At 35.3% G+C, this 144179-nt stretch overlaps 10 protein-coding genes, 3 long non-coding RNA genes, 2 other non-coding genes and 2 pseudogenes across 21 annotated transcripts in view; 5 read left to right on the top strand and 12 right to left on the bottom strand.

Moving 5' to 3' along the window:
• The first annotated feature begins 2085 nt into the window (after nt 1-2085).
• On the top strand, nt 2086-5282 carry LOC144563347 (uncharacterized). Its single transcript, XR_013514329.1, has 2 exons — nt 2086-2326; nt 4849-5282. It is a non-coding gene; the product is annotated as an uncharacterized LOC144563347 (long non-coding RNA).
• Nucleotides 5283-7161: 1879 nt separating this feature from the next.
• LOC144562709 (uncharacterized) lies at nt 7162-10713 on the bottom strand. The gene is made up of 2 exons (XM_078311950.1): nt 7894-10713; nt 7162-7563 (listed from the first exon to the last, which is right to left on the bottom strand). Exons 1-2 carry the CDS (start codon nt 10703-10705, stop codon nt 7208-7210), a joined length of 3168 nt encoding a protein of 1055 aa, XP_078168076.1. The 5' UTR covers nt 10706-10713; the 3' UTR covers nt 7162-7207.
• A 7622-nt stretch (nt 10714-18335) lies between these two features.
• Nucleotides 18336-19237, top strand: LOC144563237 (uncharacterized). Its single transcript, XR_013514283.1, has 2 exons — nt 18336-18549; nt 18805-19237. It is a non-coding gene; the product is annotated as an uncharacterized LOC144563237 (long non-coding RNA).
• Nucleotides 18459-18798, bottom strand: LOC144563238 (uncharacterized). Its single transcript, XR_013514284.1, has 2 exons — nt 18609-18798; nt 18459-18576 (listed from the first exon to the last, which is right to left on the bottom strand). It is a non-coding gene; the product is annotated as an uncharacterized LOC144563238 (long non-coding RNA).
• Nucleotides 19238-20817: 1580 nt separating the features above from the next.
• Nucleotides 20818-24502, bottom strand: LOC144562681 (uncharacterized; annotated as a pseudogene). Its single transcript, XR_013514181.1, has 3 exons — nt 24100-24502; nt 21723-24064; nt 20818-21391 (listed from the first exon to the last, which is right to left on the bottom strand). The product of XR_013514181.1 is annotated as an uncharacterized LOC144562681 (transcript).
• Nucleotides 24503-28818: 4316 nt separating this feature from the next.
• LOC144563599 (uncharacterized) lies at nt 28819-38206 on the bottom strand. The gene is made up of 4 exons (XM_078313082.1): nt 37815-38206; nt 34681-35584; nt 29608-32046; nt 28819-29257 (listed from the first exon to the last, which is right to left on the bottom strand). The coding sequence occupies exons 1-4, from the start codon at nt 38196-38198 to the stop codon at nt 28902-28904; spliced, it is 4083 nt and encodes a 1360-aa protein (XP_078169208.1). The 5' UTR covers nt 38199-38206; the 3' UTR covers nt 28819-28901.
• A 4968-nt stretch (nt 38207-43174) lies between these two features.
• Nucleotides 43175-45760, bottom strand: LOC144563598 (uncharacterized). The gene has a single exon (XM_078313081.1). The coding sequence runs from the start codon at nt 45758-45760 to the stop codon at nt 43175-43177; it is 2586 nt and encodes an 861-aa protein (XP_078169207.1).
• A 6682-nt stretch (nt 45761-52442) lies between these two features.
• LOC144562678 (fluoride export protein 1-like) lies at nt 52443-56333 on the top strand. Of its 3 annotated transcripts, none has more exons than XM_078311906.1 (7): nt 52443-52637; nt 53324-53711; nt 53893-53970; nt 54264-54362; nt 54445-54637; nt 55176-55567; nt 55753-56333. In XM_078311906.1, the coding sequence occupies exons 2-7, from the start codon at nt 53328-53330 to the stop codon at nt 55969-55971; spliced, it is 1365 nt and encodes a 454-aa protein (XP_078168032.1). In that variant the 5' UTR covers nt 52443-52637; nt 53324-53327; the 3' UTR covers nt 55972-56333. The 3 variants fall into 3 exon arrangements, with proteins under 3 accessions (XP_078168032.1, XP_078168031.1, XP_078168033.1); XM_078311905.1 differs by lacking the exon at nt 52443-52637 and adding an exon at nt 52980-53140; XM_078311907.1 differs by lacking the exon at nt 52443-52637 and adding an exon at nt 52980-53140 and having other exon boundaries at nt 55176-55890.
• Nucleotides 56334-56642: 309 nt separating this feature from the next.
• LOC144562680 (major pollen allergen Ole e 10-like) lies at nt 56643-57733 on the bottom strand. The gene is made up of 4 exons (XM_078311908.1): nt 57503-57733; nt 57386-57408; nt 57021-57255; nt 56643-56754 (listed from the first exon to the last, which is right to left on the bottom strand). Exons 1-4 carry the CDS (start codon nt 57558-57560, stop codon nt 56729-56731), a joined length of 342 nt encoding a protein of 113 aa, XP_078168034.1. The 5' UTR covers nt 57561-57733; the 3' UTR covers nt 56643-56728.
• A 2903-nt stretch (nt 57734-60636) lies between these two features.
• On the bottom strand, nt 60637-65094 carry LOC144562677 (uncharacterized). 2 transcript variants are annotated; one of them, XM_078311903.1, is made up of 8 exons: nt 64891-65094; nt 63743-64375; nt 62900-63088; nt 62536-62627; nt 62371-62430; nt 61872-61941; nt 61367-61570; nt 60637-61118 (listed from the first exon to the last, which is right to left on the bottom strand). In XM_078311903.1, exons 2-8 carry the CDS (start codon nt 64328-64330, stop codon nt 60735-60737), a joined length of 1587 nt encoding a protein of 528 aa, XP_078168029.1. In that variant the 5' UTR covers nt 64331-64375; nt 64891-65094; the 3' UTR covers nt 60637-60734. The 2 variants fall into 2 exon arrangements, with proteins under 2 accessions (XP_078168029.1, XP_078168030.1); XM_078311904.1 differs by lacking the exon at nt 64891-65094 and adding an exon at nt 64803-64826.
• A 1698-nt stretch (nt 65095-66792) lies between these two features.
• On the bottom strand, nt 66793-70591 carry LOC144562676 (disease resistance protein RPM1-like). Of its 2 annotated transcripts, none has more exons than XM_078311901.1 (2): nt 67820-70591; nt 66793-66887 (listed from the first exon to the last, which is right to left on the bottom strand). In XM_078311901.1, exon 1 carries the CDS (start codon nt 70584-70586, stop codon nt 67836-67838), a length of 2751 nt encoding a protein of 916 aa, XP_078168027.1. In that variant the 5' UTR covers nt 70587-70591; the 3' UTR covers nt 66793-66887; nt 67820-67835. The 2 variants fall into 2 exon arrangements, with proteins under 2 accessions (XP_078168027.1, XP_078168028.1); XM_078311902.1 differs by lacking the exon at nt 66793-66887 and adding an exon at nt 67207-67409.
• Nucleotides 70592-76932: 6341 nt separating this feature from the next.
• LOC144563148 (Pyridoxal-5'-phosphate-dependent enzyme family protein) lies at nt 76933-92972 on the top strand. Of its 2 annotated transcripts, none has more exons than XM_078312556.1 (6): nt 76933-77325; nt 77426-77468; nt 77681-77986; nt 78424-78553; nt 92176-92352; nt 92490-92972. In XM_078312556.1, exons 1-6 carry the CDS (start codon nt 76966-76968, stop codon nt 92734-92736), a joined length of 1263 nt encoding a protein of 420 aa, XP_078168682.1. In that variant the 5' UTR covers nt 76933-76965; the 3' UTR covers nt 92737-92972. The 2 variants fall into 2 exon arrangements, with proteins under 2 accessions (XP_078168682.1, XP_078168680.1); XM_078312554.1 differs by lacking the exons at nt 76933-77325; nt 77426-77468; nt 77681-77986; nt 78424-78553 and adding exons at nt 90382-90785; nt 90886-90928; nt 91141-91446; nt 91876-92005 and having other exon boundaries at nt 92490-92946.
• On the bottom strand, nt 81284-84774 carry LOC144562942 (disease resistance protein RPM1-like). Its single transcript, XM_078312311.1, has one exon. The coding sequence runs from the start codon at nt 84032-84034 to the stop codon at nt 81284-81286; it is 2751 nt and encodes a 916-aa protein (XP_078168437.1). The 5' UTR covers nt 84035-84774.
• A 1574-nt stretch (nt 92973-94546) lies between the features above and the next one.
• On the bottom strand, nt 94547-94618 carry TRNAD-GUC (transfer RNA aspartic acid (anticodon GUC)). The gene has a single exon. It is a non-coding gene; the product is annotated as a tRNA-Asp (tRNA).
• Nucleotides 94619-96470: 1852 nt separating this feature from the next.
• LOC144562925 (G-type lectin S-receptor-like serine/threonine-protein kinase At2g19130 pseudogene) lies at nt 96471-98895 on the bottom strand (annotated as a pseudogene).
• Nucleotides 98896-107404: 8509 nt separating this feature from the next.
• On the bottom strand, nt 107405-107476 carry TRNAD-GUC (transfer RNA aspartic acid (anticodon GUC)). Its single transcript has one exon. It is a non-coding gene; the product is annotated as a tRNA-Asp (tRNA).
• Nucleotides 107477-140425: 32949 nt separating this feature from the next.
• Nucleotides 140426-144179, top strand: part of LOC144562647 (Transcriptional coactivator/pterin dehydratase) — a 4385-nt gene continuing 631 nt past the window's right edge. Inside the window, exons 1-5 of the mRNA XM_078311863.1 lie at nt 140426-140580; nt 141130-141218; nt 142130-142233; nt 143163-143286; nt 144033-144101. Coding sequence (XP_078167989.1) covers nt 140459-140580; nt 141130-141218; nt 142130-142233; nt 143163-143286; nt 144033-144101 — 508 coding nt within the window. The 5' untranslated portion in view covers nt 140426-140458. The remainder of the gene's footprint in view (nt 140581-141129; nt 141219-142129; nt 142234-143162; nt 143287-144032; nt 144102-144179) is intronic.

Raw genomic sequence — 144179 nt, 5'->3', positions numbered from 1 at the left:
AGTTTGAATAATATTTTTAATTATAAATATACTCGATATATAATTATCGTTCAAATTAAAATATATTTGAAAGTCATATATATCTCAAACTTGGGCAACTTAAAATTAAGCCAGTTAAAAATAGATGTATTAATTATTATCCGAACTAAATATAAATATATGATACATTACTTAAATTAATACTGTTCTAACTAAACAAGATCCACCACGTACCACATGCGCATGCAATAACATACATAACAAAAATCACATGCAGCCTTGGAATACAACATGAAATAATAGAAGGACAAAGATCATATATATACAGACTCATATATATATATATATAGGAATATGCTAGCATGATATGCATGCATAGCATAGAGCCCCTTCATGCAACGCCTTGGATTTTGACTTTTCAAAATCCTAACGGTCGATCCGAACCGTCCATCTTGTTCTCCATATTAATATGTGTTTGGGGACCAAATTTTATATTTTTTGGAATTTTTTTACTATTTTTATAGATTTATTGAAAATCGCTGTTTTTTTATGGTCCAGATTTGCTGAAAACAGCAATTTTCAATAAATCTAAAGAAATAGTAAAAAAATTTCAAAAAATGTGAAATTTGGTCCCCAAACACATATTAATATGGAGAACAAGATGAACGGTTCGGATCGACCATTAGGATTTTGAAAAGTCGAAATCCAAAGCGTTGCATGGAGAGGCTCTATGCTATGCATAGCATGCTAGCATATTCCTATATATATATATATATATATATATATATATATATATATATATATATATATATATATATATATATATATATATATATATGAGTCTGTATGAGAGAGAGAGGGGGCTAATATACAATCGATTGTTTCTAACTTTCCGTACAACCAAGTCGTTTTTCAATTTTTAAAGTCAAAATGATCGATCCAAACCGTTAAATGTGATCTCCAGATTAAAATGTACTAGGAGACCAAAATTTATATTTTTTGAATTTTTTTACTATTTATTAAGCCACTTTGAAAATTGCTGATCCAACGGTGGCTTAATCAAACAGTAAAATCAGAAGCTACCGTTGGATCAGCGATTTTCAAAGTAGCTTAATAAATAGTAAAAAAATTCCAAAAAATATAAAATTTGGTCTCCTAGCACATTTTAATATGGAGATCACATCTAACGGTTTGGATCGATCATTTTGACTTTAAAAATTGAAAAACGACTTGGTTGTACGGAAAGTTAGAAACAATCGATCGTATATTAGCCCCCCCTCTCTCTCTCTCTCTCTCTCTCTATATATATATATATATATATATATCTCTAGCAAATGTGGCGGCAAGGGCACCTAATTAATCATGCATCCTAATAGTATTAGTATCCTCCTTCAAAAGATGGACCGAGCGGACTTGAAAATCTCCTTCCATTAAAAAAACATTATATAAGTACCACCATATCATTTGATCAAACGGGCTTGAAAATTCTAACAGTGAACGACATATATGATTAATTTTTGAAAGAAAATAGAAAAAAATTGCAAGTATTCCGACTGAAAATAAAATGGGAATATTATATGAACTTTATCTTTATTATCATTAACAAACTTTATTTTGAATGGATGTAGGCATCATCAACCAATTATTGAATAGGAAAAGTTAGAAGATAATGATTTAACTTTGTTGGTGCTCCATTTTCTAAAGTTGTAGGCATCATCAACCAACTTTATTGTTTGTGGATTGCACGGTCATCTACCTATTATCATATTATTATCTTTTCAAAAATTCGAGGAGCTACTTTTATTATTAGGTTTATTTAGGCCTGAAAACGAATCCGGTAAACTCTGTCCGAATCCGCTCCATATAAGGATCCAAATAGGGATAGACGCATGCAGCAGATAAATTTCTGGATCCGAATTCAGATATTTATTAAATAGAGAAAATAAATCCGAATTCGGTTAGGGATAAACATAATGGATATCTGGACCTTATCAAAACCAGCATTTTTCTTACAAAGATTTGCCTTGGACATTAATACCCCATTGTGGGACTAACTTAGGATTCCGGACCTAATACAAAGGCTTGCCTTGCATTGATCTCAGGTAAACGGAAGAGAAATCATATCTATTTTTAATTAATTGTAATAATTGCCTGCAAAATTCTATATATAGGAATGAATTCTAAGAGGGTACCAGGTGCATCATAAAACAAAGCAGGATAAAATAAATTACAAAAATGTCAACAACAGAAAGTCTCCAAGTTCTCTGCATTCTCTTCCTATTTTTCACTAGCTCTCTCCTATTGCCTAGTACCGATGCTGCTCGAATCCTGGAAGAGAGCAAGGCTGGTAATAAGTAATCTCTCTCTTAATTTTCTAATTAATTGCTGGTGTATTCTTTTTTAAACTAAGGAAGTCTTCAGACTTTAATTGACTTATAATTAAGAGAAAAGGTTATTGTCCATCATGTTTTGTCCACCATTTGTCCACAAGCATTATCCACTCCCAATTTAACTAAATTTGCTCCCTACCGTTAAACCACAGCTCTCATGCCTATTTAAACCTCTCTTGGCCCTTTTCGCATTGATCCTCTCTTGAAATGCGTCGATTCTTTCGCGAACAAGACCCGTGAACTTCGGTATTTCTCTTTTGCTCAGGTAAGCATATATAATTTCCGGGTCTAACTCTCTAATTGCCGATTTAGATTTTTCATTTGCATCCCTAGAAGCATCCAAGGACAATATTGATTGGTCTATGCCGGACTGGCGAATCGGGTCGAGATCCAGCGATCCAAGGGTTGTTGATTTGAGCGTAACAGATTGTTCGTAATTGACAAAAGTTATGGGGAGCGATTGGGTCCGGATGTAGGGGCTGACGCCATGGACGCTCTTTCGAGCTTGTTTGGATCCTGTACAACCCATCTGTTACCTGTTACCTGTAACCGAGAAAGAGATGAGATTGAGATTGGCAGATAGAATTTCGTGTGATCCAAGAGCAATTAATGGAGCAAGCAGAACATTCTAGGGGTGTCAGAAGAGATTTTACCTGATCGGATTATTTAAAAAAGAAATTTATCGCCTCGAGGAAAAAAAGAGACTCGTCAGATCTGTAATCTGGAGAGGAGAGAAATGGTCTTGGTCTTGGTACTGGTTCGATTTCGGCTCGCTACTCCGAACAGTGAATGCATTGTTTCAAGCTTTGGTAAGAAATATTGTACATTTCTGATTCATTTTTCCTTTGCAATGTCGATTTTAATTGAGATTACTGACTCGATCTCGTTTTTTATACATGATCACAATGGAATCTTCAATCGTGGAGCCCGATCGAATAGAAGTTGTTTTTGTTGAAGAGCACGTCAAAATTCAAATCTAGTAAGTTATTTCTGTTGAATTTGTTGTTTTCGTTGTATGCAGTAACAAATCTAGCATTTCAAATGAAATCTGGAGGAAAGAGGTGATAGAGAGGCGATATGGAGTATTGATCTGTTAATTTTACTGTATTGCCTCATTAATTTTACAGTATTCATCTTGTGGAAATCTGGAGGAAATATATGATAGAGAGGTGATATGGAGTATTAATCTGTTAATTTTATAGTATTGTCTTGTTAATTTTACAGTATTTATCTTGTCATTTTACAGTATTCATCTTGTAGAAATCTGAAAGAAAGAGATGATTTATTAATTTTACAGTATTTATCTTGTAATTTTACAGTATTCATATTGTAATTTTACAGTATTCATCTTGTGAAAATATGGAGGAAAGAGATGATAGAGAGGCTTCTTACTCATCCGAACAATGAACACAAGAGGTTTCTAATGTAAAAGTTATTTGTCTATAGTTTTTTTGTTGCTATTATGCTATTCTGAATGTTGCGGTGAATATGTTTATCTTGTGTTGAACAGATGTTGTTTGTGGTGAACATATGTTGTTTTGTGGTGAACAGATTTTTTGTGTGATGATGGATGTATGTATAGATTTAGCAATTTTAGAGTATACATGGTATTATTTTATGGTTTATATTTTGCAATTTTACAGTATACATGATTATTTGCAGGTTGTAGTTTAAACTGAAATGTAGCATTTGTTACATTTTACAATATTTTATGGTTTAGTTTTAGAAATTTTACAATATACATTCAATTGAAAATTTACAGTATTATGTGAAAATTTTACAATATAGACGATTCAATTGTACATTTACAATATACAAGATTCAATTTTACTATGTAGAAGATTCAATTTTACAGTATATAAGATTCAATTTTACAGTATACAAGATTCAATTGAAAATTTTACTGTATACAATATTCAATTTTACAATATACAAGATTCAATTTTACATTTTACAAGATTCAATTTTACAGTATACAAGATTCAATTTTACAGTATACAAGATTCAACCCAGTGCCAATAACCGCTAATAACCACTAATAACTAACTCTAATTGCCAATAACTTCCTATAATTGCAATTTCCGAAAGTACAGTTTGAAAGTACATTTATTTTGTCATGTTGTGCAAGTTGCAATCTTTTTCTAACTATCATGTGACCACTTCAAATAGTTGTTGGATGTTTTGTAGTTAACTGATATATTTTATGTGATATATTGTATAATTATACAGCATGTAGAAGTAATTTTACAGTATTCGCGCAAGTCAAAGCTATGGACAAATGGTGGACAAAAGGCTGTGGACAATTAGACGCTTCCTATAATTAATTCAATGAAAAATGAACCAGCATCTTTTCATTTGCTCCTAATTAATTAAGTGGTAAGTTGAAATTTTTAGTAATAGATAAAGTGAGAGAGAAATCTTCTGTGTTTCTTTCATTAGTAATTAAATTAAATGTTGCAAATATAATCTGTCATTTCAGGACGCAGCCCGGGAGTCTTACAGGCAAACCCTTAATTCGGTTCCATCGCGCAACCCCGGCGGGTCTTACAGTAGACCAAAGTGCAATAAGCATTATAAATGTAATAATCCTCCTTAAGCAAAACCCTAGAAGAATGATGCCTGGTTACATGAAAGATTAAGAGCAAGAAAAATGCAACAACGTCGTATATATATATGTACTTGTATAAATAATAAGTGAATTATACAATGTGCTCAGGAGGGGATTTCATATATTATATATTATTGTAATGGGTACATTTAATAGTTACATAGGTTTGTCCCAATAAATTGTGTTCATCTAAGTAAATCTACCAATGCCATCTCGGTGGATAGAGGCCAAGCAACCCCATTTGACTATAAGTTTGGTGTACTAAAGTAATTATGTTGTTTGAAATAAATAATTGTGATGTATCATAGACAATGCTGCAGCTGACCTCTGTGAATGATTCTCTACAACACAGAATTTTTAAATAGTAAAAATTACTTAAAACTAATTCTCAATTTATGATGTAAAAACAAATTTACATATTAACTTCTGGCTTGAACCAATTTTTTTTTTTTTCCAAAGTTGACCCCTAACTACTAATTGATTCTACTGAGCTATGATATATAATTGAGGAGAAAAGATGCTCATGCTCAGAGGCTGAGAGCATGAGGCTACTTTTAAAGAAAAAACGCAGACCAATCCCTTGCACCCTCATCCCTATCACAAAGAGAGAGAGCAATGACTTGAGTTAACTAATCCAACAATCTAAAATTAATCTCGCAGTTAATCTAAAAAAACATCCAAATAAACTTGTTGATATATTGACAAAAGATAATTTTACTGAAACTTCACTTTGACCAGAGGACAACAGAGAAAATGAAATCATTAAATAAAATAACAAAAGGACTTGAAAATGCGTAGAATTTTGATCGGCAATGGAGAAATTTGAACCAACATTTGATCCATATCTTAATAGGTTTTTTTTTTCCATTGAAAACCTGTCTTTTGATCATGCTTAGCTAAGTTTTAATGCAAAGTTTGAAGTTACTTTTGTTGTACAATTTTTCTAAAAGGGCACGCAAAGTTTTAATGAATACAATTTTTCTAAAACATCTCGTAGGCCAATTACATCAATTGTTGAATTGGAAATACAGGATTTGTATTACCCGCTCTATCCCAGCAATAAATACTACCATGGTTTGTCAAAGTATGTGCTATCTTCAAACCCTCTTCATTTCGACTACAGTGCATAGTTTTTAATTAGATCAGTCATAGCATCTGCTTGAAGTCTCCAAGCACTCCAGATCTCTTCATACGAAATGTGAAATTGGCCCAACAGGCCTCGAAGCAGAAAACTCAACAAGTACCAATAATACTCCCTCAAATTCTATCTCACCTGTAGTAACATAATATTTGGTTATGGATGTAGAGCACGCATTACGATATATCAAACGGTCATAATCAAGAGCACGCATTACGATCAAACGGTCATAATCTATGTTACCTAAGAGTATATGACATTATTGTTTCCCCTATTGTCATGCACATGCACATACACGTATTCTCCAATCATGAGTGATCATGTAATAAGATTTCTCGGGCATTTTGTCAAACACCTTCCGTGCACTTGACGTGTTGCTGGTCAAGATATGTAATTTAATTCTTGTTTTTACTTTTTTGAAATACGTATTTGTACTCTCCTCAAAACTATAAAATTATGTATTTCTCTCTCCAAATTCTATAGATAATTAAGCATTTACCATCTAAAATTGTAATAACACACATATTTACCCAATTTTATAGAATCCCACAATTGCTTGGTAGGTACTGAAAAGATGAATAATTGAAGTAATTGTGATACTCTAGATTTTAGAATCCATGACATGATTAAATTGTTGTAAATCTGCTAATCATCAAACTTCGGATCTGAATCATAGTTTGGAGGTGTATTTTACCATTAATATATCCTAATTTTCCTCTTCCAGCAAGGGCCTTTTTTACCGCTCGAGCCCACGTCAGATAATTCCTCCATTCAGCAAGGTGGTCGTGAGGAGAATTGCGAGTGGCAATTGTGAACTTTAAATTTCGTTGACTGTTGATCTGGTATGCCCTTTCTTGTGCACCCACTGACTGGTAAATTAAACACTAGGCTCTGACACCATGTGCTTTTCTGAAAGAAAGATTGTTTATTGTTGAATTTGATTCCTACTCGTTGCTTTACTTCCTAATTTAACATATTACAAATGGATATTACAGTTTCTAACAACAGCAGGGTGATGTTAAATACAATATGCTAATCTCCAATAATACACAATTCCCTTATACTAGTTTTACAAATCATGTTCAGACTCCCTCACTCTAGCAATTTGTTAAGTGCTGAATTCAACTCTTTTACAACATCACTCATGGTAATGCGCTCTTTTGACAACTCCTTGGAGCACAATAGTCCACATCGAATCACCGAAACCAAGCATTCTTTAGAGTTCTCTGGTACAACTGTATTCTCATTCCCATGATCTGATGAGAACAATTTGGTATCGATAATGTCCATAACTCGGGCTGGATATGCTACCTCGACATGCTTGTGAAGGCTCATACCATCACAAAATCTTTCATCAGTGGGGCAAATTCCAGTGAAAATTTCCAACAGAAGAATGCCGTAGCTATACACATCTCCTTGCGTGGATGCCTGGCCGCCCATTCCATATTCTGAGTAGTGAAAAATATATATAAAGTCACTTTTTATCACTTTCGTTGAGTAAATAATTATCAATAACTAAACTAGTTTCATGACACGCCTATTTTTGTGTGTACTACCAAGTACCAATTCTACTGAGCAAATACTAAAGGATAAGAGGATCCTAATCAGTTCATTTTTAAATAGACAATACTAATCAGTTCATTTTTAAATAGAGAATCATTAAAAAAATATCTTAAAGGCCCAACAAACAAAGAAGACAAGTTGCTAATAGTCAATAGATGAAAGATGTAATACTGAAGGAAATAATTTCATGTGAGCAGGAGTATTAAGCTTTGTACCTGGAGGAATGTAGCCAATAGAACCCTTGATTCCACCGGTACTTGTTATTGATTGACCAGGCACAGTATCAGATCGAACTAGAAACCGGGCTAACCCGAAATCACCCACATGTGCAGTCATGTCATCATCCAGAAGCACGTTACTCGGTTTAAGATCACAATGTATAAGTGGCACTGGCCTGTGATCGTGGAGATAGTCCAATGCCTTGGCAATATCAATTGCTATTTTCACCCTTTGTAATAGGGTGAGGCCTTCGGATGGTCGATCCCTATGTGCATTCGGATGTAACCATGTTTCCAAGCTTCCATTAGGCATATACTCAAAAATCAATGCCTTGAAATCATTACCTTGATGATCTATGCTAGAGCACACACTGAGGACCTTGATAAGATTCCGGTGTTTAACATTTCTTAAGGCCTCACATTCGGATAAAAAGCTTCTTATAGCGCCACGTTGCTCGAGGTTTAGTACCTTAACAGCAACGGTGTTGGCACCTCCTAAACTTATAGAAGCTTTATACACCACTCCGAAAGTACCACTTCCAATTAGATTCTCCCCAGAGAAACTGTTAGTAGCTCTGAGAAGGTCATTATAGGACACTTTCTTATGTTCCCATGTCATGGCCATAATACCATGTGGATCTTTCTGAGATCTCCTTCTCCAATAGCAACCAGCTACTGAACATATGATGATGCTTATGCACAACAATCCACCACCTATGCAAACAAGTATTATCTTGATACTTTCGGAATGATGTTTTTGTTTGGGTGAATCAGAAATACATTTTGGCAGATGGTTATCAGGTAATCCACCACAAAGTTTAGGGTTTCCTCTTACATCAACTGCAGTCACATTCTTAAAAACACCGTCTTCCGGTAATTCTCCTTGAAAATCATTGTAAGAAATGTTCAAACATTGAAGTTTCATTGCACTAATAAAAGAAGGTATTTTACCAGAGAAAGAATTGCTGGAGAGATCAAGCTCTTGCAACCCTTTTGAATTGCTCATAGAGGAAGGAATGGGCCCGTTGAGTGAGTTCCCTTCTAGTTGAAGGATTTGTAGCAGCTGACAACCTTCGATAGTGCTAGGAACTGGACCAGATAAATTGTTATACGACAAGTCAATTTGGGCTATATTATTTAACTTGCCGATTTCTGATGGTATCGACCCATTTAAATGGTTTTGTGACAAGCTTAGGACAATAGCAAGAGAATGAATATTCATGATTTCTCTTGGAATTTCACCAATCAGTTTGTTGTTTGAAATATCCAAGAGCCCCAGAGATTGCATGTTACCTAAAGAAGGTGGTATATACCCTTCAAATGCATTACTGTCAAGAAAGAGCTTAGTTACCTGAGTAAGGTTACCAAAAGTTGATGGAATTTCACCGGATAACATGTTGTTTGACATATATAACCCTTGCAGGTTCTGAAGGTTCCCAATTTCAATTGGGATTTTGCCACTGAGGAGTGTTTGATCGAGTTGGAGATCAATTAGATTAGTCAGCATTTCTAATTCTGCTGGAATGGTTCCTGAAATTGGGTTCCCAGTTAATGCCAGAGCCATGAGACTGGTAATGTTTGCTAAAGAATGAGGTATCACTCCTTGGAGTTGGTTGTATCCAGCTATTAGATATTGAAAATTCGTACAATTGATCAAAGCATGAATAAAACCCCAATCACTAGATGTCTTCGCCTCTAGTTGATTGCTAGTAACTTGAAGATAATTAAGATGTTGCAAGCTTCCCAAGCTGGAAGGTATTACACCAGTGAAATTGTTCCAACTAACATCAATCGAATTCAGAGTGGTACAATTGGACAGAGAGGATGGAATATGCCCAGTAAATTGGTTTTGATAAATGTTTAGATCTTCTAAGGTCTGAAATGCATCACAGATGTAAGGTGGAAGAAATCCTTGGAGATAATTGATGCTGAGATCTAACATCCCTAAGTTGGATAGATTGTAAATAGAACTCGGTACAGTGCCAGAAATTTGATTATCATTGATTTGAAAAATAATAAGGTACTGAAGTTGACCAAGCGAATCCGGAATAGAACCAGTAAATTTATTCGAGTAAAGATCGAAAAACTCTAGGTTAGTAAGATTTCCTAAGGTAGGCGGTATGGTGCCGGTGAGATTATTGACAGACAAGTATAATTGGTCGAGTTTCGGCAGGTTACCGAATTCAGAAGGTATGCTTCCAGTGAGAAAATTATTTTTTAATGCGAGTAACCAAAGGTTTCGGCATTGTCCGAGACTCGAAGGTATAGCTCCTCCGAGATTGTTACTTCGCAGATTAAGGTATTCTAAATTGGAACAATTATTACCAAGGGCAGAGGGAATGCTTCCGTGGATATAATTAATGCTGAGGTTGAGGTACCGCAATCTGCTCAATTTTCCAAGTTCCTCCGGAATGTTCCCGGAAAGGTGGTTGTTGGAAAGGCTCAACCTCTGAAGAAAGGTGAGGTTACCCAAAGAAGGGGATATCTGACCGGCCAGTTGGAAGGAGTCGAGAACGAGACCTGTGACTCTGTCAGGATGACGACGGCCGCAAACAACGCCTGGCCACCGACAGTGGTGAAGCGAGGCATTCCATGATGACAATGCACTGGAGGGGTCGTTCCCGATGAGAGACTTGAAGGAGAGAAGGGCGAGCAAGTCAGTTTCTGTTGCATTGGTAGTGGTAGGAGCTGCTGCGTTTGAAGGAATAAAGAAAGAGAGAGAGATAATTGAGATTGAGATTAGGAGGATGATGTCAGAGAGAGTAGTAGTGCCATTGGTGATATTGATAAAGAAATGAGAAGAAGTCATTTCTTCGATTTTTTAATGGATGGGTCCATATTCTGTGATTTATAATTATATATATACACACACGTAATGATTGATTGAAGTGAGGAGTTTGGTGAGATCAACTGAACACGGCTGCGAATGGTCAAGTAGCAACTTGCAAGTGGTTCCTAAAAAAGGCAAGTGGTGCACGTGTCTGCATTAATTAACGCGTAGATTCAAACACGGCTGCCGTGGCGGATAAAACCAGGACTAGCGTGGAAAAAACATTCCGTGTCGAGATGAAGTGAACAGTGACTCGTACCGTAATTAAAATATTGAGAGGTGATCACGGCATGCAAATGGTCATGGCATGCCAGTCACGTTGTGACTCGCGTGCTGTGTCCAAACATAACTAATTACGTTTAACTATTTTTTCATAATTTAAGTTAATTTATTCAAGATTCACCATTTGATTAAGACCTAACGGTCCTAATGACACGCGACTCACATGATTACGTGCCGTGGTCGAATCTTTCGCGTGACGTACCGTGTCAAATTTTCTATAAGCTGGTCACGGCACGCGAATGATCACGGCACGGAACAGTAACACGTGCTGTGCCGTTGCACTTGTGGATAAATAACATGCGAAGTAACATGCAAACAGTAACACGCGAACCACGGCTCCACCGTGCCATTTTTCCCACTCTAACCGGCACTGCTCATGATAGAATAGAAGGGATACAGTAGCAACTTGCTTTTTGGCTTGTGCATACATTTGGATCCGAAATTTTATTAATATAAAAAAAATATTAAATTTCAAAATCTGCATCCATTCTTTTTTTTTTTGAAAAAAATGTTCAAATTGCAGATTTATTTCGCGATTTTATGCCGAATTACTGCATTATCATTTCATGGTTTTAGGCATCTCAAAACCACAGTTAAAATGCACTGTTTTAGGTTTTGGAATTCCAAAACTGCAAATTTATTTTGTGGTTTTATTTATTTTTAATTAAATATAAAATGTTATAATTTATTTATTTTTGTATTGAAATATTATAAATATTTTATATATTTATTTGAAAATAGATGAATTACTATATAATTTGATTTATTAAAATATATCTTTATATGTTATTGGAAAAAAATAAAAATATTTTGAATCTGATTTATTGATCCCGGTTTAAAAGTCACTTCTGAGTAAATAAATAAAATATTGTGATCCTTCTAGTTTTTTTTTACTTCTATGAATTTTTTTCGGAATAAGTACTTTTAATTTTAAAAAATTTAGCATGTTGATTCTCATGGATTTTAATATATTTACCTTTGATTTGTAATGTGAAGATTGATGTGTCTCTAATTGGACCATATACCATTTTGAATTTTTGTTATTTTGTGATGTGAAATGTTGATTGGTTTCTTGTGATATACACTAATAATTAAATAATTTGACTCAAGTGGAATGCCAAGTTGCCAACTCAATCAGTTGAATATATTGCGGATAATTTGCTACTTTCTATTACTCTCGCTCTCCTAAGCTTCAATAATGTTTATGTTCATCGCTGAATTATGGAGAAGTGATTATTAATTTTTATTTAACTTTCAAAATTCTATTATTCACCTTGGGTAATCAATAAAAAATATATATATAATCCTAACATATATTATTTTATAGTAGGTATCTATTTGGTATCTTAAAAAAAATTCAAACAAAAAAAAAAAAAAAAATTATATTTTGTCGTTTAAATCATAGTGTATTGAATTTGGACAAAATTAAATAAAAGGAGTCAGTGTCCCCTCAGGTAACCGAGGTACAATTGAAAATAACGGACGGTCCAGATTAATCCCAATTAGTCCAAACTCAATCCAGAGCCTATGGAGACTGTAGGGGTCTACTTTGAGATTTGTGCCATGTTAAAAGAACGGTTCGGATTTATAACTCGTGAGAGTCAAAGTGCAGATGACCAAAGTCCACAGGCTTCGAAATTTTTATACATAGGAAAATAAAAATATATATATATTAAAAATAGGAAGGCAGTGATGCCATGGCACACACAAGACCGTGAAAAAAAGAAAAAAAAAATTTCGTAAGTGGGACGCCATGGGCAATCCAATCCGTGAAATTTCCACACGAGATTTCCTATATTTAATGCAAAACGAGTCAATTTGACCCTTCGATGAAAATGGACGATGTTTACCCACAACACGAACAGTTGTAGAAAAAACATTATGGAGTGTTAAAGATTCAGCTCAAAATTTCAGTACGAATGATATTTTGGAGAAAATTTCAACTTATATTATATCGTTTATTAAAAAAAAAAGAACTTATATAATACTATAAGATCTTAAAAAAAAAGAATTATACTAAAAGCTGGGGTTGAATTTTGTTGGTTTCACAATTTTTGGTACATAAAAGTGCAAATAATAATGTGATTTTTATGGCTTTGTGAAAATCTAGTAGAACTTGAAAAGTATGCATGTCAAATGCAGAGAAGACTTGAGGTCTCCCCCTTTGCTTTCAATACAACTTGAAATTATATATAACCAAATTAATTTTGAATCTGCGTTTTCCTGTCAAAGATTCGTTTCAACACAATCCAATTTCACAGTCTATTTCATTAAAATTATTCATTGTATTCTCAAAACAATCCAATTTCACATCTATATCATTCAAATTCATCGTATTCTCACAGCAACCACCTTGAAATTGATTGAGAAAACAAGTGGCATCCACTTGTTTTTTGTTTTTGTTTTAATAAAAGGTTTGAGTACATCTTGGCATCTTTTAGATTATTACTGAGAATTGACCTTCGTTGTCTCTTAACAGAGAGACGGGATAGCTCCCACTTGTAATCTCGGTGAAGGTGTAGCCGTGTAGCGTGTGGCTAGACATCCCATTCCATCACTTGTCTCCATTGATTTTGAAGAGAGCAACCATTGGTGACAAGTCTCATACTAATTAGAAGACAATGCAGACAAGTGTCGCTTATTACGCTTGGATTCTAACTCGGCTGCTATATACTGCTAGTGACATAGATAGCTAGGGAATGACTTAAAACGAGGGGAAGACGAAAATGCGCTAACGGCTATTTTCTCATCTTATCCAAAGCCTGTGTTCTAAGAACAATCTCTGGGTCCCTTCATCAGATATTTGTAATTATATTTTTCAAAAAAAAAAAAAGTGATTAGTTGAGACTTGAGAGTCTTGGTGGCCACATCATCAAAAATTATTTCTCTATTTTTTTTTTCTTTTTTAATCATTTGATGATAACTAATGCAGAGTATAATTTCCCTAGAAGGACTAAATGGGAAAGTTACCAACAATAAATTTACTAATTAGTACTGAATTATTGCATGTGAAACGATAAAAAGACAAGAGAGGCCTCTTTTCGGATTTCACTTGAAGACAAATGGAACCGTTTCTTTTTTCTGAGAAGAGAATTAGCAAGGAAAGAAAATAATATATCATTTTTATAACGAATTTCAGTGTGATGTCCATCCCCACTAATTTTTTTTTTGGTGGGTCACGTGTCAGCTTTTTTAGAATAGAAACATTTTTGTTTTTAAGAAAAATAAAGCTATTAATCCTAATTGGACTATTTAACCTAAATCTAGATCCGTATAATTGAATTTTATATTTTAGCAATATGAATCATAGTATCAGACATCAAATACAGATCAAGTTGCATTAATTGTAGATGATGAATTTAACATGGCATTCTCTCTAACACTAAAAAATTTCCAATCCAAATTGAGTGAATGGTATTTTATCATTGTTCAGGTCTTATTAACATTCTTTCCATCAATAAATTATTTTTTAAAATCCACATGAAAAAAAAAACAAATTATGCTTTTAAAAACATAAATAAATAAAAACTATTTTATTATCCTGAAATTGAAAATGAGGTGTTTGTTTTCCTTATTTAAGAAAAGAAAAAAAAGGATTTATACAATAGAAATAGAAATGATGAATGATTGGTTATTGGGCCTGGCCGGAACGGATTTAATATAGAAAGGTCTTAATTGGGCTTTGAATGGATCAAAAGTTAGTGTAAACCAGACTTGAGAATCGGACCATTTCATCTAATCGGAGTCAATATGGGCCTATGTTGAAACTACTTGGATGCGCAGTTGGATTGCTAATGGTCTAATTGTTATTATCTGCTTACTAATTGGCATTTTACTAATTGGATGTACTGAGTACTGACATTAGCTGTTCAGGTCCCAGTAAGAGTTGCTGGAGGGCTTTTATTTGAGCTATTGGGTCAATCCGTTGGCGACCCGCTTCCTGAGGAAGAGGACATAACGATATTGTGCTCCGCTTTATGAAATTACTTAATTGGCTAATTAAGTTAAGAGTGAGTCTATGGTACTATGCATATTACGATTTGTTACCGTGTTACGGCTCTATATTCGAGTTTTCAAATCCTAACAGTCGATCCGAACCGTTCATCTTGTTCTCCATATTAATATGTGTTTGGAGACCAAATTTTACATTTTTTGAAATTGTTTTACTATTTTTTTAGATTTATTGAAAATCACTGTTTTTGGATGGTCCAGAATTTTCAGATCAAGTGATTTTCTAAATATCTAAAAAAATAGTAAAATTTTTTCAAAAAATGTAAAATTTGGTCTCCAAACACATATTAATATGGAGAACAAGATGAACAGTTCGGATCGACCGTTAGGATTTGAAAACTCAAATATAGAGCTGTAGTACGGTAACAACCCGTGATATGCATAGTACCATAGACTCACTCTTAAGTTAATCCTAAACCTTCTTCTTTCTTGTACTACAAAATAATTCAAAATACAAAATGAGAAAATGCAGCTTGCAAAACCTGCAAGAGGAACCAAATTAAGCAATCATTAATTCAAAATTTTCAAAAGATAAGAGAATTAATTATTTACTGGTACTAATTAAAGAAAATTTTCTCATTTTGTAAGGTCCTTCATTGTATAAATTAGGAAATTAACTGCAGAACTAACCACCATTTACAATACAAATAACAAATTACAACTATAATTAACAAGCACAAGTTGATCAATTAATGCTATTTACTTACTCGGGTCGGTGGAGACGATCACACCAGAGTTGCCAAAGTTGCAGTTCCAGTAGTCGCGGCCACGAGATTGGTAGTAGAGATTCATTGCAATGGAAGCATGAGAAATGTTATTGTTGGGGTAGAAACATTGATTCATGCCACAATTCAATTTTTTTAATCAATATTTTTTCAACATACCCCGACCATGGCTAATAATGTAATAAGATTTCTCTCAGACATTTTGTCAAACACCTTCCATGCATCCTCCAAGCTCCCGACATGTTCTCTTAATGGGTTGCGGGTCAGATTGTGCAAATTAATTCTTGTTTTTATTTTCTTTGGAATATGTACTTGTAGTACTCTCAAAAAATGTAAAACTATGTATTTTTTTTATTTGTTTCTCTCCAAATTCTATAATTAAGTATTTACCCAAAAAATGCAAAATTAATTCACTTGAATCAGATTGATACTAGTTGGATATTGTATGATTTTCTGTTATATGAAAATCGGTGGCTAAGCCACTTCTTTCAAAAAAAAATTTCACTTTAATCACAAAAAAAGTGTAATTTTACTTGAGATTCAGAAAATTGAGTGGAAATTCTAATCCACTCAAACTAATTTGATCGAATCTAACAGGGCGACAAATTGTCTTGCGCAAAAAAATGCGAGTTTCAGATCAAATCTAACGTGGTGACAAATTGTCTTGCACAAAAAAACAGCAAATTTCAAGTGGAATCGGCCGAGTTGCAGATCGGGATGTTATCTACTTAAAAAAAACGATAATTATATGAGAGACCCACATGGAGCCTTGCGTTGCATACTATAAGAAAATTCAACTTGTTTTGTTTATCTAAAAGAAAAATACATATGACAGTAAATTTATGGTACATAGCACACCTACAAAACACATAATTAAATAAGAGCAAACAATGACATATATCATAATCAAAAGATCAAAATATTCATGGCACCCTCCTCTATATATATCTCCCATTCCTCAATTAGTAACTCCACACCCTCCTCTTTAATCTACACTCAAGAATTATGTTACCTAAGAGTATATGACATTATTTTTTCCCCTATTGTCATGCACATACACATACACGTATTCCCCAATCATGGCTGACCATGTAATAAGATTTCTCTCGGGCATTTTGTCGAACACCTTCTGAGCTCTTGATGTGTTGTTGGTTGAGATATGTAATTTAATTCTTGTTTTTATTTTGTTGAAATATATACTTGTACTTTCCTCAAAACTATAAAATTATGTATTTCTCTCTCCAAATTCTATAGATAATTAAGTATTTACCATCTAAAATTTTAATAACACATATTTACCCAATTTTAATGACTGCACGAAGCAATTAGACTGGCCACTAACTAACAAACTGTTGTGCCATCGACCCAATTGAGATTAATTAAACCTAATTAATATCATTTTTTTTTGTCCGCAATGCCTGTAGGCTAATTTTGATAAAAATTGCATTACACGTAGGGTTACATCATTTTGTACCCTGCTAATGCTAATGGGAATACATCGATCTAATACGTCCCAAGCTTCCATTACTTGAATAACTGGTGGTTGCATGCATGTTGAGAAATGAATTCAGAAGGTACAATCAATCAGCAATGTCTAATTTCCTTGAGTAGAACATATGCATATGCAGCTCCTCCCTTTATCTCTTCCTGTCCCCTTGATGCCCCTACTAACGCCTGTTTGTTTCAAGAATCATTTATCTCTTCCTCCATAAACCCCCACACATTATCACATCTCGCTTAATTTCCACACCAACCACATCACATTTACAAAATGCCCCTACTAACGCCTATTCTGTGGGCCTTGAAGATGAGTCCCAAAAGCCTCGGAAATTATTTCCATTTCATACAAATATCGTATGTACCTCTGTAATAACAGTGAACGATATGTGATTAATTTTTCAAAGAAAATAGCAAAAAATTGCAAGTTTTTAATTAAAAAATAATTGCAAGTATTCCGACTGAAAATAAAATGGGTATATTATATGAACTTTGTCTTTATTATCATTAACAAACTTTATTTTTAATGGATGTAGGCATCATCAACCAATTATTGGACAGGAAAAGTTGGAAGATAATGATTTAAGTTTGTTGGTGCTCCATTTACTAAAGTTGTAGGCATCATCAACCAACTTTATTGTTTGTGGATTGCACAGTTATCTACCTATTATCATATTATTATCTTCTCATTATCTTTTCAACAATTCGAGGAAATACTAATTTTATTATTAGGTTTATTTAGGTCTGACAACGAATCCGGTATACTCCGTCCGAATCCGCTCCATATAAGGATCCAAATAGGGATAGACGCAGCAGATAAATTTCTGGATCCGAATTCGGATGAATATTAAATAGAGAAATTAAATAAATCCGATTTCGGTTAGGAATAAACATAATGGATATCATGATCTAATATGAAGCAGGTTTCCTAGCCCGAATCTGCTTTCCTTATCAAAACCAGCATTTTTCTTACAAAGGCTTGCCTTGGACATTAATACCCCATTGTGGGACTAATTTAAGATTCTGGACCAAATACAAAGACTTGCCTTGCATTGACCTCAAGTAAACGGAAGAGAAATCATATCTATTTTTTAATTAATTGTAATAATTGCCTGTGAAAGTCTATATATAGGAATGAATTCTAAGAGGGTACCAGGTGCATCATAAAACAAAGCAGAATAAAATAAATTACAAAGATGTCAACAACAAAAACTCTCCCAGTTCTCTGCATTCTCTTCCTATTTTTCACTAGCTCTCTTCTATTGCCTAGTACCGATGCTGCTCGAACCCTGGAAGAGAGCAAGGCTGGTAATAAGTAATCTCTCTCTTAATTTTCTAATTAATTGCTGGTGTATTCTTTTTTAAACTAAGGAAGTCTTCAGACTTTAATTGACTTATAATTAATTCAATGAAAAATGAACCAGCATCTTTTCATTTGCTCCTAATTGATTAAGTGGTAAGTTGAAATTTTTAGTAATAGATAAAGTGAGAGAGAAATCTTCTGTGTTTCTTTCATTAGTAATTAAATTAAATGTTGCAAATATATATAATCTGTCATTTCAGGACGCAGCCTGGGAGTCTTACAGCCAAACCCTTCGGTTCCATCGCGCAACCCCGGCGGGTCTTACAGTAGACCAAACTGCAATAAGCATTATAAATGTAATAATCCTCCTTAAGCAAAACCCTAGAAGAATGATGCCTGGTTACATGAAAGATTAAGAGCAAGAAAAATGCAACAACGTCGTATATATATATGTACTTGTATAAATAATAAGTGAATTATATAATGTGCTCCGGAGGGGATTTCATATATTATTATTGTAATGGCTACAATTAATAGTTACATAGGTTTGTCCCAAAAAATTGTGTTCATCTAAGTAAATCTACCAATGCCATCTCGGTGGAGAGAGGCCAAGCAACCCCATTTGACTATAAGTTTGGTGTACTAAAGTAATTATGTTGTTTGAAATAAATAATTGTGATGTATCATAGACAATGCTGCAGCTGACCTCTGTGAATGATTCTCTACAACACAGAATTTTTAAATAGCAAAAATTACTTAAAACTAATTCTCAATTTATGATGTAAAAACAAATTTACATATTAACTTCTGGCTTGAACCAATTTTTTTTTTCCCAAAGTTGACCCCTAACTACTAATTGATTCTACTGAGCTATGATATATAATTGAGGAGAAAAGATGCTCATGCTCAGAGGCTGAGAGCATGAGGCTACTTTTTGAGAAAAAACGCGATCCAATCCCTTGCACCCTCATCCCTATCACAAAGAGAGAGAGCAATGACTTGAGTTAACTAATCCAACAATCTAAAATTAATCTCGCAGTTAATCTAAAAAAACATTCAAATAAACTTGTTGATATATTGACAAAAGGACAATTTTACTGAAACTTCACTTTGACCAGAGGACAACAGAGAAAATGAAACCATTAAATAAAATAACAAAAGGACTTGAAAATTCGTAGAATTTTGATCGGAAATGGAGAAATTTGAACCAACATTTGATTCATATCTTAATAGTTTTTTTTTTTCCATTGAAAACCTGTCTTTGGTTCCAATTAAGAGATCTGATCATGCTTAGCTAAGTTTTAATGCAAAGTTTGAAGTTACTTTTGTTGAACAATTTTTCTAAAAGGGCACGCTAAGTTTTAAGGCGTATAATTTTTCTAAAACAGCTCGTAGGCCAATTACATCAATTGTTGAATTGGAAATACAGGATTTGTATTACCCGTTCTATCCCAGCAATAAATCCTACCACGTGAAATTGGCCCAACAGGCCTTCAAGAAAAACATGTGAATTGGCCCAACAGGCCGGCCTCGAAGCAGAAAACTCAACAAGTAACATAATATGTGGTTATGGATGTAGAGCGTTGGATGTAGTTGGGGAGGAAAAGGAGGCAAGCATTATGATCAAACGGTCATAATCTACACTCAAGAATTATGTTACCTAAGAGTATATGACATTATTTTTTTCCCTTATTGTCATGCACATGCACATATCATGTAATAAGATTTCTCGGGCATTTTGTCAAACACCTTCCGTGCACTTGACGTGTTGCTGGTCAAGATATGTAATTTAATTCTTGTTTTTACTTTTTTGAAATACGTATTTGTACTCTCCTCAAAACTATAAAATTATGTATTAATTTCTCTCTCCAAATTCTATAGGTAATTAAGCATTTACCATCTAAAATTGTAATAACACACATATTTACCCAATTTTATAGAATCCCACAATTGCTTGGCAGGTACTGAAAAGATCAATAATTGAAGTAATTGTGATACTCTAGATTTTAGAATCCATGACATGATTAAATTGTTCTAAATCTACCAATCGTCAAACTTCGGATCTGAATCAGAGTTTGGAGGAGTATTTTACCATTAATGTGTCCTAATTTTCCTCTTCGAGCAAGCGCCTTTTTTACCGCTCGAGCCCACGTCAGATAATTCCTCCATTCAGCAAGGTGGTCGTGAGGAGAATTGCAAGTGGTAATTGTGAACTTTAAATTTCGTTGATTGTAGGTCTGGTATGCCCTTTCTTGTGCACCCACTGACTGGAAAATTAAACACTAGGATCTGATACCATGTGCTTTTCTGAAAGAAAGATTGTTTATTGGTTGAATTTGATTCCTACTCGTTGCTTTACTTCCTAATTTAACATATTACAAATGGATATTACAGTTTCTAACAACAGCAGGGTGCTGTTAAATACAATATGCTAATCTCTAATAATACACAATTCTCTTATGCTAGTTTTACAAATCATGTTCAAACTCCCTCACTGTAGTAACTTGTTACATGCTGAATTCAACTCTTTTACAACATCACTCATTGCAATGCGCTCTTTAGACAACTCCTTGGAGCACAATAGTCCACATAGAATCACCGAAACCAAGCATTCTTTAGAGTTCTCTGGTACAACTGTATTCTCATTCCCTTGATCTGATGAGAACAATTTGGTATCGATAATGTCCATAACTCGGGCTGGATATGCTGCCTCGACATGCTTGTGAAGGCTCATACCATCACAAAATCTTTCATTAGTGGGGCAAATTCCAGTGAAAATTTCCAACAGAAGAATGCCGTAGCTATACACATCTCCTTGCGTGGATGCCTGGCCTCCCATTCCATATTCTTGAGTAGTGAAAAATATATATAAAGTCACTTTTTATCACTTTCGTTGAGTAAATAATTATCAATAACTAAACTAGTTTCATGACACGCCTATTTTTGTTTGTACTACCAAGTACCAATTCTACTGAGCAAATACTAAAGGATAAGAGGATCCTAATCAGTTCATTTTTAAATAGAGAATACTAATCAGTTCATTTTTAAATAGAGAATCATTAAAAAAATATCTTAAAGGCCCAACAAACAAAGAGGACAAGTTGTTAATAGTCAATAGATGAAAGATGTAATACTGAAGGAAATAATTTCATATGAGCAGGAGTATTAAGCATTGTACCTGGAGGAATGTAGCCAACAGAACCCTTGATTCCACCGGTACTTGTTATTGATTGACCAGGCAAGGTATCAGATCGAACTAGAAACCGGGCTAACCCGAAATCACCCACGTGTGCAGTCATGTCATCATCCAGAAGCACGTTACTCGGTTTAAGATCACAATGTATAAGCGGCACTGGCCTGTGATCATGGAGATAGTCCAATGCCTTGGCAATATCAATTGCTATTTTCACCCTTTGTAATAGGGTGAGGCCTTCCGATGGTCGATCCCTATGTGCATTCGGATGTAACCATGTTTCCAGGCTTCCATTAGGCATGTACTCAAAAATCAATGCCTTGAAATCGTTACCTTGATGATCTATGCTAGAGCACACACTGAGGACCTTGATAAGATTCCGGTGTTTAACATTTCTTAAGGCCTCACATTCTGATAAAAAGCTTCTTATAGCACCACGTTGCTCGAGGTTTAGTACCTTAACAGCAACGGTGTTGGCACCTCCTAAACTTATAGAAGCTTTATACACCACTCCGAAAGTACCACTTCCAATTAGATTCTCCACAGAGAAGTTGTTAGTAGCTCTAAGAAGGTCATTATAGGATACTCTTTTATATTCTGTCATGGCCATTATACCTTGTGGATCTTTTTGTGATCTCCTTCTCCAATAACAACCAACTACTAAACATATGATGATGCTTATGCACAACAATCCACCACCTATGCAAACTAGTATTATCTTGATACTTTCAGAATGATGTTTTTGTTTGGGTGAATCAGAAATACATTTTGGCAAATGGTTAGCAAGTAATCCACCACAAAGTTTAGGGTTTCCTCTTACATCAACTGCAGTCGCATTCTTAAAAACACCTTCTTCTGGTAATTCTCCTTGAAAATCATTGAAAGAAATGTTCAGACGTTTGAGTTTCATTGCACTAAGAAAAGAAGGTATTTTACCAGAGAAAGAATTGTTGGAGAGATCAAGCCCTTGCAACCCTTTTAAATTGCTCATAGAGGAAGGAATGGGCCCGTTGAGAGAGTTCCCTTCTAGTTGAAGGATTTGCAGCAGCTGACAACCTTCGATAGTGCTAGGAACTTGACCAGATAAATCGTTATACGACAAGTCAATTTGGGCTATATTATTTAACTTGCCAATTTCTGATGGTATCGACCCATTTAAATGATTTTGTGACAAGCTTAGGCCAATAGAAAGAGAATGAATATTCATGATTTCTCTTGGAATTTCACCAATCAGTCTGTTATTTGAAATATCCAAGAGCTCCAGAGATTGCATGTTACCTAAAGACAGTGGTATACGCCCTTCAAATGCATTATTGTTAAGAAAGAGCTGATTCATCTTAGTAAGGTTACCAAAAGATGATGGAATTTCACCGGATAACATGTTGTTTGACATATATAACCCTTGCAGGTTCCGAAGGTTCCCAATTTCAATTGGGATTTTGCCACTGAGGAATGTTTGATCAAGTTGGAGATCAATTAGATTAGTCAGCATTTTAATTTATACAGGAATAGATCCTGAAATTGGATTTCCAGATAATGCCAGAACCATGAGACTGGTAATGTTTGCTAAAGAATGAGGTATCGCTCCTTGGAGTTGGTTGTATCCAGCTATTAGATATTGAAAATTCGTACAATTGATCAAAGCATGAATAAAACTCCAATCACTAGATGTCTTCGCCTCAAGTTGATTGCTAGTAACTTGAAGAGAATTAAGGTGTTGCAAGCTTCCTATGGTGGAAGGTATTGTGCCAGTGAAATTGTTGAAACTAAGATCAATCGTACTCAGAGTTGTACAACTGGACAGAGAGGATGGAATATGCCCAGTAAATTGGTTTTGATAAATGATTAGAGCTTCTAAGGTCTGAAATGCATCACAGATGTAAGGTGGAAGAAATCCTTGGAGATAATTGATGCTGATATCTAACATCCATAAGTTGGATTGGTTGTAAAGAGAACGAGGTACTGTGCCGGAGATTTGATTATCACCTATTTGAAAATACTGAAGGGACTTAAGTTGGCCATGGGTATCTGGAATGGAACCCGTAAAACTATTTGAGTAAAGATCCAAAGCCAGTATGTTAGTAAGATTTCCTAAGGTAGGCGGTATGGTTCCAGTGAGATTATTGACTGACAAAGATAAAGTTTGGAGTTGCTGGAGGTTACCTAATCCAGGAGGTATGCCTCCGGTGAGAAAATTATTTTTCAGTCCGAGGAACTGAAGTTTTCGACACTGTCCGAGAGTCGAAGGTATGGTTCCTCCGAGATTGTTACTTCTCAGATTAAGGTATTCTAAATTGGAACAATTATTACCAAGGGCAGAGGGAATGCTTCCATGGATATAATTAGTGCTGAGGTGAGGTACCGCAATCTGCTCAATTGTCCGAGTTCCTCTGGAATGTTCCCGGAAAGGTGGTTGTTAGAAAGGCTCAACCTCTGAAGAAAGGTGAGGTTACCCAAAGAAGGAGATATCTGACCAGCCAGTTGGAAGGAGTCGAGAACGAGACCGGTGACTCTGTCAGGATGACGACGGCCGCAGATGACGCCTGGCCACCGACAGTGGTGAAGCGAGGCATTCCATGATGACAATGCGCTGGAGGGGTCGTTCCCGATGAGAGACTTAAAGGAGAGGAGTGCTAGCAAGTCGGTTTCTGTTGCATTTGAAGGAAGAAAAAAGCAGAGAGAGATTAGGAGGATGGCAGAGAGAGTAGTGCCAGTGCAAGTGGTGCTGTGAAAGAGATTATAAGAAGAAGAAATCATAGTTCAGGTTCAGTATCTCTGAGTGTAGCTAGGTAGGTCCTGGTACCTTTCTTATTGTAGAAGGCAAGTGCGTGTCAGTACGTGTCACCACGGAATTGAAGTCCATATAGGAAGGTAGGTCTGCATTAATTAACGCCTACATTCAAACTCGGCTGCCGTGTATCAAATCGGCATAGGCATTAGAGTGGGAAAAATGGCACGGCCGAGCTGGTTCCATCATGGAACAGCACAGCACGTGTGACTGTTTCGTACTGTGATTCGCGTGTTCCGTGTCGTGACCATTCGTGTATCGTGACCAGTTTTTGAAAATTTGACACGACACAGTACGTCATGCGAAAGATCTGATCACAGCACAATACGTAATCACGCGAGTCACATGTAATTATGACAGTAAGGTCTTATTTGTATCTTGAATAAAATAACTTAAATTGTGAAAAAAATAGTTAAACGTGAGAAACATAATCAGTTATGTTTGGACACGGCACGCGAGTCACGCCTTGACTTGCGTATCGTGACCACTTCTCAACATTTTGATCACGGTAGAGCACGTGTCACTATTCACTTGATCACAGTACGATATGGTACGAGACCAAAATCATGACGTATTAGTTACGGAACAGTACGACATGACATGTTTTTTCCACTCTAACAGGCATACTCAATATTAACACATATTTCGCTACAATACCCTCTGCATCAAACTAAAATTAATTCACGCCCAAATTAATAACTTCTAAAATATTATTGATTATTTCAAAATCTCTATCTTAAACTCTTATCAAATTTCTAGAGATGTATACTATGTCAAGGCAAAATAAACGCTTTCAGTATGAATGCACATATTTTTCAACAAATTTGTTAAAACTTGGACCAAAAGTTCGTTCAAGATATTTATGAGGATGTGAAATATATAGGATCACTGGTCTAAAAAGTCTTTCTTTTTTTGACCACGCAATCTAGTCTTTTGGCCAAAAAGGTACCCACTTACCGTAAGATCACATCACAATGAGAAAGAAAAATAAAAATAAAATAAAAAAAAGGCTAAAGAGAAAATGAGGCAGAAGTAAGGGTGAAAACAGAGCAGATAATGCTAATATCATATCTGTATCCGTCTTTTAATGATTGGATACGGATACAGATAGAAAACAAATATCAAAATTTAAAATCAAATCCGTCTTAAACGGATATAAATACGGAGCAAATATGGAACGGATTATCCGTATCTGTTTACACCCCTAGGTAGAAGATATAGCTTCTTATTTGTGTGAACTGAAGTATCAACTCTTGACCTTAGATTTTGAACCTGATAGCTGCTATCAGTGTTTCAAAAAAAAGACATTAGATTTTGCATGCGATATTCCATCTATGGATCTAGTGGCGGAGTCAAATTTATAAACTATGAAAATTAAATATGAATGAGAACTATTATACAAATGTTTTTATGCCGAGAATGCAGATCGATTTTACAGTATTTATAATATTTTATTTTAATTATATAGAAAATTATATATAAATAATAAAAAAAAAATATGAAGATTCTTTGACAAATTTTTGAGAAAAAAACAGAGGGATGAATTAACCTCATATCTGATTAGTACTTCTGCACCTGCATGAACCCAATAAAAAAAAAAAAAGAATGAAAAGAAAAAAGAAAATGTAAAATTCAGTGGAAATAAAGAAACATTATCCTTTTTTTGAAAACCGGTCTGTGGCCAATTCAAGGGATAAGCGGAGCCCAGTAAACGCAAAATGGACATGGGCCACATGCATTCGGAAGTGCATTTCCGCTCAAAAGCAAAATGGGCTTAGGCCCAATTAATTTTTTCTTCACATTATAACACTCAAAATACCATGTAATATTGTAATTGATTAGTTCTTTCTAATTCAAACCTTCCCCTTTTCCTTTTTAAATTATTACTTATAAGTTCTCTTTTATATTTGCTGACAGAATTAAGAGTGTTGTGGACAAAATCTGAAGGAAAGACTTGCGTAACTTGTGATCGAAGGCTGTTGTTTGGACTCAAAATCAGATTTTTTTTTTAAAAAGTATGACCCAGCAGAAAAACCAACTTGACCTTAGAAAATGTCTTGGAAACATTGCCAATTCAACCCTGTTCTGATCATTTACTGTTCAGTCTAAAGGGCAGTGGTGAAGGTATCATCTCACTAATGGTGCTATCCTCTGGCTGGGGTGCGTGGTGGCACCACCTGGAGTGTGGGCCCGCTGGTATCTGGCCAGGCTCAATGGTGTTGGTATTGGCAAGAACAGCCATCTCAAGTGGTTTCCTATCGGCACGTTTTCGGCTAATGTAATTGCCGCATGTATCATGGCAGCGCTCTCAGTTATTAGCAAAAGCAGTAGACCTTTCTTTTAGTTCTTACTGATCTTATATTTTTACTCTATTAGGTAAACTACTATGTGTGAATTTTGAGATTGTGATGTTAAATTTTCTATATCCAGCACGAGATGTACAAAAAAAACATGGAAAAAAAGTAGGGATAAATTAACCTCGTATCCATGGATCCAATTTAAAAAAAAAAGAATGAAAAGAAAAAAAAAAGTGAAATTCAGTGGAAATAAAGAAACGTTTTTTTTTTTTTTTTTTTGGCGAATTCATATGGAGTTGTCAAGCGGGTCTAGATTCTCAAAATTAATTCAAATTTTGAATATAAATTCAGACGATCAAAATACAGACCAATATGATTTAATTAAAAAATTCCAAAAACCTCTTTAATATTAATGCAAAACTGATGGAACAGTTCGAATCCAAGTTCAATATTTGAACTCTGAAGGTGGTTCAAAATGTCTTCATTTTTAAAAACAATGTAGCTCAAAAATTTAATATTTAAAAGTTAAAATAAAATCGGTGAATATGATTTTCATGACAATATCAAAACAAAGTTGAAATGTCATAATTTCTAAACATTGGTTTATCAACTTATTTATTTACATAAAAATAAAATTGATATGTAATAATTTTTCATGAGCACAGAGAAAAAATAACATAAATCACATCTAATAATTTTATTTTAACAATCTTATTTTAAATTTTAAATTATTAACATTTTAAAAATAAAAATATAATAGAAGCACAAACAAATAAAAACAGTTGAACCCTTGTCATATTTGAATAATAACATGCAGAGACCTATCTGGCCATCTCCAAGGAGTACTTGAGTATCTGGGGATAGACAAAATAAACTCCTTTTTCGCTCTCTCATGTTTTCAAATATTTTGACTTTTAAAAAAATAATCGATACTTAGAATAATGTTAAAACTTCAAACTTTTTAGTTATACTACAAAAATTTATATTCATAAACTCTACAATTTGGAAGGTTTTATTGTTGTTTTCATGTGAGACAGCTAAATCTGAAACTCTTGTTGTTGCCCACTTTGGAGTGAATTTCTGTAATTGAAAAGAAAAAATTAGTGACTTAATTATGACCAAATTTATTAATGAAGTAAGTTCTTTAGATGCCCCTTGACCCTGTCGCGTTCGGTTTAGTCACCATAGGTTCCTCTGCTGATCCTGAAATGTAGACATCAGTGCTTCTTAGCATTGAATTCAATTGCCAACAAAATTTGACTTATCACAGTTTCATAGGACGAATCAAAATCAGCAAGCAAGAAATTGGAAACACTGGTTCTGTTGGGTGCAGCGTTGTATGGTTTTCAAGTCAGTAGATGGTGGTACTTATGTAGCTAATTCATCCCATTTTGATTTCAGTTTCAGACTTGCAAAGTATTCAGTGACAGTTTTAACCCCATGCTTTGATTCAGAAATTTCATGATGAATTTTGAATATGTGAGCAAAGTTCTTCTCATTCCCAAACATATTTCTTTTATAGAATCCCACAATTGCTTGGCAGGTTCTGAAAAGATGAATAATTGAACTAGTTGTGATACTCTAGATTTTAGAATCCATGACATGATTAAATTGTTGTAAATCTGCCAATCATGAAACTTTGGATCTGAATCAGAGCCCGGAGGTGTATTTTTACCATTAATGTAGCCTGATTTTCCTCTTCCAGCAAGCGCCTTTGCTTACCGCTTGAGCCCACGTCACATAATTCCTCCATTCAGCAAGGTGGTCGTGAGGCGAATTGGGAGTGGTGGTTGTGACTTGTGCTTGAAATCTCATTGATTGTTGGTCTGATATGCCCTTTCTTGTGCACCCACTGAGTGGTAAATTAAACACTAGGCTCTGATACCATGTGCTTTTCTGAAAGAAAGATTGTTTATTGGTTGAATTTGATTCCTACTCGTTGCTTTACTTCCAATTTAACATATTACAAATGGATATTACAGTTTCTAACAACAGCAGGGTGCTGTTAAATACAATATGCTAATCTCTAATAATACACAATTCTCTTATGCTAGTTTTACAAATCATGTTCAAACTCCCTCACTGTAGCAACTTGTTACATGCTGAATTCAACTCTTTTACAACATCACTCATTGCAATGCGCTCTTTTGACAACTCCTTGGAGCACAATAGTCCACATTGAATCACCGAAACTAAGCATTCTTTAGAGTTCTCTGGTACAAATGTATTCACATTCCCATGATCTGACGAGAACAATTTGGTATCGATAATGTCCATAACTCGGGCTGGATATGCTGTCTCGACATGCTTGTGAAGGCTCACACCATCACCAAATCTTTCATCAGTGGGGCAAATTCCAGTGAATATTTCTAACAGAAGAATGCCGTAGCTATACACGTCTCCTTGCGTGGATGCCTGGCCGCCCATTCCATATTCTGAGTAGTGAAAAATATATATAAAGTCACTTTTTATCACTTCGGATGAGTAAATAATTATCAATAATTAAACAAGTCGTGGTTGTTTTTATATGGCAGATTTGCATTTATTTCATAATATGTATCAATAAATTATGCAATGACTCGATTTTTGTAGTAATTATATATGATAGACCAATTAAGAGGATCCTAGTGTATAATCAATAAGTTTATTTTTCAATAGAGAATCATTAAAAAAAATATGTTAAAGGCCCAACAAACAAAGAGGACAAGTTTTTAATAGTGAATAGATGAAAGATGTAATACTGAAGGAAATAATTTCATATGAGCAGGGGTATTAAGTTTTGTACCTGGAGGAATGTAGCCAATAGAACCCTTGATTCCACCGGTACTTGTTATTGATTGACCAGGCACGGTATCAGATCGAACTAGAAACCGGGCTAACCCGAAATCACCCACGTGTGCAGTCATGTCATCATCCAGAAGCACGTTACTCGGTTTAAGATCACAATGTATAAGCTGCACTGGCCTGTGATCATGGAGATAGTCCAATGCCTTGGCAATATCAATTGCTATTTTCACCCTTTGTAATAGGGTGAGGCCTTCGGATGGTCGATCCCTATGTGCATTCGGATGTAACCATGTTTCCAAACTTCCATTAGGCATGTACTCAAAAATCAATGCCTTGAAATCGTTACCTTGATGATCTATGCTAGAGCACACACTGAGGACCTTGATAAGATTCCGGTGTTTAACATTTCTTAAGGCCTCACATTCTGATAAAAAGCTTCTTATAGCACCACGTTGCTCGAGGTTTAGTACCTTAACAGCAACGGTGTTGGCACCTCCTAAACTTATAGAAGCTTTATACACCACTCTGAAAGTACCACTTCCAATTAGATTCTCCCCAGAGAAACTGTTAGTAGATCTGAGAAGGTCATTATAGGACACTTTCTTAAATTCCCATGTCATGGCCATAATACCATGTGGATCTTTTTGAGATCTCCTTCTCCAATAACAACTAGCTACTAACCATATGGTGATGGTTATGCACAACAATCCACCACCTATGCAAACTAGTATTATCTTGATACTTTCGAAATGATGTTTTTGTTTGGGTGAATCAGAAATACATTTTGGCAGATGGTTAGCAAGTAATCCGCCACAAAGTTTAGGGTTTCCTCTCACATCAACTGCAGTCACATTCTTAAAAACACCTTCTTCTGGTAATTCTCCTTGAAAATCATTGAAAGAAATGTTTAGACGTTCAAGTTTCATTGCACTAATAAAAGAAGGTATTTTACCAGAGAAAGAATTGTTGGAAAGATCAAGCTCTTGCAACCCTTTTAAATTGCTCATAGAGGAAGGAATGGGCCCGTTGAGTGAGTTCCCTTCTAGTTGAAGGATTTGCAGTAGCTGACAACCTTCGATAGTGCTAGGAACTTGACCAGATAAATCGTTATACGACAAGTCAATTTGGGCTATATTATTTAAATTGCCGATTTCTGATGGTATCGACCCATTTAAATGGTTTTGTGACAAGCTTAGGACAATAGTAAGTGAGTGAATATTCATGATTTCTCTTGGAATTTCACCAATCAGTTTGTTATTTGAAATATCCAAGAGCTCCAGAGATTGCATGTTACCTAAAGAAGGTGGTATATGCCCTTCAAATGCATTATTGTTAAGACCGAGCTTATTCATCTTAGTAAGGTTACCAAAAGATGATGGAATTTCACCGGATAACATGTTGTTCGACACAAGTAACCCTTGCAGGTTCCAAAGGTTCCCAATTTCCCTTGGGATTTTGCCACCTAGGAGTGTTTGACCAAATTCGAGATCAGTTAGATTAATCAGCATTTCAAATTCTGCAGGAATAGATCCTGAAATTGGATTTCCAGATAAAACCAGTGTAGTAAGACTGGTAATGTTTGTTAAAGAACTTGGTATCACACCTTGGAGCTGGTTGTTATTAACATCTAGAAGTTGAAGATTCGTACAATTGACCAAAGCATGAATAAAACTCCAATCACTAGATGTCTTCGCTTCTAGTTGATTGCCACCAACTTGTAGTGACTGAAGTTGTTGCAAGCTTCCTATGCTGGAAGGTATTGTGCCAGTGAAATTGTTCAAACTAACATCAATCGTAATCAGAGTGGTACAATTGGACAGAGAGGATGGAATATGCCCAGTAAATTGGTTTTGATAAATGATTACAGCTCTCAAGGTTTGAAAAGCATCACAAATCTCAGGTGGAAGAAATCCTTGGATATAATTGATGCTGAGATCGAACATCACCAAGTTGGATAAATTGTAAAGAGAACGAGGTACAGTGCCAGACATTTGATTATCATTGATTTGAAAAATATTAAGGTACTGAAGTTGGCCAAGCGAATCCGGAATAGAACCAGTAAATTTATTCGAGAAAAGATCGAAAAACTCTAGGTTAGTAAGATTTCCTAAGGTAGGCGGTATGGGTCCAGTGAGATTATTGGTAGACAAGTATAATTGGTCGAGTTTCGGCAGGTTACCGAATTCAGAAGGTATGCTTCCAGTGAGAAAATTATTTCTTAATCCGAGTAACCAAAGGTTTCGGCATTGTCCGAGACTCGAAGGTATAGTTCCTCCGAGATTATTATTACTGAGAGAAAGGAATTGTAGATTGGAACAATTATTACCAAGGGCAGAGAGAATGTTTCCGTGGAGAGAATTATAGCCGAGGCTGAGGTATTGCAATCTGCTCAATTGTCTGAGTTCGTCCGGGATGCTCCCGGAAAGGTGGTTGTTCGCTTCTCAGAGTGTGCTTACAAAGTTTCAGGTACAACAAGTTGTACCAGTTTAAACCTTGAATTTACTCTCGTCTAAGGTTGCAAGTGCACAACCCTATCCGTGTAGTATATTAAGGTATCGATCCTCAGGGACGGTTTAATTCGATTCTAAATTTCTACAAATCCGAGTTAAGTACTAGAAGTGTGAAGGGTTTGGTTTGAATTTGTTTCAATTTCCTAATTTCGGGTGTCAATTCAATTAACAGTAAATGAAAGCAATTAAAAGTTTTGGTTTTGAACAATGATAAAAGGCGTTCCTAGGGTTTCAGGTTTCATCCCAAACTTTGCCTTCTCTGGACCTATCATGCGACTCGCATCATCTCTGATGCGACCCGTATGATGCGACTCGCATCATCTCTGATGCGGGTCGTATGGCCCTCGAGCAGAGCTGACATGTGTTCGTATCTAAGTTGATTTCTTGTGCGAGGCTTCAACCTGTGGCTCTCGCCTACTGGTATCTAACCTAAATTGATTGTCTGGTTAACTAGAAGTATCTACAACCTTTCGATAATAGAAATTTCACCTCTCGGCTACTATTGATCTTAGATCTACCTCAAATGCTCAATCACAATTACAAGATACATCAAGGCCAAATTACTAGAAGATATGCTATAGACATCTAACAGTAGACAATCAAGAATCAATCAAGAAATCACAATCAAGCAAACAATGAATACTCAAACAACAATCACACAAGTTCAAACTTAGATCGAATCATCATGCAACTCAAAGACAAGGTTTAGAGACTACATCCTAACCCTAAGAACTAGAGATCTACTCAAGCATAGCAAAAGAAAGCATAAAAGAGAGATAGAATAGGCAGATCATGATGAAGCTCAAAGATCCAAGGTGGATTGGAGAGGATCTTGCAATCTTCTCTTCTTCTCCAAGCGATCTTCAATCTCTCTCTTCTCTCTTGATCTTTTCTCTCTCCTTGAGGCTTTGAATCTTTAAATTTCGGAACTCCCTCTCTGGTAGCAGGGGTGGCCTATTTATAGGCTTTTTAAAACGAGTGCTTCAATTCTGGGCCTTTGCTGTCTGCTCTGGAAACTCGCGATGCGACCTGCATCAGGTCTGATGAGGGTCGCATCGGCTCTGATGAGGGTCGCATCGGCTCTGATGAGGGTCGCATCGGATGTCTCAGATTTCAGTAACTTCCCTGATTTTGCCCGTTTTCGCCTGATTCCTGCAAAGTAAGAACCAAAACATAGCAGTACCACATTCTATGGATATTCAATGTAAAAGGCACCATTTGTTGGTTCAAAACATAGATTTTTGTATGGAAACAAGTCGAAATAATAGGTCTAATAAAGTGATATCAAATTCCCCCAAGCTTAACCTTTGCTTGTCCTCAAGCAGAGATCTGTTCTTTGTTACCGGGCTGGACTCTAAATGCAAGTTAAGTTCCTAAATGTGAAAATTTACATGAGTTGCTTAAATCAAGAACCTCGAGAATCTTTATGGTATGATTTGGACTTTCCTTGATCAATTTTGATTCACCCCACAAATTGACTAATCAAACTTCAAGTTCTAGAATGTTTTAATACTTGCAAAGCTGAATACTCGAATTGATCAATCTATCATTCTTTTACTAAAATCAAGCTCTCATTTGTGGAGATTTTCCCTTTTTCTCCCCCAAGCTTGGAACAAGCTTAGGTTAGCAAGTCGCGGACTTCGTGTGTTGATATATGCAAAAGTTATTCTTCTTTTCTAAATTTGGGAGACGAGCTCAAAGGCGCCCAACAGGACTTATTGCCAGTACTCTTATTTTCTCCATCCTTTCTTTTTTTTTTAATTTGGGAGACGAGCTCAAAGGCGCCCAATTGGACTTATTGCCAGTACTCTTATTTTCTCCATCTTTTTATTTTTTTATTCTTTTGCTTTTGCACATATACCATGAATACACACATCCATTGGTATTCATTCATACCAATGAATATCCAAATTTTTCTTTATTTAAAATCCCCATTTCCCTATTTAAAAAGCACAGTTCAGTTTCAAAAATTGATTTTTGATACAATTCAAGTTTTCATCCTTTCAAGTTCTCAAAACATCCCTTCCTAATCAGTTCTTTGATCAATTATGAGGTTAGTTCTAATTTTTCAAAGTCATCCAAATCACAACCAAAATTGTTCAAACAAGTCCTTAACCCAAGCAATCACACAAATTTATCACCTAAAAATGCAAATTTTGGAAAAATAAACATGACCTAAATGCAGATACAGTTTTCTTCTATTCACCCCCCCAAGCTTGAATGAAGCATTGTCCTCAATGCTTGAATTCACACAATAAAAGGTAAATAGAAGAAAATATGGAAACTAACCAGACATGGAGTGGGGGGTGAGGCGGGGGCGTCTCACTGATTAGTGGGAGGTGGATCGGGTGGTTTTTGGTGGAGCGCCTTGTCGAATGTGTCGGAGGGATACACCATTCTTTCCTCATAAGGGTCGGGTGGTTTTTTCTTTCTAACACACCAAGGAACATAATGCATCGACCAGGTTGGTTGTGCATGGCCCGTATGATGGTCTGCATGGTCCGTGTGTCTGTGATCATCCGCTGGTAAGGTCTTGTGCATGCATGTGGCTAGGTTCGTGCCCATCAGCTTCTCGATAAAGTTCGCGATCACATTTTGCTGAGTTTGGAAATCCTCAAAGTGTCCAGCAGTGCAATACAGTGGCAAATCTGAGTGGAGCGTCGTGTTCTCAAACATTTGCAAAAGAAAAATCCACCCCATATCTTTCAAATCTTTGATCGACCACCCGATCGCGCTTATGTGAGCTTTCAATTTCCCCAAGAGTGTGGCAGTCCGATCAGGGTTGAGATCTGCATTTAAGATCACAGGACAACTTTTATCTGGATCTAGGAACTCATACCTGAAATTTACTGGAAGAGGCTTGAGTTCAGGAGTGAGTTTCTCTGTCTGGTCCTTGACGCGGGTCGCATCATGGTCTAAGCGGGTCGCATCGGGTGGATTCGACTCGCATTCTGACCTTGCATCTGCTCCATCCGACTCGCTTCGACCAGCTTCAAGGCCTTCAGACCATGGCATGCGACTCGCATGAGGTTGATGCGGGTCGCATCCAAGTTCTCCCAGGTCAGCTGCTTTCACATCTGCTCCATACACTGATTCCAACTCGCTTGTTTTAACCTGCAACTCAGATAGATAATCAGGGTAATTTTTAATTGAGCTCCCGTATCCCTCGCGAAGTTGTCCCTTAGCCAATTGATCCTCCATGTTGATTGTGCAGCATGCTTCTGGTTCAGCTAATCGTCGGGGAAAGGGTACCGGTGGTCTGTAATGTGCAGGTTTCTCAACCCCTTTCCCTTTCTCTTTGTCAGACTCTTTTGATGCGGGTCGCGTGGTACCATTGCGGGTCGCGTCCACAGGTTCTTCAGGTGGTGTTGCTGGTCGCATTGGCTCGATGAGACCAGGATTCACAGGTTCCTCCGAGGTTGATGCGGGTCGCATGGTGGTGGTGCGGGTCGCATCGGTTGGGATCTGATCAGTTGGGAAAGCTGGTTCATCGTACTGGGTCCCACTCCTCAGTGTGATCGCCTTAGCTTCTCCTCTGGGGTTTGGTTCTGGCTGCGCGGGCAGCTTTCCAAGTTGTGGTTGGCTCGAGGTGACGATGTGACTCAGTTGCTCCAACAATTTGCTTTGGGCGGCCATTTGAGTTGCCATCGATTGCATTTGCTCCCACATCATTTGGTTCATCTTCCCTTGCTCATGTGTGAAGTTGCTCACAACGGGATCAATGTACGGCTCGGATGGATCGGATTGGAATGAGCAGTTGTTTGAGTTGTCGAATGGTGCATTGTTGTAGAAGTTGACCTGTTCGGGTTCCTCATCCCATTCCGCCAGTGGGCAATACTCGTAAGAGTGCCTCCTATCCCCACATATGACACATGGCTGTGGTTGATGGTTACCGACTGCCTTCATGCTCATTTTGATTAAAGCCTCCTCCAGCTCGGCAGCTCTAGCAGATAGAGCTGCGATCTGATCAACCCTGTATCGACCGCCTCCTCCTCCTCGAGAATTGTCGTGGCCGGTCCACTGTTGGTATGTTGCCATAGCGTCTTGAACTTCTCTGTCTCTTCCACGCGAGTCGCGTCGGTCGTGATGCGGGGCGCGTCGAGAGGTGGTTGTGCAGGAAGAGCTGTGTTCCTGTGGTAAGAGAAAAATAAAAGAAAAAGATACAAATTAAAATCTAGATTAACTAAGAAAAGCAAAAATCTAGAAAAGAATTGATAGCCGTCCCCGGCAACGGCGCCAAAAACTTGTTCGCTTCTCAGAGTGTGCTTACAAAGTTTCAGGTACAACAAGTTGTACCAGTTTAAACCTTGAATTTACTCTCGTCTAAGGTTGCAAGTGCACAACCCTATCCGTGTAGTATATTAAGGTATCGATCCTCAGGGACGGTTTAATTCGATTCTAAATTTCTACAAATCCGAGTTAAGTACTAGAAGTGTGAAGGGTTTGGTTTGAATTTGTTTCAATTTCCTAATTTCGGGTGTCAATTCAATTAACAGTAAATGAAAGCAATTAAAAGTTTTGGTTTTGAACAATGATAAAAGGCGTTCCTAGGGTTTCAGGTTTCATCCCAAACTTTGCCTTCTCTGGACCTATCATGCGACTCGCATCATCTCTGATGCGACCCGTATGATGCGACTCGCATCATCTCTGATGCGGGTCGCATGGCCCTCGAGCAGAGCTGACATGTGTGCGTATCTAAGTTGATTTCTTGTGCGAGGCTTCAACCTGTGGCTCTCGCCTACTGGTATCTAACCTAAATTGATTGTCTGGTTAACTAGAAGTATCTACAACCTTTCGATAATAGAAATTTCACCTCTCGGCTACTATTGATCTTAGATCTACCTCAAATGCTCAATCACAATTACAAGATACATCAAGGCCAAATTACTAGAAGAGATGCTATAGACATCTAACAGTAGACAATCAAGAATCAATCAAGAAATCACAATCAAGCAAACAATGAATACTCAAACAACAATCACACAAGTTCAAACTTAGATCGAATCATCATGCAACTCAAAGACAAGGTTTAGAGACTACATCCTAACCCTAAGAACTAGAGATCTACTCAAGCATAGCAAAAGAAAGCATAAAAGAGAGATAGAATAGGCAGATCATGATGAAGCTCAAAGATCCAAGGTGGATTGGAGAGGATCTTGCAATCTTCTCTTCTTCTCCAAGCGATCTTCAATCTCTCTCTTCTCTCTTGATCTTTTCTCTCTCCTTGAGGCTTTGAATCTTTAAATTTCGGAACTCCCTCTCTGGTAGCAGGGGTGGCCTATTTATAGGCTTTTTAAAACGAGTGCTTCAATTCTGGGCCTTTGCTGTCTGCTCTGGAAACTCGCGATGCGACCTGCATCAGGTCTGATGCAACCTGCATCAGGTCTGATGCAACCTACATCAGGTCTGATGCAACCTGCATCGACTCTGATGAGGGTCGCATCGACTCTGATGAGGGTCGCATCGGCTCTGATGAGGGTCGCATCGGCTCTGATGAGGGTCGCATCGGATGTCTCAGATTTCAGTAACTTCCCTGATTTTGCCCGTTTTCGCCTGATTCCTGCAAAGTAAGAACCAAAACATAGCAGTACCACATTCTATGGATATTCAATGTAAAAGGCACCATTTGTTGGTTCAAAACATAGATTTTTGTATGGAAACAAGTCGAAATAATAGGTCTAATAAAGTGATATCAGTGGTTGTCAGAAAGGCTCAACCTCTGAAGAAAGGTGAGGTTACCCAAAGCAGGGGATATCTGACCGGCCAGTTGGAAGGAGTCGAGAACGAGACCGGTGACTCTGTCAGGATGACGACGGCCGCAAACAACGCCTGGCCACCGACAGTGGTGAAGCGAGGCATTCCATGATGACAATGCACTGGAGGGGTCGTTCCCGATGAGAGACTTGAAGGAGAGAAGGGCGAGCAAGTCAGTTTCTGTTGCATTGGTAGTGGTAGGAGCTGCTGCGTTTGAAGGAATAAAGAAAGAGAGAGAGATAATTGAGATTGAGATTAGGAGGATGATGTCAGAGAGAGTAGTAGTGCCATTGGTGATATTGATAAAGAAATGAGAAGAAGTCATTTCTTCGATTTTTTAATGGATTGGTCCATATCCTGTGATTTATAATTATATATATACACACACGTGTTGATTGAAGTGAGGAGTTTCGTGAGACAAGTAGGTACTTGAAAGTGGTACAAGTAGGCAGTAGCAACTTTCAAGTGGTGCACGTGTGTGCAATAATTAACGCGTAGATTCAAACACGGCTGCAGTGGCGGACAAAACCGGGACTGCTCATCATAGAAGGGATATAGAAGCAAAAACAAAAACCGCTTTGTTGATTAGTGCTACAATACAATACATACTCCATCAAACTAATTAAAATCACGCCCAATTTGAATGCGAACTGAACACTTTTGACTCTCTTTGTGTGAACTGAAGACTTGACATCCAAAATTTGGATGTGAATATGAGATTCAGAAAATGTGAAATTCCGTTATTGGGTCTAAACCCCAAGAAAAGAAAATAAAAGAAAAGAAAAGAAAAGAAAAGAAAAGAAAAAAGAAACAAATAAAAAATGAAATTCATAAATATGGCAAAATATTTGTAAGCTGGAATCATGCTCGAAATTTTGAGGTACGGATTTAAATGTGAATAAAGTCAATCATATAAAATTTGCATGAGGATCAATTTACAGTACTCATATTATTTTACTCTAAAGTACATAGAAAATTATGTATAAATACAAAAAGATTAAAATAATTAAAGTCCATTTGATCTTCATATGTTGAAAGTTCATGTCTTGGACCTCTTGGTTGAAGCAATCTTTCATTACATGGCTTCATATTGAATTAGGGAAAATTTCATGTAACTCCAAAAAAATCTCAAAATTATGTATTCCGTACTCTAAATTTCATAAAATCAAAGTCACAAATTTATCCAATTTATTGTCTTTTCTATTAAAACTCATTTTAAATTTATAGTATAACTATATTTTAATCTTTATTAAAAAATATGTATCATGTTTAAGAAAAATGATCATTCTCCTAATTACTCAGTTGTGAGAGCAAATTGTTTATGTTCTTATTTGTGATATGCATCCAAGCATATGCATAAATACTAACCGTCTGTGTATGAATGTGTCACTAGTAGATAAATGAATCATTTGTCGTCCTCGAAAACCAATCAATTACTACTAAATTCACAAGTTGCCTTTTGGTTTGTACTTAGAATTATCATGCATCATAGTGCTTGGTTTAATTAGGCTCCTAGCTAATTCTTTTGTACTCTCTAATTTAATTTATCCGCCACAGGAGAAGGCACCAAAATATGAATAAACAAAATCATGAGAATTTAAAAGAAAAAAATCGGAGATATTATGTTCATGTGAAATTAATTGGAAATATTTTGACTTCAGAAATTAGTCGCTTATGGTTTTACTGGTAGGAATTTTTTTCTGAATAAGTACTTTTAATTTAGGAAATTTGAGTTCTCATGGATTTTTATTTACCTTTGATTTATAATGTGAAGATTGGTGTCACTAGTGGAGAATGTACAATTAGTGTCGCTTCATTAGTATCGGACATCTTAAAAATGCGATACTAATACTATTAGTGTCGGTCAAAATAAAGAGCTGACACTAATAACTGACAATTAGTATGGGCTGTTTATAAATAGCCGACACTAATACTTTAGTGTCGGCTGTTTATAAACAACCGACACTAATAACAGACAATTAGTGTCGGCTCTTTATAAACAGCCCATACTAAAGTATTAGTGTCGGCTATTTATAAACAGCCCATACTAATTGTCAGTTATTAGTGTCAGCTCTTTTAAACAGCCGACACTAATAAGTCAAATTCCCTTCCCTCCATTCCTACGCGAATAAATTACCTCTCCATCTCTCTCTCTCTCATTTCGTGCCGCTCACTTAGGGTACCATCTCTGTCTCTCTCTCGTGCCCACTCCGAGTGACTACACCAGGCATTGCACCAGGCGCATTGCACCTCAGCCCCTCTCTCTCGCGACACCAGGCGCATTGCACCTCCGCCCCTCTATCTGGCGACACCAAGATCTGCCCCAAGAAGGCACAGTGGGAGAGAAATAAGGTTTGTGTTCAAATTGTTATTATTAAGAGGTTTGATTGCTGTGTAATGATGCAATGGTCTGTTTCTAGGTGGTACAAAATTTGCGAGCTGGTTTGGTAAAGTTTAGGGGCTGATTTGCGTAGTGTCAAGTATATTTGGTTTGTAAAAACTATACTGGTACAGTTCCAGAGATTTGTTAAGATAATTTAAGAATTTTTGATAGTTTGTTTATTAGCTCATTTGTATTCTGATTAAATCTGCAAAGAAATCAGAGATAAAAAGCTTAGTGGAGATGCTGGCAAAATATTAAAATTTTTTTTTTTTTTAAAAAAAAAACATTTAGTATGGGCTTTTTATAAATAGCCGACACTAAAAGTAAGGAATTAGTGTCGGCTGTTTATAAATAACCGACACTAATACTTATTAGTGTCGGCTTTTTATTAAAGAGCCGACACTAATGCCTTACTTTTAGTGTCGGTCATTTACAAAGTATTAGTATCAGCTCCATTAGTGTCGCCCAATGTCCGACACTAATACCCATAAACAGCCGACACTAATTCTAAGTTCTCCACTAGTGTGTGTATCTAACTAGGCCATATATCAGTTTAAATTATGGTTAATTTGTGATGTGAAATGTTGATTGGTTTCTCCTGATATACACTATTAATTAAATAATTTGACTCAAGTGGAATTTAATATGCCAAGTTGTCAACTCAATCAGCCAAAATTTATATTTGTACTCTTCGAAAAAAAAAATCAAAACACCTCCAAAATGTGAGAATTCTACATTTACTCGGACCGCTAAACTAATATGTGGGTCATTTATGGAATGCTGTAGATTGGCTTATAGGTCCCTCAAAAATCTTAAAAAAAATGCATTTTAATATTGAATATATTTATGTTTTGAGGGACCTCTAAGCCAATCTGTGGCCTCCCATAAATAGACGGCATATTGGCTTAGCGGTCCGATTAGTTGTGGAATTTCCTCATTTTGAGAATGTTTTTTTTTATGCAATTAATAAATTTTTTGATCGGATCAGTTGATTATAACGTGGAGAATTTGTTATTTTCTATTACTCTCGCCCTCCTAAGCTTCAATTATGTTTATGTTCATCGCTGAATTATGAAGAAGTTATTAGTTAATTTTTATTTAACTTTCCAAATTCTATTATTTACCTTTGGTAATCAATCAAAAAGAAAAATATAATCCTAACGATATTATTTTTATTATAGTGTATTTATTTGGTATCTTAAAAAAATATTTTTCAAACACAAAATAAGTATTCTTTTTGGAATCTAGAGGTAGCTAGTTTAAAATATGAAGTTAGAGTATTAATTCTATTTATAGAGGGAGCTTCAGATCTAGTTAGGTATTTGAACTGATCCGTTCAGCACGACAATTACTATATGATTTGAACTCTTATCTAAAAATGCATACTATTGTAAGTCAAAATAAACGCTTTGAGATTGAATGCACGTATTTTCCTCTAGATCTGTCATGAAAATATTTATATATATTTATATATTTCTTTTGTTATAAGTTTGACCAAAAACACGTTGAGGAAGTATAAGTAAATGACAAAAAAAAGAATCTAAAGAAGTCTTATTTATTGTACCAATTGATTAATCGAGCTATTATTTTGAACAAAACGTACCATAAGATCACATCATAATATATATGAAAAAACGGAACCTGACAACTCTCCGTTCATCCTTTTTTTTAATTCTCCATTTTATGTATAAATGGTCACCTCTATTTATCTTGCTTTTGCATTTTTTAATTACTTTTTGAATTGTTTTATCTGTTTTCTTCTTTCTTTTCATTTTCTTTTTTTATTCCCTCATTTTCCTTCTATATACTTTTTATAGAGATTAAAAGTATTTTATTTATCAATTTTTGAAAAAAAAATATTACAAAACAAGCTTCTGCCAAAAAAAAAAAGATTTTTCGATATGATATGTCCGATTCTGAATAATTCACCTAATTCTGATTCCATGGACAAGTGATCGATTTCGATTGAAATTTTTTCTTCTATGGTACCAAGTTCATAAAGATTTTTGCCTATCTTTGACAAAAATTCTAGCTACGCCACTGGACGCATGTACGATTGGAGAAGATTATGTTAGTATGTAATAATCTAGAAGTCAATAATATAATAATTGTATCATATATATTTTTTTTATGAATTAGATGATTAATAAAATGTCATTTTGTTGCCGTAAGTATTATTGCATTTATGAATCATTTTGAGTTAATGACTAAAATTGTGAAACTTCATAATATAGATGATATATACTCTTAAAAGTCTCTAACCGAGGTAATTAGCAGGAACACTAATTAACTGCTACAAGGTTAGTATGTGGATTAAAAGATAGTTAAGTTTTACAAACCATAGACAAGAGATGTCATTTTAATCACATGAATACATGTTACAAGAACATGGTATTTGACAGACCCGGTCCGAATGAAACATTAAATAGAATTGTATTCGTGTCATTAATGTTTTCATTCAGTGTTAAGTTCTAAAGTATGAGGTATTTATCTTTCCTACATAAGAAATGTATATGTGTGAGTGTTGTCTAACGTTGTCCGTAAAAGGTAGCTATAACGATGGCATTTCGGTATACATAACTTATGCGGAGGAAGAGATGTTCACCAAAAGTACTATTGTCTCCCGTATTTCTATACGAGTAATAGTATCACTGGGCCCCTTGATAGAGTAAGATTATCTGCATGCGGTATGATTACAAGAGTAATCATATTTGATAATCTGCTCAAGATCAAGAAAAAAAATTAAGTTTGCAAGAATGACACACACCTACCTTGAAACTGATCTGATAGCTATGAGACAAAAGAATTAACATGAGTAAATAGTTTACTGGATCGTGATATTGTATAGTACAGCATCATCTGTGTAATTAGATGGTCATAATGTATTCTGCCAGGTGCCTCTTATGAGTAAAGAATTTTCATAATGTATAGTCCAATGCCTTGGCAATATCAATTGCTATTTTCACCCTTTGTAATAGGGTGAGGCCTTCGGATGGTCGATCCCTATGTGCATTCGGATGTAACCATGTTTCCAAGCTTCCATTAGGCATGTACTCAGAAATCAATGCCTTGAAATCATTACCTTGATGATCTATGCTAGAGCACACACTGAGGACCTTGATAAGATTCCGGTGTTTAACATTTCTTAAGGCCTCACATTCTGATAAAAAGCTTCTTATAGCACCACGTTGCTCGAGGTTTAGTACCTTAACGGCAACGGTGTTGGCACCTCCTAAACTTATAGAAGCTTTATACACCACTCCGAAAGTACCACTTCCAATTAGATTCTCCACAGAGAAGTTGTTAGTAGCTCTAAGAAGGTCATTATAGGATACTCTTTTATATTCTGTCATGGCCATAATACCTTGTGGATCTTTTTGTGATATCTTTCTCCAATAACAACTAGCTACTAACCATATTGTGATGCTTATACACAACAATCCACCACCTATGCAAACAAGTATTATCTTGATACTTTCAGAATGATGTTTTTGTTTAGGTGAATCAGAAATACATTTTGGCATATGGTTATCAGGTAATCCACCACAAAGTTTAGGGTTTCCTCTTACATCAACTGCAGTCACATTCTTAAAAACACCTTCTTCCGGTAATTCTCCTTGAAAATCATTGAAAGAAATGTTCAGACGTTGAAGTTTCATTGCACTAATAAAAGAAGGTATTTTGCCAGAGAAAGAATTGCTGGAGAGATCAAGCTCTTGCAACCCTTTTAAATTGCTCATAGAGGAAGGAATGGGCCCATTGAGTGAGTTCCCTTCTAGTTGAAGGATTTGCAGCAGCTGACAACCTTCGATAGTGCTAGGAACTTGACCAGATAAATCGTTATACGACAAGTCAATTTGGACTATATTATTTAACTTGCCGATTTCTGATGGTATTGACCCATTTAAATGGTTTTGTGACAAGCTTAGGACAATAGAAAGAGAATGAATATTCATGATTTCTCTTGGAATTTCACCAATCAATTTGTTGTTTGAAATATCCAAGAGCTCCAAAGATTGCATGTTACCTAAAGACGGTGGTATATGCCCTTCGAATGCATTATTGTTAAGAGAGAGCTTAGTCATCTGAGTAAGGTTACCAAAAGTTGATGGAATTTCCCCGGATAACATGTTGTTCGACATAACTAACCCTTGCAGGTTCCAAAGGTTCCCAATTCCTATTGGGATTTTGCCACTAAGGAGTGTTTGTTCAAGTTGGAGAGAAATTAGGTTAGTCAGCATTTCAAATTCTGCAGGAATAGATCCTGAAATTGGGTTCCCAGATAATACCAGAGTACGAAGACTGGTAATGTTTCCTAAAGAACTTGGTATCACGCCTTGGAGTTGGTTATCTTCAGCTTCTAGAATTTGAAGATTTGTACAATTGATCAAAGCATGAATAAAACTCCAATCACTGGATGTCTTTGCCTCTAGTTGATTCCCACTAACTAGAAGTGCATTAAGTTGTTGCAAGCTTCCTAAGGTGGAAGGTATTACGCCGGTGAAATTGTTGAAACTAACATCAATTCTATACAGAGTTGTGCAATTGGACAAAGAAGATGGAATTTGCCCTTTAAAATGGTTTTGATAAATACTTAGAACTTGTAAGCTCTGAAATGCATCACAGATGTCAGGGGGGAGAAATCCTTGGAGATAATTGTTGCTGAGATGGAGTTGGACCAAGTTGGATAGATTGTATAGAGAACGAGGTACTATGCCGGAAAGTTGATTATCATTGATTTGAAAATACTGAAGGGATTTAAGTCGGCCAAGCGAATCCGGAATGGAGCCCGTAAAGCTATTTGAGTAAAGATCCAAAAGTAATAGATTAGTAAGATTTCCTAAGGTAGGTGGTATGGTTCCGGTGAGATTATTGACAGACACAGATAGAGTTTGGAGTTGATGGAGGTTACCGAATTCAGGAGGTATGCCTCTGCCGAGAAAATTATCTTTCAATATGAGGGACCGAAGGTTTTGGCATTGCCCGAGACTCGAAGGTATGGTTCCTCCGAGATTATTATTTCTCAGATTAAGGTATTCTAGATTGGAACAATTATTACCGAGGGCAGAGGGAATGCTTCCGTTGATAGAATTAGTGCTGAGGTTGAGGTACCGCAATCTGCTCAATTGTCCAATTTCCTCTGGAATGTTACCGGAAAGGCGGTTGTCAGAAAGGCTTAACCTCTGAAGAAAGGTGAGGTTGCCCACAGAAGGAGATATCTGACTTGCCAGTTGGAAGGAGTTGAGGTCGAGACTGGTGACTCTGTCAGGATGACGACGGCCGCAGCTCACACCTGGCCACCGACAGTAGTTGAGCGAGGCATTCCAAGAGGACAATGCGCCGGAGGGGTCGCTCGTGATGAGAGACTTGAAGGAGAGAAGCGTGGACAAGTCGGTTTCTGTTACATTGGCTGCTGCATTTGAAGGAATAAAGAAGCAGAGTGAGATGAGTGAGAGAGTAGTGGCAGTTGTGATTAGAAAGAGAGGAGGAGAAGTAGAAGACATTTCTTGACCAGGTTCACTGCCTCTGAGTGTGGTTAACTAATTACAAATTTAGTGGTATTTATATATACATGTAATGATTGATTGAAATTGAAGTGAGATTCGAAGTTTCGTGAGATAATTAAGTAGGTCCTGCTAGCTTTGAGCTTTCCCACTGTAGAATGATAGAATGGAAGGTAGGTGTGTGTGTATGTATTGCAAGTGGATGGGAATCCCATCCCATCACGCGTCTATATAATGATTAACGCGTAGATTCAAACAAGGCTGCTCGGGCGGATAAACTATTCAAATCAGGATACTCAAATTTAATAAGTTAATTTTTAGAACAAAAGAGGAAGAGCAAAGCTTAGGTGTGATATGCTCATCAAGAGAGTTTAGTGAGCACAACTTCAAAAGTATATCGAATCAGTTTTAAAAAACGAATCTAAACCGTTGAAATTCATGTATTTCATGAGTGATACATGTACATGTAAAATTTTGAAAGTTTTGAATTTATTTGCTACAAGGTCAAGCGGTCAAATGAATGGTTTAAATGAATATATAAAACAACTTGTAGCAAATGAATTCGAAACTTTGTAGTTTGAAGTCACTTTGTAGTTTGAAGTCACTTTGTAGTTTGAAGTCATTTGAAACTTGACCACCTACTCATGAAGTACATAGATTTCAACGGTTTAGATTTGTAGTTTGAAGTCGATCCGATATACTTTTGGAGTTGTGCTCATCAAACTCTCTTCGTGAACACATCACACCCTAGCTTTGCTCAAAGAGAAATGAGAAGGATCCACTTATGGGTGTCAATGGCATCCTTTAATCTATTTATCCAACTGGTACCGTATCTGATAAGATGGGTACAGATAAATTTTCTTTTTTGTAAATTTATCGGGTACATGACAGATAAAGATTATTTTTTGTTATCTAAACAAGTAAGGGTACGAATAAAACCTATTTTGTATCTGTTACCTGATTGATTATTATAAAAGAAAAATTTTATATATTATATATATTAATAAGCATTGAGAAGAGTACTTTAATTGATTTACTTGCTTTTAGCAAAATCAGAAAAAAAAATTAAAAAAAAATTCAATAAAGTACTATACATTTGAAGGCCATAATTGCTCTTGTGTGAAATTAATGTATATATTTGAATGTTTTATTTAATAATTAATAAAAATAATTATATATTTGTATTACTCGTTATTTACCCGCTATCATTTCGTTATCCGACAATTATAAGGAAAAATAGTAGAATACGAATAAGATAATTTGTAACGGATAAAGATAGAGTACGGATAAGAATAATTTATGAGGAGTACGGATATGATAATTATGCCACCACCCGACTGATCTTACCGTACCTGTTGACACCTCTAGATACATTTTCAGAGCTCATGATAGAAGGGATATAGTAGAAAAACAAATTCCACTTTGTTGATTATTGCAACAATACATATATACTCCAAACTAAAATCACGCCCAATTAATAGTTTATCAAAATGTGTTGATTATTTCAAATTTCCTACAATCCACAATCCATCACTTACACTTGTTGAGATGAAATAAATATTCGCTTATTATTATATTTCTAAAATATAATTGCTGACAATTACTATATGATTTAAACTCTTATCAAATTTCTAAAAATGCATACTATTGTAAGTCAAACTAAACGCTTTCAGATTGAATTAATGTACGTATTTTCCTCTGTCATGACTCATGAACACGTTGAAGAAGATAAGTAAATGACAAAAAAAAGAATCTAAAGTAGTCTTGTTTTATTTTACCACGTGATTAATCTAGTTATTCTTTTGGACAAAACGCCCCAACACACACACACACACACACACCTCAATTTTTTTTTTTTCTATTTTCGGACAAATTCTCCAACTATCTTTTAAAAAGTGATCACTATCGTAATGACGCGTGCAAATTTTTAAACCAATCAATATATGAAATCTTTAAACTTAACATATTAACATATTAAGTAAGATCATGGTGCATATTAGACCGCATCGTGGACTCAAATATGTTTAAAAGTCCTAACAGTCAATCTGAATCATTAATTGAACATGATCTCCTCATGAATATGTACTTGTAACTAAATTTTACATTTTTGTATAATTCTTTTACTATATTTTTTTAGATGGGTAAAAAATCATTTGATCTGAAAATTCTGGACCATCCAAAAATAATAATTTTGGACCCATATATAAAAATAGTAAAACAATTCTAAAAATTAAATTCAGTTTACAAGTACATATTCATCTGGAGACCATGTTCAACGGTCCGGATTGACCGTGATGATTTTAAAAACAAAAATATTGATCCGTAGTACAGACCAATCTGTGTTATGCATAGTACCAAAGACTCACTCATTAAGATTTTATACATAACATATCAAGAAGATAAAATAACGACACAAATGTAACTTAATAATACTTCATTATGGATTTCATTTGAAAGAGAAAATCAAGTAGAAGACGTTCGTAGTTTTAGATTCACAAAATTCATCACAGATCATCGACATAGATAATTAGATTGGTCGGGATAAAAAAAAAAAAAAGATTTGTTGCAAGTCTTTAAAAGGTTCAAAGTGCAGTATTTATACATAGCATATCATGTCTTTGTGCCTGGCATATGAAGTCCTTAAACTTAATATATGAAGTCTTTAAACCTAATATATTACGTTTTCATACATATCATATTAAAATAACTCAAAGTGCTTATTATGGATCTTATTTGAAAGAGAGAATCAAACAGAAGATGTTTATAGCTAGTTTTAGATTCGTAAAAAATTTCAGAGATCATTAAAAAAATAGACTAGATTGATTGAAGAAAAAAAATAGAGTAGGTGAAATAATTCTTTAATTTATTAACTTAGAAAACAAATTGGGACATGAAAAAGTGAGGGCCAAACTTTAACTAAAAAAAAAAAGCACAAGCTAAAGAGAACAAAAGCAAAAGGTTTAGCTTCCAGCTCTTTGTTTGAACTGAAGACTTGACTTCCATAATTTCGATGTGATTATCAGAAAAGAAAAGATTTTCTGCGTGTAATATCAAGGCACTTGCATGCATTGCTTTTTACTTGTACTTGAAAATATTATGTAATGCATACATTCGGAGATCGAGCTGCATGCATGACTCTTAATTTGATCCAAATTCAATACTGATCGAGACCTAAGTGAAATGAATGGGACAATTGACCCCATTCTTTTTTTTTTAATTTTTATATTTATATATGATTTTTTATATAATTAAAATTAAAATTTAATACAATTGTAAAATTACCATCATTCTCTATAGAAGAAAATTATATGATTGACTCCTATTGTGTATTTGACCCTCATAGTTTGAAAATCTGACTCTATCTCTAAATACATTATCTTTAAAACAACACGATAGGAAATTGAGAAGGGCACAAATGTCCCACTGTTTCATGCTTCAATTGTATTCAAATATCTTTATTTTCAATTTCAAAGTCTAAATAAAAGATCTAAACAACTCAACATGATATCCACGTTAAAATGTGCTTACAGATCAAATTTTATATTTTTTTGAAAATGTTTTACTATTTTTTAAGGTAGATACAAAATTACTGTTTTTCAAAAAATTGTGGACCATCTAAAACAATAAATTTATACCTATATTGAAAAATAGTAAAAGAATTTAAAAAAATATAAAATGTTGTCTCCAGTCATATTTTAACGTGGATATCATGTTCAGCGGTTCGGATTGTCTGTTTGAATTTTGAAATTGAAGATAAAGATGTTGGGATACGATTGGGGCATAAAACAACGGGGGCACTTGAGCCCTTTATGGACAATATTTTTTGTATTAAATAATATGTATTTGATATACTTAAGATACAATATAACTTTCCGCATTTATATTATTTTCTGACAACAAGATAGATGAAGTGTATTCAAAGATATAAAGTTGGTTTCCTGACTCTCCTCTCATGGTGTACATATTTTATTATAATATATATATATATAGGAGGAATCAAGTTACAACACTTGAAAGTTACAACAAAGTTACAACATCTATTTTTTTCATTTTCAAAGTCCAAATCGTCGATCCAAACCGTTAGATATTCAATCTATATTAAAATGTGCTTGGAGACCAAATTTTACATTTTTTGAAATTTTTTGCTATTTATTAAGGTGGGTACAAAATCGCTGTTTTTATTAAAATTCTGCACCATTAAAAAACAGCGATTTTGTACCCATCTTAATAAATAGCAAAAAAATTTCAAAAAATGTAAAATTTGGTCTCCAAGCACATTTTAATATAGATTGAATATCTAACGGTTTGGATCGACGATTTGAACTTTGAAAATGAAAAAAATAGATGTTGTAACTTTGTTGCAACTTTCAAGTGTTGTAACTTGATCCCTCCTCATATATAGGGTTGTCAAAAAAGCTCGCGGCTCGTGGCTCGTCTCTAGCTCGCTCGGTAGTGGACCGAGCTGTTAACGAGCCAGCTCGGCTCAGGCTCGGGCCAAAATAAACGAGCTGAGCCAAGGGTCAGCTCGAACCGGGCCAGCTCTGCTCGTTAAGCTACAGTTTTAAGTCCAGTCCCATTTTCAAAGGCGCAATTATGCAAAATTGATGTATTTTCGGTTTGGGAAGAAAGGATATAGACTTTAGTTGCTTGAAGATGTGCCTGCTGGACAATTTCTTAAATTTTTTGAATGGGATTTCTTTTTTTATTTTTGAATTTGTATAATAGCAACCCAATAAAGCCCAGCGAGCCAGCTCGTCAGCTCGCGAGCTAGCTTGGGCTGGCTTGTCACAAGCTGAGCCAGGGGGTTTTGGCTCGGGTGACCTAGGTCCAGCTCGCTCAGTCCAGGCTCGGACCAAAATAAATGAGCCGAGCTAAGGCCCAGCTCGGCCCGAGCCAGCTTGTTTACATTGACATTGACACCCTTTTTGGAGGGATCGAATGACACCCTTTTTTGGTGACATTGACTGACACTGTGCATTTTCAAAATCCAAACGGTCGATCCAAACCTTTCAACTTGATGGATATGTTAAAATGTGCTTGTAGATCAAATTTTACATTTTTCTAAATTTTTTTACTATTATTAAGATGAGTACAAAAATTCAACAGTCTGAATATAGCGATTTTGTTAAATACTTAATAAATAGTAAAAGAAATTCAAAAAAATATAAAATTTGATCTGCAAGTATATTTTAACATATCCATCAAGTTGAACGGTTTGGATCGACCGTTTGAACTTTAAAAACTTTGAAACTGCACGGTGTCATCCGATGTCACTAAAAAAGGGTGTCATCCGATCCCTCCTCTATATATATATATATATTTCGGAGTTATTTTTAAATTAGATGCTCAAATTAATTATGATTTTGTGACTATCATTATCTGTCTGAAAAATCATTTTTTAATATAAATTATGGATATTTATGGACAATTTATCAAAAAAAAAATTAAAAAGATAAAAATCATTTTCTAAATTTAGAACTGTATTTTTTTTAAAACGTGGTCTATAAAATATTTATATAATACTCATGAAAAATAATAGAATTTAGAACCATTCTAGTTCTACTCTAAATTAATATTATTTTGTTGTTTTCACATGTGACAGCTAATTCTAAAGCTCTTGTTTGTTATCAACTTCGAAATCATAAAGTAACTCAATTTTTGAGTTTTGATTCGGACCGTCCGAGTTGTTCTAACATGGATATTAAAATAATGGACCATGCAGCGTTTCACTACGGCCCGATCCGGCCCAAATTTCTGATCCAACGATTCGGAACAAAACTAAAAAAATTGGGTTACTCTTGCGATACGAACTCGACCGGAATTTTTGTTCATAGCATAAACAAAAATAAACCAAAACACTCTGTTTGGTTAGAATTCAACAAATATTCAAACCGCAAAGCCGATCAACGGACTCAAATACAAGAGTCTGCACAATTATTCTGTGATCCCAGACTGGAGTTCGCATAGCTAATCTGCGGCTCCAACATTTTTTTTTTTTTTACAGAAAAGTTATTAGTAAAAAAAAAAAAAAATTGACTTGGCTTTCTGCGCACCGAAAGAATTAAAACCAATTTGTTTTAGCTTTCTGCGACACCGATACCGATTTGTTTTGACTTTTAGTTAATAAATTTTCTTAAAAAAAAAAAGAAAAAAGAAAATTTGGGGTCGCAGATTGGCTCTGCGGATCTCAGTTTGGAGCCGCAGAATGGATGTGTGGATCCCTGTATTTGAGTCCACAGATCCAATCTACGAACAGAGTAAATCTCGAATTCTGGTCAAACGGGGATGTTGTGGCTTATTTTTATTTTGTTTTATGCTACAAATACAAATTTCAGCGAACTCGATTGAAAAGAGAAAAATATTGACTTAATTATGAACAAATTTGTTAATCAAATAAGTTCTTTAGATACCAATACCATACCACCGTGACCGAATTCGCATCCTCTGAGATCGCTTATATCTTGCGTGACTTTTTGGTAAAAATCAACCGTTCAAAAACGTTCTACACGAATCTTAAAGCTCAAATAATATGAGATATCTCAGAGGATACTCACTTACTTCCCGTGGGTTCCTCTGTTTATGCTGAAATGTAGTCATCAGTGTTGCTTATTAGTGAATGGCTGGAAACCAACTTTTGACTCGCTGTATTGGTATATATGATCCCCTCCCCCCTCTCTCTCTCTCTCTCTCTCTCACAAATCGCGTAGAAGCAAGATAAATAATGTTTTTTTTCTCCTCCCTTTTCAAAGATCTGGCCTTTTTAGTTCCAGTGAAAAAGAAAACATAAACTAGTGCAATTTTTTAACTGGTTTGGTCCCCTCCAAAATTCTTCTCGCAAAAAGAGCAGATTCGGTGGGTCCTTAATCCTTTGTTTGAGGTAAATGTTTTGTCTTGCATTGATTGATTGATATGGTTAATTTGTTATTTTTCTGACACTATATATAGATCAAGCCTGCTCCAGTAACCTACAAACGAGTCCAATTTGATTGCATTTCATTGTTTTATTCTTCAATTTTTACACACATCGACAGCAAAAATTCTGTAGCTCTTGTTCGTTGTCAATTTTAAAAGTTTCAACCCTCCTATCTATTTTATTTTCCAAAGATCCTTACTTTTTTGGGGCCCCTTTTATCTCCTCTTTTTCTTTGGTCAACATCCCACTTTGAGCCTATCAGGTGCTCTGTACCTCACAAAATATTTTTATTACAAATACACCCTTTCTTTTCAATAATTCACCTTTTTTTTCTTCCTGCCAACAGGCTGTAAACCACAGAACAAGAGAAATCGTTCCATTTCAAAAATAACCCAATTTCTTTGTTCAAGGTTGAGCAACATTTTAATCGAGGAGAAATTGAGAATTGCATTTAATTTCGTAACAAGGTAAATGTATTTGATTTGCAAGTTTAGGCTGCAACTAGCAAGCTGGGTTTGCTATATATGCAAAAACGCGGTTTCTCATTTTTTCTAGACCAGAATACCAATTGAAGCACGCCATTTCCATTGTTATTGGTTCTTTAATCAATATACCTGCTCTTCAAGCTAAAATTTTATTTTATTTACTAGAGCCATGCAAGGATCTTCAAACAACAGCAACCTGACCAATACAGCAAACCCACAGGGTTTCAGTTTCAACCGGGCTGATTTGCTTCGTCAGAGAAGCACAAGTAGCAGGAGATCTTCAAGCCTTTCACGCGTGTCTAGTGATCGGGTTCTTGGCTCGATACGCCTCTCGCATGAGCTGGCCGACCAGATACTTGCTGATGTCGACAGCTCAGCAGTGGCACGTATTGGAGATAGTGGGGACAGGGTTGTGTGTGAAGAGGAGGAGATGGATAACAATTTCACCATTGATCCTGTTAGTGATGAGGCTTTTGTGGTGCGTGAAGGATTGCCACTGACGGATGCGAAATCTCCACTGGCTGAGGAACCTATTCTTTCCACTTCAATAGAGGTGAATTTATTGGTTATTTAAAGAGATGTAGTATATTCATGTACTTATTTTGATGTTTGATCAGTGTAAACAACAAAATACATTCCCAAATTTGTGATACATTTGTTCTTGTAAAGACTTGGCAATTATCTATTCTATTTGATGCTATGTGCTGATGTTGTGTCAAACTTCAATTCTTCAGGAGAAACAATACAAGCTACCTCATAGACTCGACTACTGTGCATACTTGATTCACTTGTCTGTTTTTGGATTTCTCGGTGTAAGTTTTTTTTTTTTCCTCAGTAAATATCAAGAACAGTACTGCACTTGTTTTTGTCACATTGAGGTTTATCTATGGATGGGCATCAAATTTTGATAAGGTAGAGAATTAAGCTTATAATTTCTCATGTGACCCCTTACCATTGGAATAGTACTTGCACAAATTCTGACTTACTGGCGTATAGTGCATCCTTCTGTTCATTAGTTCTGTAATTTCTCGGTTTGTTGCTCAATCAAAAAATTTCAAATTGTAGAGACTTAAATCTTTCTTTAATGGAAATTTGTTTGAAATAGGTATTTACAAGGTATTTTCTCCAGAAGCTATTTGGTCCTGGTCATCTCGCTCTCACATCTGACACAACTCCATTATACCTTGATCTCCCTTCTAACATGGTATTCGCTTCCTTCATGCGATCATTTCAAATTTCATTCAATTCTCTCTTTTTGAAGAATTAACCAATTGCTCTTTGATCAGCTAGGTTCTTTTCTCATGGGATGGTTCGGCATAGTATTCAAACCAGATTTGCGCCACGTGTCAGAGCATCTGACGGTTGGGATCACCACAGGTTACATGGGGAGTCTGACGACCTTCAGTGGATGGAACCAGAAAATGCTTCTCCTCTCCTCTAAAGGGCACTGGATGTTTGCGGTAGCTGGAATGCTATTAGGTACGTAAAAAAAAATTCATATAAAATAGAATTTTGTTGATCTCTCTGAATATCTCTCATCATCTCATAGGTTAAGCAGAGTTTGAAAATAAAAGGAAAAATCTCAGTGACAAAGATGGATTTAATGGTTCAATAAGATTGTTTATAAGAGTTTATGTTATATTTTTGAGAAATATAAGCAGATTAAATACAAATAGTCCAAAATGTTTTTTTAGATCTATTAAGGAAAAAAAAAAAAAGCAAAAGAAAACAGGGTTCTCATATAGGAGTTTTTTCTTTAAATGTATTGTATTAGCAACCCTGTACTTCTCAATTTTCTGTTCATTATTTTGTTTGTTTATTATTTTTATATTCATTGATTTGTTTCTTTGCAGTTTTATGTGTGTTTATATATTATTTCACATTTTTCCCCACTTATAAGCTGTTTATGTTGGAATTTGGATGTCCATTTTATCTAAGATTCAGCCCAATATCAATAGCTAAGTAGAAACAGAAATATTACTTGCATTAATTGAATCATTTTTGTTTTTATCTGTAGGACTGTTTATTGTGAATGAGTCAATCACAATAGGAGTTGAATTTGCTGAGGGTTTACGGAAAAGATTCAAATGCAACTTGAATAAATGGAAGATCGATACAAAGAACCGTCATATGGCCGTTATTGTCGTCATGCTTTTCTCTTTGATCACTATTTGGGTTGCGAGTTGCATTTTGGCAGTGGTGAAGGTGCATAATCTCACTACTGGTGCTGTCCTCTGGCTGGGATGCGTGGTTGCGCCACCTGGAGTGTGGGCTCGCTGGTATCTGGCCAGGCTCAATGGTGTTGGTATTGGCAAGAACAGCTATCTCAAGTGGTTTCCTATCGGCACATTTTTGGCTAATGTTATTGCCGCATGTATTATGGCAGCGCTCTCAGTTATCAGCAAAGCAGTAGGCCTTTTCTTTTAGTTATTACTGATCTTATATTTAACCCAGTTAGGTAAATTATTATCTGTGAATTTTTTTTATATCCAGCATTTGATTTACCATATTAGTACCACCATATCAGTCGCCAGTCGATATACCAAGTCATGCTTGTAGTCTATCTAACAACACCTACTTGGATTTGTATGTAGGTAAACACAAAGAGAAGCGGGGTGATCTTGAGCGGAATTCAATTAGGATTTCTCGGATGCATGAGCACAGTTTCTACATTTGTAGCAGAGGTTTACACAATGAGGCAAAGTGGGCATAGCGGCAGGGCATTTATATATTCAGGGTCCACCGTCATAGTCTCATTTGTGCTTGGTACCTTAATCTACTCTGTGCCTGTGTGGACTAAGAACTACCACTAACTTAAATTAAGACGAAGTGCTGAACAAATTACATGAATTGTGCCAGAGGCAATACAAGAATGCCGAGGGAAAGGGAAGTACACATTTTTGCATGATGAGATAGCCCGGAAAGATAGAAAGAGACTGTGCATGATTAAATTTACATCAAGGGCCAAGTGGAAAATTTAACAATTTATTGTATTTAGCAACTAGTATAGGCAGTTAAATGTGATAGATTCTTTTATATTCCTTAACAAAGAAAAGAAGATGTATACATCATTCGGGTTGTAGCCGGTACATGAATCCGGGATTTTTCTTGGCTTTCGGGAAACTAATAAAAGAACAGTTGAGATGATATTTTAATCTATATATGGACATATAAATGTTTCTTTCTCTCCAAGGCACTTTTTTTTTTAATTTACCATTTACTTACCACCTCTTCTGATGAGATACTTGAAGTTATGTTGAATTAGTTAATTTAAAAGAATTACTTCATTCATTTTTGGAGCTGATACTAACAGTAGTGACCCAGTTTAGCTCATCATCTTTCTTTTGTTCTCTGTATATCCACATTATAACCTTGTTCTGATAATAGTTTCTCTAGTAAAAGTACTGAGACAAGATTGTCACAACTTAAAACAATTTCATATATTAAGTAGAACAATTGTAGCAGTAAACTAAGAGCATAATCCACAATAATTGCTTCATATTATAGCTACACATTTAATTAATTAAGCTAATCCTAAACCATCTTCTTTCCTATTAATTAGTAGTTATCCTACATATAAATGCAGCCTCCAAAACCTGCAAGTGGAACCAAATTAAGCAATCATTAATTCAAAATTCAAAATATGAGAGAATTATTTATTGATACTAAAGAAAACCATTAAATACCCTCTCTTTCATAAGCAAGGTATATATGCAATTTTTTTCTCATTTTTTAGGGTCCTTCATTGTATTAATTAGTAAACAAAATTGCAAAACTTTACCACTATTTACAATACAAATAACAAACTACAAGTCTACAACTATAACAAACACAAGTTAGTTTACTAATTCCATTTACTTACTCGGGTCGGTGGAGACGATCACACCAGAATTGCCAAAGTTACAGTTCCAGTAGTTGCGGCCACGAGATTGGTAGTAGAGATTCATGGCAATGGAAGCATGAGAAATATTGTTGTTGGGGTAGAAACATGGATTCCCCTCTTGAAACACAGCGCAATCTACTGTCGAGCACGCATAACCTATGTTGTCGACCAGGGCTACCTCTCCGGTTGAAGGCTTCGCAATGCACCATGTTTTCTACATCAATTAAAAATTTATAATAATTATACCAGAGTTCAGATGAGATATTGCTGCATTATTTAAGAAAGTACATTGTTTATTAAATTTAGAAGAATTTTGTGATATTTGACAAAACATGTTTTATTACCTGTGAGTACACCACTGTTCCTCCTCCTGATCACAAAAAAGAAAAAGAGTAAAGAAATTATACAGAAAAATGAAATTAAACAAAGCAAAAAAAATTTGGAATAATTAGATAAAGTACCAGAGATGAGACAGAGCAGTAGGAGGGTTGTACTGAGAGTCATTGATAGTCTCTCCATTGAAACACTCTTTAGAACACGATTGGAGAAGGGAGGTGAAGAGAGAATTTTAATAGATGGGATTTGTGTTGATGCTAACTAAGTGCGCTAGTGCGCCATTTAAAGAGGGAATGAATTAAACGAGGGGAAGATGAAAAGGCGCTAACGGCTATTTATGGAATCCGGATCCTCTGTTACAAATCTCTCATGTATACTGTGTGTAATGTAATTCACTTACAAATCTATGGGCCCCTCTCATCAGATATTTGAGAGGCTTAGTGGCCACATCATCATCATCAATGATTTCTCTTTTTTGAGACTGTCTTTCTTTTATTTCTCATTTGATGACAACTAATGCAGGCATGCAGCGAATATTATTTCTAGAAGGATTAGATTAGATGGGAAAGTTACCAACAATAAATGTACTAATTAGTATATACTGAATTATTGCATGTGAAACGGTAAAAAGACAAGACAGGTCTCTTTTCAGATTTCACTTGAAGACAAAATGGAACCGTTTCTTTTTTTTTCTGAGAAGAGAATTAGCACGAAAGGAAAAAAGGGATATCATTTTTTTTTTTTGGGTGGGTCACGTGAATAAGAACATTGTGTCAGCTGTTTTAGAATAGAAACATTTTTGTTTGATTGTTGCTTTTTTGTTTGATTGTATTAGAATTTGTACTTGTTCAATATTTAAGAAGAATTATCTTAAAAATCTGCTGTGATTCCAAAGAATTGCAGGGACCTGCAATTTCACATCCACCACTTTATTTGCTTTCAGATTCGTACATTCTAACAATAAATAGTAAGATCTGAAATAGCAGGTACCCTGCAATTCTTTGAAATCGCGGAGATTTATTCCACTATAATGACCACAAAAGAGTTTTAGGCTTGGAGTTGGATTCATCACAACAATCCATCTTCACCTGCTATACTTTTCTCATAGACAGGCTGTCTGGTCAACATTCTACGCCCGTTTGAGAATTCGTTGGAGAGTCGCGAATCCTTTAGCTCAGCATAAGGGATTAAGGTGTCAGGTCAGGTCCGGTGTGCTCTGTTCTAAATCTGTTGTTTAACCAATGTTTAATCATGTGACATTCATCCGAAATTTTTATTTGTACCATAATAAAAATAAAAAATAAACCAAAACATTACACATACCCAGACTGCAGAGGTAATCTGCGGCCTCAAATACTAAGGTTTATACAGGCGTTCTGCGGTCCCAGACTGAGGTTCACAAAGACATTATGTGGCCCCAACTTTTTATTTTTATTTTACAGAAAATATATTAATAAGAAACAAAAACATTGATTTATGTGGCACATTGATTTTTTTATATAAACTGATTTTTTTTGTTTTTTCATTAATAAATTTTCTAAAAAGAAAAAAAAAGTTGGGGCTACAGAGGTGATCCGCGGACTCCAGTCTGAGGCCGCAGAACGTCTTTGCGGATCTCAGTATTTGAGACCGCAGATCACCTGTACGGCCCGAGTATTTTCCGAATTTGCTCAAAACCAGAGTGATTTTTTTTTTATGTTATAAATAAAAATTTCGGACATTCATTATTAAGACTCTTGGGTTTTTTCTTCTTCTTTTTATTTTTCTTTTTTTTTTCTCCACTCAATATTTTTCACAATGTCATAGAGTCATGACATGAGCTGCCTACTGGAGTATGCTTGCTAAACAAGGAAGCATGTACCAGATGCCTCATGCCTTCATCTGCTATTTTGGAATTCTAGATGATAATTAAATATTCGTAGAAACATGGGACCTGCAGTCCAAGGAGTGAACGTCAATGTTCGACGCATTAAAATTTTGTATTGGATTCACACTAATCAAACATCGTCTAGAATTGCCAGTGCACTTTTTGACAACGTGCACAAATTTTAAATTTTTAATGCATCAGTGATAGACCACCACCGGCGTTGACCAGTCCAAGTGATGCAACAACCTAACCGTTCTTGTTAGTTCTGTTAGTCACGTGCAATTAGAACCATTAGATCTTGATCAAATGATGAATCTTGAATAAACTAATATAAATTATGATCAAATTGTCACGCGAGTCACGTTTGGATATGACATGACTCATGTGACATAATCATTCGTTTGCCGTAACTACCTTTCGATATTTTGATCACGGCATGATACGAAACCAAAATCACGGCGTATTAGCGGCACATTTTTTTCACTTAGTCTGATACATAGGTCAGAAGGTCAAAGTAACAATTAAACAAAATTTCTCTTTTCTTTTTATTTATTTTCAAGCTGAAGCTAACAAGATAATAATGGAAGTTGTGATTACCATGTTTGGATGATCCAGTCTTATAGTTTTAATCAAGTCAAACATGACATCTACGCTTACAAAACTGGATCTTTTCGTTGACCTAATCATATTTTATTTAGTCCGTGTGGAATTCGGTAGCTGAATTTTATCATCTCCAGTCCTTACAGTCAAACATCTACGCTTGCAGAGGCCGCGCATACTGTCAACTATCAATGGACATCTCCAGTCCTTAGTAAAATTGAGAGAATATCGACTTTTAATAATCAGAAACTTCCATTCCCCCTACATCTCAAAACCGTGCCAGTGAGACTAATCCAATATATAAATCTGCAAAACAGCTTCTATGACTTCACCATTCACAAAAACCAAGAAAGCCAAAAAATTCTGGTAACTCAAGCAATGAACAAGAGCAGTTCTATTTTTCGAAAGATGGGGCTCAGGACTAAGGAGAAACAGGCGGTGCATCGACCCTGCAATTACTTGTCTGTGTTGTGGAAACGGTTGAGGTTGAGCAATAAGCATTTGAATCGACGCTTTCTAGATTTTCTTGATGAGATTTTCTTTCGTTTGGCCTTCGCCGTGCGCTATGTTGTAGAGGGTGTAGTTCTTGTATCATATTTTTGTTGGTTTTTCGTTCGCTTCGGCTTTCGGGTCTGACAGATGCTAGCAAGCCATGAGTTGTATGTATTTCATGAGAAATTGTTCATAGTTTATTTGTTCATTCTTTTTACAAGATCGAGTTGTTGTTATGTCTTATATTTGATCAAAGCTTCCTTTTTTGGCAACTTGTAATTCAAAAATTACACATGTTAATAAAAAGAAGGAAATCTATGCACATATTCCCTCGATCCTTTTACACCTTTAATAAATGCCTTTTGCCCCCTTCACTTTGTAAAAAACAAATATTACCATCACTGAATAAGAATATAATCAACATCAGACAAATTACCAGACAAATTTGGTGTGTGCCCGTTCCTACTCACGCCATCTCTAACCTTAGCGTGATTCTCGGCATCATGTTGAAACAGAGAAACCAGTTGCTGTAACTCCAGTTTCCTCACTTTCACCTTTTCCTCCGAAACTGGATTCTGAAGACCGAGATAGAGCATGCCAGCGGCAATCAGCGTAGCTCCAATCACAAAAAGGAGGCCAGTGAAGAGGCCGAATGCGTATGGTGTGTTCTCTGCTCCAGGTATTCCATCCACATTTATTCCAAAGAGACCGGTGATTATAGAGAGAACCAAGCCGCAACCACCGAAGATCCCAAGGTTGTGTGTTACTCGGAGGCTTCTATCCTGGATTAGAATCGGTTGGTTAGAGGATAAGTAAAAGTGGAGGCAACAACTCTTAGATGGAAAATGGTAAAAGCTCGTTTTAAAACCGCCTTTTCTCACTCTACCGTAATTGAGAAAAGGTAACCAAGTAAGAAAATAAGAAAAACAAAACAAACTGGTAAGCTGTTCAGCCCAGCCAGTACACATGGTTTTAAGCTGGTACTGAGACAGACATAGACAGTACCAAAATTAGGTATGTCAATTCTTGCCTGTAACCAAGCACGAACAGTACTCTGCATGACATCCTGGATTGTAAAGAGTCGACCCCGCACAGCCTCTTGCTCTTCTAACATGGCCCTTGTGCTTTTCTTTATTGCTTCTAAAATACTTCTTGTTGTGTTTCCTCTTAGGTGTTGGATCAGCTCAAATACGATCTCCTCTCTAGCATGCAATGACCACTTAACCCTAATAACCTAACAAAGAGAAAAAAATAATAATTTTTTTGGCAAATTAAGAACTATTCTCAATCTAACAATATGCATGCTTGTCCTTGATGATATTTCTTTTTTTTTTTGAGGGGATGGCAGAAGCTGCCATGATATTTCTTTTGCTCCTCTTTTGCTCACGATTATCAACATGCACTTAAATAGCAAGATCCAACTCCATATAGGAATATGCAACTCAAAAAAAAAATTCAACCCCTAATTGTTCCAAATCATGACTACATCCAAACAATGCAGCTGAAATCTGGGAACCTAAGCTCACAAGACTTACCTGAGTTGCCAGTTTCTTAATTTCTTGGTTAAGTATTATGCTCAGCAGGTTTAGGTCTTCATAGTTCCTCCTGGTAGCAATAGGAAAAAATGAGATAACTATAACCTTTATTTTTAAACAATTCCTTATTGTACTTTTGAATTAAAACAAACATTTCTTGCACTTGCAACTAACACCCAATGAACCAAGTCTTGCAAAAGAAATAAACTACATATAAGTGAACTAGGTGGCTTCATCAATACCCATTAAGACAAAGTCTTAGCGCACCAAGTCTTTTCATGATTTTCAGTTCAATTCAGTCCTACTGCACAAGTCTCATTAGAGCTAGAGATAAGATTGTCCCCATATAGTATAATTATTCCTTTCCATCACAAGAATTTAAATGCTTCAATTAACACATGTCACAAAAAAAATATTGGGTTTCACCGTGATTATGAGGAATGGTAGGTGTCTTTGCAGAAAAGAAAAATTTATGTACATATCAATCAGGAAACAGTACCTATTAACAAACTTGAGCTCAATTTCATCTGCCTCTCCAAATACATACTTCCTGAACAACCTAAAGTTATGAAAAGGAACTCATGTTCAGTACCTAAATGCAAAATCAGGAGCGAACTTATTTCATCAGGGAATTATAAGAATAATAATCCTAAAAGCTATTTACCTATCATCCCATTGGGCAAGGCGGCAAGCCAAATGTGCTATCACTTCATGGACTGATCTTGGAGCATGACTTCCCCCAGCAAGCAGTAGCTCCTGAATTAATCATTACAATTACAATCAATAAGCTTCATAACAATTATTGCACTACTCTGTATCATTCATTCATCCAAAAAAAAAATGCCCATACGTACTTTTTTTCACTCAGACAATACACGATTCTTCCATAAAAAATAAGATCCATCCAATTTTACCATATCTCTAGTTTCGCCCACTATGATCACTAACCCTTAAATAATTGATTCAATTTTACTGAAACAGCCTTTAACCAATGAACCAGTTATTTATTAGAGAGATGTTATCCGTACCAGAACTTCAGTTATGCCGAGAACATTCAAATTGGGAGTGCTGCCCTTTACATGCATTGCAGATACCAGAAAATTTTGTGCTTGCCAACAACGGAGCACAATCGGTATGTCCTCTTCTTCATGATGTGGGTCGCCAACGGATTGACCCAATAGCTCAAATAAAAGCCCTCCAGCAACTCTTACTGGGACCTGAACAGCTAATGTCAGGACATCCAATTAATAAAACGCAAATTAGAAAAAAGCAGATAATAACAATTAGACGATGAGCAATCCAACTGTAGCACAAGCCACCTTTTTCTATTGATTAAAATATAAGCACTTCATTTATTTCTCTATAATTTCTCTTTTCATGTGCATTTGCATGTGTTCGCATCTGCATGCTCAAGTGCATAATGGATTAAAGGCCACCTCACTATTTTCATAATAAGGATAAATACAAGGGGCACTGTGCCTGCTTTGGTCAACAGCAGCCATGCAATTTTAACCAAATTCTAGCCCTTCAGTTTGTGCACTTTGCAAAGTTCCAAATAAACTAGGCACTTAATTGAGACAAACTATTCAAGAGAGTTACATGAGGCAAAATGGAACTAAATTTATGATACTTCAATTATTAGGGAATTTGGCTGGATAACAGAATTGGGAGTGCCAGTACCGCTAGGAAGGACTGGTATAGAACTAAGTAAAGTGCATTCGTAATCAATCTGGACTGGTATAGAACTAAGAAAAGTGCATTAGTAATCGTTTCAAAGTTCAAACAGATTAAATGAGGAGTGTAACATTTCTATTTAAGAAAAATTTGAAAACCATGAGAAGTAAAGAAATGAAATGAAAAGAAAAAGTCACCTCATAAAGGAGATACTTCATCCGATCACTAATGAGCCGGTTCTCATTTCTAAGAGCAGTTCTAATGGCTGGGTGCAACCACTGAGCATTACTCAGCCATGTATTAACCACAGGGTGGCCCACTGCCACGTGAAGCCACCATGTGGGGCCCGCTGGGCGCTCCCAATATGGAGCAGCCACATCAGCAACCGTGTAGTCATCCTCCTCTTCTGAAAAATCCATCTGCTGTTCTCCCCAGCTGGTATCAGCCTGGACCTTTTGCACCAGCTCTGAGATGCGGGACCACCCAATTGGGACCCACTTTCTATCAAATAAAGGTTTCAACTTGGCAGGGTCATCTGGGGCAGGTGCATCATTTCCATTTACACCTGATGGGGAATTATTAGCAAGTCTGGATGTTCTTATTGGGTGGTGTTTGTGTGGACTTGGCCTCCGGCGGTTGCCTCTGACATACTCAAAAGCGCAGATTAAACCTTCATTCCATAGGTCACTGACAGGTGGGCCATCTCTGCTCATGTTAAGCTTACTGTTTTCATGCTTTGTCGATTTTGAACTGCCTGAATTCTCACTATCCGTGTTGTCACCCATTTTTCCTTGTATTTTGTTCACTTTAGTCTACAGTCTACTTCATGCCTGAGCAGATTAGAACAAAAATAAGCTAAAATCTAACAAGAATTTAAATTATCATTTATCTGAAAAGATTGAAAAGAAGGGCAATACATTGCACGCTCGTTCCTTCTAATTCTGTCACTAAAAAGAAGTTTCTTCTGTACAGCACAATTAAGGAACAACAATTCCCAATTATGTTGAAAAATACAAATTGAAATGCCCCTTTAATCAAACCACAGCACGTGCTGATAACACTAGAATCCAATTGCAAGAAAATAACCAAATTTGAGCTCACGATCTGCATGCGAACCAGAACCTTTTGCAAATAAAGAAAACAATAATATTCTCATTCGAATTCAATTCGTGAGACGTGAAATTAACAATTGCAAGTTACAATCAAATCCACAGACCGCTTAAGCTGATAACTCGCGACAAAGGAATCACCATTTACCAAAATTGAAAACGGAAGCTACGGAGAGTACGAAGTGCGCTTCAAAAGAAAGTTAATCAAGAATTTATCGATCAAATACAAAGCTTACATCAGAAGGGAGGAGAATTTCGCGAATTTCACTTACGAGGAGAGAGAGAGAGAGAGAGAGAGGGGCGAGGAAATGAGAGATGAGAGAGAAGAGTGGAGCGCAAGAGTGAAGACAATCTCTATCCCGAAGAGAGCGACGGTGAATCAGGTACCTGAGGTGATATGGACTCGTACCCGGGCAAAACTCAATTTAATTCAGTACCTCTCAGGTACCGGACCAAGTGGAATACAGGAGACCGCTTTAAGATTCACGTCAGATTAAAACTGACAACTCAAAACTCATTTTACCCAGTCAGGTATTGTACTTGTACTGGTTAACTCACATGAAGGACACGTGGCGGAGCTTCAGATGGAAAGAATCGCTGCTTCGTGCACTGGATTCGCAACCCTCCAGCGCTGACAGCTACATTCGTGCGCGAATCCTCTTGTCTGCCGCTTCAGGGAATCCGCGAATCCGCCCGTGTCATGTCTTCTCGGCCCAACCATAGTGACCAGTGGTGTACGTCCGTTTAGGCCGTTTGATCGTTGACGGTGACTAAATTGTCATAAATTTTTTTAATTAATTGACTGATTTTTTTTATTATGACTGATTATTTTTTATTAATTGCTTGACGGTACTATATCTGTCTGACGATCGCATACTATTATTTACAACACTAATAGTGACAACATTCGCGAATTATTCGTGAATTTTTATCCGAATAATTCGTTTTTTTGGTGATACCGAATTGAACACTGAATAATTCAGTTGACCGAATTAAATTCAATTAATTTACAAATTTTATGAATAACCGAATATTACGAATTATTTGCTTATTTTTCCTAGAACGTTTTTTTTTTGTTTTGCTCACTTGCAGGACTGAAATCTCTAATTCGGATAATTCAGAATTATTTCTGAATTATACTCCAATTATTCTCGAATCACGAATTTTTTGACCTCATCAAACCGAACCCGAATAATCCATTTGTCACTGTGGATCCAACTCTGAAGTCTGAATGAAATTTAACGGCTCTCCATGCGATAGAAATACTCCAAAGTTGGAGAGGATCGTTCGTAGCAAATTGGTCCCAGCACCAAAAAAGGAAATATTAACATGTGGATTCTTTCTCTTTTTTTTTTTTGGAACTCTCTTTATATGTCTGGTCAAGTGGTCAATATCAAAAAATCAAAAAATCAAAAAATAATATCTAAAGCGCAACCACTTGATTTTTTTTATTTAAATTTGATACTTTTTAAATAAATAAAATAAAATAAAATTTTATATGGATGAGACTGGGGAGAAGGGGGTGTCTGGTACCCATCAGACCAAATTCGGTTCAATGGGCGGTCTCTATCGTGCGATTGAAAATCTATAATCTTCGCTTGATTATTGGATTCGTTGATGAAAATCGAAATAAACCCGCTAACATTTCTTCTCCGGTTATCCTTCTCTAAATAAATTCATAAATTCAAAAGTTCAAAATTTTACATGTACTCAAATCACTTGTAATCACTTGTAAAGTATATCGGTTTTAACAGTTTGAATTCATCGTTTAAAATCAATCCGATAAATTTTGAAACTTATATTCACTAAACTCTCTTTGTGACACAGCATACACCAGCTTTATTCTATAAACACTTCATCTGTCAATTAAGCTGATTTCAATTCATTGTTTGAAACAGAACCAATAATTTTTTTGAATTAAATTCATCAACCATGTCCACTTTCATAAGCTTAACTCCATAATAATTTTATTCTAAATAATTTCCAATGTGTTGTGTGCAGCATATATGGTGCAGTAACCTATATAGCGAATAATTCTTGAGCAAAGAGATAAAATTGGTATGACTATTAATAGTATCAAACATATAATTTGTCACACATTGACAAAATGTATGTAGCCGCTAAAGCAGCCAATAATTAAAGTTTATCATTTATTTTGTTCCAAATCCTTTTAAACCTCAGAACATATTTAAAAACACCTACTTCTCCTAAACATAATGGCAGCTTCCATAACCTGAGGGAAAAAAAAAAACATATAAAAGACCATTGTAAGATTAAAAACACCAAGTAAAAGAAAAGATTTAAGAATATTTTTATCAATGAAATTAAATACAGCTGTCATAGAAATAATATAAATTAACTTAGAGACATCTTCATTTCTGAAATTAATTAGAAATTACCATGTTGAATTAGAAACTAAAATTGGAAGTCTAGTATAAAATTAGTAATTAACAATCAGCAAATGAAGATCCATAATTTTGTCAAATATAAATGCATTTAATAGAAAATTGACTAACTCGGATTGGTTGTCGTAACGAGGCCGGTACCACCGAAATCGCAATCCCATGCGCCTCCTCTGGCGGCTTGATAGTACAAGTTCATAACAAACGATGCTTCAGATATATATTTATCCGGGTCAAAACATGACCCGCCTTGATTGATTGATGAGCAATTGACCTTGGAGCAAGCAAATTAACTCAATGTTGTTCTTTAATGTCGTTTCATCTGCATTTGGTTTTGCTACACACCATGTCTTCTGCATTACAACAAGAAATGTATAAATTGATTTATTTATTTTTTTGCTTAATTAATTGGTGTAAAAATATTATTATAAAGTTGTATGTGTACCAGATGGATCTAAATCTACTTCCTCGTGCATGAACAGTAATCATGTTATCTATGCTTTTTCAAATTCAATTGTTGAATTGTTTTGAGATGTGTGCATAGAACAGTTCTCGAAAAAAATTGCTTTGAGATTCGTTCTCTGAAAAAATTGAATGGCTGGATTCGAAAAAGCAAAGATAGTACGAGTATTGTTCACAAAAAAAGAATAGCAGCAGATTTGAATCCGTACCAGATAGATATTATTTTACTGTACCTGACTGTTGACTTGCTTAGTCGTGACACCTGAAATTAAGAAAATTGCTTGAATGTCGTAAAGAATACCTTGTAAATGTGCAGCCTATGTAAACCTTATCGACCTGAGAATTCTCATGCGGTCCACACTTCCTTGTTCCTCTGCTCTTTCCCTTTGAATCCTCTCCACCAAAGTTCCATTTGGATTACACCATTTAAAAAGTTTAAGTTTAGATAGGTACTCAATTCCTCGAGGAAGCTCCTTTAATCCAGGACAGTCGGAAATGTATAGTTCTACCAGGTTTGGCATTGCCCCCTCATTGATTTCAATGCGCTCAAGGTGGGGAGCTACCTTAACCTCAAGTTTTCGAAGCATAAGAAAGGACATCTCGTCAAAGCACAACTCATTCCCCTCATAGGCCCATCTAAGATAAAGGTTTGTCAAGCTATGTATCCCTTGAAGACAGGAGAAAGAATTTTCATCCAACCCACTATTGATTAAATCCAATGTTCTAATGCTATTATGATGTTGTAGTGAGCTGGAAAACTGAGGTGCTGAACTTCTTTCCACCTTCCCGTGTAACCTTATTCCTGATGCTAATGTTTTGAGAGCTTGCAATTGCAGTACTTCCCCATCTTTTGCCGCTACAGAGATCGATCCAAGATGATTGAATTTACTTATAGCAGTAAATATGTCCTCACATTGTTTGCTTCTTATTTCCGAGATAAATAACATTGTTAACTTTGTTAAAGTTTCCAAATTTCTTGCCATTTCATCAGTTGCTTTAATAGCTCCTAAAAGTTGTAAATCTTTTAGCTGCCATATCTTCTTGGGTAGCATTACTCCATGAAGAAAATAAATTACATCTTCATCATCATATGCAGGAATAGGATCAGGACTCACCATCAGTGTTCTCAGATTTCGTAACTTTGTTAACTCATTTGGAAGTTCTATAATTTTAGTTCCTGTAACACTCAAGATTTGTAAGTTTTGCAGCCTTCCAATTGATTTTGGGACCTCTTTTATTCCAGTTCTATCCAACCCCAAATAATGCAAGTTGAATAAGTTAAATACCTCTTCTGGTAATCTTTCCATAGAGGTGCCGTGTAAATTCAAAACACGTAAGAATTTGGAAGATCTTAGCATTATGCATAGTGAGTCCAGACTGATTTTACTGTTGAAGGCAAATATTGAACGAAGAGAGTATTCGTTGTTGCTTGCATTTTCAAGATTACAATTTTGAATAGACACTCGGCGTACTTTGCCTCTAGGCAGTGAGCTCGTTGAACTGCCATGAACCGCACAAAATTCTTCCTCCATTGATTTTGAAACAACCGTGCTATGAATAATATCGTGCATTCTACATAATTCTCCTCCATCACCATTTAGTTTTCTCGTAACTACATGCAACAAGCAACGACTAACAAGTTCATTCAGGTAGTCCACCGCTACTTCTTCTTGAGTTCTTCTTCCACTTGTCTCAACAAATCCCTCTGCAATCCATTGTTTTATTAGAACATCTCTATAGATCACATGATCTTCGGGATAAATGCCCCAGTAAAGCAAGCAATTTTTGAGATTACAAGAAAGATCAGCAAAGCTTAGTTGCAAAATCCTATTTACATATTCGATATTTGGATTATGTGCTAGTTCATGCTCAAGGTCTTCCCACATTCTCTTCCATTCCCTCTCCGTTTGTTCCTTGCATGCCATAACGCCTCCTATGGCTAAAATAGCAAGGGGAAGACCTCCACACCTTTCTACAATTTTTCTCGCCCACATAGTTAATTCTTTCGGGCAAGTGCTGGTATTGTTTTTCTTAAACGAGGCTTTACAAAAGAGATCCCATGAATGGTGTTCCTCAAGTGGGATAATCTCCATGATTTGTTGAACCGGGGCCAATAATGCTACTTCTCGATTCCTTGTTGTTAAAATGATTCGAGCAGTGTTACCTTCTGGGAGTTTATCCCTTATAAAATGCCATAAATCAGGCTTCCACACATCATCTAGGATGAGTAAATACCTTTTATTGTGTAAATAGTTTTGAATTGTTGGAACCAAGCTTCGAAAATCCTTGGTCTCAATTCCATCAATGTTAATTCCATTTGGGTCCTCTCTATGCAATTCCTGCAATATCTTTCTCAATAATTGATCCCTATCCCAGGTTTGAGATACTGTGATCCAAGCACATCCATCAAATGATTTTTTAACTGTTATGTAAACATGAGTAACAAGAGTAGTCTTCCCCACCCCACCCATCCCCCACACCGAAATTACATTGTGTTTCCTTTTGTCATCACTCAACATTTCCATAAGCTGCTTCTTATTTTCATCGATTCCTACAAGATCAGCTTCCTTCACAAAATGTTCATCCTCTGCTGTTCTCCATCTCCCACCTTCTTGGTTTTCTCCTCTTTTTACGAGACTACTAGTTTGATATCGGTTCTTTCTGTTCTGGATAAGCTCAAGTTGAATTTTTATTTTTCTGAGCATTCTGGTGAGCTTGTACCAAGTCTTGACATGCACGACTCTCTTGATAGTTTTTGCTACAACCCCTCTGTTCTCCTCATTAAGCTTGTAAGTGAACTCATCTACAATATCTTCAATATCAAAAGCAACCGTTCTTATTTCCCGGATGAAATTTTTTATGTTAGCATCCGTCTCACTAAATCTCTCTGCTTCATGTAGGAAACCTCGGATGCTCTCTAATTCTGCCTTGATATCTTTCATCTCATTGAAGAAGTTGTGCATAGCGCTTACTTCGTTTGTTAGGATTGAACAAGTGGATTTGACATGGACAATCACTAAAGCAGAACCGATTTTTACGAGCAAAGAACCCACCACAGCTTCAGCCATCACGTGCCTCCTTTTTTAGTTAACTTGAATATAAATCAACGCACGCGTTTACTCTATCATGTCCATCATATCTTTTCAAGCTGACAAAAACTTGAAATCTACAAATTAGAAATGTTTCGTCATAAATTTGCTTTTGATTTGGAAAAGTAATGGATGTAGAATTCCTTGAAATGTTGTCGGGGGGTGATTGGATGGAAGTATTAGAGCCGTTCGTGTGAACTTTGTGAATATTCATCTGTTAATGACTTGCATATATAAAGATTAAAGGAATGATATTAGAAAAGATATGCACTAAGACATCCCTTTATTCTCATCATCAGATATGTCGATCGTGGGTTTCACAAGTACTAATTTGATCCTTTCAAAAACATCCTCTTTTTGTGGGTTTTTATTTGTGTATTAGTTTGTCATTCTTCTGACATACACAATACTCGTTCTTCATTACTCCAAAAACTATTTTTAGAAACTTCTGGTTAAGAAATATGTTGTAGTTGTAGAACTTATTTAATTTTTGGATTTTGTTTAATTTGGTTCAAGGGAACCGATATGGCTCCAATATACAACCCCCACTGACAATTTTTGTTTTTTTTAAAAGGAGATTCGCAACCTTGTGTTTGTACCGGATCTTAGCTATTTGTTTTGATTTGGATTTGGATTTGGATTTGAGTTTGATAGGGTTATGGTTTGGTTTTGATTTTATTTTATTTTGAATTTGGAATTTGGATATCGGTTCAATATTAATCAGGAGTTTCGGCTGGAAACAAAAGAAAAATGGCTTAGCTTGACATAGATCGGATTTTATGTTTGATTCCAGTCTCATTTTTGTTTGAATTGACATGATTTGATTGGAAATCATGTTTGGTATTTAGGTTTGACTTGGTGTTGGCTGAAATACTGACATGCTGCGAACACATATACATTGGCTTGGATTTCGGTTATAGAAGTATACTAATTTCCTTGTATTTATCATAGTTTACTGTTATTTTACTTTGATATCCTTCAAAGATCAACTTACTGCTGAAAAATAGATTCATTTCAGGAAATCACCTCCTGGCGGGCCGCCACCTGGTTGAATACAGACGACTCCAAGCAATGCTCCTGATTGAGGGTTTAGCTGGCCACCATCCACCTCCTGGTGGACCGCCGACGAGCTTTAAAACTGTGAACTTTGCAAAGTAACGAGGGATTTTGTTTCCGGCTTAGCATCTCTACCTCCTAAATGTTAATTAACGTCTATTTAGAGAGGCAGGCAGTCGACCACTGATCTAACTTGGTTTTGTTCCATTTCTACTCCATTCTAGCTCTACACCATCTCTCTCCATTCTCAAGGAACCAAGTGACAGATTGACCGGTGGATTGAGGAGCGACACTTGGAGAGATGAGAAGAAGGTTTAGAATTTGGTTTAATCAAATCTGCTCTATATTTTTCTGTTATATCAAGATGTATTTCTATTTTTTTTCATAGTTGTTAACGCCACTATGGGAGCGTAATCTACCACTCTAGGGGCATAGGCTTGTAGATCAACTTGATTGAATAGAAAATCTACCTTACTCTGTTGGGATTGTGCTTGTTAATTTATTTATACTGTGAATTGTTCTTTGTGCGTGCATGTGATTGAATAACCTTAGGAATTTGGATTAGAACCGACCAGGTTCAGTATTCAAAAGTTTGCAAAATTCGAATATATATATAACATGACACTCAACCAATCGAATTCAACTCTTTATGCAAATTTAATTAAGTTTACTACTCATGCTTGGTATCCAAAAGGGTGTGTCGTTTTTACTGATACCGAACTTGCTCTGTTTTTATATTTCCTTTTTTTTTTATTTAAGGATACGAGTATGGGTATAGTACTTGCACAAACGACCCAACATTAGATATAGTAGATGTATGGTAACTAAAATTAATATATACTAATTATACCTCATAAAAGATAAAGTACTTAAAAAAAAAAAAACGGAAAATGAAGAAGCTTGGAAATTACCTTGAGATCAGTTGAGACCAAAAATATATCGGAGACCAGCTGGAAAAGAAGTGGTTGAAGCTCTCCTTGCCTAGTTTTATTAAGAAGTGGTGGGTAGCAAGACCTTTGTGAAAATTAAATGTCGGTTTAATTAATTAGGTACCCTTGGAGAGAGGGAATCCTTACCAAACAGTCAATACAATCAAACAGTTAATACAATAAAAGTTTATAAGTTATTTTTATAATTTTCCGCTCAATTTATATTAAATGAAATTAACAAATTTAGTATATAAACACAAGCAATGATAGTGTGTGCTATGCTCATCAAATTTTTTAGTGAGTATAACTACAAAATCTACTAAATTGGCTTTAAATGACGAATTCAAACTGTTGAAACCGATATACTTCACGAGTGATGCCAATTTTTTTAAAAATACCCACAAAAAAAATATATTTTATTAAAAATAACCAGATTTCAGCTAAATTTTTAAAAATAGCCAAACCGCGGATTTTTTCCGCGCTCCGGAATTTTTATTCCGGGCCGCGGAAAAAATTCGCGCCCCGAAAAAAAAAATTTTTTTTTTTTTTCCGAGCACGGATATTTTCCGCGGCCCGGATTCTTTTTTTTTTTTTTTTAGAGTTTGGAGTTAGGAAAATAATGTTTTTTTGGAATTTTTTTGTCCAACTTCGCACCTCTGATTAACATATCAAAACACCTCCAAATAGTATGAAAATTTACCGACATGTATTGTTGACTTCATAGAATAAGACTGTGAATTTTCATACAAAATCTCAAAACAGATCGTGAGATATCGGCTCTCAACAATTGCCCGAACTGCTGAAGGAGTGCCTCTGAGCCCAACTTTGCACCTCTGGTTAACATACCAAAGCACCTTCAAAAATCATGAAAATTTACCAACATGCATTCTTGACTTCATAAAACAAGACTGTAAAGTTTCATACAAAATATCAACACAGATCGTGAGATCTCGGCTCTCAAAAATTGCCCGAACTGCTAAAGGAGTGTTTCTGAGCCCAACTTTGCACCTCTGGTTAACATATCAAAACACCTTCAAAAATCATGAAAATTTACCTACATATATTCTTGACTTCATAGAATAAGACTGTGAAATCACAAAAAATCTCAAAATAGACCGTAAGATAATGAAACATAACAAAACTGAAAACTGAAACATAATAAAACATATACTAAGAACATAATAAAACTGAACATAACAAATCAAAACTCAAATATAACAAAACTGAAATCTCTCTGAAGGAGTGCTTCTGAGCCCAAATTTGCACATCTGATTAACATAACAAAACACCTTCAAAAATCATGAAGCACTCCTTCAGCAATTCGGACAATTTTTGAGAGCCGATATCTCACGGTCTGTTTTGATATTTTGTATGAAACTTCACAGTCTTGTTCTATGAAGTCAAAAATGCATGTCGGTAAATTTTCATGATTTTTGAAGGTGTTTTGATATGTTAACCAGAGGTGCAAAGTTGGGCTCAGAAGCACTCCTTCAGCAGTTCGGACAATTTTTGAGAGCCGATATCTCACGATCTGTTTTGATATTTTGTATGAAACTTCATAGTCTTGTTTTATGAAGTCAAGAATGCATGTCGGTAAATTTTCATGATTTTTGAAGGTGCTTTAATATGTTAACCAGAGTTGCAAAGTTGGGCTCAGAAGCACTCCTTGAGCAGTTCGGGCAATTTTTGAGAGCCGATATCTCACGATCTGTTTTGAGATTTTGTATGAAAATTCACAGACTTATTCTATGAAGTCAAGAAAGCATGTCAGTAAATTTTCATATTTTTTGGAGGTGTTTTGGTATGTTAATCAGAGGTGCAAAGTTGGACAAAAAATTCCAAAAAAACATTATTTTCCTAACTCCAAACTCTAAAAAAAAAAAAATCCGAGCCGCAGAAAATATCCGCGCTCGGAAAAAAAAATTTGTTTTTTTTCGGAGCGCGAATTTTTTCCACGGCCCGGAATAAAAAATCCGCGGTTTGGCTATTTTTAAAAATTTGGTTAAAACCTGGTTATTTTTAATAAAATATTTTTTTATGGGTATTTTTAAAAAAATCGGTGAGTGATGCGTGTTGATGTAAAATTTTAAAATTTTCAAACTTATTTAGTACAAAGCTAAGAGGTAAAAATAATGATGAAAAATAGAGTTTTGTAAGTTATTTTAATTAATATATTCATTTTTCATCATTTTTTATCGCTTGACTTTATATTAAATGAATTCAAAATTTTCAAAAATTTAGATGTACACACATCACTCGTAAAATAGATTGGTTTTAACGGTTTGAATTCATCGTTTGAAGCCAATTTGATAAATTTTGAAGCTTATGCTCACCAAACTCTTTTAGTGAGCATAGCACGCACTAGCTTTACTCTATAAACACTTCGGCTGATTTCAATAATTTTGATTTATTGTTTGAAGCAGATTTAATATATTTTTTGAATAAAATTCATGAACCATGTCCCCCTTAATAAGCTTAACTACATAATAATTTTATTCCAAATATTTTCTAATGTGTTGTGTGCAGCATATATGGTGCAGTAACCTGTATAGCGAATAATTCTTGAGCAATGAGATAAAATTGCTATGACTATTAATAGTATCAAACACATAATCTGTCACACATTGACAAAATGTATATAGCCGCTAAAGCAGTCAATTATTGAAGTTCATCATTTATTTTTTTCCAAATCCTTTTATAATTCAGAACATATTTAAAAACACCTACTTCTCCTAAACATAATGGCAGCTTCCATAACCTGAAAAAGCACATATAAAGGACCAATGTAAGATTAAAAACACCAAGTAAAAGAAAAGATTTGAGAATATTTTTATCAATGAAATTAAATTTAACTGTCATAGAAATAATATAAATTAACTTAGAGACATCTTCATTTCTAAAATTAATTAGAAATTGCCATGTTGAATTAGAAACTAAAATTGGAAGTCTAGTATAAAATTAGTAATTAACAATCGAAGATCCATAATGTTGTCAAATATAAATGCATTTAATAGAAAATTGACTCACTCGGATCGGTTGACGTAACGAGGCCGGTACCACCGAAATCGCAATCCCATGCGCCTCCTCCGGCGGCTTGATAGTACAAGTTCATAACAAACGATGCTTCAGATATATAATTATCCGGGTCAAAACATGACCCTCCTTGATTGATTGGTGAGCAATTCACCTTGGAGCAAGCAAACTCAATGTTGTTCTTTAATGTTGTTTCATCTGCATTTGGTTTTGCTACACACCATGTCTTCTGCAATTACAACAAGAAAACTATAAACTGTTTTTTTTTTTCTTAATTAATTGGTGTAAAAAAATTATTATAAAGTTGTATGTGTATCAGATGATCTAAATCTGCTGCTATCTTCGTACATGAACAGTAACCTTGCTATCTATACTTTTTCAAATTCAGTTGTTGAATTGTTTCGAGATGTGTGCATAGAACAGTTCTCGAAAAAAGTTGCTTTGAGATTCGTTCTCGAAAAAAATTGAACAAATGGATCGAAAAATCAGAGATAGCAGTGTATTGTTGACGAAAATAAGATAGCAGCAGATTTGAATCCGTACCAGATAAATAACTTTTTACAGTACCTGGCTGTTGACTTGCCTCGTCATGACACCTGAAATTAGGAAAAAAAAAAATTATGAGATGTAAATATAAATATTAAACACAAAAAATAGCATGTTACTAGTAAAATTCCAATGAAATCAAGGTTGGTAATTGGTATACACCTGAGAGGAACACAATCAAAATAACCATGAAAGTAAGATTGCAATAAGCCATATTTACTGTGGTGATGTTATACTAATATGGTTTCATCTCATGTGCCTTTTTATACACAAGGGGATTCATGTGTTGGGAACCTCTCAACTGTATTCATGATTTTTAAAGCTCAAGGAAAAAAATAAATAAAATAAAGTAAAATAGTACAACAACTTCTGATATCAGAATTTTAATTTTAATTAGTACAACAACTGGATTCATATATGTTGCTCATCTAATGAAATTTTTGTATTAGTTTAATTAATTTTAAATATATTTTATGAGAAAAAATATTTATTCTTGGGCCTAAATTTTACCATCATATCTGAATTCCAGCCTCAGGCTGCTGGACCTTGGGCCGAACTTTCGGATTGTTTTTCATGACCACATCCGTACCCGATATTTTCTCAAAAAGATTTGTTTATTATCCGCTCCGCTAGGCAGAAATTTCGGATATTTTTTACTAACGGAATCCGAACCCGATATTTTCTCGAAAGATATGTTTTTTATTCCTCTCCGCTAGGCAGAAATTTCGGATTTTTCCATATCGGAATCCGTACCCGATAGTTACTTTTCACTGTTTTCAGTAGGATAACAAAACATGTCATTCCGCCTCGCCAGACCGGCGGCGCTGCCAATCTCCGCCACCTCCGGCGATGTCATCCGCTACCGCAGTTTTGCGTCACTCTCAGAGCTACTATCCACCAGCAGCTGGCACCTCCCTTCTCCTTTCACCCCAATACACACCATCACTGTCGCCCCTGACCCTGACCGAGGTCATTTCTCCTTCTCGAAGCTTCTCGATGGAGAAGAAGAAGAAGAAACGGAGCGGAGAATCTCATCAATCGCGCGTTTCCACGTGGCGAGGGATGATCTGTTGCATCCCCTGGCAAACGGAAATAAGGCGCGCAAGCTTGATGCCCTCCTCCCTCTTCTTCGTTCTTACTCTGCCACTGATGTAGTAAGCTTATTTTGTCTACGAAACTATGGTGCATGACAGCATGAGCCAATTTTATTTGAGAAATACAAAAGTAAAAGTATATTTCCATCACTTCCCTCAGGTGACATGTGGTGGTTGCCAGAGTGCTCATGCTGCTGCTCTTGGTATAACATTTATTTGCCACCTTTTCTGATTTTACCTGATTTTTTTTATTCTATGGCATCAAGAGGATAAGCAAACCATAGTAGAAGTAAAAAGGCCAGACTTTAGAATGAACAAGTATCTTACCAGTAAACTACTGATTGAACACTAATTCAAAAGATTACTACTTTTATAACCAACCTTTTTAAAGCAAAAGATTAATTTTGCAAAACAGCTGTATATTGTGCGGAGATGCATATCAGGCCGCATCTGTTGCTAAGAGGAGAACAACCACAAGTGCCAACTGGATACAACTTGATATCTCTTATGTTTGGTAATGTAACATATGCATCAAGATCCGTGTATGCACAGAGAAGTCAGATGCTAGATGACCATGCAAAGAAAGTTGCGGGGCCTGATGGGTTAGTGCTATGGGTAGACGATATCACTGATCTGAAGCGGCAAGAACTGGAATTTTCTGGTGCTTCTAGAAGAGTGGTAATAGTCAATGAAGGAGCTGCCAGTGCAGTAGCATTGCTAGGTTTGTGCAGCATAACCTTTAAAATATTAATATGTACTTTTTATTGCCAAATTGAATTCTCTGGTATAACCGTTCCAGAGACAGAGGTATGGTTTATGGGGACAATGCTTCTGTGCCCTGCAAAAATGGCAAAATATGATGTTATGTACTCTTGGAAAATATTAAATGACATGTATACCCCTCAAGAACCTAGCAATTCACGCGTACATCTGCCGAACGCTAGGAGTACCGCAAGTGCCTTTCCTTTTGCATTTACTTACTAAAAATAGCTGTTTTTGCTAACGTATTCCTTTGATCACTTGGAAGTTGGAACAAAAAAAAAGGGCCTTACATTTATCATAGAGATTTGGAGAGGATATTTCTCTTTGAAACTTGTCATGTTTTAGAGGGCATATGAGGTAATAATATCCACGAGTTCATGTATTTTATTTTTGTAGGTGTTATCCGTCTCGTTAAGTTCCTCTCTGAATCGTCACAATTTGGAAACGGCTGTCAAGTTCAGGTCATAGTGGATGCGGGTACGGGTACAACAGCTGTTGGCATAGCACTTGGAGCTCTTCTTTTGGGGTACGTTTTCAAACAGTGGTAACCTAGCTCTCCTTTTATTATTTTTGTACCAAATTTTGCTTTGTAGCAGTTAGTATCTGATGCTAAGGTTGGACCACTGATCAGTATTATTACCAATTTGAACAATTTTATAACTAATATAATATGGTTTTGTTTTTGCAAATTTGTAGACTTCCATGGAAGGTTACTGGTGTGATGCTAGCTGATACATTGGAAGCATATAAGGAGAGAGAGAAAACCTTAATTAAAAAACCTAGTTTGCCGTTTCTAAGAAAGAAATTAGGAGAGATTGAGGGAAATTAAAAAAAAATAGAAAACGAGGAATCCAGAGATTGAGAGAAATTAGAAATCTAGTCCGTCGTTTCTAAGAAATAAATTAAAAAACGGTTTCTTCTATGTAAATCGACAAACGATAGATTGAGGAAGAAAGAAATTAAAAAACTTAGATATTCTAACGAGTCATAATCTTGTTCTGTGACAGTGAGTGCAAGGCAGAGGTGGAGGCGGCATCTGGTTAGAGTGAGGCCGACACAGTGACACATCAACACAGCATCTGGACTAGGTGAGACGAGGTGTCGATCGCAACCTCTGGATTTGACTACCGGCAGCTCAGCGATGCATCTGGTCATCTGCTTCAGGTTTTATCCTTCTATTACTTTGTTTTATTTTTAATTTAAAACAATGTTTCCTTAAAATATGCATTAGGTAGCAAAAAAATAAACAAAAAAAGAGAGGAAGAAAAAAAAAACCTCAAAAAAGTTATATTCAAAAGCTTTGGAAGAAAATTGAAACACAAAATTAGTATTGGGAACACCAGGTTAAAAGTGAAATGCACGAAGAAATAAGAAATATATCTGAAAACTAAAATGAGAAAAATGAAGATGAGATAAATCAATAAACAACAAATATGTCTGAAAATAAAAAAAAAACTTTGAGGGGTATTGGTTTTATGTCCCCCTATTTTGTATGATCTTGACATGTTAAAAAAAAAATGTACATAAAAGATGCAAAAAAAATTTCCACCCCGGACCCCAAAACCTTCAGGACCGGCCCTGTTTAATTAAGATCCACAACCCTTTTTAATTAATTAAGCACCCTTTGCATTTACAGTGGACAGAAGGAATCCTTTTCCTCCGCAGGTATCTTACCGTGGAGAGAGAAGTACAATTAATAAATTTAAGCCCTTCTTTTTCACCAAAATTTTTTAGATATCACCCTAAACTTTTAAAATTATAACTTTATCACTGATTTGCCAAAAATTCAGAACTTAATACGTGCGCAGACCTAGTAAGCGCACCTTTTCTCATGGGTGCGCAGATCTGCGCACAGTTCTGTGACCATTATATTTCATGAGATTTGAAACCAATATATATTTCATGAGTGATACATTTGTCTTTCAAATTTATAATTTTTTGAACTTATTTAGTGTCAATCAAACAGTCAAAACAATACAAGTTTATAAGTTCTTTTTAAAAAAAATTTATAAGTTATTTTTATACATTTATTTTTTTTATCATTTTTATCACTAATTTACACTAAATGAAATTAACAAATTTAGCATATAAACACTTCATCTGTCAAGTAGATTGATTTCAATGATTTAGATTCATCATTTGAAGCAAAATTAATAAATTTTTGAATTAAATTCATCAACCATGTGCACCTTAATAAGCTTAAATTAAGTACATACTAATTTTATTCTAAATAATTATTGAATTTTATCATTTATTTTGTTCCAAATCCTAGTATAATTCAGATCATATTTAAAAACACCTACTTCTCCTAAACATAATGGCAGCTTCCATTACCTGAAAAACAACATATAAAAGACCATTGTAAGATTAAAAACACCAAGTAAAAGAAAAGGTTTAAGAGAATTAAATACAACTGTCATAGAAATAATATAAATTAACTTAGAGGTATCTTCATTTCTGAAATTAATTAGAAATTAACATGTTGAATTAGAAACTAAAATTGGAAGTCTAGTATAAAATTAGTAATTAACAATCAGCAAATGAAGATCCATAATTTTGTCAAATATAAATGTATTTAATAGAAAATTGACTAACTCGGATCGGTTGTCGTAACGAGGCCGGTACCACCGAAATCGCAATCCCATGCGCCTCCTCCGACGGCTTGATAGTACAAGTTCATAACAAATGATGCTTCAGATATATAATTATCCGGGTCAAAACAGGACCCGCCTTGATTGATTGATGAGCAATTGACCTTGGAGCAAGCAAACTCAATGTTGTTCTTTAAAGTCGTTTCATCTGCATTTGGTTTTGCTACACACCATGTCTTCTGCATTACAACAAGAATGTATAAACTGAATTTTGTTTTTTTGCTTAATTAATTGGTGTAAAAATTTTACTATAAAGTTGTATGTGTACCAGATGAATCCAAATCTGCTGCTATCCTCGTGCAAACAGTAATCATACTATCTCTGCTTTTTCAAATTCAGCTGTTGAATTGTTTTGAGATGTGTGCATAGAACAATTCTCGAAAAAAGTTGCTTTGAGATTCATTCTCTGAAAAAATTGTACGGCTGGATTTGAAAAAGCAAAGATAGTACGAGTATTATTCACAAAAAAAGAATAGCAGCAGATTTGAATCCGTACCAGATTGATATTTTTTTTACTGTACCTGGCTGTTGACTTGCCTAGTCGTGACACCTGAAATTAAGAAAATTGCTTGAATGTCGTAAAGAATACCTTGTAAATGTGCAACCTATGTAAACCTTATCGACCTGAGAATTCTCATGCGGTCCACAGTTCCTTGTTCCTCTGCTCTTTCCCTTTGAATTCTCTCCACCAAAGTTCCATTTGGATTACGCCATTTAAAAAGTTTAAGTTTAGATAGGTACTCAATTCCTCGAGGAAGCTCCTTTAATCCAGGACAGTCGGAAATGTATAGTTCTTCCAGGTTTGGCATTGCCCCCTTATTGATTTCAATGCGCTCAAGGTGGGAAGCTACCTTAACCTCAAGTTTTCGAAGCATAAGAAAGGACATCTCGTCAAAGCACAATTCATTCCCCTCATAGGCCCATCTAAGATAAAGGTTTGTCAAGCTACGTATCCCTTGAAGACAGGAGAAAGAATTTTCATCCAGCCCACTATTCATTAAATCCAATGTTCTAATGCTATTATGATGTTGTAGTGACCTGGAAAACTGAGGTGCTGAACTTCTTTCCACCTGCCCGTATAACCTTATTCCTGATGCTAATGTATTGAGAGCTTGCAATTGCAGTACTTCCCCATCTTTTGCCGCTACAGAGATCGATCCAAGATGATTGAATTTACTTATAGCAGTAAATATGTCCTCACATTGTTTGCTTCTTATTTCCGAGATAAATAACATTGTTAACTTTGTTAAAGTTTCCAAATTTCTTGCCATTTCATCAGTTGCTTTAATAGCTCCTAAAAGTCGTAAATCTTTTAGCTGCCATATCTGCTTGGGTGGCATTACTCCATGAAGAAAATAAATTACATCTTCATCATCATATGCAGGAATAGGATCAGGACTCACCATCAGTGTTCTCAGATTTCGTAACTTTGTTAACTCATTTGGAAGTTCTATAATTTTAGTTCCTGTAGCACACAAGAATTGTAAGTTTTGCAGCCTTCCAATTGATTTTGGGATCTCTTTTATTCCAGTTCTATCCAACAGCAAATATTGCAAGTTGAATAAGTTAAATACCTCTTCTGGTAATCTTTCCATAGAGGTGCCGTGTAAATTCAAAACACGTAAGAATATGGAAGATCTTAGCATTATGCATAGTGAGTCAAGACTGATTTTACTGTTAAAGGCAAATATTGAACGAAGAGAGTATTCATTGTTGCTTGCATTTTCAAGATTACAATTTTGAATAGACACTCGGCGTACTTTGCCTCTAGGCAGTGAGCTCGTTGAACTGCCATGAACCACACAAAATTCTTCCTCCATTGATTTTGAAACAACCATGCTATGAATAATATCGTGCATTCTACATAATTCTACTCCATCACCATTTAGTTCTCTCGTAACTACATGCAACAAGCACCGACTAACAAGTTCATTCAGGTAGTCCACCGCTACTTCTTCTTGTGTTCTTCTTCCACTTGTCTCAACAAATCCCTCTGCAATCCATTGGTTTATTAGAACATCTCTATGGATCACATGATCTTCGGGATAAATGCCCCAGTAAAGCAAGCAATTTTTGAGATTACAAGAAAGATCAGCAAAGCTTAGTTGCAAAATCCTATTTACATATTCGATATTTGGATTATGTGCTACTTCATGCTCAAGGTCTTCCCACATTCTCTTCCATTCCCTCTCCGTTTGTTCCTTGCATGCCATAACGCCTCCTATGGCTAAAATAGCAAGGGGAAGACCCCCACACCTTTCTACAATTTTTCTCGCCCACATAGTTAGTTCTTTCGGGCAAGTGCTGGTATTGTTTTTCTTAAACGAGGCTTTACAAAATAGATCCCATGAATGGTGTTCCTCGAGTGGGATAATCTCCATGATTTGCTGTTCTGGGGCCAATAATGCTACTTCTTGATTCCTTGTTGTTAAAATGATTCGAGCAGTGTTACCTTCTGGGAGTTTATCCCTTATAAAATGCCATAAATCAGGCTTCCACACATCATCTAGGATGAGTAAATACCTTCTATTGTGTAAATAGTTTTGAATTGTTGGAACCAAGCTTCGAAAATCCTTGGTCTCAATTCCATCAATGTTAATTCCATTTGGGTCCTCTCTATGCAATTCCTGCAATATCTTTCTCAATAATTGATCCCTATCCCAGGTTTGAGATACTGTGATCCAAGCACATCCATCAAATGATTTTTTAACTGTTATGTAAACATGAGTAACAAGAGTAGTCTTCCCCACCCCACCCATCCCCCACACCGAAATTACATTGTGTTTCCTTTTGTCATCACTCAACATTTCCATAAGCTGCTTCTTATTTTCATCGATTCCTACAAGATCAGCTTCCTTCACAAAATGTTCATCCTCTGCTGTTCTCCATCTCCCACCTTCTTGGGTTTCTCCTCTTTTTACTAGACTACTAGTTTGATATCGGTTCTTTCTGTTCTGGATAAGCTCAAGTTGAATTTTTATTTTTCTGAGCATTCTGGTGAGCTTGTACCAAGTCTTGACATGCACGACTCTCTTGATAGTTTTTGCTACAACCCCTCTGTTCTGCTCATTAAGCTTGTAAGTGAACTCATCTATAATATCTTCAATATCAAAAGCAACCGTTCTTATTTCCCGGATGAAATTTTTTACGTTAGCATCCGTCTCACTAAATCTCTCTGCTTCATGTAGGAAACCTCGGATGCTCTCTAATTCTGCCTTGATATCTTTCATCTCATCGAAGAAGTTGTGCATAGCGCTTACTTCGTTTGTTAGGATTGAACAAGTGGATTTGACATGGACAACCACTAAAGCAGAACCGATTTTTACGAGCAAAGAACCCACCACAGCTTCAGCCATCACGTGCCTCCTCTTTTAGTTAACTTGAATATAAATCAACGCACGTTTACTCTATCATGTCCATCATATCTTTTCAAGCTGACAAAAACTTGAAATCTACAAATTAGAAATGTTTGGTCATAAATTTGCTTTTGATTTAGAAAAGTAATGGATGTAAAATTCCTTGAAATGTTGTTGGGGGGTGATTGGATGGAAGTATTAGAGCCGTTCGTGTGAACTTTGTGAATATTCATCTGTTAATGACTTGCATATATAAAGATTAAAGGAATGATATTAGAAAAGATATGCACTAAGACATCCCTTTATTCTCATCATCAGATATGTCAATCGTGGGTTTCACAAGTACTAATTTGATCCTTTCAAAAACATCCTCTTTTTGTGGGTTTTTATTTGTGTATTAGTTTGTCATTCTTCTGACATACACAATACTCGTTCTTCATTACTCCAAAAACTATTTTTAGAAACTTCTGGTTAAGAAATATGATGTAGTTGTAGAACTTATTTAATTTTTGGATTTTGTTTAATTTGGTTCGAGGGAACCGATATGGCTCCAATATACAACCCCCACTGACAATTTTTGTTTTTTTTTAAAAGGAGATTCGCAACCTTGTGTTTGTACCGGATCTTAGCTATTTGTTTTGATTTGGATTTGGATTTGGATTTGGATTTGAGTTTGATAGGGTTATGGTTTGGTTTTGATTTTATTTTATTTTGAATTTGGAATTTGGATATCGGTTCAATATTAATCAGGAGTTTCGGCTGGAAACAAAAGAAAAATGGCTTAGCTTGACATAGATCGGATTTTATGTTTGATTCTAGTCTCATTTTTGTTTGAATTGACATGATTTGATTGGAAATCATGTTTGGTATTTAGGTTTGACTTGGTGTTGGCTGAAATACTGACATGCTGCGAACACATATACATTGGCTTGGATTTCGGTTATAGAAGTATACTAATTTCCTTGTATTTATCATAGTTTACTGTTATTTTACTTTGATATCCTTCAAAGATCAACTTACTGCTGAAAAATAGATTCATTTCAGGAAATCACCTCCTGGCGGGCCGCCACCTGGTTGAATACAGACGACTCCAAGCAATGCTCCTGATTGAGGGTTTAGCTGGCCACCATCCACCTCCTGGTGGACCGCCGACGAGCTTTAAAACTGTGAACTTTGCAAAGTAACGAGGGATTTAGTTTCCGGCTTAGCATCTCTACCTCCTAAATGTTAATTAACGTCTATTTAGAGAGGCAGGCAGTCGACCACTGATCTAACTTGGTTTTGTTCCATTTCTACTCCATTCTAGCTCTACACCATCTCTCTCCATTCTCAAGGAACCAAGTGACAGATTGACCGGTGGATTGAGGAGCGACACTTGGAGAGACGAGAAGAAGCTTTAGAATTTGGTTTAATCAAATCTGCTCTATATTTTTCTGTTATATCAAGATGTATTTCTCTTTTTTTTTCATAGTTGTTAACGCCACTATGGGAGCGTAATCTACCACTCTAGGGGCATAGGCTTGTAGATCAACTTGATTGAATAGAAAATCTACCTTACTCTGTCGGGATTGTGCTTGTTAATTTATTTATACTTGTGAATTGCTCTTTGTGTGCATGTGATTGAATAACATTAGGAATTTGGATTAGAACCGACCAAGTTCAGTATTCAAAAGTTTGCAAAATTCGAATGAATTAGGACCCTCAACCAACCGAATCCAACTCTTTATGCAAATTTAATTAAGTTTACTACTCATGCTTGGTATCCAAAAGGGTGTATCGTTTTTCTGACACCGAACTTGCTCTGTTTTTATATTTCCTTTTTTTTTTATTTAAGGATACGAGTATGGGTATAGTACTTGCACAAACGACCCAACATTAGATATAGTAGATGTATGGTAACTAAAATTAATATATACTAATTATACCTCATAAAAGATAAAGTACTTAAAAAAAAAAAAACGGAAAATGAAGAAGCTTGGAAATTACCTTGAGATCAGTTGAGACCAAAAATATATCGGAGACCAGCTGGAAAAGAAGTGGTTGAAGCTCTCCTTGCCTAGTTTTATTAAGAAGTGGTGGGTAGCAAGACCTTTGTGAAAATTAAATGTCGGTTTAATTAATTAGGTACCCTTGGAGAGAGGGAATCCTTACCAAACAGTCAATACAATAAAAGTTTATAAGTTATTTTTATAATTTTCCGCTCAATTTATATTAAATGAAATTAACAAATTTAGTATATAAACACGAGCAATGATAGTGTGTGCTATGCTCATCAAATTTTTTAGTGAGTGTAACTATAAAATCTACTAAATTGGCTTTAAATGACGAGTTTGATTCAAACTGTTGAAACCGATATACTTCACGAGTGATGCGTGTGGATGTAAAATTTTATAATTTTCAAACTTATTTAGTACAAAGCTAAGAGGTAAAAATAATGGTGAAAAATAGAGTTTTGTAAGTTATTTTAATTAATATATTCATTTTTCATCATTTTTTACCGCTTGACTTTATATTAAATGAATTCAAAATTTTCAAAAATTTAGATGTACACACATCACTCGTAAAATAGATTGGTTTTAACGGTTTGAATTTATCGTTTGAAGCCAATTTGATAAATTTTGAAGCTTATGCTCATCAAACTCTTTTGGTGAGTATAGCACGCACTAGCTTTACTCTATAAACACTTCACCTATCAAGTAGGCTGATTTCAATAATTTTGATTTATTGTTTGAAGCAGATTTAAATACAGAAAAACTATCTCGAGCTCCGAAATAATCCGGAATATGTTAGTGTACCCGATGACCTTCTATTTCAACAAGCTAGCGGACCAACCTCTCATCATAAACCTTATGGATTAGGCAACACATCTATGAAGCAAAGAAAGTCAACACTTCGTAGTAGATCAACCATATATGTTGGGACAGATAGTTCTAGCAATACTAGAGATACGGAAAGACTGTTCAGCAGCGAAGAGGTTGATGAAATTGTTAGAGCTGCTACTTTGGCTTCTAACATGAACGTCGAAAAGAAGTTGGCTAGCATGAATAAAGAGATCATGGATAGAGTAGCAATCGAGATCAATCAATTCTGTAAGACAGCCGGTATTCCACGGAATTCTTTATCGGTATGTATTATGTTTTTGCTAATTACAATGTGTTTATTAATGACAATGTACATGCTAAATGTTATGACTCAGTCGTTTTTTATCTAACAAATACTTAGATAGATGACAACGCCTCTAAACCACGCTTATTTATTTCTACATATTTTAGGACGATGCAACCACGTCTCATCCGGTCGATCATGCTGATCCAGCCGAGAATGCCGATAATGCTGATCCAGCCGAGAATGCCGAGAATTCCAACAATGAGTTTTTTAATAACAACAGTTGGTGTTATGATAACCAAAACAATTGGTACTGATGGGGCTACAGTTAGATACTACTTTTGTCATTGAACTGTTGTCTTTAATTTGTTGTTAAAGCCTTTAATTTGCTGATTCTCGTGGTTATTTAATCACACATGTTTAATTTAATTTGCTGTGCAATTTGCTGTTGAAGCCTTTATTCTCGTGGTTAATCACACATGTTTAATTTAATTTGCTGTGCAATTTGCTGTTGAAGCCTTTATTCTCGTGGTTATTTAATCACACATGTTTTTAATTTGCTGTTGAACTTAATGGTAGGGTATCGTGGTTATTTAATCACACATGTTTTTAATTTGCTGTTGAACTTAATGGTAGGGTAACCATGATAATAATCAGATTATTACTGTGGACCGAATATCCATGATAATAATAGATGTGGACTGAATAACAACGAAATAATTAGACTATTACTGTGGACTGAATAACAACGAAATAATTAGACTATTACTGTGGACTAAATAACAACGAGAATAATCAGACTATTACTGTGGACAATACAATGGTATCAGTACAGCACAATGCACAGCAATACAGATAGACTATTACTGTGGACTAAATAACCAGGAGAATAATCAGACTATTACTGTGGACTGAATAATCACGGTAATAATTAGACTATTACTGTCGACTGAATAACAACGAGAATAATCAAACTATTACTGTGGACTAAATAACAACGAGAATAATCAGATTATTACTGTGGACTATTCAATGGTATCAGTACAGCACAATGCACGGCAATACAGATTATTGCCGTGGACTAATCAATGGTAAATGTATAACACAATCCCAAATTGCAAACATTGCCACGTGGCAAGCATATTTTTCCCGAGAAGCTAACCTCGCAGATATTTTTCCCCTTAACCTCGCTAAAACTATTCGCGAGGATACGTACCTATAGCGACGGCTGTTTTTAAGAGGATACATTTTGCAAGGAGCTATCCTCGCGAATAGTTTTCTGAGAGGAGTTAACCTCGCGATTACCAGGAAACTATCCTCGCGAAAACGTAGCTGTTCTTGTGGTGTTTTAATATATTTTTTGAATAAAATTCATGAACCATGTCCCCCTTAATAAGCTTAACTACATAATAATTTTATTCCAAATAATTTCCAATGTGTTGTGTGCGGCATATATGGTGCAGTAACCTGTATAGCGAATAATTCTTGAGCAATGAGATAAAATTGCTATGACTATTAATAGTATCAAACACATAATCTGTCACACATTGACAAAATGTATATAGCCGCTAAAGCAGTCAATTATTGAAGTTCATCATTTATTTTTTTCCAAATCCTTTTATAATTCAGAACATATTTATAAACACCTACTTCTCCTAAACATAATGGAAGCTTCCATAACCTGAAAAAACACATATAAAGGACCAATGTAAGATTAAAAACACCAAGTAAAAGAAAAGATTTGAGAATATTTTTATCAATGAAATTAAATTTAACTGTCATAGAAATAATATAAATTAACTTAGAGACATCTTCATTTCTAAAATTAATTATAAATTGCCATGTTGAATTAGAAACTAAAATTGGAAGTCTAGTATAAAATTAGTAATTAACAATCGAAGATCCATAATGTTGTCAAATATAAATGCATTTAATAGAAAATTGACTAACTCGGATCGGTTGTCGTAACGAGGCCGGTACCACCGAAATCGCAATCCCATGCGCCTCCTCCGGCGGCTTGATAGTACAAGTTCATAACAAACGATGCTTCAGATATATAATTATCCGGGTCAAAACATGACCCTCCTTGATTGATTGGTGAGCAATTCACCTTGGAGCAAGCAAACTCAATGTTGTTCTTTAATGTTGTTTCATCTGCATTTGGTTTTGCTACACACCATGTCTTCTGCAATTACAACAAGAAAACTATAAACTGTTTTTTTTTTTCTTAATTAATTGGTGTAAAAAAATTATTATAAAGTTGTATGTGTATCAGATGATCTAAATCTGCTGCTATCTTCGTACATGAACAGTAACCTTGCTATCTATACTTTTTCAAATTCAGTTGTTGAATTGTTTCGAGATGTGTGCATAGAACAGTTCTCGAAAAAAGTTGCTTTGAGATTCGTTCTCGAAAAAAATTGAACAAATGGATCGAAAAATCAGAGATAGCAGTGTATTGTTGACGAAAATAAGATAGCAGCAGATTTGAATCCGTACCAGATAAATAACTTTTTACAGTACCTGGCTGTTGACTTGCCTCGTCATGACACCTGAAATTAGGAAAAAAAAAAATTATGAGATGTAAATATAAATATTAAACACAAAAAATAGCATGTTACTAGTAAAATTCCAATGAAATCAAGGTTGGTAATTGGTATACACCTGAGAGGAACACAATCAAAATAACCATGAAAGTAAGATTGCAATAAGCCATATTTACTGTGGTGATGTTATACTAATATGGTTTCATCTCATGTGCCTTTTTATACACAAGGGGATTCATGTGTTGGGAACCTCTCAACTGTATTCATGGTTTTTAAAGCTCAAGGAAAAAAAAAAAAAAATAAAGTAAAATAGTACAACAACTTCTGATATCAGAATTTTAATTTTAATTAGTACAACAACTGGATTCATATATGTTGGTCATCTAATGAAATTTTTGTATTAGTTTAATTAATTTTAAATATATTTTATGAGAAAAGATATTTATTCTTGGGCCTCAATTTTACCATCATATCTGAATTCCAGCCACAGGCTGCTGGACCTTGGGCCGAACTTTCGGATTGTTTTTCATGACCACATCCGTACCCGATATTTTCTCAAAAAGATTTGTTTATTATCCGCTCCGCTAGGCAGAAATTTCGGATATTTTTTACTAACGGCATCCGAACCCGATATTTTCTCGAAAGATTTGTTTTTTATTCCTCTCCGCTAGGCAGAAATTTCGGATTTTTCCATATCGGAATCCGTACCCGATAGTTACTTTTCAGTAGGATAACAAAACATGTCATTCCGCCTCGCCAGACCGGCGGCGCTGCCAATCTCCGCCACCTCCGGCGATGTCATCCGCTACCGCAGTTTCGCGTCACTCTCAGAGCTACTATCCACCAGCAGCTGGCACCTCCCTTCTCCTTTCACCCCAATACACACCATCACTGTCGCCCCTGACCCTGACCGAGGTCATTTCTCCTTCTCGAAGCTTCTCGATGGAGAAGAAGAAGAAGAAACGGAGCGGAGAATCTCATCAATTGCGCGTTTCCACGTGGCGAGGGATGATCTGTTGCATCCCCTGGCAAACGGAAATAAGGCGCGCAAGCTTGATGCCCTCCTCCCTCTTCTTCGTTCTTACTCTGCCACTGATGTAGTAAGCTTATTTTGTCTACGAAACTATGGTGCATGACAGCATGAGCCAATTTTATTTGAGAAATACAAAAGTAAAAGTATATTTCCATCACTTCCCTCAGGTGACATGTGGTGGTTGCCAGAGTGCTCATGCTGCTGCTCTTGGTATAACATTTATTTGCCACCTTTTCTGATTTTACCTGATTTTTTTTATTCTATGGCATCAAGAGGATAAGCAAACCATAGTAGAAGTAAAAAGGCCAGACTTTAGAATGAACAAGTATCTTACCAGTAAACTACTGATTGAACACTAATTCAAAAGATTACTACTTTTATAACCAACCTTTTTAAAGCAAAAGATTAATTTTGCAAAACAGCTGTATATTGTGCGGAGATGCATATCAGGCCGCATCTGTTGCTAAGAGGAGAACAACCACAAGTGCCAACTGGATACAACTTGATATCTCTTATGTTTGGTAATGTAACATATGCATCAAGATCCGTGTATGCACAGAGAAGTCAGATGCTACATGACCATGCAAAGAAAGTTGCAGGGCCTGATGGGTTAGTGCTATGGGCAGACGATATCACTGATCTGAAGCGGCAAGAACTGGAGTTTTCGGGTGCTTCTAGAAGAGTGGTGATAGTCAATGAAGGAGCTGCCAGTGCAGTAGCATTGCTAGGTTTGTGCAGCATAACCTTTAAAATATTAATATGTACTTTTTATTTCCAAATTGAATTCTCTGGTATAACCGTTCCAGAGATATGGTTTATGGGGACAATGCTTCTGTGCCCTGCAAAAATGGCAAAATATGATGTTATATACTCTTGGAAAATATTAAATGACATGTATACCCCTCAAGAACCTAGCAATTCACGCGTACATCTACCGAACGCTAGGAGTACCACAAGTGCCTTTCCTTTTGCATTTACTTACTGACAAATAGCTGTTTTTGCTCACGTATCCCTGCGATGACTTGGAGGTTGGAACAAAAGAGGGCCTTACATTTATCATAGAGACTTGGAGAGGATATTTCTCTTTGATACTTGTCATGTTTTAGAGGGCATACGAGGTAGTAATATCCACGAGTTCATGTATTTTATTTTTGTAGGTGTTATCCGTCTCGTTAAGTTCCTCTCTGAATCGTCACAATTTGGAAACGGCTGTCAAGTTCAGGTCATAGTGGATGCGGGTACGGGTACAACAGCTGTTGGCATATCACTTGGAGCTCTTCTTTTGGGGTACGTTTTCAAACAGTGGTAACCTAGCTCTCCTTTTATTATTTTTGTACCAAATTTTGCTTTGTAGCAGTTAGTATCTGATGCTAAGGTTGGACCACTGATCAGTATTATTACCAATTTGAACAATTTTATAACTAATATAATATGGTTTTGTTTTTGCAAATTTGTAGACTTCCATGGAAGGTTACTGGTGTGATGCTAGCTGATACATTGGAAGCATATAAGGAGAGAGAGAAAACCTTAATTGCCGAGTTTAAAAGGGTTTACAAGTTGGATTTTCCCGCACAGGAATCCTATTATCCTACTGAGGGGATTTTGAATTGGGTCGAGCGCTCTCAGCCAAGAAAGTACATTCATATATATTTGTTGTTATGATTTTCCTTTTTTTTAATTTTGAATTTGGTTTTGACATGGAAAAGAAAAAACCATTAACCACCTCATTGTTACCATATGCTTGTAACAGTTTGTAAGTTTAAAATTTCAGATTTGGGAAGGTACTGAATGGCGAAATAGAGAGATGCTGTAAAATTGCACAGCAAACGGCAGTTCCTTTGGATCCGATTTACACCTTGGCAGCATGGGACCTTGCTGTGTCTCTCTCTCTAGATAAACAAATGGATACCAAGGTGTTGATGGTTCACACAGGTGGGACCCTCGGTATGTTCGGGCTGGCTCAGAGGTACTCTTCATCTTTCATCCCTCACCATGATTTAATAAATCAACATTGCTAGATAAAGAGGCTTTTAATTGGTGTAGAATTATACGAATTGTATAATTTTTTTTATTGAGTTGCTTATGCTCTTTGTTACATATTTTGTTTACAGCTACATTTATTTGGGTACTTAAAAAAGGAAGTAGCAACAGTTAAAAACTAATTCATGGGTTTGCAATGGAAGAGAAGGATAAGAAAAGCAAAAGTACTGTGTTTTACTAATTCATGTGTGGTACTGGTACCAGTTCTAATCAGCATGCAAGAGCATGTATATAATTCCAACGACTACATATAAGAGTGTAATAGTCTGCAGAGTAGCAATTTGAGGTGCATTTATAAGGAGCAGATCAGCAACGTCAAACAAGTCGGATCATTTTCCGTTATTCAGTAAAAAAATCATAAAGAATTATCAGAATATTCATCACCGAGAAAAGAAAAATATAAATGCAAGTTGATTAAGAAAGAAATGCTGTTAGAGCTTGTTCTGCAGCGTCCAATACTACGGGAATTTTGGGAAAAAAATGAGGTTATGGGTATTTTTCTTAATAAAGTGTTCAGAGGTTTAGTTTTAGTTCCTATGTGTAATACCTTGTGGGTTTTCTTTCTATCTCTTATCTTGCAATTCATGGAGAGAAAAAAACTCCATACTTCCGTTTCTTTTTCCAACTTCTGATCTCTTTGCTGGATCAAAAATCACTGAAGCAGCAAAAAAATTAGACTCAATGGAAAATGAGAAAGGGTATGCAGAAACTTGTTGTTTTGTTAATAATACCAAAATTCCAAACAATAATTTATAGTGATAATAATACCTCACTGCAACAGGATTGTTAAAGCGAGTACCAATAATAATGATTGCCTTCTCATTGTTCGTCAATCAAGCACTTCTTTTATAGAGTAAAATCAAGCTATTCTTATTTTCATTTCCTTGAACTACTATTTTTCTTCTTCTTTTTTTATAAACAAGGATCTACTCTTAGTCCTCTTTTGTTCTATTTATTAAATTTATTAAATTGTGATTAGGCTAAAATAGTTTAAAATACATAAATACAAAAATTAAAACACAAGACTAATAATAACTTCAAATAGCATTTCAACAATACAATAATAATTGATCAAACACACAACTAAAAATATTGAAACAAAATAGAATTTTAATTGAACAAAACACAAGACAAATTTTTAAGTTAAGTTCCTATTCTAGCGTCAAACATAATCATCCCAATATCCTAACAACTTTTTCATGCATTTGTCGAACACCTATATTCGAAAATTTTCCATGGATTAAATGAATTTGATTTTGACAAATTGAAATTTCTATTCTCATATTAAAAAATTTCATTCTCACAAAATTTTCATATTGTCAAACGAGCCATTTTTCACGGGTTAAATGACATTGGTTTTGATAAATTGAAATTCCTATTTCTATATTAAAAGTTTTCATTCCTACAAAATTTCCATATTACTGAATAAACTTAGTATGTAATTTTAAGGAACCATAAAGTGGATATAAGATTGCATTTAGATAAGAAATATTGCTTGTCGCTAAATGAGCTCCAATAGAGAATACCTGATAATATAGGCAAGCTGGTTGTTTAGCCAAAGCTAATGTGGCCTCTCTTTTTTTCTTCTGAATTTGACTATAACTGATGACGCATGAATGAAATGTCACGAGAATATCTGTAACTTTTAAATGAATGGAATATTCATAAATTTCATTTTATTCTGGAAGAAAATTGAAACGACAAGCAACTTTTTATTGTGGGCCTTTTATTTCTAGTGACACGGTAGGGAATCTTTGACAAAGAACAAAAAAAAAAAAAAATTATTATCGCCGTTGCCGGGGATCGAACCCGGGTCACCCGCGTGACAGGCGGGAATACTCACCACTATACTACAACGACCTTGTTGTTCAATTGTTCTCCGTTATTATATTAAATACATATTTAGATTACATCGAATCCTTAAAATTACCACCACAAGCATCAGTAGTATCACTGTATCAGTTACTAAAAGGGAGCAAAACATTAAAAAAAAAAAAAAAAGTAATATTACAACAGGAGTGAGTCTATGGTACCATGCATATTACGAGTTGGTTCATAATACGGATTTTATTTTTCAAAATCCAAACCATTTAACATGATCTCCATATAAATATGTAATTGCAAACCAAATTTTATAATTTTTAGTATTTTCTAAGATAGGTAAAAAATCACTTGATCTGAAAATTCTGGACCATCCAAAAATAGTAAAAGAATTCTAAAAAATATAAAATTTGGTTTGCAATTACATATTCGTATGAAAATCATGTTGAACACTTCGGATCGACCACTAAAATTTTGAAAATAAAAATATTGATTCATATTACAGACCAAATCGTAATATGCATAGTACCATAGACTCACTCTTACAGCATTTAGTGAGTTTCACGGAGGACTTATTTGGCAATTCATGAATAGCAAGAATGGTAGCAAGTTCTTTGTTTGAATATCATAGCTATTTTTGGTGATCCAAACATACCTCATCAGTATTACAATTAATAGTGCTATTTTGCATAATTCATATGAGTGAAAATGTAATTCGGTAAAGTTTTATTTAAAATAGTGAAAAAGTGGATGGTATGATGATGATGACATTTTTAATTATTATTATTAATATTATAATCATCATTATTATTATAATTCTGATCTATTAACGCTGATGATGAAGATGCTAATAATAATAATAATTTTAATATTAAAATTTGAAATAATAGCAATATAGTAAATAATGATAGTATCATAATAACAACAATATTAATAGTAATAATAGTATAAAATATAATAAGTATTAATAATATTATTAGTATTGAAATAATAATAACAATACAATAGTAAAAAAATAATTATAACAGATTAAAAAAATGTTAAAAAATATATAATAATAATAATATAAGGAGTGAAACTAGGGTGCTCTTAAGCTCACCAAAGATTTGGTGAGCTTAACTCTAAAACTCATCAAATCGATTTCAAATGACGAATCTGAACCGTTGAAACCCGCCTACCTTACGTGTGATGCATCTACATATGAAATTTTTAAACATTCGAATTAATTTAGTATAAAGTCAAGCAGTCAAAAAACGTTCAAAAAATGAATGCACTAAAATTAATTTATTAACCTTCTAATTTTGACAGCTTGACTTTATACTAAATTAATTCGAATATTTAAAAATTTCATATGTAGATGCACACACGTAAGGTAGGCGGATTTCAACAGTTCGGATTTGTCATTTGAAATCGATTTAATGAGTTTTAGAGTTAAGCTCACCAAAACTTTGGTGAGCTTAAGACACCCTAGTTCTACTCTAATATAAGAATGGTGATAATTTTTCTTAGTGTAGCCCTAATTTGTTATACTTACTGTTAGTATGACAACTAAGCACATATCTATTGTTATTTGTTATATTTGCATTAAGTTTGGTCACTATATATCCAATCCGTTTTGATTCTTTTTTGAAAATCTTCGCAGAACAATCCGTTTTAATTCACCCAAAAAAACGCGTTAGGGGCCATCATTTTCTCTTACACCTTTTGACTTGAGGTCCTCTATAACTTCAAAAGTATTAAGAAACAAATTTAAGCAACAAAAACCATTATATTATAAGAAATAACACAAAAGGAGTTCTCAAGAAAGGAGATTACAAACAGAGTTCATAAGAAAGCGTATAAAGAAATAGAAAATTAGAAGAACACACACACCAGAACTGAAGTGGAAATATACAGGCCCCATTACTGATTAATTTAATGATAAATTATTCAAATATTTATGCAAATTATCCTAATTTCAAGGCTTAGTCGTTCTTAATAACTCAAGTATGAATATTCCGCACCGATGAGATTTAGGAAGGAACTCGGAATAGCAGGAATGCCAACACTTATGACACCTTCGAGCATCAGTACAACTTTTCCCATTGATGGTCGACTTGCTTCTGAATCCTGAATGCACCAACCCGCAACCTTACATGCACGTATCAGCTCTACTACATTCACATTGCCCCTTAGCCTTTCATCTAGCAAGCATAAAACCTCACCTTCATTAATTTTAACAGCAGCATAAAGAGGAAAGTACGGGTACATTTTGTTTCCGAATCCTTCTGAATTTCTTTTCCCCGATATCACCTCGAGGAGCAACATTCCAAAACTGTAGACATCTGCCTTTTGAGTGATTGCTTGTCCAGAAATCCATTCTGGTGCCAAATAGCCGAAAGTACCTCTTTGTGTTGTCAATGCTCGGCTATGTTCTCGGCTGATAAGTTTTGCCAAGCCAAAGTCGGCAATTTTAGGAGAAAAATCATCATCTAGAAGCACATTCTCGGGTTTAATGTCACAATGGATGATACAATCTCTACATTCTTCATGCAAATAGGATAATCCCTTTGCAATCCCGAGTGCGATTTTGTATCGAGCTTGCCAACTTAATACAGAAGAACTCTCTGACAAGATGTGGGAATCCAAGGAACCATTTGACATATATTCATAAACCAGTAGCCTATTAGTTCCTTCAGCGCAAAATCCAAGGAGGCGCACAATATTAGCATGGTGAATCATTCCTATTGTTTGCACTTCTGTTCGAAATTGCTTCTCTTCTTGTCCTGCAATTTTGAGTTTTTTCACAGCCACAGTAGTAGAATCCAATAATTTCCCCTTGAAAACAATTCCAAAACCTCCTTGACCTAGTTTGGTAGAGAAATTTTTTGTTGATCTTTTTACCTCCTTATAAGAGTAAGCCTCGAATCTGTGATCATCAACCTTCACTGGTTCAACATTGTTGAATTTTCTTCTAAACAGCCACAAAAGTGCTAAACAAACAAATAGGATGACCACAACCCCACCTCCTATGAATGCCACATACTTGATATGATTTCTTTTAGCGTAAGCAACAGAGGACCCTATGCGGATATGTATAAATTCGCCACTCAATCCATCATCGCGTATGATTGCATTCATTAGATCTCCGTACCAAAGATTGCATCCAGAACCAGATGCATAAGCTGTGCAAGAGCAATTGCTTCGACATGCACTTTCACATTCTTCCTCACTTTTAGCCCCCAAGTATCGAGAATTGTCAGGCAACTTATAGAGGTTATCAATCAAAGTAAATGTATCGTTCAATCCAACTGAACTGTCATTGCAACTTAATGAGAAATTTCTTGCACAACCGGCACTAAAGTTATGTGAAGATGAGTCAGAAGAAGCAGGATGGAAGCCATGCGGGCATTTGCACCAGTAGTTCGGGCCCTGGCTAAAGCACATGCCGAAAGGTCCACAATAGCCATCAACCCCATAGAGCAAACAACTTTGACCGGTTGTTAACCAGTAATGACCACCGGCACCATGCGGTCGGAATATGAATGCATTACCATAACTATTCAATCTTATGTATATTAGTTTTCCATTCGCATCATTAAATGTTACCAACCTGTCGTGCTGTTGGATACGTAACAATGTGGGAAAAGTACCAAAATACTGTGTATTTTTTTGTTTTTGCTTTATAACAAACCCCCAGGTTCCACTAGTATGATCTATTTCAAATGAATACACCCCTGGTGAGGGGTCACTAGAGGTTTTGGAAGAAGTAAGAGATGCGCCAATGTTTTTCCCATTTATGGTACTGTAACCGAGCCAAGCTCCAGGCAACCAAGTATTTGTCGGATTGTCAAAACTCTGCCATATCACTTGTGAATTTCTTGTTTGGTCTTGCAAAACAAGATTTCCGGTATCAAGGAGAACTAACTTGGTGGAATTTGGTTTATTTTGCGGTTTATTTGATGACCATATAAGGGATTGAGATTGGGTCAAGATCAATGTTCCATTTGGAGATATACTCAGTCTGGAGAATTGAAGTTTGGTAATGGGGTTCTCTGTATTTGCTGTCCATACAACATCTGCCATATAGTTCAGCACCAGTGGCAATAGTTGGGTTTGACCGGTTTCAATTTCATCAATGGTTAACCAAATGCCGACATAGTAATTTTCGTTACCTGAGTCGATGAAACCAAACTCAAACCTGCCATTTGTTGACATGAGGCTCTGGTTTGGGTAGAGAAATTGACCAGGTATAAGTGTGTCTGTTGCTGAAGAGAGATTGTTTAAACACAAAAGGATGACAACCAAGAAGAAGGAAGCCATGTTGATCAGAGAATGACACTTAGGCTAACTTATCATGGGACCTCATTTAATTATTAAGAATGACCAAAAATATTTAATGAAGAAAAAACAATGATAGCCGAAATGTCTGAGATTCTGACGGTACCGGTATCAGTGTCATCCAATCCCGATATAGAATTGGAAAAGACTGTCACTACTATTGCAAATTATATAATTTTTCATAACCCATCGGTTTGTGAGACTGCGTAAGATCAACTCGAAATCACAATCTGTCAATAAAATGTAATCGGTGTCTGATAAATATATAAAAAATGAAGAAACCAAACTGAAAGTTGTCATTTTATGAGACTGAGAGTGAGACAGACTAAACTCCGAAACGAAGGATACATAATGCCTCCTCATTCACAATTCACAATTGAGTACATATATTGTCTTATTAGATGACCTCAAGTCAAAAGGTGTAAGAGGAATCAAATGATGGGACCTCAAAGTCAAAAGGTGTAAGAGGAATCAAATGACGGGACCTCAAAGTCAAAAGGTGTATTATCATTTATCACTATATTTGTTTCATTTTGACTTGGTCGTCGATCTAACTTCATGGTCAGGTCGGCAGTCAACTAACAGGACAAATGTATTTCAATTGTGAATTGTTGAGTCTAGAAAATGATAAATTTCAGTTTTTTTTTTTTTTTTTTTAATTTCTACTCATGTGACACTGATTAATTACTACCAATATATGCATTTGGTCATCAAATTTAACAAAAGATGAACAAGTTAGTATAATTGTAGTTGTACTTGATACAATGATACTGGAAACCTAGTTTTACGCAGTGTTGTAAATAACAGTATGCACTTGTCAGACGAATAGGGTATCACATCAAGCAATTAATTGAAAATAATCGGCTAATTAGTTGAAAAAATCTGTAACAATTTGATTGCCGCCAATGACTAATAGGCTAATTAATCGACTTAAATGCTGATTTTTTACAATACTAGTTTTACGTGATCAAATGAACTCAAGTAATGTGATATAGCAAAGCTTAATTTGACCGCCCAACAATATGTTAGATAACTAAGATCAATAATAAGTTACTAGTATTGTGCCCGTGCGTTGCAACGGAGATATATTATACAAAGAAGAAAAATTCTCATACATAATGACATATTTTGATGAAATGTGCCATTGATTTTTCTCTTTGTAAAAGAATTGGAATACCTAATAAAAAAAAACATATTATTTTAAATAAATTATCTCAAATAATGATCTAGTTTTATATAAAGCAACCAATTACTTATTATAATTAGAAGGTTTACATAGAGGCGAGAGTATGAAGTGCTCTAATCCGGGATGTATAATGTCATGGTAACATTATTGATAATAATCTGATACATTTTCTCCATTGGATGAACAGCATCCCAAAACATATACTTGCTTGGATCCTTGCATATGTGCTCTGTCCTTTGCATGATTATCCTACCTCTATCATACCAGTCCCACAACCTTGGATGACTCAATCAAACCTTCAATTCAATTAAAAATATTTTCTCAAAAATTAACTAAAGCATTAACCATCAATTGAAGATTGAACTAAACCACCTATCATGTGCAACAGGGGAAGTATTTGTACAAAAACTGAATGTTGAAGTATAATACAACTAATAAGACGGTGCAAATCTGAAACTCAAATAATCATTGAACACGTACCAAATTTTTTGAGATATTTGATGCCTAATTCATGACAGGTGGTTCTTCTTAAGAACTCCAAGCTGTGCAATTACCTAGGAGTTGGAATGAAACGGCCAATTACATGTGTTTAGCAGTTTTTCCGGTTAAACCTTTTCATCTTAAGTTCCTATATATTTTGGAAGTTTTAAATCTTTAGTTCTTACTTAACCCACCAAGATATAACTATTTTGAACCAAATTGATGTTATTCTATTGTTAAACAGCAGTGTATAAAAACTCTACAACAATGCCTATAAGAAAATTTTATTTCATCCAAATTAAAAATAAAAAAATTATTGGAGATAACCTAATGGCTAGAAACTACTGGTTGATGCTCGACTATTATGAGATTAATGGTGCAATACTGAAAATACTTTTGAGAAATTTTACCTCCCAGAAGGATTGTTCTCATAAATAAGCAGAAGACCACTTGTCCTGTAAACATCACAGATGCACTATAAGTTAAACAACACAGAACCAATCTGCTTGGCTTGATTTTTGTTTGGAAATAGGAAACACTCTTGCGGCCACAGTACCACAATCAGTTGTTAACCTTTTATTTTAAAAAAACATCTCGAGTACAGATATCATGCATAAATTAATATATTACAATTAATGAATAAATTAAAATATTACAACTAATAAATACCTGAAGGATGTCAAGACACATTGGGGTGGAAGAGAAAAAAAAATGAAATTGTTAGGAGCCTGGAGCCTGTTTTTGAGGAAGAGAAATAAAAAATGAAATTGTTAGGATATCTTTCGGGAAGGTAAAATAAAAAATAATAGGGTTTTGATTGAAAATGAGTTTTAGTTTTTCTTGCTGGGCAAAGAAAAAATACTATAAAATAGACCAATTGGACATTGCTACCCATACAGTCATTTCTACAAACACCATAGGTGCTTTCCCAAACAGAACTTCTAAAAATATATAACCACCATTAAGGTTATATAGACCATCTCCAGTTTCATGCCAAATCGGGGGAGAAGTACAAGAGTACAGACCATTCGATCTCAATTATCCACACCACAAGAAGAGCAGATCTCAACAATTTTGCGTGGGTATTCGGCAACCCTCCTTAAGATGAGGATTAAAAGTTTAATCCTTACTAAGGAACACTTGTTCGGTAAGATAATAAGATTAAGAATGAAGAATTAATACCACTTTTCTTACATTGTAATAGGGGTGCAAACGGGCTGGATATTATCCGACCATATCCGACTCCGTATCCGAAAATTTAATACGGATATCCGATATCCGAATATCCGTGCAGATACGGATATGGTTTTGAATTTTAATTATCCGTATCCGAATAGTAGATATATATTATATAATTTAATATTTATTTTGAAAAAAAATATGTCATTCACTATTATAAAAAGCGGATATCTGTATCTGTATCCGGAAAATAAAAACGGATACGAATATGGTTTTACCACTATCCTATCCGTATCCGATCCGTTTGCACCCCTACATTGTAATGTGTAAATACTTAAATACCCTTCTTCAATCCAACTGATCACCTCACCACTAACATGCTAGATCAAAGAAAGACAAGTTAATAAAATTGTGCTTGCGCTCTAAATAAAATATTGCAAAGTGGAGATGCTAAGAGATCACTAGGGAATTGAACCGCGAGTACCGATTCCTTAAGATCTGATTGAGTGGGATGCTTATCCGCTCTAAAGGAAATGAAAGCAATTATAAAGCTTCATACTCCCATCCTTGCATTCCAATATGCGGATGATACCGCGATTATTGCCCATGCAGACTTGCCTACGATGATCACTCTAAAGTTGGTACTAAGATTATTTTCTAAAATTTCGGGCTTGCAAATTAATTTTGACAAGAGCTCGTTTTATCCTATTAATCTCAATCCAGATGAAACTTTGATGGTTAGTACAGTAATGGGTTGTACCCGAACTGAGTTGCCAGTATCTTACCTAGGTATGCCCCTTACCATTCGCAAGCCAAAGAGACAAGATTTCATTCCTTTGCTGGAAAAAATAGAGTCTAAAATAGAGGGTTGGACTGGTAAATTTCTATCAAAAGGAGGAAGGTTGCAACTCATTAATTCGGTTTTGTGTAGTGTACCGATATATATCATGACATGCTTTGTTTTACCGAAATGGGTGTTGAAGAGGATTGAAAAGCTTTGTAGGAATTTTCTCTGGGGCAATTCGGAAGGTCAAGGCAGGGGACTACCTCTGCTTAGTTGGGAAGTTGTTTGCCTGCCTAAACGGGTAGGCGGGTTTGGAGTTCCGAATCTGGAACTGAGAAGTAAGTCTCTTCTGCTACGGTGGTGGTGGAAAGCTTCGAGTCAGACTGATAGCCTATGGTATTCGGTTGTGCATATCCTAAAGAAACACTGTCCGCAACAGCTCAATCCTAAAACATGGATGGTTAATGGATCTTTTTTCTGGAACCAATTGATTAAGTTGTATGAATTCTTTCAATGGTGTACACAATGGTCCGTCGGAAATGGGGAAAGAATATCATATTGGTATGATTGTTGGGGCCCAACACCTCTTAGAAGGATGAAAGACGGGCTGCCTAGACCAATCTCACAACACATCTCACTACAAAATGCGTTTTCTGAAGGTTCACCAGTCCTTTCTTCCTTCACTGGTACAGTACCGGTGTTGAATGAGTCTGACGATGTTCTGCTTTGGAGGTGGTCTGCGAATGGAGAGTATTCAGCATACTCAGTATACAAGGTGCTGATTGAGGCAGGGAGGATTAATTGGGGGTTCGTAGGCACTTGGAGAGCTGCTGCTCCTCTAAAAGTTCAAGTGTTCTCTCAACTATTATTGAAAGACAAGCTTCCAACTCGTGAGATGCTGCAGCGAAGGGGTATGAGTGTTGCACCTCATTGTGTGATGTGTCAGGATTGCTCAGTTGAAACTGCAAAGCACCTATTCTTTACATGCCAAAATGCAAAGGAGGTGTGGTCTCGGTTTGCTACCTTTCTGCAAATTGGAGATGTAGTGAGGGATACTTGGGAGGCTTCATGTAACTTCTATTGCAGCAGTAACAGGGAGCATAATAGGCACGTTTGGATCACCTATTTCATGTCAGTGTTGTGGTCCCTATGGAGACAACGCAATGAAGTAATCTTTCGAGATAAGAAGCTACCATCGTGGTTAGTAGCCAACCGAGCTGATGAGGAAGCAAAGTTATGGCTGAAATTTTGTAGAAAAGGGAACAAAAATGTTGGGGATCTAATGGGTGCTGGTACTGATGTACTGAATTAATTTTGAGCGGATGTAATATTAGTAGAAACTGATGTGTTAAACAAACTTTATCAATATAGTCTTGGTAGTCACTACCAAGTTTTCAAAAAAAAGAAAGCAATTATAAAGGCATTGCGCTTCAGAAATTGTGCTTGCAAAAATTCAAAAACTGTGGTTACATTGAACAAAATAAAATTAGACAAAAAATATCAAAGTGGATGTCAAAGAGAATTGTTCTAAACAACATACAACTCATGTCAGTAAGCACAGAAACAGCTGGTACCAACTAATATCAGGAACAATCGTAATTATTGTCAAAGTTCAAACTAAAATAAAAGAAGAAAAAAGAAAAAAAAAAGTGAGATTCTGAATTTAGAAAAGGAAGCTTGGGATTCTCTGTCTTCAGATCTACGGCGGCGAAGGAGGTGGCAGCGCTGATCCTTGCGCGCCTTGAGCGAGAAGTGCTTGTGGTGGCGCCTCCGAGATGATTCGCCGGAGGAGTCGCTGGAGGAATCGAAGAAGCAGCCATGGCGTCCGCAGAGAGATTTGAATTTATGGAAGAGCTATGTTGCATGGATACGGGTACGGGTATCTAATCCGATACGATACGGATACAATCATTGGCAATTTTGAAAAATCTAAGATATGATATGTCTATTATATATATTATTTTTATTATTTAATTATGATATTTGATTAATAATAATCATAACTTGAACAAATTTATACAAAATAACTACGGATTAACCTCAAGTATATATTATATGAGGGTTCAAATGCCTTCATTTTTTGTGCCTCCACCATGCCTCTATTTTTTAAAACTTTAATAACTCAAAATTTAAAACTTAAAAGTCAAAATAAAACCATTAGGTGTGATCTATGTTATTTTCTCTATGTGCTCATAAAAAATTATCACAATTTAATTTTGTTTTTATGTGAATCAATAAGTTCAAAAATCAACGTCTAGAAATCATTCACATTAGTGCGTTTTTTACAAGCTCTTGATGACAATCAAAATAAAATTAAAATGTCATAATTTTTTACATGTGCATAAATAAAATGATGTAGATCATATCTAACGGTTTTCTTTTAAATTTTAAGTTTAAAATTTTGAATTATTAGAGTTTTTAAAAATAGAACCATAGTGGAAACAAAAAATAAAGGCATTTGAACCCTCTCATATTATATGATAGATACTAAAATTTATCACTAAAAGTCATCTATTTCAGTGACAAAGCCTTTTGGCATTCAACAAAGTAACGGAAAGATCGAATCACGCTGAAGCAAATTTAATAAGGAAACCTTTGAGCCGAAGATAATTGAAGCATATACATTTTCTGGGCCTTAAATAGAAGGGAATGGGCCGCACCCCAGGAGCAAAACTCACGTATCCTTCCATATCCGACGGTATGACGCACGTATCCTACCGTATCCTACAGTTTGACCATGTATCGGACAGTTTGAGTATCAAGGAGTTAAAGGATACACCACGTAAGTATCCGATACATATCGTATCATGGCCGTATCGGACATATCCTACAGTTTGACCACGTATCGGACAGTTTGACCATGTATCGGAGACCGCATCAAGGAGTTAAAGGATACGCCACGTAAGCTGGCGTCGTGGTCATATCGAACGTGTATCGGTATTCGATACGTGTCTGATACAGGTACGGAGCCCATATAGGAGTATCGGGGTAACATAGCGGAAGAGAGATGTCTCTTCAATGTGCCGATCAGAGATTGCGGCGGCAGGAGAAGAAAGTGAGGAGAAAGGAGACTCGTGAGAGAGAAAGCAAGAACTTCCAACGAAAAAGCAGTGTTTAATTTTAATTGTAACCTATTATGTGACTTTTCGTGTAGCGAGTACCTTTCTAACTAATTTTAGACTTTTACATCTAAATTAAATGCATTCAATCCAAAAGAGACAGATTATTTGATTAAATGACTCAAATTCAATCCAAATTTTCATAACTCAATCACAGCTGTTGCAGGATAATGACACTCAACATGCATAATATAGAATAGGAGATAAAATAAAAATATTGATATTTTATGCATCGCTAATTCGTTGTTATACTTCTACCTATTTACTAAGTAGGAGGTTGAAATGTCTTACTTTTTTTATGTCTCTATTATATCTTCAGTTTTAGAACTTCAATAACTTTAAAATCTAACTCAAATATCAAAAATAAAATAATTAAGTATGATCTGTATTAGCCTGTAAAAAAACATAGATAATTTATGAATGTTGGTTTTTTAACTTATGAATTTATTTAAAAATAAAATTAGAAACTAATATTTTGTTTACATGTATGTAGAAAAGTAATATAGATATATTTAAGAAATTTATTTTGAGTTATTTAAAAAAAAATTATTAAATTTTAAAAAAAATTAAAGACGGGTAAAAACAGAAAGACTTGAACCCTCCTTTTTACTGAAATACCGAATCAATATGTTGATTCTTAATGCTCTTCGTTACTCTGCACTGAAAAATGATAAATAATTTAGAGATGTAAATATGCATTGTGCTATGATTAGTTATGTTGTAATTTGGGTCACGTGTTCTCTCAAAAATTTGGGTCACGTGTCATGCTTTGATTAAATCAGATTTTTTACATGACGTGTCATGATCAAATTTAGAAAGAGAATTGCAATACATTAGTCACATCGTGATAACACGTGTCATGTCCAGATATGACGTGTCACATTTAACTATTTTTTTTAATTTAAGTTAGTTTATTCATAATTCACTAATTCAATTGAGATTTAATGATTATGATCCCACGTTACTCACATGATCACATGTCATGTTGTAACTAGACTAATTCGTGTGCCGAACCAGTTATTCGTAAAATAGTCGTGTCACGCGTATGTCCACGCCACGCAACACACTAGCCACGATTCGTAACCGTCACACGTGTTGTGCGTGATAGAATTGTGGCGTACTATGACATACCCAATCAAGCCGTGACCTTTTTACATATCTAACAAAGATGTATAACCTGTAGTAAGCATGTTGTCAAAATTGTTGTTTTAAATGATAATCAATTTTTAATCTAATGACATATATAATGGCTTCTGTGTTGAAGGTCGTACTTTTAAAATTCTAATTCAATTTTTTTCGTAATATTAAATAATCAAGCGACTTTACCTAAAATCTTTACTGTTTAAAGATAAGAAGGAAGATAAGAAGAGTTCAAATATTTTTATTTTTTGTACCTCCATCATTTCTCATTTCTCATTTCTCCACTTTTAAAGAACACGTTAAATAGTTATGATTGTCTGTTTGAACTTTATAAACATACATAAGAATGAAGCATTTCAATCCAAATCTTTAAATTATTACAATTTGAACTAAAATCCGAATATATGGTAAATGGTGGATGGTGATTTGACAATTTGAACTAAAATCCGAATAGAGATGTCAACAAATCTGTACATAAAAAGGCAAATATATATTTTTCCTTTTTTGGCGAATATTGTCCGTAGGCTAAAGGCAAATGTACTTAGTTGCTCAAACAGGAACCGGAACGAGAGAAGATAAAAAGAAAGAGTAGGAATGAACCAAAAAATTTAATCTTTCGCCGTTGCCGGGGATCGAACCCGGGTCACCCGCGTGACAGGCGGGAATACTCACCACTATACTACAACGACCTTTTTCTTCATCCGTTCTCTATTTTCCTAATAACAACAAAATAAGATTTCTACCGACTTACAATCAGACAGCAAGCGGGAAGAGTCCGTGTCCTGAGGTACATTCTAAATAAATCGATGGCACAGATTAATTTCATCCGGGTCGAACTCAATCCGGTGCATATGGAGACTGTAGGGAGTCTGCTTTGAGATTCGTGCCAAATAAAAAGAACGTTCCGGATTCAGTACTTGCACCTCGGGTGCCTGGGGTGATAGGGATTTAAGCGGGAAAGGGTTTAGGATTTTAGGGTTCCAGGCTCCGTTCCCTATGAACTACTACTCTTTTTCTCGCCGCCTTAGTTGGGGCTTTAGAAGCCGTTTCCTTTCCCCCTCACTTCCCCAATTTCAGTGTCTAAATTGGCTGTCGCTAGTTCGTCGCTCGTTCGTTCTTTCTTTCTTTCTTTCTTTCAGAAGAGAGAGAAGCGAGCCTTTAATTCTGTCTATGTAAGTGCTCTTGTGTAAATCTTTCATTGCGGTGCACTAGAAACGGTTTATGATTGAATTAGATGTCTTAGATCTCAGATCCTTAGATCCAAGATTATATTTGTAGCTGTATGTAGAAAATGCTGCTAGATTTTGCCATTACATGTGATGCTTTTGTTGATTACGCATGGAGATACTATTGCATGCGCATCAAAGCTCTAATTTTCATGCTGGACAAGTAATAACTTTGATTCTTTGTTGCTTTCCTTTTCCTTTGGTTAATTTTTTATTCTTTCTTAATACTGATTGGTTTCCGTAACTCTGTGCATGCAATTTTTCTACTTTATAAATGGTTTACTTAATTTCTCTGTGAATGTTATCTGTTCAATGATGAATTTAACTGTACAAGTCATAGAAATCCGTTTACCTTGTGTTGGTTTTTCTTTGAGTGGGAAGTCAAAGCAAGTTTATCTTTTCAGATGCGAGCACTCATTAATGATGCATGCGGACACGGTACGGCAACCGTGTGTCATCAGCGTTTTTTACCGTGTATAGTCGTTTTTTCTGTACTAGTGATTAATGGTTATTTCTTAATCAGTGATGATTAAAGCAATCAACATTGGAAGAGGCTCACCACTAGGAGTGTCAATGGTACCCTTTTATCCGTTTACCCGACCCGTACCCTTTCATCATCATCATTGAAGGTTAGAGCCGTATGTATCTGAATTCAGATCCAGTGCAATACTTGACAGAGTACAATGAGATCTGGGTCGTCAGTTTTAATTTGACACAAATCTCAAAACAGACCCCTTCCCCATATCTAAATAGAATTCGTATCCTCTGCATTAACTCAAAAGGAATCTAAATAGGCACCATATTACCTTTGGGCGGGCTGGGAGTATTATACTCAGTCCAGTAACTGAGGGGATATGGACTTTGGGATGAAGCTATTGGTTCTACTTGGTACTGAAAGGATAGGCTTGCTTTTTCTCTGCTTAAATGGATAACCCACTTTGGTACTTGTCTATGAGTAATAATGAGTTAACTCTCTGAGGGCATCAATACAACATGTTGCTGTTTCAGTTGATGAACTTTGTGTGTGTGTTTTTTTTTTTGCTATCAAAAGATCTATTAAATTGACCTACAATTGTAATTTTTTTTAGTTTTGGCTGAAATTCGTGTTTTATATACGGTGGCGTCGAATGTACTGACATTGTTTCTTTAGTAAGATTCATTATTTGTTTTGGATGTCTTCCCTCAACCTTTTTTCAGAGGATATAAAAGAGAGCCTTTAATTTTGGCTACATAAGTGCTTTTGTGCAACTCCCTTGTCTACTTTTTGTTTATTTCAATCTGGTTTGAACAGTTTATGATTGAATTAGATGTCTTAGACCTTAGATCCAAGACTAGATTTGTAACTGCATGGAGAAAATACCGCTAGTTTTGCCATTTTCATGTGCTGCGTTTGTTGATTACGCATGTTGATACTTTTGCATGTGCATCAGAGCTCTAATTTTCAGGTTAATCTAGCGAAATTTTATTTCTTTGTTGCTTTTCTTTTTCTTCGGTAATATTTTTTTTGTCTCCCTTACCACTGATTGGTTACCATAACTTCATGTATGCATTTTTCTACTTCATTGTTGGTTTACTTAATTTCTTTGTGAATGTTATTTATGCCCAATGATGAATTTAAATGTACAAGTTTTAGAGGCCTGTTTATCTTGTGTTGGTTTTCTTTGAGTGAGGAATCAAAGCAAGCTTATCTTTTCAGATGCAAGTCATTAATGGTTATTATCCCTCTCATTCTAGTCAGGTATTTGACTGGATCTGAATTCTTCTTGCACAGCTCATCTATAAGAGGGGTCCGGATCCTCTGAAGTAACTCAATTTTTATGTGCTACAGATCACAACACAAGGCTCATGCCCTTTAGAAATCATGTCATGTAGAAACTCCAATTGCCTTCTCAATTTCACCTTTACACATCATCATCATCATGAGTAAGGGTTCAAATGCCTCATTGTTTTTGGATGGTCCAGAATTTTCTGAGAAATAGTGATTTTGTACCTATCATCGAAGGTTAGAGCCGTATATATCTGGGATGAAGCTATTGGTTCAGCTTGGTACTGAAAGGATAAGCTTTTTTCCTCTTTGCTCAATGGATAACCCACTTTGGTACCAATCTATGAGTAATAATAACACTTTCTGAGGGCATCAGTACAACAATATGTTGCTTCTTCTTTTTAAATAAAAATTATTACTTCAACCTACAATATATTTTTTGGTAGTTTTGGCTGAAACTTGTGTTCTATTGATGTTGGCATCAAATGAACTGACACTGTTTGTTTAGTAAGATTCATTCTTTTACATCTGTCTTTGTTGCTGCATTTTTATTTTGAACCATAACATTGAATATTTGTGGTAATACTTTAATGAACCTGTATAATTAAAATGTTCATTTTGCTCAGTTATTTTTTAGTTGGGATTCTTAAATATTCTATTATTCTACTTGCTAAACAAAGAGTATACTGGCTTTTGCAGTTGGACCGCATAAGCACAGAACTTGAAGAGCTTAATCTGGTGGGAAAGAGTTTGGTGTTCTGGGTTGCGTTCCCTGGGAACTACTTTTCTCACCTTAGTTGGGTCTTAAAAGGCCGTTTCCACTCCTCACTTCCCCAATCCGGTGTCTAAATTGCATCACTTGCCAGTTCTTCCCTCACCCTTTTTTCAGAGGAGAGAGAAGCGAACCTTTAATTTTGTCTATGCAAGTCCTTTTGTTTACCTCAATCTGGTGCATTTTAAACGGTTTATGATTGAATTAGATGTGTTAGACCTTAGATCCAAGACTAGATATTTAAGTGCATGCAGACAATATTGCTAGATTTTGCCATTTACATGTGCTGCATTGGTTTATTAGGGATGGAGGTACTATTGCATGCGCATCAAATTTTTAGGTTGAACAAGTGATGAATTTAAGTTTTTGTTACTTTTCTTTTCCTTCGGTTAATTTTTTGTTCTTCTTACTACTGATTGGTTTCCATAACTCTATGCATGCACTTTTCTACTTATAGTTGGTTTACTTGATTTCTTTGTGAATGTTATCTTATGCCCAATGATGTATTTAAATTTACAGTTTTAGAGACCCGTTTATCTTTGGTTGGTTTTCTTTGTGTGGGGAGTTGAAGAAAGCTTATCCTTTCATATGCAAGCTTATCCGAATAGGTTCACCATTAGGAATGTCAATGGTACCCTTATATCCGTTTGCTTGAACTGTACCGTATTTGATAAGGCAAATCTCACCATTAGCTTACTCAACCCGTACCGCACCCATTGATACCCCTACTCACCATCTGATATATGCTGAATGTACTGCATTTGATCAGAACATCTACGTGCTTAATATAAGAATGGAGATATTTGGTTTACCGTGAAGTATGTTTTGTTATTAGAAGTAGATAGAAAATGGGTCTCTAGGGAGGGTGCAATTATTAAATCCAGACTGTTCTTTACCTCTGGCACGAATCTCTAAATGGACCCCCTATATTTACAATAGGTACTGAATTTCTTTTGGCTCGGCTGGGACGAAATCCAGACCGTTCTTTCCTAATTGTACCCTCCAGTACCTGAGGATACGGATTCATCAGGTGCCACCTCAATTTCATCTTTCTTGCACATCATCATCATCATCATCATCATCGAAGGTTAGAGGCGTATGTGTTTGGGATGAAGCTATGGTACTGAATGGATAGGCTTGCTTTCCCTTTACTTAAATGGATAACCCACTTTGGTACTTGTCTATGAGTAATAATGAATTAACTTTCTGAGGGCATTGGCACAACATATTGCTGTTTTAATTGAGGAGCTTTAGTTTTGTTGCTTCTTCTTTCAAAAGATTTATTGAATCATCCTACAATTATAAATTTTAGGTAGTTTTGGCTGATAATTGTGTTCTGTTGATACCGGCATCAAATGGACTGACATTGTTTGTTCGGTAAGATTCATCCTTTTACCTTTGTCTTTGTTGCTGCATTTCTTTTAACTGGAATAATGAATATTTGTGTGTATATCTTTGACCTGTATAATTAAATGTCTAATTTTGCTTTGTTAATTTTCTCCTATATTTCTGTGTTGTATTTCTAATTCTTTTCTGTCCACTTTAAAAACCTTTATTAGAAGCAAAGATTTGCTTTGCTAGCAATAAGAAATGAGAAAACAAAGATTTGATTGCCCTGATTATTTTCTGGTGCTAGCATTAAGTGATTTTAACAGAATAGTGTGGTAATCTGTTTTGCAAAATTTTACTTTGCACTAGTACTACCATAATTGCTCTTTTATGATGTCCTAACGCACCTCCCTTGAGTGCATAGTTTCAGTGAGCAAAGAGGTTAAAAAAGAAGTGAACTTGATTTGGTTCCCTCTTTTCTACGAGGCTGTATTAGATATGTTCTGGTTCAGTTCCCTCTTTTATAGGTGCCCTAACCCTTTTGCTGTGCATTGTCTGACGTGACATGTGGTATTTGCTTAAAGTGAGCTTGACATCAGTTTTTGACCTAGGTATCATGCTTGATTTGATCTGGTCAGAAGGGGTTTAGGGTTAACAGTCCGTTCCCTATAAACTGCTTTTCTTGGCTTAGTTGGGGATTAAGAAGATGTTTCCTCTCCTCCTCACTTCTCCAATTCCAGTGTCTATATTGAATCACTCGCTAGTTCATTGTTCATCCTTCCTTTCGGAGGAGAGAAACAAACCTTTAATTCTGTCTAAGTAAGTTATTTTGTGTAAATCCTTTTGTTTACATTTTTTTACTGCAATCTGGTGCTACTTGAAACAGTTCATGATTGAATTAGATATCTTAGACCTCAGATCCAAGACTAGATTTGTAACTGCATGCAGACAATAGTGTTATATTTTGCCATGTGCATGTGCTTCATACTGTTGATTACACATAAAGGTACTATTGCACATCAAAGCTCTTATTTTTCAGGTTGGACAAGTAAAATTTTTAATTCCTTGTTGCTTTTCTTTTTCTTTTGTTATTCTTTTTTCCTTTCTACTGATTGGTTTTCATAACTCTATGCATGCATTTTTCTATATTATAGCTGGTTTACTTATTTTCTTTGTGAATGTTATTTATGCCCAATGATGAATTTATTTGTAAAAGTTTTAGAGGCCCGTTTACTTTCTGTTGGCTTTTCTTTGAGTGAGGAGTCGAAGCATGCTTATCTTTTCAGATGCGAGTAGTCATTTATGACTAGAATTTGGATCCTCCCCGGTACCGAACAAGGGAATCTTTTAGAATTGGTAGATCTGGACCGTTCTTTTTTACTTTGCACGAATCTTAAAGGGAACCCCCTACAGTCAAAGAGGCACCGGATTGAGTTAGGCTCGGCTGGGAGTTAATCTGGGCCGTAAAGTTGTGGGCCCTGCTGTCCAATACATGAGATGATACTTGTTCTTTATGGCTATTATCCCTCTCATTCTACCAGGTTAGGTACCGCACTGGATCTGAATTGTTCTTGCACATCCATCTATATGATGGGCCTGGATCCCCTAAAGTAACTCAAATTTTGAGTGTTACATGTCACAACATCAGGTTGATGCCCTTGAGATAGATTGCAGTTTAGGTCCGATGCATTTTGAAATTCATGTGCACAAATCTCAGAGTGGAACACGCTTGAATCTTAAAGTGCATCAGACAGCTCTGAAGCCCGTCAGACTTAAATTTACTTCCAATGGCCATCGGACCTACACTTTTCTCCATGAGATAACATGTCGTGTAGAAACTCCATTGCCTTCTCAATTTCCCCATTCTAATTTGGATCCCCCAAGGTACCGATGGATCTGTATCCTCCCAGGTACCTGACTCAAGACAATTGAAATGGATGGCTCAGATTTACTCTCAGCCGGTGCCTATTCGGGAGGAAATAAAAGGTTGGATTTGGAATTGTAGGGACCCTACAATCCCTTAGGATCGTAGCAGATTTATTTCCCTATTCGGGATAGCGTAGGGGCCAGTGTTATTTGTGCTTTGAGATTTGTGCCAAGTTAAAAGAATGATCCTTGACCGTCTGTTTCAATTGTACTCAGTCAGTTAACCTGAGGGAATGTGAATTTGGTACCGGAGGGTGCAATTATTAAATCCCAATTGTTCTTCAACACTGGCACAAATATAAAAACGGACCCCATAAATCTACAATAGGCACCGGATTTCTTTTGGCCAGGCTGGGACTAAATCCAGACTGTTATTTTCCTACAATAGAGTGTGGTACCTGGCGAATTCTTCTTTCATAACCCACATACAAGTATGTTATGAATTTCACCTTTCTTACACATTATCATTGTCATTGAAGGTTAGCTCGGTATATATCTGGGACAAGCTAGTTGGTTCTGCTTGGTACTGAAAGGATAGGCTTGCTTTCTCTTTGTTTAAATGGATAACCCACTTTGGTACTTGTCTATGAATAATAATGAGTCAACTCTCTGAGGGCATCAGCACAACAACTTATTGTTGTTTCAATTGACGAACTTTTGTTTTGTTGCTTCTTTTTTAAAAGATATATTGAATTCACCTACAATTATAATTTTTTGTTTGTTCCAGCTGAAACTTGTGTTCTATTTATGCTAGCATCGAAGGAACTGACATTGTTTGTTCATTACGATTCATTCTTTTTTTTCTGTCTTTGTTGCTGCATTTTTTTTTCTGAACTGGAATTATGACTATTTGTGGTAGTACTTCTTTGACCTGTATAATAGAAAGGTTCAGTTTGCTCAGTTATTTTATTTTTTTTTTTTTTCTTTGTTGTATTTCAAATTCTTTTCTGTTTCCTCTGAAAACCTTTTATTTGTAACCTAGCAATAAGAAATGAGAAAACAAAGATTTAATAACCCTGATTATTTTCTGATGCTAACATTAAGTGATTCTAACATAATAGTGTTGAATACTTTCTTTTGCAAAACTTTACCCTGCACTAGGACTCCCATAATTGCTCTATGGTGAGGTCTTAACACAGTAAGATCAGACATCTTAATGCTTTTCTTTGTTGCTTTTCGTTTTCTTTAGTTTTTTTTTTTTTCTTCCTTACTATTGATTGGTTTCCACAACTCTTGGTTTACCTTATTTTTTTGTTAATGTTATCTATGCCCGATGATGAATTTAATTGTACAAGTTTTAAAGACCCGTTTACCTTGTGTTGGTTTTTCGTTGAGTGGGCAAGTCAAAGCAAGTTTATTATTTTAGATGTGAGTAGTCATTAATGGGTTTTTTCCCTCTTCAAGTTGCTCTCTAACCTGGAATGGAAAAGCATACAATATCACTCAACTAAGATGACACAATTTTATTCTTGTCAACAATGGTAGCAGATGCAAAATTGGTAACTGATTCATGGGATGAATAACAGATCCCCTTTCGACACTATATAGAATTTTCCCGAAGAGTAGGGTTAGGATGCCCCATTGTTTTTGTGCCTCGATCATGTCTCTCATCCTTATCTTTGTTTTATGGTCCAAATAGTCGATTTTAACCGTTCAACATGATCTCCATTTTAAAATGTGCTTGGATGCCAAATTTTTATAATTTTTGGAATTCAGGCTAGTGCAGGGGGCAATATTATTGGGCTTTGAGATTTGTGCTGAGTTAAAAAGAATGGTCCGGATTCACTAATTCAAAAGATTCCCTTTTCAGGTCGATGTGAATTCTTGTTTTATGACTACTTTTTGTAGTTTAATTTTGGGGTAATTTTCGTTCGAGGTCACTAAACTTTGTTCTTTGTCACGAATTGGTCACTACCTTTTATCCGTTTACTCGACCCGTACCGTATTCGATAAGATGAGGCTCCCCAATAGCTTACTCTGCCCGTACCACACCCAATGACACCCCTACTCCTCCCACCATCCGGTGTATGCCGATGCTTCCTTCTAGTTTATTTGTGACCGACTGATTCTTCAGTTTAAATTTTTAATGATTCTTCAATAGCTTAGGCAAAGGTGGATGCTATTGATTGTTGATCGGAAGAGATTTGGGGACTGTGAAGAATGTTTTGTAACTTTTGTTAATTAAAAGGAGATAGAAAATGGGTCTATCAGGTACTACCTCAATTAAAAGGTTAGAGCTGTATGTATTTGGGAGGAAGCTATTGGTTCTACTTGGTACTGAAAGGATAGGCTTGCTTTCCCTTGGCTTAAATGGATAACCCACTTTGGTAATTATCTTTGAGTAATAACGAGTTAACTTTCTGAGGGCACCAGTACAACAACTTGTTGATGTTTTAATTGATGAACTTTTGTTCTGTTGCTTCTTTTAAAATATCTATTAAATTAACCAACAATTATAGTTTTTTGGTAGTTTTAGCTGAAAATCGTGTTTTATTGATGCTGCCATTGAATGGACTGACATTGGTTATTCAGTAAGATTCATTCTTCTTCTTTGTCTTCACTTGTCCTTCTTTAGAGGAGATAGAAGCGAGCCTTTACTTTTGGCTGTGTAAATGTTTTTGTGCAACTCCGTTTGTCTACTTTTTGTTTATTTCAATTTGGTACACTTTGAACAGTTTATGATTGAATTACATGTCTTAGACCTTAGATCCAATACTAGATTTGTAACTGCATGTAGACAATACTGCTAAATTTTGCCATTTACATGTGCTGCGATTGTTGATTTTTGCAATTTGCATGCACATCAAAGCTCTAAATTTCAGCTTGGACAAGTAAAAAATTTAATTTTTTGGCTATTCTTTTCATTCGATTAATTTGCTTCTTCATTATTACCTATTGGTTTCCATAACTCTATGCATGCATTTTTCTTCTCTATAGTAAATTTACTTAATTTCTTTCTGAATGCTTTCTATATGCCCAATGATGAATTTAACTGTACAAGTTTTAGGGGACTGTTTACCTGGTGCTGGCTTTTCTTTGAGTGGCAAGCTTCTCCCTTAGGTGCGAGTAGTCATTAATAGCTATTTTCCCATTTGAAGTTACTTTCTAGCCAGTAGTGGAAAAGCATGAATTCAGATCCAGTGCAATACCTGACCATGTAGAATGATATCTTAGTTGTCCGTTTTAATCTGGCCCAAAACTTTTGGTGGACCCCCTATATAAGGAGTGTTATCAATTCATCCATTCTTTTACAACCCACTGCTAAGGATGTTATCAATTTCACCTTTTCTTACACATCATCATCATCATTGAAAACCTTTTATTTGAATGCAAACCTTTTACAACTCTAAAATTAGGACCTTCTGCTATAACAAGCAATAGTCCATTGTTGCAAAAAAAGTTTGGAAAATCTATTGACAGACCATGATCCGATTTATTGTGTGATTTTTCAATAGCTTAGACAAATGTGGATGCTATTGATTGATGATCAGAAGAGATTTTTGGGGATAGCGTGAAGTATGTTTTGTTAATTAAAAGGGTTCTTCCTCAATTTCACATTTCTTGCTCAGCCCATCTATAAGAGTGCTATGACTTAGAAATCATGTCATGTAGAAAATCCATTGCCTCACCAACTTCACCTTCTGCTTGGTACTGAAAGAATAGGCTTTCTTTTTGTTTGCTCAAATTGATAACCCACGTTGGTACTTGTTTGTGAATAATAATGAGTTAAACTTTCTGAGGGCATCAGTAAAACAACCACGTTGCATCTTCTTTTAAAAGATTTATTACATTGACCTACAATTTTTTTTTTTTTTGGTAGTTTCGGCTGAAAGTTTTGTTCTATTGATGCTGGCATTGAATGGACTGGCATTGTTTGTTCAGTAAGATTCATTCTTTTCTCTCTTTTTTCTGTGTTTTTGTTGCTGCATTTTTTTTTCTGAACTGGAATAATGAATATTGGTAGTATTTCTTTGACCTTCATAATTAAAAGGTTCATTTTGCTTTGTTAATTCTCTCCTATATTTTTTTTGATGTATTTCAAATTCTTTTCTGTTCCCCTGAAAAAACTTTTATTGGAAGCTAGCAATAAGATTTTGCTGTTTTGGTCTTGTGGGAAAGGGTTTAGGGTTCTTAATTTACTCTGTTCCCTATGAACTACTTTTCTCGCTAGTTCTTCGCTCGTACTTTTCTAGGAGGAGAGAGAAGCGAGCCTTTAATTTTGGCTAAGTGCTTTTGTGTATCTCTTGTCTTATTTTTGTTAACTTCAATCTCGTTCACTTACTACTGATTTTGGTTTTGTAACTCTTTTATCTTTTCCTTTCGTTAATTAGTTTTTACCTTCCTTGCTACTGATTGGTTTCCATCACTTTATGCATGCATTGTTCTACTTTATAGTTGATTTACTTGATTTCTTTTTGAATGTTATCTATGCCCAATGATGAATTAAATTGTACAAATTTTAGAGATCTGTTTACCTTGTGTTGGTTTTTCTTTGAGTGGGGAATCAAAGCAAGCTTATCTTTTCAGATGCGAGCAGTCATTAATGGTTTTTTCCCCTCTTCAAGTTGCTCTCAAACCAGTAATTGGGGAAAACATACCATATCCCTCAACTAAGATCATTTCTCAAAATTGATGCAAAATTGTGAACTGGTTCATTGGATGAATAACAAATAGGGGTTTATACGGAGCGAATTCGGAGCGGATAATGCTAATACCAAATTCGTATCTGACTTTCAATGAGTGAATACGAATGCGGATACGGATAGTAAACAGATGTCAAAATTTAAAACCAAATCCGACTTGAACGAATATGGTACCTGAGGGGATACAGACCCGATCCGAGTAGTCATTAATGGCTATTATCCCTCTCATTCTACTAGGTAAGGTATTTCACTGGGTCTGAATTCTTCTTACACATCCTATCTATAAGATGGGTTCGGAACACCTAAAGTAACTCAAATTTTGAGTGTTACATGTCACGACATCATGCTCATGGAAACAAATCTGCTGTTATTCTGATCCCAACCGTTGATTTTGAGTGCTACATGTCACAACATCATGCTAATGGAAATAAATCTGCTGTGATTCCAAAGGAATAACATGAACCTGTTATGCTCATGGAAACAAATCTGCTGTTATTTCTGATCCCAACTGTTGATTTTGAGTGCTACATGTCACAACATCATGCTAATGGAAATAAATCTGCTGTGATTCCAAAGGAATAACATGAACCTGTTATTCCAATCCAAACCGTTGATCATGACATGTAGACACTATGTTGCCTTCTCAATCTCACTATTGTTTCACAACCCTTGTATAAGGATGTTATCAAATTCACCTTTGTTACACATCACCTTCATCATTGAAGGGTAGCGCTGTATATGAGTAATTCTGAGTTAACCCACTTTGGATAGGCTTCCTTTCTCTTTGCTTAAATGGATAACCCACTTTGGTACTTGTCTATGAGTAATTCTGAGTTAACTTTCTGAGGGCATCAATACAGCTTGTTTTAATTGAGGTGCTTCGGTTCTGTTGTTTCTTCTTTTAAAAGATTTATTGAATCAGCCATAAATTATAATTTTTTGGTAGTTTTGGCTGATACTTGTATTCCATTGTTGCTAGCATGGAATGGACTTTGTTTTTTCAGTAAGATTCATTCTTTTACTTCTGTCTTTGTTGCTGCATTTATTTATTTTCTGAACTGGAATAATGAATATTTGTGGTAGTACTTTTTTTTCCAGTATAATAGAAAGGTTCAGTTTGCTCAGTTATTTTTGTCATATACTTTATTTGTTTGTATTTCAAATTCTTTTTTGCTCCCTTTCAAAAACTTATATTGCAAGCTAGCAATAAGAAATGAGAAAACAAAGATTTGATTGCCGTGATTATTTTCTGATGCTAGATTAAAGTGATTTTAACAGAATAGTGTGGAAATCTCTTTTGCAAAACTTTACTTCCTAACACAGCTCCCTTGAGCACATTGTTCATCGAGCAAACCCTATGGTCTTCCTCAAGCCTCATATGAGGATGTTATGAATTTCACCTATTCTTTTTGCAAAACTTTACTTTGCACTAGTACAACACAATTGCTCAATGATGATGTCTTAATGCAGTAAGATCAGATATCTTGATGCTTTTCTTTCCTTCCGTTATTCTTTTATTTCTTCCTTACTACTGATTGGTTTTCATAACTCTATTCATGCATTTTTTTTTTACTTAATTTCTCTGTGTATGTTATCTATGCCCAATGATGAATTTAATTGTACAAGTTACAGAGACCCGTTTACCTTGTGCAGGGTTTTCTTTGAGTGAGGAGTCAAAGCAAGATTATCTTTTCATATGCGAGTAGTCATATTTTTTTCCCTCATCAAGTTGCTCTATAACCAGTAATGGAAAAACATACAATATCGCTCAAGCTCATTTCTCATGTCACAATCATATTCTTTTCAACAATGGCAGCCGATGAGAAATTGTGAAATGATTCATGGGATGAATAACATATCCCTTGTGACACTATATAGAATTTCCCAGAGTAGGGTTAAAATGCCCCATTGTTTTTGGTGCTATGATCCTAAGGGATTGTAGGGTCCTGCAATTCCAAATCCATCCTTTCATTTGTTTTGAGATTTGTGCATAAAAAACAACTTATATAGAGATTCGTACAACCAAATATGACCTTAATAGCACTCCTCTCAATTTGTGGAAGTTGCTCTTTAGAGCAGTTGTTTTATGACTGCTTTATGTAGTTTCAATTGTGGCATATACACATAATCAAGGACTTTCAATTCAGTTCTGGGAGAGCAACAGATTTGGTTCCCCTTTATAAGGAGTTCGAACTCTCTTGGAGCGTTTTCATGTATCATGATATGATTGAAACCAGTGTTGTAAAAAACAGCCATTTAGGCCGATTAGTCGTTGGCGCAACCAAAACGTCATGGATTTTCCCAACTAATCGGCCGATTATTCCCGATCCAACAAGTGCATACCGTTATTTACAACACTGATTGAAACAACCCAGTACAAGGCCATTTCAAAGGTTTGAACTTTTGCCAGGCTTGAGTATGCCTTAGTAATCTTGAGTTGTGCAATTAAGCATTGAAGTGCCCCTATTGTTAGAATGTGACTGATTGATTCTTCAATGCTTAGGCAAAGGTGGATGCTATTGATTGATGATCGGAAGAGATACTTGGGTATAACATGAAATATGTTGTGTTAATTAAAAGGTTGCCTCCTCAATTTTACTTTTCTTGCACAGCCCATCTATAAGAGTGTTATAGGTCACAACATCAGGCTCATGCCCTTTAGAAATCATGACATGCTGAAAATCCATTGCCTTCTCAACTTCACCTTTCTGCTTGGTATTGAAGGATAGGCTTGCTTTCTCTTTGCTCAAATGGATAACCCACTTCAGAGCCTGTCTGTGAGTATTAATGAGTTATTTTTCTGAGGGCATCAGTACAACATGTTGCTTCTTCTTTTAAAAGATTTATTAAATCAACCTACAATTTTTTTTTTTGGTAGTTTCTGCTGAAACTTGTGTTGTATTAATGCTGGTATGGAATGTCCAGACATTGTTTGTTTAGTATTTTCTTTTTGTGTCTTTGTTGCTGCATTTTTTTTTTTAACTTGAATAATGAACATTTGTGGTTGAACTTCTTTGACCTGTATAATAGAAAGGTTATTATTTTGTCCTGTATTTTCTTTGTTGTGTATCAAATTTGTTTCTGTTCCCTTTGAAAACCTTAAATATGGAAGCTAGCAAAAAGAAATGAGAAAACAAAGATTGGATTACCTTGATTATTTTCTGATGCTAACATAAGTGATTTCAACATAATAGAGTGGGAATATCCTTTTTTTTTTAACATGAAGTGATTTTCTTTCTTTCTTTCTTTTTTTGAGAAGCAACATGAAGTGATTTTCACATAATTTTTTTTAACATGAAGTGATTTTACTGAGATGCAAGTAGAGCTTTCCTCTTCATGTTGCTATTGTTGAAGGAAAAGAAAGAGAAGGAAAGATTCTATTGGCATCCTTTTACGGTAAAAGTTTTACCACAATTTGATCCGTTTGCAGCCCTACATTCAATCTCAAGGTTTGATCTAGAGCTGGGCAAAATCTAACCCAACCTGTATATTGTGAGGTTGTCAAGCCTGTTTTGTCCGGAGCCTATTTTGGTACTTGAAAGTAGTATTGCTATATGTTGAGATTTGTATCTTTGTTAGGGTCCTATTGGGAAATAGGAATTGTAAAATTTACAAAACAGGAAAGACTGACTTCCTTATCACTGAAAGGGCCAAATTTTAAGAATTTAGCCTTCTATTTATTTATTTGTTTTATTTTTATTTGCGAGTAAGAGTGACAAGTGTAGAAATTATAAGAGAGGGTGTAGCTTTTGTCCAAATAAGGCACTCTGAGAAGGCCGGACTCTCAGGTCTTTTCCGTTTTGTTTTTTTAAAATATTCAATGTCTGATTTTATAATTTTTTGTTCTTCTTTTTCCCAACCAAAAATAGACTCCATATGCTTTTAAGTTGTAAACTGATTCAATTAGCTGTCAATTTGTCTGATGAAATGTAATCTCTGATGGCACACAGCTACTAATTTGGAATGCTTAAACTAGTTGAAAAAATACGGTTGCTTAAACTAGTAGTCATTGTGAAAAAATATAATAGAAGTTGAAAACTGGCATTCCATATGAAGTTATTATTCTCATCAAGTTAATTAAAAACATGTTATTCTATTGTTATTTTACTTCATACGATTTGCATCTGCGAGTCATTAATGGTGCGTTGCTTCACTTGAAGTTTATTGATAGTTCAATTGATGAAAATAAAAATATATATATTTTTTTACATCTATTGTTATGGGCAGAGGTTACTCAAAAGGATAGGCCAGATGTTTTCTTGCAAAAAAATAAATAAACAAGAAAAGCATCTAAGTTATCTGTCACGGTATGTATGCTCTAATTTTTTATTTTATTTTATTTTATTTTGTTTAAAAATCAGGTTGTGCTGTATGAACTTTCTTCTGGCATCTCTCCTTGTATGCTCTTTTGTATTTTATTGCATTTTAATATGTTCATTAGATGACCTATCTAGAATAACCTTAATATGAAATATTTTCCTTCTGATCATGTAACCCTGGTAAAGTTTTCCTTCTGAGATGCAAGTTGTCAGATGGAGCTTCCATCTGTCAAGTTCCGATCCTCCCCATTGTATTTCATATGTTATATGATCCTTAAGGTTCAGGTCATCTACAGTTGTATGGAACCATGAAATTGTGTGGTAACCAGGTTTTTTGGCATCACTTTCAATTTTCAGTTTTTTTGTTTCTCAAAAGCAAGAATTTTGTTTTTCTAGTTCTATTTTTGAAACTCTCAATTTCATTTCTAGAACTTAAATATTGCCAGTAGTAAATGCACACATGAATGCACAAATGTGATTGGTTAACTTTAATTGAATGGATTTGTTAGCTCACTAGCTCTGTGCCAGTAGTAAATACACACATGAAGTTCTTTTTTTTTTTAATTCCTTCGCAGAAGTTGTGAAGTTGTGAGGGGAAATTGAATTCTCGATCTTTGAATAATCAACCGCCTTCGAACTTTTTTTCTAGCCAATGGGGCTACCTCCCCTTTCTCTACACATGATATTCTCAATTTTAGTATATATAGAGTTGTAAAGAAAAGGGCAAAAGAAGCATTACAATTAAATGCAATCTCATGTTCATTATCTACTAGTAGATGAGGTTGTTAATTTGATGATGAAGGTGGATAATGCAATATAGTTTCTAAATTGATATCTCTGTGCCCGGGGTTGAACTAGAAAATTGTGATTGGTGTGGCTGAAAAATCAAGCGAAGTGTAATTTCATTTTATAGGGATATTTTTTTATGTATCCTTGACAAGTACTTCTGTAATTTCTTATTATTCCTTAAGGTGATGTTTAGTTAAGAACTGAAGTTAATGAGGTATGAGTTGGTTATTTCGATGTGGGTTGGATGAAATTATTTTATGTTTGGTTGCAGTTTAAAGAATGAGTCTACGACGTAACAAAAAACTTAGGACACTTGAGAAGAAGTAAACATGATGTAAAGACTTAAATTTATCTTAATATTTTTTACGAGGCCAGATTATCGAGTTTGGCTAATATAACATCAGTGTCATTTTTTAGCTTATATAACACCAACTCTAAAATCTATCAAATCGACTTCAAACGACTAATCCAAACCGTTCAAACCAATTTACATTATGAGTGATGCATTTACATACAATTTTTTATATATTTTCGAGTTATTTTAGTATCAAATCAAGATGTAAAAATATTGAAAAATAAATGTATTAAAATTAACTTAAAAACTCGCACATTTAACCACTTGACTTAATACTAAATAAATTCAAAACGTTATAAATTTTGCATGTAAATGCACAACTAATGAAGTAAATCGGTTTGAACGGTTTGGATTCATCATTTGAAGTCGATTTGATAGATTTTAGAGTTGGTGTTATATAGGTTGAAATGACACTGATGTTATACTAGCCAAATTCCAGATTATCTAGTGCTTCTTTGGTGGAATAATTTAGGCGTCAATCAAACATGATGTAAAGACTTAAATTTATCTTATTCACCTCTTAACTCATACAATCTTTTCTTATGTATTCTTCTTATTTAAATATAAAACTATAAAAATAAAATAGTTAAGAAAAAATCAGCAGACATTAATTGAATATTGATGCTTAATCGTACGCTTTCACCTGATGTACACAAAAACTCAATATCTTTTGGCAAAACTTGCACTGTGAAAATTATTGTTTTTTTTTTTTTAATGTTTGGTTCGGGTCCACAATTTTTCTAGTTCAGAAATCAAGTACGTTTGGATGACATAGGAATAGCAGCTATTCCTGGCGAGCTATTCTCAACGCAGCATGTTTGGATGAAAAAAAACGCTATTCTCAACAAAGGAATAGCTCGGGTTAACTGTTATTCCGCTATTCCTATGAAATGTTGGGTTAGCAGCTATTTCGAATCCAGAAATAACTGCTATTTCAAACTATTCCTTGATTCATCTAAACGCACCAAAGAGAATAGCAACAATGTAAACCTTCATATCAATTGTGAATTTGTATCCTCTGCATTAACTCAAAAGGAAATCTTTTGAGTTAATGCATCTCGACCATCTGATATCTTTCAAGTTTCGTATGGATTAGGTTTGCACTAATATTAAAGGGCCCTTATGTTATAGGCAAGAGCCGAATTGACTCTGTTTAAAATCAGACGATTAAGATTTTTTAACTCAAAAGAGTCCCTTTTGGGTTAATGCAGAGGATACACATTCATCAATTGTTGCATCATGAGACTAATTACATGTGGAGTTTTCACTTTATAATTTTAATCATGGGTAAATTATTTTTTTAATAATTAAATTAGAGTTAACACGAGACAAATTACATAAGGGTAAATAAAAAACGTTGTAAGAAATAAGATGTGAATAAGATCAATTTAAGTTTTTAGAGACAAATAAGAAATTACATAAGTTGACAAGAGTGTTACTGTGCTAGTGTTATGGGTCTAAAAATCAATCATATGATAATGGTTTTTACATCTTTGTTCATAATTTGGATGATTTATATCATTTTGGTTCTTGAGTATTTATTGTGTTATAGATTATCTGAGTTGATGCTTAAATTGTAGAATTTATAATTAAGATGGTAATTACTCTAAGATAGTCTCTAATCTTGACAATTAGTATGAAATACTAATTGACCATAAAAAATATTTTGTGTATGAGCAAATGATAGTTGTATTTACAAACTACTTACCTATGAGTTACTAATTTAATCACATAAATACATGTCCAAGAATATGACATTGAACTTGACCCTTAAATCCTTAATGTTCAATCAAAGTTCAAATTTACACAAATTTGAAACAAGTCATATCTAAATAATTGAGAACATAACTACGCTTTGATTTTTAGTTTAAGCAATATTAGATATCTTTACTATAAAACTTAAATGTATCATAAAAGTTGGATGTACAATTTAAATTATCCATTTGTTCGAAATCAAGTAGGACATAAAGGAAAAGGAAAAGCTTTAAAAGTCGTGCTGTTTTGTAATGGACGATTCCGATGCCCTGTACCCGTACCGGACACGGACACGCATCCGACACTCACCGATACCTCGTTGAAACGTACCGATACGGATTGAAACGGTCGATACGGTCGGGACACGCCTAAGTTAGGTTTTGTCGCTCCGGTGGGAAGGGTTTAGGGTTCTTTACTCCGTTCCCTATGAACTACTTTTCTCGCTAGTTCTTCGCTCGTTTTTCTAAGAGGAGAGAAAAGCGAGCCTTTAATTTTGGCTATGTAAGTGGTTTTTTGTAACTCAATCTCGTTCACTTACTACTGATTTAGGTTTTGTAACTCTTTTTTCTTTTCCTTCGGTTATTTTTTTTAATTTTCCTTCCTTACTACTGATCTTTATGCATGCATTTTTCTACTTTATAGTTGATTTACTTGATATCTTTTTGAATGTTATCTATGCCCAATGATAAATGTAGTTTTACAAATTTTAGAGATCCGTTCAAGCAAGCTTATCTTTTCAGATGCGAGCAGTCATTAATGGTTTTTTTCCCCTATTCAAGTTGCTCTCAAACCAGTAATTGGGGAAAACATACCATATCCCTCAACAAAGATCATTTCTCAAAATTGATGCAAAATTGTGAACTGATTCATTGGATGAATAACAAATAGGGCTGTAAATGGAGCGGATAATGCTAATACCAAATTCGTATCCGACTTTCAATGAGTGAATACGAATGCGGATACGGATAGTAAACGGATGTCAAAATTTAAAACCAAATCCGACTTAAATGAATATGGTACCTGAGGGGATACAGACCCGATGTGAGTAGTCATTAATGGCTATTATCCCTCTCATTCTTCTAGGTAAGGTATTTCACTGGATCTGAATTCTTCTTACACATCCCATCTATAAGGTATCCCTATCCTCCCAGGTACCTGACTCAACACAATTGAAATGGACGGCCCAAATTTAATTTCAGCCGGTGGGTGCTTGGATGGCGTTAGGGGGCAGTATTATTTGTGCTTTGAGATTCGTGCCAAGTTAAAAAAAAAAATCAATTTCAGACTGTCCGATTCAATTGTACTCAGTCAGGTAACCTGATGGGATGTGAATTCATCTATAAGATGGGTCTGAAACCCCTAAAGTGACTCAAATTTTGAGTGTTACATGTCACAACATCATGCTCATGGAAATAAATCTGCTGCTATTCTGATCCCAACCGTTGATTTTGTGTGCTACATGTCACAACATCATGCTCACGGAAATAAATCTGCTGTGATTCCAAAGGAATAACATGAAGCTGTTATTCTGATCCAAACCGTTTGATCATGACATGTAGACACTCTGTTGCCTTCTCAATCTCACTATTGTTTCACAACCCTTATATAAGGATGTTATCAATTTCACCTTTGTTACACATCACCGTCATCATTGAAGGTTAGTGCTGTATATATGTGGGATAAGCTATTTGGTTCTGCTTGGTACTGAAAGGATAGGCTTCCTTTCTCTTTGCTTAAATGGATAACCCACTTTGGTACTTGTCTATGAGTAATTATGAGTTAACTTTCTGAGGGCATCAATACAACTTCTTGTTGTTTTAATTGAGGAGCTTCGGTTCTGTTGCTTCTTTTTTTAAAAGTTTATCGAATCAACCATAAATTATAATTTTTTGGTAGTTTCGGGCTTTCGGCTGATACTTGTATTCTATTGTTGCTAGCATGGAATGGACTGACGTTGTTTTTTCAGTAAGATTCATTGTTTTACTTCTTTGTTGCTGCATTTATTTATTTTCTGAACTGGAATAATGAATATTTGTGGTAGTACTTTTTTTACAGTATAATAGAAAGGTTCAGTTTGGTCAGTTATTTTTGTCATATACTTTCTTTGTTGTATTTCAAATTTTTTTTCTGCTCCCTTTAAAAAACTTATATTGGAAGCTAGCAATCAGAAATGAGAAAACAAAGATTTGATTGCCGTGATTATTTTCTGATGCTAGATTAAAGTGATTTTAACAGAATAGTGTGGGAATCTCTTTTGCAAAACTTTACTTCCTAACGCAGCTCCCTTGAGCACATTGTTCAGCGAGCAAACCCTACGGTCCTCCTCAACCCACATATAAGGATGTTATGAATTTCACCTTTTCTTACATATCATCATCATCATTGAAAACCTTTTATTTGCAAGCAAACCCTACCACCCCCCCCCCCCCCCCCCCCCCCTCCCCCCTCCGCAACCCTAACCCTAATCCAAATACCATGCCCATCCCTCCTAGCCATTATCCTATCCGTAAGCTGAACTCCATCCTCAATCCTCCTAGCCCTAACCCAAACCCTGAGCAATATTCAAATTCGGCCCGAGCTACTTCAAAGTCGATTAAATTCAAGGGGGTATGGCTAAACAAAGGCACGGTGAATGAGACGAAAAAGAAGAAAGAGAGGTGAGCAATCTCCGCTGCATATCTAATCTGTTCTTCCTTCCTTTCTCTCTTTCTTCTTCTTTGTCTCATTCACCATGGCTTTTTTTAGCCATACCCCCTTGAATTTAATTGACCTGGAAAGCTGCTAGTGCTGAATTTGAATTTTGATGAGGGTTTGAGTTAGGACTAGGAGGATTGGCGATGGAGTTCAAATTAGGGATAAGATTATGGCTAGGGGGGATGGGCATGCTATTTGGATTAGGGTTTGGAGGGGGGGGGGGGGGGGGGGGGATTGGTGGCAGGGTTTGCTTCTGATAGAGAGGAATTGGTAACATTCTTGTTGTATGTGGTTTGCTCAGTTATATTTTTCGTATATTTTCTTTGTTGTATTTCAAATTTTTTTCTGTTTTGAAATCCTTTTATTTGGAAGCTAGGAATAAGAAATGACAAAACAAAGATTTAATTACCCTGCTTATTTTCTGATGATAATTATAGTGTGGGAATCTTTCTTTTTGCAAAACTTTACTGTGCATTAGTACTACCGCAATTGCTCAATGATGATGTGTTAACGCAGTAAGATCAGACATCTTGATGCTTTTCTTTTCTTCCATTAATTTTTTATTTCTTCCTTGCTACTGATTGGTTTCCATAACTCTATTCATGCATTTTTTTTATTTAATTTATCTGTGTATGTTATCTATGCCCAATGATGAATTTAATTGTACAAGTTACAGAGACCCGTTTACCTTGTGTTGGGTTTTATTTGAGTGAGGAGTCAAAGCAAGCTTTTCTTTTCATATGCGAGTAGTCATGTTTTTTTTTCCCTCTTCAAGTTGCCTCTATAACCAGTAAGGGAAAAACATACAATATCACTCAACTAAGCTCATTTCTCATGGCACAATCATATTCTTTTCAACAATGGCAGCAGCTGAGAAATTGTGAAATGATTCATGGGATGAATAACAGATCCCTTGTGACACTATATAGAATTTTCCCAGAGTAGGGTTAAAATGCCCCATTTTTTTGAGAAATAAATCTGCTACGATCCTAAGGGATTGCAGGGTCCTACAATTCCAAATCCAACCTTTCATTTGTTTTGAGATTTGTGCATAAAAAACTTCTATAGAGATTTGTACAACCCAATATGACCTTAATATCACTCTCTCAATTTGTGGAAGTTGCTCTTTAGAGCAGTTGTTTTATGACTACTTTATGTAGTTTCAATTTGTTCTGGGAGAGCAACAGATTTGGTTCACCTTTTAAGGAGTTCGAACTCTCTTAGAGCGTTTTCATGTATCATGATATGATCGAAACTAGTGTTGTAAAAAACAGTCGTTTAGGCCGATTAGTCGTTGGCAGTGACCAAAACGTCACGGATTTTTCCAACTAATCGGCCGATTATTCCCGATCCGAGTGCACACCGTTATTTACAACACTGATTGAAACAACCCAGTACAAGGCCTTTTCAAAGGTTTGAACTTTTGCCAGGCTTGAGTATGCCTTAGTAATCTCGAGTTGTGCAATTAAGCATTGAAGTGCCCCTATTGTTAGAATGTGACCGACTGATTCTTCAATACTTAGGCAAATGCGGATGCTATTGATTGATGATTGGAAGAGATACTTGGGAATAACATGAAGTATGTTGTGTTAATTAAAAGGTTGCCTCAATTTCACATTTCTTGGACAGCCCATCTATAAGAGTGTTATAGGTCACAACATCAGGCTCATACCCTTTAGAAATCATGTCATGTTGAAAATCCATTGCCTTCTCAACTTCACCTTTCTGCTTGGTACTGAAAGGATAGGCTTGCTTTCTCTTTGCTCAAATTGATAACCCACTTCAGAACCTGTCTGTGAGTATTAATGAGTTATCTTTCTGAGGGCATCAGTACAACATGTTGCTTCTTCTTTTAAAAGATTTATTAAATCAAGCTACAATTTTTTTTTTTTGGTAGTTTCTGGTGAAACTTGTTTTGTATTAATGCTGTCATGGAATGTCCAGACATTGTTTGTTCAGTATTTTCTTTTTGTGTCTTTGTTGCTGTATTTTTTTTTCTAACTTGAATAATGAACATTTGTGGTTGAACTTCTTTGACCTGTGTAATAGAAAGGTTTGTTTAGCTCAGTTATTTTTTGTCCTGTATTTTCTTTGTTGTGTATCAAATTTTTTTTCTGTTCCCTTTGAAAACCTTAAATTTGGAAGCTAGCAAAAAGAAATGAGAAAACAAAGATTGGATTACCTTGATTATTTTCTGATGCTAACATCAAGTGATTTCAACATAATAGTGTGGGAATATCCTCTTTTTTTAACATGAAGTGATTTTCACCCAAGTTTTCTTTTTTTTTTTGCAAAACTTTTACTCTGCACACTAGCACTTCCATAAATGCTCTATGATGAAGTCCTAACACAGTAAAATCAGACTTCTTGATTCATTGGGCGAGTTATTTTGTTTCTTTTTCTTTTGCATATTTGAAGTTTTTTTTTATTTTTTACTGTGATGCAAGTAGAGCTTTCCTCTTCATGTTGCTATTGTTGAAGGAAAAGAAAGAGAAGGAAAGATTCTATTGGCATCCTTTTACGGTAAAAGTTTTATCACTATTTGATCCGTTTGCAGCCTACATTCAATCTCCAGGTTCGGTCTAAAGCTAGCAAAATCTAACCCAACCTGATAACTGTACCCAACCTGTATATTGTGATGCTGTCAAACCTGTTTTGTCCGGAGCCTATTTTGGTACTTCAAAGTAGTATTGCTATATTCCATGCTTGGGGTTTTTTTTGGTTGGGGAAATGAATTGTAATATTTTGCAAAACGGGAAAGAACAGACTCTTGAAACTGAGCCCTTACATGGAAAAAGCCGGGTCCTAAGAATCCAGCCTTCTATCTTTTCTTTTTTGCGAGCAAGGGTGACTGAGCATAGAAACTAAAAGAGTCAGTATAATCTTGGAGTTTAAATGTACCCTTATGCTTTAGTTGGACTCTTGGAGCCCTTTTTTTTGTTTTGAAACTTTTACAATTCAGTATCCAATTTTGTAATCTTTTGTTTCTTTTTTGGGACAGAGGAAATGAACCCCATGCTTTAGTTGGAATCTCATTCAATTAGGTGTCATTTTGTATGGACAGCTGATGAAATGCAAATCTACTGATGTCATCATACAGCTACTAATTTCTTAACTTTTTATGAAATGCTAGTTTTCATCTTCCGTTATAATTTTTCTTTCACACAAAGATCACTGGTTTAAGCAACCTTATTACCTGGTGAAGTTATTATTCAACACTTGGTAGTTTGAAAATACTTAAAAAGTGTGTTTTGCTGATTTGGGACTAAGGCGTTGAAGATAACAACACCAAAGGCCAAAGCCCAATTAACATTTGGAGAAGGCCCAAATCCAATTATTCATTTCTGGATTCTTCAAGAAATAGGAAACCGACTTATAATATATTGTACTTTGAAGCTTCTATACTCTTGTATCAAGTATGCTCTGGAAAAGTTGTAACCGACCTTTGACATGTATAAATAGGTAACGGATCATGTAGGTTAGTGAATCAGAGAGCATATAGTGAGGCTCAATTACATAAAATAAATTATTATATAAACTCTTTTCTTCTATATGTAATACCACAATCCAAGTATTAATTCTCCAACATAAGGTAACCTGTTAAATTTCACATTCAACTTGAGGTTAGACTTTACACCATGAAAAGAAAATTTAAAATTCAGAGAAATAGCGTCATACCAGTAACAGGCCTAGGCCTTACAAAATTTCATGGAGTATGTTCTTTCACAAGTTTTTGTATCAATTCAAAGACTCACCATTGAGAATTTAAGTTTGAATTGAAAGGTTAATAACTAGATATTACTGAACAAGTGGACCATGCTCTTAAAGTGTTTGATAATATACTTTAAGAGAAAATTTGAACTTAAATAATGACATTATTGAATTCAAGTTATTGAATAGTATCAGGGTGGTAATAGAAATTCTATAAATATGATGCACCCCCTACCAAAAAAAAGGAAAAAAAAAAAAGCAAGTCATGAATTAAGAGTTGCTATTTGATTGATAATTTTATAACCACGAGTTCAGATTTATATCAAAAGTACGAAGGAACAAGGTATTATAACAATACATTAAAATGGAGAAATTATAACTGGTCACATTTTAATGTGTATGTTTGAAATTTCATAATTATACATAAGAAATATGATTATTAATTAGTATATATGATTCTATCATAATAAAGTATTAAAAACTTAGCAATTGAACTGGTTGATCCAACGGTCCAATCAATAAGCCATTGATCCAAAGTTTTACCAAGTCAATGTTTGATTCAGTTGTGATAACATTGATCCAAAGTCGAACATCATCTTGCAAAAACGATTTCAAATTAAAGAAAGCATCTAAGTTATCTGGCATGCTATTTAAGCTATAATTTGTTTTCTGAATTTCTTTAGCAACCGGCTGTTTCTATACGAAACTTTCTAGATCTGTTCATTGGTTCTATCTAGAATAACCTTATTATATGTTACACCATACGGGGGACGGATCTCTATAAATGCTTAGCCACCTTTATAATTTTAAAATTTAAATTAGGTATATTGAAATTGAGAAGGTCCATTTATATTCTTTTTTTGTGACACCGAATTATATGTAGGGATTTCATGTGTATGCCTATATGGTGAGAATTTAAATTTTTTCTATCACCACTTGGCTTAATACACAAAGGACGTTATTTATATGACAATAGCAAACAAGAAACTTCTTAATAGTTTCATTAAGCACCTAATGTGTACTAAATAAATTTATCCATTTCTTATACAAGAGGAGATAATAATTTATACCTAAAGAGATTGTCAAATCTCTTGTTAGAGGGAAGTCAATTTCCCTTCTAGATCTCTTGGAACCGCCGTTCTCTTAGAAGCACCTCTTGGTTCACTTTGAACCTAAACAACGAACTACCACTCCTCTTAGATAGATGAATGTGAAGTTCAAGGCTTAGATACAACCACCACTTAATCTTTAAATCAACAAACTATTTGATTTCTTGGTGGCTAAACCTAACAAGAGAAGATGAGAGAGCAAGCTTCTCAACTTTCCATCAAGGAGAAGGAAAAACGTGGATGCTCAAAGGGGCTGATTTTGGCAAGTGTTATAGGCAGAAAATTAGCTTATTTTTCTCCCAAATGAGCCCCCTTAAATAGGCAACCCTTTGTGTAAGGTTTGAATCAATTACACAAATGACACTAGCCTTGTTCAGCCAGCTCATGCTTTCTTTAATCTCATCTTATGGTTGGTTCAATAAATTAATTTATGAACAAATAATATTATTCATATTATTCTATTATACAATATTTATATTATTCTTATAATGTATTCAAACATTATACCAAATAATATTTGCATAACTTCATAAATTTATTTATGGTCTAAGCATGTCATATTATGGCATTTTATTTTAGCATTTCATCACATGTATATTATCTTATACATCATTATGAAATGTAAAATACTTGTTGTTTCTCTTCAGTTGGTGTGACTGTATAGAGGGTCTATGTCATCTTGGCAATAATATAAAACTTTATATTATTGATTATAAGAGGTTCTATCATTACATTATAGTTATCCAAATGACATAGTAATCATTTACTAAATCCACTAATTTTGTGTTTATCCTTGTCTCATGATATTATGAATAATATGCAAAATAGGATCGTGTCATTTTTGCATTATATTCGTTTTCTTGGTCTCTCAAGTGAATTATAATTATAACTACATCAGTTATATTGCATGCGATATAATTCCACTTTACCAAGGGGCCTAGTAATATCATAACTCAAATTGAGGGACAATGATAATATTAACATATAGATTTCTCCCGCACAAGTTGTACACAACGAACTGCTATTTTATTTCTATCATAAGATAGTATTTAAATAGCAATCACATTATATGCTTCTCATGTGAAAAACTTACACATCTCATATCTAAGATTTTAAAGACACAATGGAAACATTAATGACACAAAACACAATCCATATAATGTTCCATTCATTTAGGTCATATTTAATATATAAAATACACATTTTATATATTCATGTAATTAAATGATAATCCTTTATCAACATTTATAGAACTTCAATGTACTTTAATCTACATGACAATCTTTCTCGGTAATTAATGTTCGTCCTTAATTACCACGATTGTGAACTTATTTAGTGATTAAATGTTTCTCATCTTAGGAGTTCTATGATTCAAGACCAAGAGCATCTTCTTGAATACTTCCAAAGATATAACATATAAATCTCAAGGAACAAGAATAATAATATTCGTAATAAAATTATGAACAACACATAAATTATTATTAAAAAATAACTTTCAAAACACACATCCTTCATTATACACTACATTTTTAAAGTTCAAACAGTCAATCCAAACCGTTCCACATGGTGGATATATTTAAATGTGCTGACAGATTAAATTTTACATTTTTTTTGAATTTTTTTACTATTTATTGAGATGGATATAAAAATTTAATGATTTGAAAACAACAATTTTGTAAAATACTTGATAAATAATAAAAAATTTCAAAAAAAATGTAAAATTTGATTGCAAGCATATTTTAATATATTTATCATGTTGAACGATTTTAATTGACCGTTTGGACTTTGAAATTTTTTGAAAGTGTAATCAGGTATCACAAAAAAAAGTGTAAGTGAATCTCTCATTGAAATTTTATCGAATATTATCTTTTTAAAACTTCTTATTTTTTTAATTATCTATGATTTCATTTGTTTAAATTTAATTAAAATAAAATAGATGATTTAACTTGTACTTACCTTACCCGCCGTAGATCTTTTTCTTTGTTGAAATGTTTTATACTTTAGAGCATCATCATCATCATCCTCATAATTATAAAAATAAATTTCTCGCACATTAACAACTTAAATAATTATTCTTCAATTACTTTTAAATCATTTCCGTTCCTACAAAATATTATAGTTTCAATTTGTAAAAGTAAATTGTTAATTATTATATTTTGTTACATCTTTATATTCTCTTGCGTGATATAACACTTTTAATAAAATTGTTATTTTTACAATAATTTAATAATAATTTATCCTTAATGCTACACATTGATCTGTACTATGGATTCTGGCGATTTTTATTAATATCCCTAAAACAAATCAAAATTTTAAAAATGCCCTTGCTCCCAATTTTTTTTTAAAAATGCCCTGACCGCCTGGGCTTCGGGCGGCCCAAAAAAGCCTGTGAGGCGCCACCCCCTGGGGCGGCCCAAAGCACAAGTGAGGCGCCACACAGCAGGGCGCCTCATGTGTGTTTTTTTTTTTTTTTTTTTTTTTTTTTTAGAGAAATCTTAGTATTTTGATTTGAATAATTTTGTGAAAAAAGTTTAGGGTTTATGTATATGTGTATGTCAAAAAATAAAATATTATGAGTATGTCAAAAAATGTAAAATTTGGTCTCCAAACATATTTTATAATAGATTGAACATCTAACGGTTTTAATTATATTGTTACGCTTTTAATTATATTGTTCAACTTTAATTGTATTATTAAACTGTGTTACAATAACGAAATGTAAAGTGCAAACAACATAAAATATGCGCGCCAATGTAATACAGCGGTCCCATAGTAAAAATACTACAGTCAGAAATATATTACAATAAACAAAAAAGTTCACACAAGCAAAATAGCAAGTTTATCTGCCCCTACCACGACGTCTCAATAAACCTAACAAACGACTAGTTGTACTGGTATGAGCTGCAGGTGCGGCATTACTTGTAGAGGCTTGGCAACTAGATGATTGGCTCGGAGGAGGGGGGGTTGTGTTCTACCAGTTGCTTCAGCAACAACTCTAGCATTTTCTCTTTCGTTGTGCGCATTTATGGCATCTGAAAATAAGAATACAATTCAGTTAGTAATATAATAAAATCATAAATGAATTCCGAAAAATGCTACATACCTGCGTTGCGCCTGTCAGAAACGGAACGGCGAGCCTGATTTCCCGATGGCCTCCTACCACCCATCTCGTCCATGGTCATTATAGCACGTTTGTGTCTCCTCCTCCCCTTCCTTATCCATCCTTCTGAAGGGAGTATTCTATCACCGACATATGTAGGCCACTCGTGCTGATCGGGATAAGAATGGAAAGATCCACCCCAAGTGGAAGCAAGGTAATCGGTACGGTACATGTCAGCAACATAGTGATCCTCGCAGTAGTTCCTCACTCGGCATACCGCCATCACGTGACTGCATGGTATGTGACTTAGTTGGGGTCCCTGGCATGTACAGGTTACCGCCCTGGCATCTCCGAATTTAACCACGTACTTGCAAGCCCTCTTGACAAACGCCATAGTGCCATCTGGTTTACGGCTGGTAGGAACGTACTCATTTGGATTTTGCACTTCGAATTCTGTTCTATCATTACCCATCGGGATCACGGTCATAGTTGCACCTTTGTCCCTGTATCGTCTTAGTTTCTCCTCCACCCTTGTTGAAAATGACTGGTTCATCCTTATTAATTCTGCGGCCTTAGCACGTCGTTCCTGAAACCAGGCATTTAACTTGTAGAATGTGTCCTCTACAACTGCAGCCACAGGCAACATCCGGCTCTGCTTGAATACTGCATTCAGCGACTCGGACCCGTTGGTGGTCATAATTCCCCAACGCCAACCTCCATCACGGGATTGATATATTTTCTCGTATGCTGGATCTTCGTTGACATCTCGGGGATTATTTTTGCCCACCTTCATTAAGTAGAGATTTTCCTTTGGCATGTACTACATAAAAAATAAGGAAATAGAATAATGTAAGTAAACAATTGTACTAAAAAATATTGTTTTCTTAAAGTACAATAATATATGTAAACAATTGAAATACATGTACCTTTGCAAAACTGCTAGTCATCTCTACCATCCTTCTCGGCTTTTTCTTTCTGCAATTCCATCTAAATGTATCAGTAACCCACTTGTCGCCCCCGGTTGCCTTGGAAAGGTTCTCCGCAACGTGTTGCATACACAACCTGTGCACACACTGGCCAGTACGTGTTGACCAACCGTAATCTTCACGATCAAAAACATATTTTATTCCTTTGTGCTGGTCTGATATCACGCAGAAAAACTTCCCTTCCCCAATCACCCGTCTTCTTAAAAACTGCATAAAGAATCCCCAGTTCTCGCCGTCCTCTTTATGAACAATTGCAAACGCCAAAGGCAACAGCTGGTTCTCAGCATCATATGCGCATGCTATCAGTAGCCTCCCCTCGTAACGGCCAGACATGAAGCATGCATCAATGCTGATAACGGGTCTGATGTATGGCACAGCCTGGATACAAGCACCGAAAGCCCATGCTATGCCCTTGAATTGTTGAGCTCCCTCTATTAGTACTCCGTCTTTATCAAAAAAAGGGTCATGCCATCGCTCATATACGGTGCCGACATTTGTACTTGCCATGGCCTGGAGCAATGGTGCCAGATAGCCATACGAATCCTTCCAACTACCGAATATCCTGCAGATAGCAAGTTCACGACCTCTCCACAGCCTGTTGTATTTTGGGATTACATGTTTGTATTTGTGTCTGACGGTCATAGCCACCGCCTTGATGCTCATCGATGGATCCAACTTAATGTCCTCCTCAATTGCATCGGCAATTAGTGATGTCGTCAGCTGCGCATGGTTTGTCCTTGTGGACGCAGACTTGCATGTATGAGGTGGTTCACACTTCTTAATCATCCATGCTTCCCCTGAACCCACAGGGGTTGCAAAAAGGCGGAACTCGCAGCGCGGGTGAGTTTTACACAACACAACTAACCTTGTTCGGTCCCTTTTGTGTAGTATACATTCCCAGTTGCCGTGAACATGAGTCTCATTTATTTTCTTTACAAGTTCGTCTATGTTGGTATAAACTTGCCCTGCGGCAAGTTCTTTATTGTATTCAACACGAGGACCGAAGAAACTAATGTCTGCCTCTTCGAAAGCTGTGGTGTCGTTGAATGTGGCGACCGGATGCTTACTTCCCCGACCTGTAATCGGGAATTTTTCTGCCCTGGATAAACCTGGTACATTTGCATCACCATCTGATAAGTCATCAGCTTCCCAAACCCCTTGGTATTCGTCCCCCGTTTCCATTTCCCTTTCTGGTATGGCATCAATAACATCAACATCAATATCAATATCATTTCGATTAACGGGTACCGGTCCTGACTCTGGCATAGTTGGAAATCTAGGGATTATGGGTGTCTGTCTGGGTGGTGGTGGCAACTCTTCAGTATTTTTCTGGGGAGTTGTGGTACCCCTGGTTGTCATAACCGGGGCTGTGGTACCTCTGGCTGTCATAAGGGGACTGCTGGTGATATTCCTGGTTGTCATAAGGGGATTGCTGGTGGTACTCCTGGTGGTCATAAGGGGAGTGCTGGTGGTACCCCTGGTTGTCATAACCCGAATTGTCATAACCTGAAGGTCCCGCCCCAGCCGAACTTGAAGGTCCAGCCCTCGTCCGGGGAACCCTCTTCGAATATATGTCCATCACCGGGACCCCACAAGCCACAAATTGAGTATACACAACTCTCCACAAATTGGCATCTGTTATTGGAAACTTAACAAAGTAAGGTCTACCCCCCACACGTGAGTTGTCAATCCGTGTAGCCAATTCTATTTCATACCTGTTGGGGTTTACAGATGTCTTTTCGTATATTAGCTCCTTCAGTTCCTCAAATGTGGTATTTTCATTAATCTCGAAGCCAAATGCGACTTCTTTCGTGTAATGCACGCCATCTTCATCCCTTTCTAGCTTGCCGCCGACATACAGTGCAACTAACATCTCTTCTTTAACAAACTACATTTAAAAAAAAAAATTACAAGTATTACATGACATAATAATGGGTACAATAATAAATGACTAATTGAAAAATAATTAAAAAAAATTTTTAAAAAAATTACAATGTTGCTACAGTACGTGTACAGCAATTGCTTGTACAACTAAATTGCTACCCTAAACATACAGTACGCTACAGACAATGTACAGTAGGCAACAGTAAATGTACAGTAGGCAACAGTAAATGTACAGTACGCAACAGTAAATGTACAGTACGCAACAGTAATTACAACAGTAAAAAATAACTACAGTAATGACTAATTATTATAATTAAAAAACATACCTATTCACTCAGTTTCTCGCCTCGAGCGAAATTCTCAAATCGAGAAGTGACAGAGGCAGAAAACGGGGTTTAAATCAGATTAGATATGGGGCGCCCTGCTTTGTGGCGCCTCACTTGTGCTATAGGCCGCCCCATAGGGTGGCGCCTCACAGGGAATATTGGGCCGCCCTGGGCCCAGGCGGTCAGGGCATTTTTAAAAAAAAATTGGGGACAGGGGCATTTTTAAAATTTTGATTTGTTTCAGGGATATTAATAAAAATCTTCGTATGGATTCATATATTTATTTTTAAAATTCAAATCGTCAATCTGAAATGTTCAATATGATTTCCGGAAGGTGTACTTGAAGACTTGATTTTATTTTTTTAAGAATTTTTTTTAGCTAGATAAAAAATCACTACTTTTGGATGGTAAATATTTGTAGAGCAGGTGATTTTCTATTTATCTAGAAAAATAGTATTTTTAAAAAAAAATATATAAAAACCAATTTCCAAATACATTTTCATATAAAAAAGGAGAGCAGTTCATATCTATTATTGAACTCCGAAAATATAATATAAATTCATAGTTCGGATCGACGTCGCAAATTACCGTAATCTCACTCTCTAAAGTAAAAAAAAAATAAAAAATAGTTTTAACTTTGAACTCAAACAAATCAAGTCGAACAGAGAGCACGTGGCGCTTTAAAATTCGTACTAATTTATAACGGACAGTTCAGATTCAAATTTATACTTGGAAGCTTGGAGAATCTGAATTGAAATGCGAATTCGTATCCTCTGCATTAACTTAAAAACAAGAATCTTTTGAGTTAATGAATCTAGACCGTCCGATTCGCTTTAAAATTCGTGCGGACTAGATTCACACAAAAGAACCCCTGAATTGTACGCTGTAGTCGGATTGGCTCCGTTTAAAATTACTCAAAAGATGCTCTTTTTGAGTTGATGCAGACGATGCGGATTCCGAGCTGTAGAATTCCGTGTCGGAAATGAATTCATCAGCGGCGATGAATTGTCGCGTGCTGCTCCGGCGCTGTTTCTCCTCCTCCGTCTCTGTCTCTTTCCTCAATCCTCCTCCTCTCTCCGTTCGCCCATCTCCTGTCAATTCCTGGTACTTCCTCTCTTTCTCTTTCTCTTTCTCTTTCTCTCATTTATAGATTGCTCTTCATAGCTGATTACAAGCTGCCATAGCCCATAGAAATGTGACAAGATACGGCACGCCATGTCATGTGTGTCGGTCACGTGCTGCGACTAGTGTGTCCCGTGTCATGACCTTTTGCATGATGTGACCATCCTTCGGAAAATTGGTACGACACGACACGTGGTCACGCGAGTCACGTGTGATCAGAACTGTTAGATCTTGATCATATGGTGAATATTGAATAAATTAACTTGAATTATGAAAAAAATAGTTAAACGTGACCACTTGATCTTGATCGAATGGTAAATCTTGAATAAACTGACTTTGTCACAACACGATTTTACATCCCTAATAGCCCTCCTTGGAATTACCTTTAGTACCCAGTGTCAGTGTCTGAATTCAAGTTCAGTAATGGAATGGATTCTGCTAACGTATCAGGTCCTGTTGTGGGAAGGCCATTTTACCAATAAATTTGAAACCTTTCTGTTTGGTGTTTTATAAGGTAGCATATTTGTGCAGTTTGTTTCGAGCCATACCATGTCAAGATCATTGTCGGCTGTTGACACTTACGAGATCTTACCGTGTTTTTTCGACTTTGCCAGATAAAGGTAAATTTTTTTTGCATGATTCTTCTAGTTTGTATTCCTCATCTGGTCCCTGAAATTTCAGAGTTCCAATTTAGACCCTAATTATTACAACTTTTCACAAATTCGTTTGTGTCCATCTTTGGAATACTTTTGATTGGAGAATGATTTTGTTGTCAATTGTCATTGCTAATTGCTATGTTGTCCATTTTTGCACTGGGAAATGAATTTTAGGAACAAACATGTTGCAAATTGAAACATTTACGGACCAAAACTGATTGATCAGAAATTTCAGGGACTAAAACAGGAAACAAAGACTACTAATATTCTAATTTTGGATATGGGTGGCAAAATTTCAGGTCTGCTTAGTAATATTTCAATATTTTTCTTAAAATGGGTCGAAATAGCGGTGGCAAAAAAACACCCAATCCTTTCTTGTGTTTGAATCATAGACTCGGTCATTATTTAGGTTAATACAATTGGAGATGAGTAAATTGTGCTCAATTTCCTAGAGTTAAGTTACGTATATCTCTTCATTACTAGTTCAAGTAAATTTGAAACCAAATATCCAAATCCATTTCTTTGATTTTTAGGTCAATTTGTTATTTAGGGCAAACAATTCTATAAAAGTTGTGCAAAGATTGCATAACATATTTATTATAATATACATTTTCTGTTACACTATTCTAAAGGTCAGGTGCTTGCAATTATCTGAAATAAACAACGTGTGACAGTTGCAGCATGAGGAATCGGATCTTATTTGTTAATACAACAATATACTCATTTTTTGTGCATAGACTTATCCAAATTATGCACAAAAAAAATTAGATTCCTAGTAGGTGGATATGGAATTTTGTAAAGCTAATGCCTGTCTTACTGTTATATTAATCAGTATATAACTGTGGATTTTGTTGATTTTGTTTTGCATTTAAAAGGGTTGATGGAGGGTTCAGATTTGTCGACAAAGAAATGCATCCCATGTAGTTCAAAGGATATCCATGCTATGTCAAGGGAATCAGCTATGGAGTTGCTTCCACAGGTTTAATTTTGATTTTTCATGCTAGGATTACAATTTTCCTTGTACACAGCATTGAATTAATAACAACAAAAATATCGGTGGTACAGTATTGATGTGTCTACTGAAATTGAGCTCTTAAGATACTTTTTTGTAAGCTTAATAATAGAAGCAATTAAAAAAATATATATTAAATTCAACCAAATCTGTACTGATTGAAATTTTAGTTGGCCTGTCATGTGGTTTTCTTTCAAGGGAGACAATTTCATGTGCATTTTGCTAGTGAAGTCTATATGATCAGTGGACATTGGAATATCAACACATCCCTACAAAAATATTGTATAACCGCTGCATAATGTAGAGTTAACTGATGATTAGTTTGGTTAGTTTTGAAGAAAGTGGGTGAATGTTTTTTTTTTTTTGAGAGAAGTGGGCTATGCCACTGATTTCCATTGCAAGAAACCATTACAAAGTTTATTGGTACCAGTGGTACCAAATACAATACAAGCATACTGATAAGCAAAAATACCAAACAAAGTATACCAAAATAACAGAACATATAGAACCCTATTACAATCTGCATATCACTCATATACCTAAAGAAATAAGCATAACAGCCCCTAAAAAGCTATCATATCACCAACATACCCAGCATATGCATAATAGACCTGTAAGCTAAAAAATCTCAAAATAGTTCATCAAAGCATTCATAAACCATAAAACCTAACAGACAAGTATAGAACACCACAAAATAGAATGTTAGCATAAAAGATCCTAAACAATTAGGTAACTGCTATTGAAAGCGGGTGAATGTTATAAAGGGGCATTTCAGATACTTAATTTTTGTAGTGTTATGTATGGTATTTTGATGTTCTGAAGGGAACTTCTGTTGTTGGGTGTCAATGCATGTACTTAGCATTTTAGCTAAGTTTGAGGTTTTAAATTTAATACAGGTGAAAAATTGGGAGTTGGTAACTGCAAATGATGTCATGAAACTGCAACGCTCATGGAAAGTTAAAAGCTTTACTAAAGGGCTAGAGTTCTTTCAACTCATAGCTAATGTTGCAGAGGCTGAAGGTACCAGTTCTCTCTACAAATTTGCTATTTTCTCACTGCTAGGTTTAAATGTGTATGTTGTTGTCCAAAATATGTTTACTTGCAAGTACACTGGATATAAAATATCTTCTATTGTATCGGCAAATAACACCCAATGCACGTTTTGGAGTCATTTGCAAATAAGTATTATCCGCTCAAATGCTGCTTATGATGGAAGAAGTATATTCCATAGTAATCTACGTATTTTGCCTGTTCCTTAAAAATTCTCTCTTCTATTTATTCATTTTGAAGTTTGGATTTACAAAAATTGATGCATTCTGCCTGTATCTCAAGTTAGTGGATATTAGTAGCCTTTTTTGCTCTCTTATTTGTGTGTTCAAGTTTGGGTGCTATTTGAAGTACAATAAAGTATTTGGGGTTATCTGTAACATCTGACATGAGTATGTGGCTGGTATATTTTTGTTGTTTTTATGAATATTTAATCATGTGTTTGGTTGACATTTTCTTATGTAGTTTTTAATCATATATTTTCTTTTACTCTAGAAAAAAGAGCACTGATTTGAAATTTTAAAAGCGTGCCTTTAATCATTTAGCACATCAGTTGCTTATGTTATATGTCAAAAAAGGAGAGGTTATAGTATACAATGCGCTTGATGAATGTTATAGTATATATAAAACGGTTTTGGTACACAAGTATATAATATATTTTGGCTCTTAAATTTCCTATATAAAATATTAACTGCTGCTTGATGAAATGGTTTTCTCAGGCCATCATCCTGATTTGCATTTGGTCGGCTGGAATAATGTGAAAATTGAGATATGGACTCATTCAGTTGGTAAATTTTCTGATTTCATATTATTTTCTCTTACATTTCCTGATAAAACTATAGGAATTATCTCATATGTGCCACTAG

Source organism: Carex rostrata, chromosome 12 (genome assembly GCF_964058835.1).
Source record: "Carex rostrata chromosome 12, lpCarRost1.2, whole genome shotgun sequence".
NCBI classification, from domain to species: Eukaryota; Viridiplantae; Streptophyta; class Magnoliopsida; order Poales; family Cyperaceae; genus Carex; species Carex rostrata.
This window is presented reverse-complemented; position numbering and strand designations above follow the sequence as displayed.

Excerpts from the sequence above, each read along its gene's own strand:
- LOC144562709 (XM_078311950.1), bottom strand. The coding sequence starts at position 10,705 with ATGACTTCTTCTCATTTCTTTATCAATATCACCAATGGCACTACTACT. Across the intron at positions 7,564-7,893 it reads TATTGGCTACATTCCTCCAG|AATATGGAATGGGCGGCCAG; the intron begins GTACAAAGCTTA and ends TTCACTACTCAG.
- LOC144562676 (XM_078311901.1), bottom strand. The coding sequence starts at position 70,586 with ATGGCTGAAGCTGTGGTGGGTTCTTTGCTCGTAAAAATCGGTTCTGCT.
- LOC144562677 (XM_078311903.1), bottom strand. The coding sequence starts at position 64,330 with ATGGGTGACAACACGGATAGTGAGAATTCAGGCAGTTCAAAATCGACA. Across the intron at positions 63,089-63,742 it reads TGAAGTATCTCCTTTATGAG|GTCCCAGTAAGAGTTGCTGG; the intron begins GTGACTTTTTCT and ends TTAGCTGTTCAG. Across the intron at positions 61,942-62,370 it reads GAGCTCAAGTTTGTTAATAG|GAGGAACTATGAAGACCTAA; the intron begins GTACTGTTTCCT and ends TATTGCTACCAG.
- LOC144562678 (XM_078311906.1), top strand. The coding sequence starts at position 53,328 with ATGCAAGGATCTTCAAACAACAGCAACCTGACCAATACAGCAAACCCA. Across the intron at positions 53,712-53,892 it reads TTCTTTCCACTTCAATAGAG|GAGAAACAATACAAGCTACC; the intron begins GTGAATTTATTG and ends TCAATTCTTCAG. Across the intron at positions 54,363-54,444 it reads TTGATCTCCCTTCTAACATG|CTAGGTTCTTTTCTCATGGG; the intron begins GTATTCGCTTCC and ends CTCTTTGATCAG.
- LOC144562942 (XM_078312311.1), bottom strand. The coding sequence starts at position 84,034 with ATGGCTGAAGCTGTGGTGGGTTCTTTGCTCGTAAAAATCGGTTCTGCT.
- LOC144562680 (XM_078311908.1), bottom strand. The coding sequence starts at position 57,560 with ATGGAGAGACTATCAATGACTCTCAGTACAACCCTCCTACTGCTCTGT. Across the intron at positions 57,256-57,385 it reads GAACAGTGGTGTACTCACAG|AAAACATGGTGCATTGCGAA; the intron begins GTAATAAAACAT and ends TAATTGATGTAG. Across the intron at positions 56,755-57,020 it reads GATCGTCTCCACCGACCCGA|GTTTTGGAGGCTGCATTTAT; the intron begins GTAAGTAAATGG and ends TTCCACTTGCAG.
- LOC144563598 (XM_078313081.1), bottom strand. The coding sequence starts at position 45,760 with ATGTCTTCTACTTCTCCTCCTCTCTTTCTAATCACAACTGCCACTACT.
- LOC144563599 (XM_078313082.1), bottom strand. The coding sequence starts at position 38,198 with ATGACTTCTTCTCATTTCTTTATCAATATCACCAATGGCACTACTACT. Across the intron at positions 32,047-34,680 it reads CTTTATCGAGAAGCTGATGG|CGAACAACCACCTTTCCGGG; the intron begins GCACGAACCTAG and ends CACTCTGAGAAG. Across the intron at positions 29,258-29,607 it reads TATTGGCTACATTCCTCCAG|AATATGGAATGGGCGGCCAG; the intron begins GTACAAAACTTA and ends TTCACTACTCAG.
- LOC144563148 (XM_078312556.1), top strand. The coding sequence starts at position 76,966 with ATGTCATTCCGCCTCGCCAGACCGGCGGCGCTGCCAATCTCCGCCACC. Across the intron at positions 77,326-77,425 it reads CTTACTCTGCCACTGATGTA|GTGACATGTGGTGGTTGCCA; the intron begins GTAAGCTTATTT and ends CACTTCCCTCAG. Across the intron at positions 92,353-92,489 it reads GAGCGCTCTCAGCCAAGAAA|ATTTGGGAAGGTACTGAATG; the intron begins GTACATTCATAT and ends TTAAAATTTCAG.